The 144179-nt window shown below is 44.0% G+C and overlaps 4 protein-coding genes across 4 annotated transcripts in view; 2 read left to right on the top strand and 2 right to left on the bottom strand.

Annotated features, from left to right (window-relative positions):
- The window catches only part of ERCC6L (ERCC excision repair 6 like, spindle assembly checkpoint helicase), a 31554-nt gene extending 18762 nt beyond the window's left edge, over positions 1–12792 (top strand). Inside the window, exon 2 of the mRNA XM_042974441.1 lies at positions 8714–12792. Within this exon, the coding sequence (XP_042830375.1) occupies positions 8714–12347 (3634 nt within the window). The 3' untranslated portion in view covers positions 12348–12792. The remainder of the gene's footprint in view (positions 1–8713) is intronic.
- Positions 12793–30682: 17890 nt separating this feature from the next.
- Positions 30683–41391, bottom strand: PIN4 (peptidylprolyl cis/trans isomerase, NIMA-interacting 4). The gene is made up of 4 exons (XM_007089114.3): positions 41243–41391; positions 38384–38457; positions 31244–31363; positions 30683–30861 (listed from the first exon to the last, which is right to left on the bottom strand). The coding sequence occupies exons 1-4, from the start codon at positions 41283–41285 to the stop codon at positions 30703–30705; spliced, it is 396 nt and encodes a 131-aa protein (XP_007089176.1). The 5' UTR covers positions 41286–41391; the 3' UTR covers positions 30683–30702.
- A 27604-nt stretch (positions 41392–68995) lies between these two features.
- NHSL2 (NHS like 2) lies at positions 68996–139834 on the bottom strand. Its single transcript, XM_042973779.1, has 8 exons — positions 139340–139834; positions 85259–85414; positions 82269–82396; positions 81770–81965; positions 79821–79952; positions 76304–78628; positions 74678–74810; positions 68996–73839 (listed from the first exon to the last, which is right to left on the bottom strand). Exons 1-8 carry the CDS (start codon positions 139380–139382, stop codon positions 73515–73517), a joined length of 3438 nt encoding a protein of 1145 aa, XP_042829713.1. The 5' UTR covers positions 139383–139834; the 3' UTR covers positions 68996–73514.
- On the top strand, positions 85562–90325 carry RTL5 (retrotransposon Gag like 5). Its single transcript, XM_042973781.1, has 2 exons — positions 85562–89274; positions 89740–90325. Exon 1 carries the CDS (start codon positions 85925–85927, stop codon positions 87617–87619), a length of 1695 nt encoding a protein of 564 aa, XP_042829715.1. The 5' UTR covers positions 85562–85924; the 3' UTR covers positions 87620–89274; positions 89740–90325.
- Positions 139835–144179: the final 4345 nt, after the last annotated feature.

Here is a 144179-nt window from a genome sequence, read left to right as displayed (position 1 = left end):
AGTTAATATTTATAAGTGATTGTGATACATTGTTTTCTACTTTGGTTAACATGATCATCCCTGGAAGTCAGGCCAATAGGTGGCCATCTTTTCAGGCTAGTTTTTCCGTGACTCAGGCTTTAATGGATCGGTTTCCAGTACTGGCATTAAGGCCACCTGTAGTTTTGTTTTGTTTTTTTTTTTTAATCAGAATCACATGTTTTATTGATGCTGGTTGACAATCGAAAAGATTTACCAGTTGTGCCTGATGCATCCGCATGCACATTGCCAAGGGGACTGGATATGTAGAGGTATGTCAGAGAGCTCCTTATCAGGGAGTTGGATCAGGATAGGGGAACTGAGATCTTTTGGGAAGGATAGTAGTAACTACTCACACGCAGTGAGGTTAGCAGGACCATGCTCCTGCACCTCTCCCAGAAGCCCAGAGCCTGGTGACTAGGTTAGAAAACAAAGAGCAACTCTGGTTTCTTTGTGTGTGAAACAAAGTTTTATTGGGTCTGGGTCTTTGCATTTAGTTCCATATCCCATCACATTCCAGAAGAATATTATAGGGAATGTTCCAAAGGACCCCTCCAGAACCTAGTGTTTATCTCTATAATTTTTCTATAAGTCCTTTAAAATGATTCTTAAAGTGGAGGGCACCTGGGTGACTCGGTTGAGTGTCTCACTTCGGTTCAGGTCATGATCTCATGTTCCTTGAGTTCTAGAGCTAAGCCCGCATCAGGCAGGGTCCCTGCTGTTAGCACAGAGCCTGCTTAGGATCCTCTGTCCCTCTCTCTCTGCCCCTTCCCCGCCTGCACTCTCAAAAATAAAACATTTAAAAAACAAATAAAATGATCCTTATAGGGAATCATGTTCTACACATGAAATTTCAGGTACAATCATTAAAATACAAAAATTTTTGTTTTATAGTCCCTTGCTATGGAATTAAAATCTCTCTTCTGGGTTGACAATTTTGCATCTGAATAGTTCTTTAACATCAGAGCCTCACATGTAAGTGCCTTTTAAATAGTTATTAAATTGGTAAATGAGGGGTGCCTGGGTGGCTCAGTCCGTTAAGCCTCCGACTCTTGACGTTGGCTCAGGTCATGATTTCACAGTTCTTGAGCCCAAGGTTCTTGAGCTCAAGCCCTGCATCAGGCTCCACTCTGGCAGTGCTGAGCCTGCCTGGGATTCTGTGTCTCCTCTCTCTGCCCCTCCCTCCCACCCTCCCTCTCTCTCAAAATAAATAAATAAACTGAAAAAAAATAAATTGGTAAATGAAAATAAATCTGACCTTCTCCCATACTTAGCACTGTTTTCCTCCTTGTTCTGCTTGGGAGGAGGTTCTTTCTCCTGAACTGGTTACTCTTCCCTTATCTTCTTGGCTGCCAAGCAGGCCTGGCTTTTCCCCAGCCATGCCCAAGAAGAATAGGGTAGCAATTTTGGAGAAAACATTTGGACCCATGAAGTGTTACATTCTCTAGATCATTAGGGATCCTATGTGTTTCAGATGGACACATGATTGCATTAGTAGTAAAAATGACATTTTTTTTTCTTTTCCAGCCCTGGAAAATGGAAGTGATTAGAGGTTGAGTGGCTAAATCAAACTGTATTACAGAAAACATTGTGGTCTTGTAAGTAACCAGATATCCAGGATAGTGCTATAATAGGCAGATTTCATTTTTTTCTCTTAACTCCGTTATAAGGAAAGAAGGCCCAACTTCATTGGTGGAGCAGACTGGGTAGAGGGAAGGAGCTGAGATGCAGTATGAGACCTGCTAACTCAGGTGGAGCGGACTGCAAAGCAGCTTGCCTGATAGGGGTTCAACCCAATCAGAAAGTGGTGGTGAGCAAGGAATACTATAAATTCCAGTTGTGGTTCAGGTAGAAGGTTGACAAATGTGGGAGTTCCAGAGGATGGGTAGGACCCAGCAATATGAGTCTTAGACTGGTGGTAAGAAGTCTAAGCAGACAGGGGCACCTGGGTGGCTCAGTCGGTTGAGCGTCCGACTTCAGCTCAGGGTCATGATCTCGCAGTTTGTGAGTTCGAGCCCTGCGTCGGGCTCTGTGCTGACAGCTCAGCCTGGGGCCTGCTTCAGATTCTGTGTCTCTCTCTCTGCCCCTCCCCTACTCACACCCTGTCTCTCTCTCACCTTCAAAAATAAGTAAACATTAAAAAGATTTTAAAAAGACAAAAAAAAAAAAAGTCTAAGCAGACAGTTGCCATTTAAAAGGTTGGTGTATTACGATGCCTGGGTGGCTTGGTTGAGCATCCACCTTCAGTTCAGGTTATGATCTCATGGTTTGTGAGTTTGAGCCCCACATCGAGCTCACTGCTGTCAGTGCAGAGCCTGCTTAGGATCCTCTGTCCCCTTCTCTCTCTGCCCCTTCCCTGCTTGTGCTCTCTCTCTCTCTCAAAAATAAACATTTTGTTAAAAAAAAAAAAAAGGTGTATGATTCTGGGGAGTGTAACCCAGAGCTAGGGTTCACAGGCAGCACTTTACTTCCTGGAGAGGAGGCCTGGCTGTAGTTAGAAGACCAGGCTTCACAGGGGTTTAGGATACTGGACAGGTTACCAGTTTAGGGATTTGGAAACGATCTAATAGTAATAGAAAATGACATATTTTCTCCTTCAAGCTCTGGGACATAGACCAAGCCAGAAGACCAGTTACCCAGGTGAAGGCACCCTGAGGGTGGGGAGGGTTGTGAGGAAAGAGAAAGTGGAGAATGAGTTCAGGGGCTGGCACTAAGGTGGAGGGATCCAGTGGTCATCACTATGCCCTCACGTTCAAGACCAGAGTAAGAGGGAATATAACTTAATTCTACAGCTCAGTAGAGTTTGGGGAGGTGGGCAGCTGACCTGCCACAGTAGAACTAGCAGAGTTTTACAGCAAGCAAGCTCTTTTCTTCCTCCTTTCCTGCTCTTCATCTTTTTTTTTTAAAGTTCATTTCTTCATTCTGAAAGAGACTGAGAGAGAGCACAAGCAGAGGAGGGGCAGAGAGAGAGAAAGAATCCCAAGTAGGCTCCACACTGTCCATGCAGAGCCTGACATGGGGATCCATCTCACAAACCATGAGCTCATGACCTGAGCCAAAATTAAGAGTTGGATACCTAACTGACTGAGCCACTCAGGCACCCCTAGATTTCCTTCGTTTTTACATAAGGTCCTTTTTCTGTTCTTGCATCCTGTCTAGGACATCACATTACATTTTGTCATCTGTCTCTTTAGGTTACTCTTGCCTGTGACATTTTCTTAGACTTCCTTTGTTTTTGATAACTTTGACAGTTTTGAGGAGTATTGCTTAGGTGTTTTGTAAAATGTTCTCTCAATTGGGATCTTTCATTGTTTCTGGTGTTTAGATTGGAGGTTTTGGTTTTGGGGGGAAGACTAGAGAGGTAAAGTGCCCTTATCATCAAATTGTATCAAGGGTACATATGTTAATGTGATATATCATTGTTAGTGTTGACTGTAATCACCTGGCTGAGGTACTGTTTGCCAGGATTCTCCTCTTTAAAGTTACTTGCGCTTCTCCCCTCCCCCATACCTTTCCACACTGTACTTTTTGGGAGGATGTTAGTATATGCACTCCATATTTAGGTAGAGGGAGTTATGCTCCATTTCCTTGAGGGCAGAGTATCTACATAAATTATTTGATTTTCTCCTGCATGGGAGATTTGTCTCCTCTCCTATATTTGTTCACTCATTTATATCAGTATGGACTCATAGGTATTTATTTTATACATTGGGTTCTAATCCAATTTTACTTTGTTGCTCAAATTGTTCCAGCTGTGACCATTGAGAGCTCTTTCATTTGGCTCCTGTGTCTTTTTGGCATACTCCCATCATTGTGGGGGGTTGTTTGAGCACTTCCTTATTTTCTGACACTACAGGTTCCTCCAGGCTCATCTTACACAGTTCCTGCCACAGTCCTAGAATCAGCCATTTTTCCAAGGAGCCCAGGTTCCTTTTATTGGAGAATCGTATTAGAAACCAAGATCTGGGTGCTAGGTGAGCTTTTTGCTACTGGGATTTTCTTGCTTCTAGGCCCTCTCACCTGACCAAGCAAGGAAATATGGGTGTATAATACTCCATGTGTATACACACAACTGTAAATATTCTATGTATAACCACCTGTATCTGTGTTAAAAATGGGTTTATATTGATGTCTCCAACTCTAATCCATTACCACATGCATCACCACCGTCTCCTCTTGCTTCTCCATTCGAACAGGTAAGAAACGTGGCTCCCACTATCCACCATTCATTTACTTAATTCTTCAAAAAAAATTTTTTTTTGAAAAATAAATAATGGGGGCGCCTGGGTGGCTCAGTCGGTTAAGCGTCCGACTTCGGCTCAGGTCACGATCTCGCAGTCCGTGAGTTCGAGCCCCGCGTCAGGCTCTGTGCTGTCTGCTCAGAGCCTGGAGCCTGTTTCAGATTCTGTGTCTCCCTCTCTCTCTGACCCTCCCCCGTTCATGCTCTGTCTCTCTCTGTCTCAAAAATAAAATAAAAAATAAAAAAAAAGAAAAAGAAATAATGTTTATTTATTTTTGAGAGAGAGAGAGAGAGAGAGAGAGAGAGAGAGAGAGAGAGAGAATCTGAAGCAGGCTCCAGGCTCCGAGCTGTCAGCACAGATCCCGACACGGGGCTTGAACTCATGAACCATGAGATCATGACCTGAGCCAAAGTCAGATGCTTAACCGACTGAGCCACTGAGGCACCGCATTTACCTAACTCTTCAATTTTATTATACATGCATTGTAGCGACAGAATTGTTAGCCCATACGCCAAAAACAACTTTATCCACTAGAGTACAATACTTATATTGTTTCTTTTGTTTTTAGTCGTACAGACTTCCTCATTTCCTAGGTTATTAGGTCAGCACCTTTTGTCTCTACCCTTTCAGTGAGTTTGTTTCATACATTTGTAATACAGCTAGATTGTTTTGTAATGATTTTAATACAATGTGTTAAGTGCACTGATAAGAGATGAGCACATGGGGGAGTCCTGAGGTGGAACAGTTGATCCAGCTCTGGGATAGGGTAGGGATAGAAGGCAGCCTAGGGGAACCGCAGGTGAGGCCTGGTGTATACCTCAAAGCAGCTCCTAAAGTATGGTCTCTGGACCACAAGCATTAGTATCACCTGGGAACTTTATAGAAATACAAATTCTTGGGCCTGACTATAGAATCAGATAGTTTGGTGTTGGGGTCTAGCATTCTGTGTTTTAACAAGCCCTCCAGAAGATTATGCATAACATTGAGAGTTACTGTCTTAAAGAATGAGTTCTGTGAGTTTCGTTTGATGAAAGGAGAGTGCATTCCAGGAAGAGGAGGGTGGTGTAAGCTTAGATGACACCAAGTAGCATGATGGGCATAAGGGGTTAAAATAAGATGTTTGAGGCAGGAAGTGGTAGGAGTTAAGGCAGAGAGGTTCAGCAGTTCCGGGCTATATCAGGAGGGCTTGGAATGCCAGGCTAAGGAACTTAAACTCTATTATATAGGCCACAGGAAGCCACTGAAGAATTTTCTGTTATTGTTAATAGCTTTATTGAGGTATAGTTCACATACCATACATACATTTCAGCCATGTAAACTATACAGTTTAATAATTTTTAGTATATTCACAGAGTTGTACATTCATCACCCCCAAAAGAAATTCCTTGCCCTTTAGCTGTTACCACCACCAAGTCCCAGAATTCCCCAGCCCCCCCCCCCCCAGTCCCTGGCAACCACCAATCTACTTTTTCCTCTGTGAATTTGCCTATTCTGGACATTTCATATGAATGGAATAATAAAACGTGCTCTTTTGTGACTGGCTTACTCATGTAGCAAAACATTTTCAAGGTTCATTCATGTTGTAGCACGAATCAGTATTTTATTCCTTTTTTATGGCTGCATAATATTCCATCATATGGCTATACCACATTAAAAAAAATTTTTAATGTTTATTTTTTAGAGAATGAGAGAGAGAGGCAGAGTGTGAGCAGGGGAGGGACAGAGAGAGAATAAGACACAGAACCTGAAGCAGGCTCCAGGCTCTGAGCTGTCAGCACGGAGCCTGATGCAGGGCTCGAACTCACAAACTGAGAGATCATGACCTGAGCCAAAGTTGGACCCTTAACTGACAGAGCCACCCAGGTGCCCCAATATACCGCATTTTTATCCATTCAGTTGGTGGATATCTGTGTTATTTCCCCTTTTGGCGTATGAATAATACTGCTACGCACATTCATGTACAAGATTTTCTGTGGACAGATGTTTTCATTTCTCTTGAGTCTGTACCTGATTGTAGAATTCTTGGATCACATGGTAATCCCATGTGTAACTTTTTTTTAATGTTTGGGTTTTTTTTTTGAGGGGGTGGGGAGGGGCAGAGAGAGAGGGGACAGAGGATCCAAAGATGCGGGCTCTGCACTGACAGAAGCAGCCCAGCATGGGGCTTGAACTCACAAATTGTGAGATCATGACCTGAGCTGAGGTGGGATGCTCAACCGGCTGAGCCACCCAGCCACACCCATGTGTAACTTTTTTGAGGAACTGACAAATTATTTCCAAAGCGGCTGCAGCATTTTACATTCCCACCAACAGTGTTATGAGAGTTCCAATTTTTCCACATTGTTGCCAACACTTGGTATTTTCTTGCTTTTTGATTCTAGTCATCCTAATGGGCATAAAGTGGTATCTCATTGTGGTTTTGGTTTGCATTTCCCTGATGACTAATGATGTTGAGCATTATTTCCTGTGCTTACTAGCTATCTATAGATCTTCTTTGGAGAAATCTCTATTCAGATCCTTTTTCCATTTTTAAATTGTGTTGTCTTTTAATTATTGAGTTACAAGATTTCTTTATATATTCTAAGTACAAATCCTTTATCAGATACATGATTTACAAATATTTTCTCCCATTGCTTGGGTTGTCTTTTCACTTTCTTGGTAGTATCCTTGGAAACATAAAAGTTTTTCATTTGGTGAAGTCCAATTTCTTTTTCCTTTGGTTGCTTGTGTGTTTGGCATCATATCTAAGAAACCACTGCCAAATCCAAGGTTACGAAGATTTACACCTATATTTTCTTCTAAGAGTTTTTAGTTCTTATATTTATGTCTGTGACCCATTTTTAATTAATTTTTGTGTATGGTGTGAGGTAGGGGATCAATTTTATTCTTTTGCATATGATATTCAGTTGAAAAGACTATTCTTTCCTCAGTGAATTGTTTTGGCCTCCTTTCTAAATCAATTGACTGTAAACCACTGGAGAATATTAAGCAGAGGAATGACCTGATTTCTTTTACATTTTTTTTCTTTTATGTTTTAGGCAGTATCACTGGCTGCTATGTAGAGAATGTATTGGAGGGGCCAAGAGTGGATGTAAGGAGACCAGTGAGTAGGAAGTTGCCATTACCTGGGCCGGAGGTGATGGTGACTTAAACCACAGTAGTGGTAGTGCAGATGGAGACATAGGTTATACTTGGGAAATAAAGTTAGTAGGGCTTGGGGATTGTCCAGCTAGGGGAGAGGGTGATTAAAAGAGGGTGGAGGTCAAGGATGACTCATGTGAATTGGAGTCAAGGATGATCTTCAGATTTCTAGCTTGTATGGCTAAGTTGATAGTAGTGTCATTTACTATCACATGAATGGAGAAACATGTTTTTAGAGGGGGAAATAACAAGTTTAATTTGGAATTAGTTGAATTTGAGTTGCCTGTGAGATTTTTTTTCAAGTGGAGATGTGCAGAAGGCATTTGGAATGCGAGTCTAGACTGGAGTTTGGGGGCAAGCCCTGGAATGGAGAGAGTGGTTTCATGAGCACATAGGTGGAGGTGGAAGCTCTGGGAAAGCCAGAGGAGAGAGTAAAAGGAATGAGAAGAGGGCCCAGGACTGAGCCCTATGGAAAGAAGAATAGGATCCCAAGAAAGACACAGAAGAAATGGCCACTGATCAGGAAGGAAACCAGGAAGAATCTATAGGAATCCAGTGGAAGGAAGAAATTTTAAGGAGGGAGTGATCATTAGTGTCAAATGTATCAGAGGTACAGAAAAATAAGGTTTGAGAAGTGCCCAGGTATCTTTCCTGTTTCCATGCTCCCACGATATAGGTTGGTTGGTTTGGTTGTTTTTTTTTTTTTTAATTTTTTAATGTTTGTTTATTTTTGAGAGACACAGAGACAGTGCGAGTGGGGGAGGGGCAGCAGAGAGAGATGGAGATGCAGAATCTGAAGCGGGCTCCAGGCTCTGAGCTGTCTGCACAGAGCCCAATGCAGGGTTCGAACACACAGGTGATGAGATCACGACCTGAGCAGAAGTCGGATGCTCAACTGACTGAGCCACCCAGGCACCCCTGGTTGGTTGGTTTTACAAGAAAATATCACTCCATACTTCTTATGGGTGACATTTTAAAAAAATACTATGGAACCAATAACCTTTGCACATACATTTCTCACAAATAATGTCTGAAGGTGTTGCTGGCAGTGTCTGGTGGGTATGTGTCTTAAGTGATGCCAGCTTTCATTGGCATCTTCTGTGCTAATCTTTCCCATCCTGAATTGAGGATATTAAAAACCCAACTGCAGTTTAGTTTCCAAAATGGATTCTAACATGTTCTCAGATTGAATGTTCAATCTGTTTCCTTCTTTTCTAATCTTCTCTATCTAATCTATCTATATATATATGTATATATATATATACATATATATATATATTTCTTTTTTTTTTTTTTTTTTTTTTTTTTTACAGATACGTGAAAGAGGCCAAAGAAGCAACTAAGAATGGAGATCTGGAAGAAGCATTTAAACTTTTCAATTTGGCAAAGGACATTTTTCCCAATGAAAAGGTGATGAGCAGAATCCAAAAAATACAGGAAGCCTTGGAGGAGTTGGCAGAACACGGAGATGATGAATTCACAGATGTGTGCAACTCTGGCCTGCTGCTCTATCGAGAGCTCCACAACCAACTATTTGAGCACCAGAAGGAAGGTATAGCTTTCCTCTATAGCCTATATAGGGATGGAAGAAAAGGTGGCATCTTGGCAGATGATATGGGATTAGGGAAGACTGTGCAGATCATCGCTTTCCTTTCTGGTATGTTTGATGCCACACTTGTGAATCATGTGCTGCTGATCATGCCAACCAATCTCATTAGCACGTGGATAAAAGAATTTGTTAAGTGGACTCCAGGAATGAGAGTGAAAACCTTTCACGGTCCTAGTAAGAATGAACGTACCAGAAACCTCAATCGGATTCAGCAAAGGAATGGTGTCATTATCACTACGTACCAAATGTTAATCAATAATTGGCAACAGCTTTCAAGCTTGAACGGCCAAGAGTTTGTGTGGGACTATGTCATCCTTGATGAAGCACATAAAATAAAAAGCTCATCTACTAAGTCAGCAATATGTGCTCGGGCTATCCCTACCCGTAATCGCATCCTCCTCACAGGAACCCCAATCCAGAATAATTTACAAGAACTATGGTCCCTGTTTGATTTTGCTTGTCAAGGGTCCCTGCTAGGAACATTAAAAACTTTTAAAATGGAGTATGAAAATCCTATTACTAGAGCAAGAGAGAAGGATGCTACCCAAGGGGAAAAAGCCTTGGGATTTAAAATATCTGAAAACTTAATGACAATCATAAAACCCTATTTCCTCAGGAGGACGAAAGAGGAGGTACAAAAGAAAAAGTTAAGCAACCCAGAGGTCAGACTTCGCGAAAAGAATCTAGATGTTGATGCCATTTGTGAAATGCCTTCCCTTTCCAGGAAAAACGATTTTATTATTTGGATACGTCTTGTGCCTTTACAAGAAGAAATATACAGGAAATTTGTGTCTCTAGACCATATCAAGGAGTTGTTGATGGAGACACGCTCTCCTTTGGCTGAGCTAGGTGTCTTAAAGAAGCTGTGTGATCATCCTAGGCTGCTATCTGCACGGGCTTGTCTTTTGTTGAATTTAGGGTCTGTGAAATTCTCTGTTCCAGGTGAAAATGAAGGGGAAGATTCCTCAGATGTGGACCAGATTGATCAAATAACTGATGATACACTGATGGCAGAATCTGGAAAAATGCTATTTCTAATAGAGCTGCTTGAGAGATTGCGAGATGAAGGGCATCAGACTCTGGTGTTTTCTCAGTCAAGACAAATTCTAAACATCATCGAATGCCTCTTAAAAAATCGGCACTTTAAGATTTTGCGAATCGATGGAACAATTACTCATCTTGTGGAACGAGAAAAAAGAATTAACTTATTCCAGCAAAATAAAGATTACTCTGTTTTTCTGCTTACCACTCAAATAGGTGGTGTTGGCTTAACATTAACTGCAGCAACTAGAGTGGTCATTTTTGACCCTAGCTGGAATCCTGCAACTGATGCCCAAGCTGTGGATAGAGTTTACCGAATTGGACAAAAAGAAAATGTTGTAGTTTATAGGCTGATCACTTGTGGGACTGTAGAGGAAAAAATCTACAGAAGACAGGTTTTCAAGGACTCCTTAATAAGACAAACTACTGGCGATAAGAAGAACCCTTTCCGATATTTTACTAAACAAGAATTGAGAGAGCTCTTTACAATTGAGGATTTTCAGAACTCTGCAACCCAGCTGCAGCTTCAGTCTTTGCACGCTGCTCAGAGAAGATCTGATAAGAAACTAGATGAACACATTGCCTACCTGCACTCTTTGGGGATAGCTGGAATCTCAGACCATGATTTGATGTACACACGTGATCTGTCTGTTAAAGAAGAGCTTGATGTGATCGAAGAATCTCACTATATTCAACAAAGGGTTCAGAAAGCTCAATTCCTTGTTGAATTAGAATCTCAAAATACAGAGCTTTTAGTGGAAAGACAAAGGACTGGAAATGAGGGGATCTGGCAGCGAGAACCTATATTTCCTTCTCAAACAAAGAAGAAATGCCCTGAATCAAGGAAACCGCAGCCTTGGCCTTCACCACTTCTAACCCAGGAAGAAGAAATCAGTTCCCAAATGGCAAGTATAATCATTGATGATCTGCCTGAAGAGCATGGGAATCAAGATCTCTCCAATGTAAAGATGAACGTTACCGTCTTACAAGATGGTAGTCACCCATGCGAAAGCACATTTGATGCTGACTCTGTGGCTACTTTGCCCAAGTGGTGTGGAAGTGTGGATGAAATTTGTACTGACCCCATGGGAATGGCTATACAGAAAGAGACATTGCAAGAGGACCCTCTGGGAAATTTTAATTATTCACTTAACAAATTGGTCAGAGCTGATCTTGGGCCACATCTAGATCAACTGAAGGACAATGAGATTTTACTTCACTGCAGTCCCTGGCCCATGAGTCCCATGACCAGCGCAAATCAAAATACAGAGTCAAGCACATCTGTAATTCAAATAGCTGATGATGACGTGTCAGCATCCCACGGTGCACTACAGGATGCTCAAGGCAGTGAGGCCAAGTTGGAAGAGGAACCTTCAGCGTCCTCATCACAGTATGCATGTGATTTCAATCTTTTCTTGGAAGACTCTGCTGCAGACAACGGACAAGATCTTTCCAGGCAGTCTTTGCAGCATGTTGAGAATGAAAATAGCCTGTGCGGTGCTGCAGCTAATTCTGAAGCAGAGGTCGAGCATGGCAAAGCCCATCTTAGTATGGATCTCTCTGAGACAAACGATGAGCCAGAAGAAGTAATAGTTAATGTGAAAGTCAGAAGGAAAGCTAGAAGGATCGTTTCAGATGGTGAAGATGAAGATGATACTTTTAAAGATACTTCAAGCACAGATCCATTCAACACACCTCCCTTTCAGTTGTTATCTGTAAAACAGTTTGATGCTTCCACTCCCAAAAGTGACATCAGTCCGCCAGGAATGTTCTTTTCACTGAAAATGGCTGATAGTATAAATAAGTCTGTAACCTCTAGAAGATCCCTGGCTTCTAGGAGGTCTCTTGTTAATGTGGTTTTAGACCACGTGGAGGATATGGAGGAAAGACTTGACAACAGCAGTGAAGCAGAGGTTGCTGAAGATTACCTGGAGGAAGGAGCCGAGGAAAGCAGTGGTGAAGTCTCAGAGTGTACAGAAGACCCTCCTGGCAAAACGCTGCCTTCAGAAAATAAGTTAATGACACCTGAGCCTCATGCTTTGGCTCAAGAGACCTCTCCTGGCAACCCAGGACAGACCTCTTTGTCTGGCAGACAGTTGGTTGATTCTCCCCAGGATGAGGCAATGGAGGCTGTGAATGACTATGAGACCCTTGTAATTCGTGGAAAAGAACTGAAAGAGTGTGGGAAAATACAGGAGGCCTTAAACTGCTTCGTTAAAGCGCTTGACATAAAAAGTGCCGATCCTGAAGTCATGCTCATGACTTTAAGTTTGTATAAGCAGCTTAATAAACCTTAAGACTATAACCTGTTTATTGTTAAAATGAGACACTGAGTATGAATTCGTTCCTGTAACTGGATTCTTTGGGAGCATGAAGCATTTAGGCTTAAGGTGAGAGATCTCAAAAAGCAAGGTTTTGGTTTTAACTATTTTGTAAATTCTGCATTTACTCCCTATTCCTTCCTGTCCCCCTCCCCTGTACATATATTCTGAACACTAGGTTAATATTTCTTTACTTGAATAGGCTTATATTTTTCTTTTAGGCATGCTCTATAAACTTTTTTTTTAGACAGCGAGTGAGGGCGCGAGTCCATGAGAGGGCAGAGGGAGAGAGAGAATCTTAAACAGGCTCCACGCTCAGTGTGGTGGCATGCTCTGTCAACTTAATAGAACTATGTGATTTCTAGAAATGTTTTTGTGAAATTATTCTTCATTTCATTCTGGAAATGACCACTTCTGTATATCGCACTTCAGGTAAGAAAATAAAGTCACTTTTCTCAGTGTTTTCTTCTCCATTTGCTTTCTTTCACTGAGATGACACTGGCAAATGCATATGGAAGCACATTAGTTTAAGCAGGAGCTTATTGGAATTCTGAATCTGTGACCTGCTTATTAACATGCTATTTTGTGTCCTCAGCTCACTCCAGCAGAAGGCTGGGATAAGGTACCTGGTGCCAGGCTTCTTTATCACTGGCTCCTGACCCCGGAGTCACTTTGTCAACAACTTAGCCATTCTTCACTCACCTCCCACTGCATTCTGATACAGGTCAGCATAGCGGATCTTTGGGTGGTAGACTGAAAAGGAGTTCAGTTGCTTCTTAGAAACAAAGTACAATACAGAACTCTGCACTTAAGAAGTGGAACTAGCTTTTATGAAGTACCTGCTCTATATTGGGTATTCTGCATAGGTTCCTTGTTTAATCCTTACCATAATCCTTTGAGGTTGAGGGTGGCATTTACTTTATTTTAGTTGAGGAAACTAAGGCTCAATGGGGCTGTGACCTGCCCAAGATCACACAGTAGGGAGTGAAATGGAGTTTTTTAAACCATGTGTTACTTGGTGAAAAGTTACCATAATAAACTGTCTCTGCTTCACTGGATATACTGAGATGTTTTTACTGACAACACTTCTGACCCCAGATGTGCGGAGGTTTTCCACACCAGTCCTCCAGTTCTTGGCAGATATCCATGGAGTGTCCTACAATTCAAGTCAGTTCTGACACTACCTGGAGTTCCAGTCAGACTCCACACGTTCAAGGGCTCACTCCCATAAAACTGCCCTCACCTCGGTTGACAATTGCTAGTATTGGGTCCCCATGTTATCCACACTTCTATCCAAATTGGCTACAAATTGAGGATTCCTATGACTGCACCTTCAGGTTCAATAATTAGAACAGCACACAGAACTCAAGAAAATATGAAATATATATAATTTAAATCTACATATTGTATATAAAACAATTTAAAAAACTACAGGTAGGGGCGCCTAGGTGGCTCAGTTGGTTAAACGGTCCGGTCCGACTCTTGATCTTGGCTCGATCATGATCTCAGTTTGTGAAATTGAGCCCTGTGTCAGGCTCTGTGCTGACAGCATGGAGCCTGCTTGGGATTCTCTCTCAAAATAAATAAACTTAAAAAAAAATACAAGCAACTTAGAAGGGATCCATAGGCTTGGGCAAACTGCCAAAGGGCTCCATGGCACAGAACAGATTAAGACCCCCTGATCTAAGGGTATGAAATAAAGTCTCTTACCTGCCCTGCCCCCAGTTCTGGATTACCATTTCCAAGGACAGTATATATGTACAAGCACAAGTATATGTTTGTATATCTATGTTCTTACCCAAATGATAGTATGTTATATATGCTGTTCTGCACCAGTTTTTAACACAGCTGTATGATATTTTATTGAATGGATATACCATCATTTATTGATGGATAGTCCGTTTATTTCCAACTGACACTGTGATGAATAATATCCTTGTACCTTTTACACATGTATTATATCTATGGGATAAATTCCTAGAAATGGAACTGCTGGGTGCAAGGGTATATTTGTAATTTTTCTTTTTTTTTTTTTTTTGGGAGAGAATCTTAAGCAGCCTCTGCACGGTCAGTGTGGGGCTCAATGTGGCACTCAAACTCATAAACTGTGAGATCATGACCTGAGCCGAAATCAAGAGTCAGACGCTCAACCGACAGCCACCCAGGCGCCCCTGTATCTATAATATTGATAGGTATTGCCAAATTTTCTCGATAGAGGTTATAATGTACATCGTATAATGTACGATAGAGGTAGAAATGTACATTTCTACCATTAATGGATACCTGTTTCTTCATACCCTCACCAACAATATGTTAAATGTTTTGAACTTTGCCAATCTGATAGGTAAAAAGCAAGACCTCATTTTGGTTTTAATTTGCAGTTATTTTACTCTGAATGAAGTTGGTTCATTAAGCATTGAACTTAGTGAAAAAGATGTAATTTCAAAGCAGAATTGAATGCATGTGCTATAATATGTATAAATCAGTATAAATCCTTAGTTTTCTCATTTATCAACTCCTTTAGAACCTTAGTTGCCAGTTCCAAGTTAACTTCCCAAAGGGTTGCTTGGTGTCAGAGACCCATTCTTGCTCTGCTTTCTCACAAGGTAGCTATCACTGCTTTCTCTTTCCATGCCACAAATTAGTTTGCTTTTTATTTTTTATTTTTTTAATGTTTGTTTATTTTTGAGACAGTGTGAGTGGGGGAGGCATTTTGTATTTGTTAGCTGGAATTCTGTAAATGTTCTCAATGTTGCACTGTTGGTTTTTTTGACATGGTTTTTGTTTTGTTTTAGTGTTTATTTTGAGAGGGCGCACGTGTGCATGGGCAGGGGAGGGGCAGAGAGAGGGAGAGAAAGAATCCCAAGCAAGCTCCATGCTGTCAGCACAGAGCCTGAGATGTGGGGCTCGATCTCACGAACCATGATATAATGACCTGAGCGAAAATCAAGAGTCAGATGCTTAATTGGCTGAGCTATCCAGGTGCCCCATTTTATCTTTTTTTAAAATTATACTTCATCCTTTGACAATCTTTTCTGGGCTCTTGGCTTTTTTTTTTTAATTTTTTTAACGTTTATTTATTTTTGAGAGAGAGAGAGTGTGAGTGGGGGAGGGATAAAGAGATAGGGAGACACAGAATCTGAAGCAGGCTCCAGGCTGTGAGCTGTCACCACAGAGCCCTATGCAGGGCTTGAACTCATGAACCACGAGATCATGACCCGAGCTGAAGTCAGACACTTAACCAACTGAGCCACCCAGGCACCCCATTGGCTTTATTTTCTTTTAAGTAGGCTCCATGCCCAGCGTGGAGCCCAACATGGGGCTTGAACTCATGACCTGAGCTGATGAGATCGAGAGTCAGACGCTTAACTGACTGAGCCACCCAGGTGCCCTTAGGTTCTTGGCTTTAAATCACATTTTTATGCTGAAAATTTTTACATTTTTGTCTGTAGTCCTGACCTCTTCTGAACTCTAGGCTCATGTATCCAACTGCTTCCCTGACATCTCTACTTCAGAGTGGACCTATCAATCTTATCCAGAGCCAAAGGACAAAGCCATATGTTCTTCTCAATATGTGCAGAAAAAGCCTTTGAGAAATCTAGCACCCTTTAATTATACAAGCTCAACAAACTAGGAATCCAAGGTAACTTCCTCAGTCTAATCAAAGGTGTCTACAGAAACTCAAAGCTAACATTATACTTAATGGTGAAAGACCGAAAGCTTTCCATCTTTTATTAGGAACATGATAATGGTGTCTGCTGTCGCCACTTCTGTTCAATATTATAATTCAACATTATAATACAGGTTCTAGCCATGGCAAATAGGCAAGAAAAAGAACTAAAAGGCATGGAAATTGGAAAGAAGGAAATAAAACTATCTGTATTTGCAGATAAAATGGTGTTTTATGTAGAAAGTCCTAATGAATCCACAAAAAACTATAAGAGCTAATAAAAGAGTTCACCAAAGTTGCAAGATACAAGATCAGTATTCAAAATTGCATCGTAGGGGCAGCTGGAAGGTTCAGTCGGTTAAGCATCCGACTTTGGCTCAGGTCATGATCTTGAGGCTCACGAGTTCAAACCCCATGTTGGGCTCTGTGCTGACAGCTTGGAGGCTGGAACCTGCTTCGGATTCTGTGTCTCCCTCTCTCTCTCTGTCCCTCCCCTACTTAATAAACGTTAAAAGAATTTTTTAAATTCAAAAAATTTTTTTGAATTGTATTTAGGCAAGTAACATTCTTTTACAACTTTTGTTCTGATATATATATATATATATATATATATATATATATATATGAAAATGTATAAAACAGGTATTCAGTTTAATGAATTATTATTGCAACCATCACCTAGGTAATGGTTTTTAGATTTTTTTAGAAAATTTTTTAAATGGTTTATTCATTTATTTATTTATTTATTTATTTATTTATAGACAGAACATGAGTGGGAGGGGGAAGAGAGATGGAGACACAGAATCCGAAGCAGGCTCCAGGCTCTGAGCTGTCAGCACAGAGCCCGACCCCGGGGCTTGAACCCATGAGCTGTGAGATCATGACCTGAGCAAAAGTCGGATGCTTAACCAACTGAGCCACCCAGGCGCCCCAATGGTTTTTAGATTTTTATTTTCATCTTAATGGAAGGTCTTGTCCACTTCCCCACTAAGGTGGTCTGAAGGTGAATTGAAGGCAAACTTGAGGGTTCGGAACTTCTTTCCAAACAACCCCAGGTTTGTCCCAATCCCGGAATAAGTACTTGCTTGAAGCCCCAGAGTTTTGCACTACAATGCAGTGGCTAACCAGATAACCTTGGGCTGGCAGATTACGGGCTGGAAGTACTAAAAGTCTATAGCTATTCTAAGAGAACTTAATATTGTTCCTGGAGAATTTTTCATTTTTAGTTAGACTTCATTCCAAAGGGCCAGTCAGGATATTGGCCACCAAATACTCTCCCAAGTGATGAAACTATTTCCTGCTGAGGCGCTTTGGCTGGTATGACCCATCTGGGTGCCAACGCACATCTGCTATGCCAGAAAAAAAAGGTAATTTTGGTTTTGACATAATTATTAATTAGCTGTCTTTTTCAGAGTAATTAGCCAGCAAGTTCAGCTGCTTTCTGAGGGCATGTTGTTAACATGTAAGAGGATGCTGTCTTCCTGTTTATTCTGGCAGAGGAACGTTTGCCCGGTTTAACCAAAATTTTCAGGTTGAAGTTACAAAGGAGGGGGACTAGATCCCTACCTGCCTTTACCCACTTTAAACTAGGGCTTCCTCTTCCTGCCTGCTTGTAATCTCTTTGCGACAGGGTATAAAGGACCTGGAAGAGCACTAAGAACCTTGGATCTCTTTTGGGCCATATGGTTTGGTCCAGATAGTTCTTAGCTGTGGAGTCCAAAGCCAGTGACACAGATAATGAGTACTATAGAAAGCCTTACACTGTTGTAAGTGATTGGACTTACAGGTGAAACAGAGGACATAGAGGGACAGTGTTAAGCCCCAAACCAAACCTTGACTAGGTTCCTGTCCAGAGAACTACAGGCCTACCATTTTTTTAGGAGAAAACATTTGGAGAGGGGATTCAGCCAAACCCAGTGGTGCTTTTTCTAGCTCAGATAAACTATAGGTCACAGATTGGCAGCCCATGAGCCATGTTCACAGGTAAGTTTTGTTTGTTCTTACTAGTATTTTAAAAACTTCTGCATTGGGGTGCCTGGGTGGCTCAGTTGGTTAAGCGTTCGACTTCAGCTCAGGTCACGATCTAGCAGTCTGTGAGTTCCAGCCCCGCGTCGGGCTCTGGGCTGATGGCTCAGAGCCTGGAGCCTGCTTCCGATTCTGTGTCTCCCTCTCTCTCTCCCTCTCCCTCGTTCATGCTCTGTCTCTCTCGGTCTCAAAAATAAATAAACGTTAAAAAAAAAGAAAAAAAAACTTCTGCATTAGTTACCATTTAAATGTTTATTTATTTCAAGAGAGAGAGAGAACGAGTAGGGGAAGGACAAAGAGAGAGAATCCCCAGCAGGCTCCACACTGCCAGCTCAGAGCCCAAAGCGGGGGCTTGATCCCACGAACCGTGAGATCAAACCTGAGCTGAAACCAAGAGTTGGACTGAACCACCCAGATGCCCCATTAGTTACCATTTAAAAATCAGGAGAAATTCCCATAAAAATCAGAGTTTCCAACTGATCTTCAATAGTCAGAAGATCTTGGCAATCCTGGGCTTTTATTCCTGCAACTGTAACTAGCATCTGGAGACCAGTAGCAGCCTGCCCCCTTTAAATAGGGCACATGTGCCCCAGTGTTACTTTTCACACAGCATTTTCACTCATTGCAGTTACTTGCCTTGTCCCCACAGGTCTTTGCTTTGTGACCACTACACATTGGGTGTATTCAGCCAGGACCAAACCTCAAAAATTAAGATAGAATTCTGTGAGGTTTGAGACCCACTGCTGCTCATCCCCAGATTTCCCTGATGTATGCTTTGATAGCCTTCATGCCGTTGTTACAGTTTGTAACTAGTTATTTATGTGATTCGTTGATAAATGTCAGTCCCTGTTACAGGCTGCACAAAGGCAGAGACCTGGCTTGCTCTCCACTGTATCTCCAGTGTTTAGCACAGTGCTTGACACATAGTGAGTGCTTAATTCCTATGTGATGCACAACTGAAGATCTCTTAGCTTATTTCGTTAGTCAGATGTCTGCAAACATAGTGGTTATAATTTCACCAGTGGAGGACCTGGAAACATTGGGTGATTATTACAGCTCCACACGGGCAGTGCATAGCCTGACTCGGGGTTTGAATTCACGAACCACAAGATCATGACCTGAGCTGAAACCAAGAATCGGATGCTTAACAGACTGAACCACCCAGGCACCCCAGTGGTCAGTGGTTTTAAATGCAACAGAAAGGTCAAGAAAGATAAAGACCAAGAAGTGGCCACTGGATTTGGTAATATGGAGTTTATTGGTGCTGTTGGTGAAACCAGTTGCATTTGAGTGCTTGGTTAAGAAGCCTGACTTCAGTGTGTTATGACTCCGGGTTATGTGTGCCTTTGAACTGAGGTAATCTATGGGTAGTAATCTATGGGCAAAGCAGTTATTTCCTGGTTTTTTTTTTTGACCCACCACCCAGATTCAGTTATTAACATTTTACTACACTTACTCCATCACATACCTATTCTACCAATCCATCTTACGTTTTGGATGCATTTTAAAGTAGATTGCAGAGATCAGGATACTTCCTCCTACCGCAGCATACATACCATTAACTAGGCTTTAATATTTTCACTTTTTTTTTCTTTTGTTGAAGTAAAATTTACATACAAAGAAATCACAAATCTTACATGTCCATTTGGTGAGTTTTCACAAATGCATCCATTTGTGTAACCCAAACCCCTGTCAAGGTGTAGAATATTATTGTCACCCCAGAAAGTTCCCTTAGGCCCCTTCCGAGGCTGTCCCCACTCTCACCTTCCACCTAAAGAGGCAACCACTGCTCTGATGTTTTCCACTACAGATTCGTTTTGCTTGTTCTAAAACTTCGTGTAAGCTGAATCTCACTGCTGCTTTTAGGCCTGGCTTCTGTAGCTCAGCATAATGTTGAGTTTCTTACATGTATGAATTCATACGTATAGTAGTTCATTCTTTTCTGTTATTGAGTAGTATTCCATTGTATGAATATACCACAGATTGTTAACCCAAGTCGGACACTTGAGTTGTTTCCAGTTTCTGGCTGTTAAGAGTAAAGCGATGTAGGGTTGGTTGGTTTTTTTTTCCCCTTAACTGTCCATCTCATTAATGGGGCTAATCAGGGAAAAGCTAATTATCAAATAATCAGTAATACTTGCTGTGTGACTGAAATGCGAACCACATTCTCCTCTAATTTATCCCAGAGGTTGCTGTTTAATAACATTAAGTTAATATTTATAAGTGATTGTGATACATTGTTTTCTACTTTGGTTAACATGATCATCCCTGGAAGTCAGGCCAATAGGTGGCCATCTTTTCAGGCTAGTTTTTCCGTGACTCAGGCTTTAATGGATCGGTTTCCAGTACTGGCATTAAGGCCACCTGTAGTTTTGTTTTGTTTTTTTTTTTTAATCAGAATCACATGTTTTATTGATGCTGGTTGACAATCGAAAAGATTTACCAGTTGTGCCTGATGCATCCGCATGCACATTGCCAAGGGGACTGGATATGTAGAGGTATGTCAGAGAGCTCCTTATCAGGGAGTTGGATCAGGATAGGGGAACTGAGATCTTTTGGGAAGGATAGTAGTAACTACTCACACGCAGTGAGGTTAGCAGGACCATGCTCCTGCACCTCTCCCAGAAGCCCAGAGCCTGGTGACTAGGTTAGAAAACAAAGAGCAACTCTGGTTTCTTTGTGTGTGAAACAAAGTTTTATTGGGTCTGGGTCTTTGCATTTAGTTCCATATCCCATCACATTCCAGAAGAATATTATAGGGAATGTTCCAAAGGACCCCTCCAGAACCTAGTGTTTATCTCTATAATTTTTCTATAAGTCCTTTAAAATGATTCTTAAAGTGGAGGGCACCTGGGTGACTCGGTTGAGTGTCTCACTTCGGTTCAGGTCATGATCTCATGTTCCTTGAGTTCTAGAGCTAAGCCCGCATCAGGCAGGGTCCCTGCTGTTAGCACAGAGCCTGCTTAGGATCCTCTGTCCCTCTCTCTCTGCCCCTTCCCCGCCTGCACTCTCAAAAATAAAACATTTAAAAAACAAATAAAATGATCCTTATAGGGAATCATGTTCTACACATGAAATTTCAGGTACAATCATTAAAATACAAAAATTTTTGTTTTATAGTCCCTTGCTATGGAATTAAAATCTCTCTTCTGGGTTGACAATTTTGCATCTGAATAGTTCTTTAACATCAGAGCCTCACATGTAAGTGCCTTTTAAATAGTTATTAAATTGGTAAATGAGGGGTGCCTGGGTGGCTCAGTCCGTTAAGCCTCCGACTCTTGACGTTGGCTCAGGTCATGATTTCACAGTTCTTGAGCCCAAGGTTCTTGAGCTCAAGCCCTGCATCAGGCTCCACTCTGGCAGTGCTGAGCCTGCCTGGGATTCTGTGTCTCCTCTCTCTGCCCCTCCCTCCCACCCTCCCTCTCTCTCAAAATAAATAAATAAACTGAAAAAAAATAAATTGGTAAATGAAAATAAATCTGACCTTCTCCCATACTTAGCACTGTTTTCCTCCTTGTTCTGCTTGGGAGGAGGTTCTTTCTCCTGAACTGGTTACTCTTCCCTTATCTTCTTGGCTGCCAAGCAGGCCTGGCTTTTCCCCAGCCATGCCCAAGAAGAATAGGGTAGCAATTTTGGAGAAAACATTTGGACCCATGAAGTGTTACATTCTCTAGATCATTAGGGATCCTATGTGTTTCAGATGGACACATGATTGCATTAGTAGTAAAAATGACATTTTTTTTTCTTTTCCAGCCCTGGAAAATGGAAGTGATTAGAGGTTGAGTGGCTAAATCAAACTGTATTACAGAAAACATTGTGGTCTTGTAAGTAACCAGATATCCAGGATAGTGCTATAATAGGCAGATTTCATTTTTTTCTCTTAACTCCGTTATAAGGAAAGAAGGCCCAACTTCATTGGTGGAGCAGACTGGGTAGAGGGAAGGAGCTGAGATGCAGTATGAGACCTGCTAACTCAGGTGGAGCGGACTGCAAAGCAGCTTGCCTGATAGGGGTTCAACCCAATCAGAAAGTGGTGGTGAGCAAGGAATACTATAAATTCCAGTTGTGGTTCAGGTAGAAGGTTGACAAATGTGGGAGTTCCAGAGGATGGGTAGGACCCAGCAATATGAGTCTTAGACTGGTGGTAAGAAGTCTAAGCAGACAGGGGCACCTGGGTGGCTCAGTCGGTTGAGCGTCCGACTTCAGCTCAGGGTCATGATCTCGCAGTTTGTGAGTTCGAGCCCTGCGTCGGGCTCTGTGCTGACAGCTCAGCCTGGGGCCTGCTTCAGATTCTGTGTCTCTCTCTCTGCCCCTCCCCTACTCACACCCTGTCTCTCTCTCACCTTCAAAAATAAGTAAACATTAAAAAGATTTTAAAAAGACAAAAAAAAAAAAAGTCTAAGCAGACAGTTGCCATTTAAAAGGTTGGTGTATTACGATGCCTGGGTGGCTTGGTTGAGCATCCACCTTCAGTTCAGGTTATGATCTCATGGTTTGTGAGTTTGAGCCCCACATCGAGCTCACTGCTGTCAGTGCAGAGCCTGCTTAGGATCCTCTGTCCCCTTCTCTCTCTGCCCCTTCCCTGCTTGTGCTCTCTCTCTCTCTCAAAAATAAACATTTTGTTAAAAAAAAAAAAAAGGTGTATGATTCTGGGGAGTGTAACCCAGAGCTAGGGTTCACAGGCAGCACTTTACTTCCTGGAGAGGAGGCCTGGCTGTAGTTAGAAGACCAGGCTTCACAGGGGTTTAGGATACTGGACAGGTTACCAGTTTAGGGATTTGGAAACGATCTAATAGTAATAGAAAATGACATATTTTCTCCTTCAAGCTCTGGGACATAGACCAAGCCAGAAGACCAGTTACCCAGGTGAAGGCACCCTGAGGGTGGGGAGGGTTGTGAGGAAAGAGAAAGTGGAGAATGAGTTCAGGGGCTGGCACTAAGGTGGAGGGATCCAGTGGTCATCACTATGCCCTCACGTTCAAGACCAGAGTAAGAGGGAATATAACTTAATTCTACAGCTCAGTAGAGTTTGGGGAGGTGGGCAGCTGACCTGCCACAGTAGAACTAGCAGAGTTTTACAGCAAGCAAGCTCTTTTCTTCCTCCTTTCCTGCTCTTCATCTTTTTTTTTTAAAGTTCATTTCTTCATTCTGAAAGAGACTGAGAGAGAGCACAAGCAGAGGAGGGGCAGAGAGAGAGAAAGAATCCCAAGTAGGCTCCACACTGTCCATGCAGAGCCTGACATGGGGATCCATCTCACAAACCATGAGCTCATGACCTGAGCCAAAATTAAGAGTTGGATACCTAACTGACTGAGCCACTCAGGCACCCCTAGATTTCCTTCGTTTTTACATAAGGTCCTTTTTCTGTTCTTGCATCCTGTCTAGGACATCACATTACATTTTGTCATCTGTCTCTTTAGGTTACTCTTGCCTGTGACATTTTCTTAGACTTCCTTTGTTTTTGATAACTTTGACAGTTTTGAGGAGTATTGCTTAGGTGTTTTGTAAAATGTTCTCTCAATTGGGATCTTTCATTGTTTCTGGTGTTTAGATTGGAGGTTTTGGTTTTGGGGGGAAGACTAGAGAGGTAAAGTGCCCTTATCATCAAATTGTATCAAGGGTACATATGTTAATGTGATATATCATTGTTAGTGTTGACTGTAATCACCTGGCTGAGGTACTGTTTGCCAGGATTCTCCTCTTTAAAGTTACTTGCGCTTCTCCCCTCCCCCATACCTTTCCACACTGTACTTTTTGGGAGGATGTTAGTATATGCACTCCATATTTAGGTAGAGGGAGTTATGCTCCATTTCCTTGAGGGCAGAGTATCTACATAAATTATTTGATTTTCTCCTGCATGGGAGATTTGTCTCCTCTCCTATATTTGTTCACTCATTTATATCAGTATGGACTCATAGGTATTTATTTTATACATTGGGTTCTAATCCAATTTTACTTTGTTGCTCAAATTGTTCCAGCTGTGACCATTGAGAGCTCTTTCATTTGGCTCCTGTGTCTTTTTGGCATACTCCCATCATTGTGGGGGGTTGTTTGAGCACTTCCTTATTTTCTGACACTACAGGTTCCTCCAGGCTCATCTTACACAGTTCCTGCCACAGTCCTAGAATCAGCCATTTTTCCAAGGAGCCCAGGTTCCTTTTATTGGAGAATCGTATTAGAAACCAAGATCTGGGTGCTAGGTGAGCTTTTTGCTACTGGGATTTTCTTGCTTCTAGGCCCTCTCACCTGACCAAGCAAGGAAATATGGGTGTATAATACTCCATGTGTATACACACAACTGTAAATATTCTATGTATAACCACCTGTATCTGTGTTAAAAATGGGTTTATATTGATGTCTCCAACTCTAATCCATTACCACATGCATCACCACCGTCTCCTCTTGCTTCTCCATTCGAACAGGTAAGAAACGTGGCTCCCACTATCCACCATTCATTTACTTAATTCTTCAAAAAAAATTTTTTTTTGAAAAATAAATAATGGGGGCGCCTGGGTGGCTCAGTCGGTTAAGCGTCCGACTTCGGCTCAGGTCACGATCTCGCAGTCCGTGAGTTCGAGCCCCGCGTCAGGCTCTGTGCTGTCTGCTCAGAGCCTGGAGCCTGTTTCAGATTCTGTGTCTCCCTCTCTCTCTGACCCTCCCCCGTTCATGCTCTGTCTCTCTCTGTCTCAAAAATAAAATAAAAAATAAAAAAAAAGAAAAAGAAATAATGTTTATTTATTTTTGAGAGAGAGAGAGAGAGAGAGAGAGAGAGAGAGAGAGAGAGAGAGAATCTGAAGCAGGCTCCAGGCTCCGAGCTGTCAGCACAGATCCCGACACGGGGCTTGAACTCATGAACCATGAGATCATGACCTGAGCCAAAGTCAGATGCTTAACCGACTGAGCCACTGAGGCACCGCATTTACCTAACTCTTCAATTTTATTATACATGCATTGTAGCGACAGAATTGTTAGCCCATACGCCAAAAACAACTTTATCCACTAGAGTACAATACTTATATTGTTTCTTTTGTTTTTAGTCGTACAGACTTCCTCATTTCCTAGGTTATTAGGTCAGCACCTTTTGTCTCTACCCTTTCAGTGAGTTTGTTTCATACATTTGTAATACAGCTAGATTGTTTTGTAATGATTTTAATACAATGTGTTAAGTGCACTGATAAGAGATGAGCACATGGGGGAGTCCTGAGGTGGAACAGTTGATCCAGCTCTGGGATAGGGTAGGGATAGAAGGCAGCCTAGGGGAACCGCAGGTGAGGCCTGGTGTATACCTCAAAGCAGCTCCTAAAGTATGGTCTCTGGACCACAAGCATTAGTATCACCTGGGAACTTTATAGAAATACAAATTCTTGGGCCTGACTATAGAATCAGATAGTTTGGTGTTGGGGTCTAGCATTCTGTGTTTTAACAAGCCCTCCAGAAGATTATGCATAACATTGAGAGTTACTGTCTTAAAGAATGAGTTCTGTGAGTTTCGTTTGATGAAAGGAGAGTGCATTCCAGGAAGAGGAGGGTGGTGTAAGCTTAGATGACACCAAGTAGCATGATGGGCATAAGGGGTTAAAATAAGATGTTTGAGGCAGGAAGTGGTAGGAGTTAAGGCAGAGAGGTTCAGCAGTTCCGGGCTATATCAGGAGGGCTTGGAATGCCAGGCTAAGGAACTTAAACTCTATTATATAGGCCACAGGAAGCCACTGAAGAATTTTCTGTTATTGTTAATAGCTTTATTGAGGTATAGTTCACATACCATACATACATTTCAGCCATGTAAACTATACAGTTTAATAATTTTTAGTATATTCACAGAGTTGTACATTCATCACCCCCAAAAGAAATTCCTTGCCCTTTAGCTGTTACCACCACCAAGTCCCAGAATTCCCCAGCCCCCCCCCCCCCAGTCCCTGGCAACCACCAATCTACTTTTTCCTCTGTGAATTTGCCTATTCTGGACATTTCATATGAATGGAATAATAAAACGTGCTCTTTTGTGACTGGCTTACTCATGTAGCAAAACATTTTCAAGGTTCATTCATGTTGTAGCACGAATCAGTATTTTATTCCTTTTTTATGGCTGCATAATATTCCATCATATGGCTATACCACATTAAAAAAAATTTTTAATGTTTATTTTTTAGAGAATGAGAGAGAGAGGCAGAGTGTGAGCAGGGGAGGGACAGAGAGAGAATAAGACACAGAACCTGAAGCAGGCTCCAGGCTCTGAGCTGTCAGCACGGAGCCTGATGCAGGGCTCGAACTCACAAACTGAGAGATCATGACCTGAGCCAAAGTTGGACCCTTAACTGACAGAGCCACCCAGGTGCCCCAATATACCGCATTTTTATCCATTCAGTTGGTGGATATCTGTGTTATTTCCCCTTTTGGCGTATGAATAATACTGCTACGCACATTCATGTACAAGATTTTCTGTGGACAGATGTTTTCATTTCTCTTGAGTCTGTACCTGATTGTAGAATTCTTGGATCACATGGTAATCCCATGTGTAACTTTTTTTTAATGTTTGGGTTTTTTTTTTGAGGGGGTGGGGAGGGGCAGAGAGAGAGGGGACAGAGGATCCAAAGATGCGGGCTCTGCACTGACAGAAGCAGCCCAGCATGGGGCTTGAACTCACAAATTGTGAGATCATGACCTGAGCTGAGGTGGGATGCTCAACCGGCTGAGCCACCCAGCCACACCCATGTGTAACTTTTTTGAGGAACTGACAAATTATTTCCAAAGCGGCTGCAGCATTTTACATTCCCACCAACAGTGTTATGAGAGTTCCAATTTTTCCACATTGTTGCCAACACTTGGTATTTTCTTGCTTTTTGATTCTAGTCATCCTAATGGGCATAAAGTGGTATCTCATTGTGGTTTTGGTTTGCATTTCCCTGATGACTAATGATGTTGAGCATTATTTCCTGTGCTTACTAGCTATCTATAGATCTTCTTTGGAGAAATCTCTATTCAGATCCTTTTTCCATTTTTAAATTGTGTTGTCTTTTAATTATTGAGTTACAAGATTTCTTTATATATTCTAAGTACAAATCCTTTATCAGATACATGATTTACAAATATTTTCTCCCATTGCTTGGGTTGTCTTTTCACTTTCTTGGTAGTATCCTTGGAAACATAAAAGTTTTTCATTTGGTGAAGTCCAATTTCTTTTTCCTTTGGTTGCTTGTGTGTTTGGCATCATATCTAAGAAACCACTGCCAAATCCAAGGTTACGAAGATTTACACCTATATTTTCTTCTAAGAGTTTTTAGTTCTTATATTTATGTCTGTGACCCATTTTTAATTAATTTTTGTGTATGGTGTGAGGTAGGGGATCAATTTTATTCTTTTGCATATGATATTCAGTTGAAAAGACTATTCTTTCCTCAGTGAATTGTTTTGGCCTCCTTTCTAAATCAATTGACTGTAAACCACTGGAGAATATTAAGCAGAGGAATGACCTGATTTCTTTTACATTTTTTTTCTTTTATGTTTTAGGCAGTATCACTGGCTGCTATGTAGAGAATGTATTGGAGGGGCCAAGAGTGGATGTAAGGAGACCAGTGAGTAGGAAGTTGCCATTACCTGGGCCGGAGGTGATGGTGACTTAAACCACAGTAGTGGTAGTGCAGATGGAGACATAGGTTATACTTGGGAAATAAAGTTAGTAGGGCTTGGGGATTGTCCAGCTAGGGGAGAGGGTGATTAAAAGAGGGTGGAGGTCAAGGATGACTCATGTGAATTGGAGTCAAGGATGATCTTCAGATTTCTAGCTTGTATGGCTAAGTTGATAGTAGTGTCATTTACTATCACATGAATGGAGAAACATGTTTTTAGAGGGGGAAATAACAAGTTTAATTTGGAATTAGTTGAATTTGAGTTGCCTGTGAGATTTTTTTTCAAGTGGAGATGTGCAGAAGGCATTTGGAATGCGAGTCTAGACTGGAGTTTGGGGGCAAGCCCTGGAATGGAGAGAGTGGTTTCATGAGCACATAGGTGGAGGTGGAAGCTCTGGGAAAGCCAGAGGAGAGAGTAAAAGGAATGAGAAGAGGGCCCAGGACTGAGCCCTATGGAAAGAAGAATAGGATCCCAAGAAAGACACAGAAGAAATGGCCACTGATCAGGAAGGAAACCAGGAAGAATCTATAGGAATCCAGTGGAAGGAAGAAATTTTAAGGAGGGAGTGATCATTAGTGTCAAATGTATCAGAGGTACAGAAAAATAAGGTTTGAGAAGTGCCCAGGTATCTTTCCTGTTTCCATGCTCCCACGATATAGGTTGGTTGGTTTGGTTGTTTTTTTTTTTTTTAATTTTTTAATGTTTGTTTATTTTTGAGAGACACAGAGACAGTGCGAGTGGGGGAGGGGCAGCAGAGAGAGATGGAGATGCAGAATCTGAAGCGGGCTCCAGGCTCTGAGCTGTCTGCACAGAGCCCAATGCAGGGTTCGAACACACAGGTGATGAGATCACGACCTGAGCAGAAGTCGGATGCTCAACTGACTGAGCCACCCAGGCACCCCTGGTTGGTTGGTTTTACAAGAAAATATCACTCCATACTTCTTATGGGTGACATTTTAAAAAAATACTATGGAACCAATAACCTTTGCACATACATTTCTCACAAATAATGTCTGAAGGTGTTGCTGGCAGTGTCTGGTGGGTATGTGTCTTAAGTGATGCCAGCTTTCATTGGCATCTTCTGTGCTAATCTTTCCCATCCTGAATTGAGGATATTAAAAACCCAACTGCAGTTTAGTTTCCAAAATGGATTCTAACATGTTCTCAGATTGAATGTTCAATCTGTTTCCTTCTTTTCTAATCTTCTCTATCTAATCTATCTATATATATATGTATATATATATATATATATATATATATATTTTTTTTTTTTTTTTTTTTTTTTACAGATACGTGAAAGAGGCCAAAGAAGCAACTAAGAATGGAGATCTGGAAGAAGCATTTAAACTTTTCAATTTGGCAAAGGACATTTTTCCCAATGAAAAGGTGATGAGCAGAATCCAAAAAATACAGGAAGCCTTGGAGGAGTTGGCAGAACACGGAGATGATGAATTCACAGATGTGTGCAACTCTGGCCTGCTGCTCTATCGAGAGCTCCACAACCAACTATTTGAGCACCAGAAGGAAGGTATAGCTTTCCTCTATAGCCTATATAGGGATGGAAGAAAAGGTGGCATCTTGGCAGATGATATGGGATTAGGGAAGACTGTGCAGATCATCGCTTTCCTTTCTGGTATGTTTGATGCCACACTTGTGAATCATGTGCTGCTGATCATGCCAACCAATCTCATTAGCACGTGGATAAAAGAATTTGTTAAGTGGACTCCAGGAATGAGAGTGAAAACCTTTCACGGTCCTAGTAAGAATGAACGTACCAGAAACCTCAATCGGATTCAGCAAAGGAATGGTGTCATTATCACTACGTACCATCCGTTAGTCTGCTCAGTGGGGAAAATCTCCTGGAGGACTAACCTGCTGAGGATGCCCAGAAACTCCTCTAAAATAAGAAACTTCTATGTCAAATGCAGCTGAGCAAGAACACAGTGTATTAAAAGAATCACTGTTAAGAATCATGTGGTTATTTTGGCAAAGTTTTATTTTTGAAGCAGTACAGTATTTATAATTCTTTATACATTTTTGTATGTTATAAATATGGGAATGTGAAATAAAAAATTCAGATACATAAAACATCGGCTGCTTAGTCTAGTACAAACAACTGGTAGAAGAACTGAGTGCCTTTTTGCCTGCAATAAATGTTTATTTAAAAAGAAGAGTTCACAAAAAAAAGTTCATGTTGAATGGCCTTTATGTACAGCATATTATATTAAGACATTGGAGCTAATAACTGTCCTGGCAGATCAAAGTTGGCTAACTTACAAAACAAGTGTTGTCTATTGCTTATTTTAGGATTTTCATATGCTAATACAACTATTTGATGTCCAACTCAATGTGTGAATAGTGTGAACTAGGTATTTGGCTCTCCTAGAGATGATTTTTAAATTAACTTATGGGGTATACTGAGAATCACAGACAGTAGCTCTGAGGGAAAAGAGACTGAAGGTTAAAAGGAGTCTGCTTGACTTCTCTCTTTTTTTAATTAAGTAAACTTTACACCCAATGTGGGGCTCAAACTCACAATCCCAAGATCAAGAGTTGCATGCTCTACCGACTGAGCCAGCTGGGTGCCCTTGCTTGACTTATCTTTGAGAACAGCTGACTGAATACCCACTATAGTGTGCACACTAACTTTTCCCCACCTCATCTTGTGCCGACAAACCCACAATGACAGAGTTCATAAAATACAAGGATTATTCAACACCTTTTAAAGAAATAAACAGGGGCACCTGGGTGGCTTAGTCGATTGGGCGTCCGACTTCAGCTCAGGTCATGATCTCACAGCTCGTGAGTTCGAGCCCCACGTCAGGCTCTGTGCCAATGACTCAGAGCCTGGAGCCCGTTTCAGATTCTGTGTCTCCCTCTCTCTCTGCCCCTCCCCTGCTCATGCTCTGTCTCTCTCTGTCTCAGAAATAAATAAAAACATCAAAAAAAAATTTTTTTAAAAAGAAATAAACAGAATTGTATAAAACACTGTCAGTCTTCCATACAATTTTATTTTCTCCCTTCAACCATAATAATATGATATCCAAATTTTGTCTTAACTGGAGGGTCTGTAAACACAGGCTTATCCAGCCCACTTATGGGCAAGGCAAATGCTGCTTCTTGAAATGGTCCCACCATGGTACCTCTGGTCATCCAACCCAAGTCACCCTGAAAAACCCAAAAGATATGTGATGTCAGGTGGCCCTCCAGAGGAAACAGTTCTACAGTAGCTTGAGAATTTCCCAACACAAATGCTAAGGTTCCTAGTTTTATTTGCCTGGGCTGTAAAGAAGTGGGCCTGACAAGGACAAATGGGTGAAAGAGATCCAACCATGGACTGAACACATAAGCACTCACAATGCTGCCAGGTGTCTCAGCTGTGCGAGTTTGGTCGTGCCTAGTCTTAGACAACAGGTGCCCTGTACACAACTGTACATTTCTGCTTTTAAGATCTTTAAACCAAGATATGGCTAAAATTAAAGGCAGAACATAGAAATAACCCCTACCACTGTGTGTCCTCCATGGGGGATAAATGAAAACAACACCATACCCCTTGCCTGGCTTTATCTTCACTATACTGTATGGCCACTTCATTGAATCTCATTCCAGATTTCAACTTTTCCATGGCTTCCATGATTTTCCCATGTTTTTCACACAGAATGTGTCTGACCTACAAGGAAAAAGTATGGTCACATAAGTTGAGAGACACAAACAATTCCTTTTCTCACAGTACAGCAGTCATGCTGTATTACCCCCAGTAGTGAAAAAATAGATCAGGTTACGGCAACAAAACCCTGAAGTCTGCTCAGTTGGGCGATGGCCACAAGCTCGTTTCCCATGTCAAGACACTATCTCAGAACTCTGATTTTTTTTTAATTAACTTAAATTTTTTTTTTACTAAAAAAATTTTTCAGTGTTTATATTTGAGAGAGTGAGCGAGCGAGCGCATGTAGGGGAGGGGCAGAGAGAGGGAGACACAGAATCTGAAGCAGGCTCCAGGCTCCGAGATGTCAGCACAGAGCCCGACATGGGGCTTGAACTCACAAACTGTGAGATCATGACCTGAGGAGAAATCGGACGCTTAACTGACTGAGCTCAGGCACCCCTCAGAAATCTGATTTAGATGGAAAATGGGCACCTGGCTGTGGGAAGCTACTATCTTAACCATGTACTTCAATGGTAACAGGAAGAGGAAACAGAATAGTTGAAAGCTTGGGCCTTTGAGTCAAATCCCACCTCTGCTGTACAATTGCAGGCATTTTTTTTCTTTTTAAAAAATTTTTAACATTTATTTTTGAGAGACAGAGCACAAGTGGGGGAGAGGCAGAAAGAGAGGGAGACACCGAATCCAAAGCAGGTTCTAGGTTCTAGGCCATCAGCACAGAGCCTAATGTGGGGCTTGAATCCACAAACTGTGAGATCATGACCTCAGCGGAAGTTAGACACTTAACTGACTAAACCACCCAGGTGCCCCAATTGTAGGCATTTTCTTAAACCTCTAAGTGTTTCCCCCTTTGTGCACTGAGATAATAATAGTACTTATGTGTTCTCATAGGGTTGTGAAGACTGAGGTGATGCAGTCAGTATTCAATAAAGGTTAGCTGTTATTTCATCAGAGTGGGGATGATATTTAAAAACCCACTAGGAAATATTTTTTATGAAAAAAGGCCCAAGGTATAAAGCCTCCTCACAATTCAACACTTTGAAAAAGTATCGTATGTTGATTAAGAATACTCAACCCTATAGAAGTATTCAAGTTTGACCTATGTTTACATAAAGCCATGTGTTTTTATTAAAATCACTCTATCTTGAAAACTGGTTTTGTCAGGGTAGCCATTTTGCAGGATTTCCAATTTCTCAAACACAATCCATTGTTTCATATTGTAAGTGATACACTGGGATGGGGGCTAAAGGTGTCTCCCTTATAAATGGAGACAAGCAAATCAAGGTTGTCTTCAGGGTTCAACTATTGCAATTGGGGGCAAGGGGATTCTAGGCCCACAGGAATAACTTCCCGATGGAGGAGCTACACAGGAATTAGGAACATAGATAGCAAAGGAAAGAATGTGTCAAAAAGCAGGGTTCAGAGAGGCAAAATTATATAGAATGTACAGGATGTACAGAATGTACTGTCCCTGGCAGACAGGAACAATCTGGACACTAGAGATACATGTTGGGAAACAAGGACAGTTCATCAAGACCTCAAGTTGGCCTGGCCAAAACAGCTTCTAGGATGCCCCCCCTCTTTATGCTTCTACACTCACAAAGCAACCTTCTGGTACAATTACTGGGAACTGAATTACAGTATTCATGATCACAGAAAGGGGAGACCACCCAGCACCTTATACATGAATAAACAAGTATTTTGGTCTGGACAGTCTGACAGGTTACACATAATGAGTCTGTAGTACCTGTGGGGTTTGCAATGTGACCAACTGGCAACTGTGTAAGGCTGGCATCTTAGAAGACAGCCAACCCTGGGGCACCTGGGTAGCTCAGTTGGTTAAGTGTCCGACTCCTGATTTTGGCTCAGGTCATGATCTTGCTGTTTGTGGGTTTGAGCCCTGCGTCAGGCTCTGCACTGACAGTGCAGAGCCTGCTTGGGATTTTCTCTCTGCCTTTCCTGTGCATTCTCACTCTCTCTCTAAATAAATGAATAAACTTAAAAAACAAGAGAGCCAACCCACAGAGAATTTGGGAGTGATTAGCACAGAGGTAGCAGCTGACACTATGGGAGGTGATGAGATTGCCCAGGAAGGTTACGTAGAATGAGAATAGGAGAAACGTAGGTTAAAGACATCCTCGGAGAACACTGATGTTTAAGCAATAAGCAAGGAAAAAGCTCAATAACCATAATATAAAAAGAAAGGCCAGAAAGGTAGGAAAGGTGTGTTAATAGAAACCAAGCCAAAAGAAAGTTTCAAGGAGGAAATGGTCAACAGGCTTAAATGCAGCAGAGTGATCAGGTAAGAAGTACAACCGATTTAGCAATGAGTGATTGATGACCTTAGCAAAAGCAGTTTCAGAAGAGTAGAAACTGCAGAAGCCAGATGGTGGAGGGCACACAGAGAGAGGGATAGGAGGCAGGAAGGAAATCCGTGTGGGGTACTCCCCCAGCTGAGGTAGAAAAAGAGAAAGGGCTCTTATCAGAAGAAAATGGTCACAGACATGTATATATGTTATTTTTATTTTTTATTGTTTTTTATATTTTGCTTTAAAAAAATTTTTTTAAATGTTTATTTATTTTTGAGGGAGAGAGAGGGAGAGAGACAGAGCACAAATGGGGGAGGGGCAAAGAGAGAGGCAGACACAGAACCCGAAGCAGGCTCCAGCACAGAGCCCGACGCAGGGCTCGAACTCAAGGACTGTGAGATCATGACCTGAGCCGAAGTCGGATGCTTAACCGACTGAGCCACCCAGGCAGCCCAACATGTACGTATTTTAAAGGTCCCTGGGCAGAGGTCTCAGAATGAAGGGAAAGATGCAGTAAAGAGTGAAAGGTTGAAGACAGAGCAAAGAAACAGGGTGGACATAATGCAGGATAAGGCCTGGTACTCAGAGCCCTGCTTGAAAAACTTATTAGTCTTAAAGAAAGAAAGATGAGAAGACAGAGAAGGGAGATGTGGGTGAAGAGAACTTTGTTGGAGAGGGGGCCAGAAAGCCAACGAGTTCCTCACAATAGATCAGGTTTCCATTTTCTTCTGAAAATTTAACAATATTTAAAAGTTATTATTTGCTAGGCATGTGCTAAGCACTTCTCTCATGAAATCCTCACACCAACCCTGTGACACTGGGTCAGTGTTTGTCAACCCTGGCAGTATTTCAGAATCGTCCTCAGTGCTTTTGAGGGGCACCTGGGTGGCTCAGTAGGTTGAGCGTCCGACTTTGGCTCAGGTCATGATCTCACGGCTTTTGAGTTCCAGCCCTGATCAGGCTCTATGCCGACAGCTCAGAGCCTGAAGCCTGCTTCAGATTCTGTGTCTCCCTCTCTCTATGCCCCTCCCTCACTCATGCTCTCTCTCTCGCTCTCTCTCAAAAATAAATAAACATTAAAAAATTTTTTAAAAAGATAAATAAAAAATCCACCAAGGTCCAGGCCCCATCCTCCAGGGATTCTGAGGCAGCTGGTCTGGGGTGGGACCCTGGACATTGGTAGTCTGAGAAGCTATCTAGGCGAATCTGATGTACAGCAGGATTGAGAAACAATGGACGAAGTTATCTACTGACGGACTGGAGCAGGGTGGTGGATGGCTTGAAGTGAGTGGCAGAGGACTGCTGAGTAGTACTGAGAGCCTAGCTAAGGTTAGAGACCAGGAATTAGTGGTCCCAATTCCCAAGGCTGTGTGACTCTCCAGCAGGGCCCAGCAGTTCTGGGTTTAAATGTAAAGGAAGTAGGGGCGCCTGGGTGGCTTAGTCAGTTAAGCTTCTGGCTTCGGCTCAGGTCATGATTTCACAGTTCGTGAGTTCAAGCCCGTCATTGGGCATGCTGCTGTCAGCACAGAGCCTGCTTTGGATCCTCTGTCCGCACCCCCTCCGTCCCTCTCCTTGTCTCTCTCTCTCAAAAATAAACAAACATTAAAAAAATTTTAATGTAAAGGAAGTAGACCACTGGATGATCTGGAGTTGGTAGTCTGGCAGGTGGATGCAACAGCTGACCAAAAGGAAAAAGAGTCGGGGCTCCAACATCCAGTGGTCAAGCTCTCTGATCTAATTTCCAGCCTACAGGACATACAGGGCTTGGACAACAGACAGGAAGCCGGGAGACGGTGGGAAGAACAGGCAGGCTTGAGGGCTAGAGGTCCATATGCACAGAAGAACAGAACAAGACTGGGGGAGGCAGGAAGCAAAGGGGAAGGAAGGAAGCTGTGGTTGGTAGGTGGATTTCAGAATCTGGATAGCTCTAGAGGCACAGGGCAGGGTGTGGGCTCAGGAGTGGGATTGAAAGCAGGATGGCAGGATGTGGAAGGAGCCTAGCCCCTAAAAGGCTGGAGGGTTCCAGGGTTCCCTTCCTACTGGGACCTTTCCAAACACCAGAAATAACTCAGATGTCCTCTAGCAGGTGAACAGTTAAACATACTACAGCACACCCATTCCATGGCACACTACTTAGCAATACAAAGGAATAGACTATTGATAGGTGAAATCTCCGGAGAATTATGCCAGTGAAAAAGCCAAAAGGTTACATATTGTGTCATTCCATTCGTGTAACATTCTTGAAATTATAAAATTACAGAAATAGAGAACAGATCAGTTGCTGCCAGGGGTTAAGGACGGAGGGAAGGTGGGGGAGGAAAGTGGGTATGGCTATAAAAGGGCAACAAGAGGGATTCTGGGGGTGATGGAAATGTTCTGTATGTTTACTGGATCAACGTCAACCTCCTGGTTGTGCTGTGTACTAGAGTTTGATGTAACATGTTATCGGGGGGAAACAGGAAACAGCACATGTACCATTTCTTACAAGTGGAATGTGAGTCTCAAATTATCTCAAAAGATGGGGTGCCTGGGTTGATCAGTTGGTTAGGTGTCCAACTCTGGATTTTGGCTCAGGTCATGATCTCACGGTTTGTGGGATTGAGGCACATATCGGCCTCTGTGCTGACAGCTTAGAGCCTGCTTGGGATTCTCTGTCTCCCTCTCTCTCTGCCCCTCCCCTGCTCATGTGCTTGCTCTCTCTCTCTCCCAAAATAAAATAAAAATAAAATAATCTCAAAAGAAAAAGCTTAGCAAGAGAATTTAGTTCTAATCAAATTTCCTATGTGCCACTTCTTTCCACATACCTCATGCACAGCCACACTGAAATCATTTTTTTCCAGAAAGAGCAAGAATCCTCTTTGAAGCCATGTGCAGCGGAGCAGTCTCTTGTGTTGGGTGCTTGTAAAAGTCAGCATATAAGGTGAAAATTGTATATGGCCAAAATTCCCTACAATATCCCTTATGAAGATGCCATACTGGAGACCAACATGTCAGCCCTCATCAAACCCAACACAGCCTGTCTCCCCAGACTGCGGCAACAATGACAACTTCTTCAGCTGAACACCAGACGAAGTACTTGGTTTATATTTAGGGACCACGTTTTATGAGAACTTCTCTTTGGATACCAGAATCCCACTTCACATAACTGGATGCTCATACGAGAACAGAGGTCTACTATGGAGAAGCTGATTAATGTCTCCTACCTCACTTTCTCTGGGCCATAGGGTCATCGAGTAGAAAAGTGGGTAGAAAAGCCCACACTGTTTCTATGCTCCCTCTCTCTTTTTTTTGGCTGCGTGTGCATGGCTGGGTTTATACGATGCAATCCACTACTCCACTTATTATACAGCAGTGAAATTTATCTTTACCTAACTGCTCCAAGTATACTGTGATAATAGAAACCATCTCTTACCTGCTGGATTTTTTAAAGATTTTTTTAATGTTTATTTATTTATTTTTTATTTAGAAAAAAAAATTTTTTTAATGTTTTATTTATTTTCAAGACAGGGAGAGACAGAGCATGAACAGGGGAGGGTCAGAGAGAGGGAGACACAGAATCTGAAACAGGCTCCAGGCTCTGAGCAGTCAGCACAGAGCCCGATGCGGGGCTCGAACTCATGGACCGCGAGATCATGACCTGAGCCGAAGTCGGCCGCTTAACCGACTGAGCCACCCAGGCGCCCCTAATGTTTATTTATTTTTGAGAGACAGATAGACAGAGTGTGAGCAGGGGAGGGGCAGAGAGAGAGAGACGAAGACAGAGAATCTGAAGCAGGTTTCAGGCTCTGAGCTGTCAGCACAGAGCTCAACGCAGGGCTCAAACTCATGAACCATGAGATTGTGACCTGAGCTGAAATTGAAAGCTCAATTGAATGAGCCACCCTGGTGCCCGTTTTTGTTTTTGTTTTTAAATACAGAAACCATCTCAGTACACTGCTTGACACAGGGCAGATGTCACTAAATCCTTATTGAATGAATGAATCCAAGTATCGGATCCCATACTCTGAAACAATGAAACTGCCTTGTGACGTAGCACTAAGTAGTAAGGTTTTGTTTTCCCAGGGCAGATAACACTCCTCTGTACTAGGTCAAGTACTTCAAATAGTTATTTGTGATTGCCTCCCATCCCAATGTTCATGGTCAGGTCCCTGGACTGTAGCTTACCAATTGGGGGAGCAACATAAAATATTAAATATTATTTCCTTCTGACAAACAGTTCATTCATTTACTGGGAAGATCTAACTTAATACATGTTAAGAAACAATACAAAGTATGAAGAAATTCTGGATGTTTGAGGGAACAGTTGAGAAATAAAATGGAATTACTTTGTGACACTGGTCCCTATTTTCCAATTTTATGTTATCTTGATTTCATATCAGTAGTAGGCTAGCCTCTTTTTTTAAGTTTATTTTGGCGGGGGGAAGGGGCAGAGAGAGAAAAAGAAAGAGAATCCCAAGCAGGCTCCACACCGTTTCAGTGCAGAGTCCAATGAGGGGCTCGATCACGACTGGTCATCATGACCGTGAGATTGTGACCAGAGCTGAAATAAGAGTGAGATGCTTAACTGACTGAGCCACCCAGGTGCCCCAGTAGTAAGTAGGCTAGCCTCTTAGAATGGGTTAAGCATACTGTCTTTTCCTTTTCTGGGTACCAAAATAACACATGTATATGTATGTTATTTATATTTAACATGAAAGAAAAGGAACTAGTAACTCACCTTTACTGCATTGCCACCACCTTTGGGACCCTGAGCCTTCTTGTCAGAACTGTCACTCCCAGAGGCTGCTCCCCCTTTAGAGAAGAGATCATAGGTACTCATTTAAAATGCATCTTGATATTTACAGAAAGGTCCAATACAAGAGGAGTGGATACTTCTGTCATAGCACCATGCTTCAAAGGGGCACTCTGCCACTTTACTACATGAAGCTACAATTAACCTGTGACTCACCTCTCTTAAAACAAGAAATTCATGCCCACATAAGCCCTTCGTAGAAAACAGATATACAAGTGAGTGTGCTAATGGATGAATGAGAGTGCCAAAAGTCTGGTCCAGATTCTCTGGACCCAATTTGAAATCCTGCTTCTAAGGGCAAATCTCCGAGCTCCTGTAAGATTTTTTTTTTTAACATTTATATATTATTGAGAGACAGAGAGATATAGAGCATGAGCATGGGAGGCGCAGAGAGAGGGGGAGACACAGACTCTGAATCAAGCTCCAGGCTCTGAGGCTGTTAGCACAGAACCCGACACAGGGCTCGAACTCACAAACCGTGAGATCCTGATCTTAGCTAAAGTCGGACGTTAACCGACTGAGCCACCCAGGCGCCCCCCTCCTGTAAGATTTCTAATAAGCACTGCAACTATGTATTTGAGTACTCACAATTCCAATAAGTAAAATCTCTAAGAATCTATTTTAAATAAAGATCAAATTTCCCACCACCCATATTTGGCTAAAGAATGTATTCATTGTCCAAATTCCTGGAGTCTCCTGCATTGCCTATTGATACCTTACTAAGAAAAGTTGTCGGTATTCAGATTAACCACCACAGGGAGCATCTTACATTTTACTATTATGTCATCTCACCACTACACCAACTTTGTTGTTTGTGGCAGCATACTTACTTTTAGAGGCTCATGTTCCTAAGAACTACTGCTGGATTAAATGTTCAGTTCAATAAACATTTCCTAAATAACTATTAGACACTGGGCATACAAAGATGAACAAGCCATGGTATCTTCCTTCAGGAAATTCATATTCTACTGGGGAAGACAGATACGTAAACAGATCATTTCAGGAGAATGACCTGTGATCTATGGACAGAAGGCTGTGGAAGCACAGAGAGCCATTTTAGCCAGTCAGGGAAGGTTTCCTGGATGAACAGAAGCTAAGTGAAGAAAAGACAAGGATGAGGAGACACCCCAGGGTGGTCAAACACCGTGGTGTGTATGAAACTATGGATGAATCCAAGTCTGAGGTGGGAATGCTGTGAGATAAGTAAGCCCTGGGGAAATGGCTGAAGGTTAGGGCATGAGGGCCTATGAGCCCCACTAAGGAACCTACAATAGGGAACCACTGAAAAGTTTTAATCAGGAGATTCCATCTTACTTGTCTTAGTATCTCCAATGCCTAGCACAGTACATGGCACACAACAGTTGTTCAATAAATGTCCAACTAAACTGAAAACCCAAAATGCTGATCGCCAAATGCCTAGGAAAATGTTACTGCCAAAGGAGTTTTATTACACTAAAACTGCTGTACATTCACTCTTGAACGATGATGCATTCCTGTTATCCCAGCCTCTCCCCTGCTGGATGCTGGCATCTTCTGACTGCCACCACTTCACTCCCTTTGATTGACTGAGGACTCTGGCAGCAGTTTCAGGCTGCCTTTCCATCCTCACTCTTGCCATCATCTTGGATGACCTCACCACCTAGGCTGAGGAATCACCCAACAACCTAACTTCACACTTCTGGACCTCCCTCCTCCTCAATGTCCATGCCTTCTACTCCAGGCCACCTGCTCCCAAGGGCACAACACGATGGAACTGTGCCACCGAGAACTAACAGTTCAGTCTCTGGCTACAACTTCATGTTCTTCCAGCCTTCTCATGCCTCACTCTCACAACACTGGCTCTTTGACTTCACAGAAATCACTCCCAACTTCGGTACCTTTATCCTGATGTGTTTCCCTGGGCTACCCATTTCTCCTTCCCCTGCCAGTCTAGACCCTATGCTCGATCATCTGTGTTCCTACTGTCACCCTTAATTCACTTGTTCTGCTATTCTATTCTCATTGTCCAACAAACCCTCAACCTTGGCTCAAGGCTACACCTAGCTCTTTTCAATCTTATATTGTGCCAGTTGCAAGTTACCAGGTAAATCATGACTGTGCAGATTGTGTCCTCTACAAATTCATGGCCTTCAACCTTAGGCTCTCAGCCTTGAGGGCTGATCCTTTTATTAGCGTTTCCTTCCCTTTCCCATCACCCCCAATGACGACTCCAAACCTTTACCACTCTTAAGAACCTCACTCAGTCCTTGCCCCTCGGTCTTAAAAATTACCCTTGCCTTCCACTTTAACAAGAAATTGAGGCCATGAATCATGATATCCTATAAACACCTCCCCATTGTGGCCCCAATTTTTACAACCACACCCATCCTCGTCTCTTTCCCTATGGCCTCGAGCATAAAGTGTCCTTTCTCCTATTCAAAGGTCAACTTCTCCACCTCTGTCCTAGACCCCATTTTCTCCAACTTCACTCCTTCCGGCCCCTTACCTCTCTAACTCTACCGGATCCTTTACGTCAGCCTCACTCTTAAGTTTTCCCCATTTTGAAGAAACCATCAAAACTTCCTCTTAGTCCTTTGTCTTCCTCTATCTACCATTTAATTCCCCTGCGTTTTCAATAAAGGCTTTCCAGAGAAGTCCGCACTGTCTCCATCTTCTCACTTCCGGGTCAATCCTCTAGTCACTGGCCACCCACTGCCCCGTCCCGGGCCCTGGGGGTCGCCGGTCGGCTTCCTCCCCTCGCTCCTCATCCGATCCCATTCTCTCTGGCTGCTTTGGCCGCTCTACCTTTCCCCCCTTTCCCGGAACGGCTTTTTCCCTTGGGCGGCATCTTCGAATCTTGGGGCTGTACTGTCAAAGGCTTCGGTTGCCTGACAAAGCCCCTTCAGGCCCCACGGGCATGTCCGAAACAAACGACTGAAAACGGCATCGAACTTGACAGTTTTTGCTGTGGCCCTGGAAGCAGGCATAATTTGGGGCAGACCCGGTCCTTGGGCCCGCGGACCAATGGAGCTGAAGATGTCTGACCAATAAGAAGTTAGGTTCTGTTAGAGGGGAGGAGCCAGTGGTGAAGCAGGGGCGGGAAACCCCGCCTTTGCGTTTTTTTTGTTGTAGCTGTTCCTTCTATCGCACGCCATTATTTGCGCTAGCTCCCATGCTCCCTCACTCCCCCGCCCATCTCCTCCACGCATGCGTAGTGGAAGGTGCGGGCCTCTGCAGTCCCTTGGCGCCGGCTCTAGCCAATCCCGCGGGGCCGCCAGACAAAGGGAAAGGAGGAAGAGCCGCGGTGGTTGCCCCCTCCTCCTGCTCTCTCCTACTCATAGGTCTTGCTCTCTCTTGAGGTTTTTCATTTTTAAATTTTATTCTGCAGTTGTAGCTGATTGGATTTAGAAGATAGTTAAAAAAAAAAAAAAAGCTATCACCCCTCTGCCTCTTGCAGAACTCTGTCATGGAGAAAAATTGGAAACGGTCTAAATGTTCCTCAGTGGGGTATTGCTTAAATAAATAATGTTTCAATCACACAAAAGGATATGCGCCATTTAAAATAATGAATGTAAAGCTGTCTGAAAAGCTGACACAGGAAATGGACTTAAGGAAGGTTACAGACCAAGCTATAGAATATGATTCATTTTTTAGAAAAAGTATATAGTGTGCTCTATTATATATGCATAAAAGACAGGAAGGCTACCTAGCAAAATGTGACCAGTGGTGCTAGTACAGGTTGTTGTATATGTTTCTGTATATTTTCCAAATTTTCTGTAATGGTGCAGTATAAAATACTTAAAAGCATGGATTCTGGAGCCAGACTGCCTGGCTTCAAATCCCTGCTCCAACATCTGGCTACTAGCTCTGTGACCTTGAGGAAATTACCTCATCCTTCTTTGGCTCAGTTTCACTATCTGTAAAATGGAGTTGATGATAATAGTACCTACTCACAGGGTGTTAAGAGAATTAAACAAGTTTATATTTGTAAAGCACAGAAACCAACGACTAACTCATAGAATGTTAGAGTAAGATGAATGAGTTTTGAATTTGTGTCCCCACACTTTCTTCCCTTATCTGTAACCCCTCTTCTCCTGATTTGTATATAAGGTCAAACCTTTTTCTTAGGCTCCATAAGATAGCTGTCCCAGCTTGCCACTACCAGCCAGAACTCCAGTTCAGAGTTTAGTGTTTGGATACAGCCTTGCTGGACTGGGGTGCTTCATGCCCAGACCAAAGGATCAAGCATTTTTGATACTGTGCCCACCCCCAACTCATACATAACAAGCAGCCCCCTCTTGTACTGCTGTGACTTCTGGACATACCACATCTTGGGCACTCCTTGTTTCAGATTGGGAGTGATAAACTGTAGGAAACACATCCAATGCTGAGGGGATCATTGGTTCTCTGCTTGTGAGGTGGATCCTGCCCATGTACTGACTTTCCAAGTCTGGCTGGGAAATGGGGGATGGAATTTGACAATGTCAGTATGGCCTCATGTTCATCAGCTCATCCACAGCCAGGAGCCCAGGAGGCACTTTACTTCTGGTTTTTCATAGGGAACAGCCCTTCCTGTGACCACCGACCATGGAATGAAGAGTGGGAATGAAGCAGAGTTCAGATCCCAGTGAAGAGCCAGTATTAAATGGCAGATGCACCTGACAAATGCTTAGTGCCTGAAATATTGTGAGAGCTCTGTGTGTTCCAGCAGATAACAGCAACAACTATAATAAACAAGTTTGTGTAAGTGGCTGAACTTACCTGAAGCAGTATCTAGGGGCCAATAGCTCAAAGGAGAAGACTATGGGCATTGGTCTGCTGGGGGGTTTCAAGGTCAAAAGCACTGTAAGGCAGTCAGATTCAGAATCATATACAATCTCAACCATGCAGTATGCATCACAAAAAGGCAGGGAAGGAAGTATAAAATCTTAAGTGTTCAGGGTGCCTGGCTGGCTCAGTCGGTGGAACCTGTGACTCTTGATCTCCGGGTTGTGGGTTCAAGGCCTAAGTTGAGTGAAGAGATCACTTAAAAAAAATCAAGTCTTAAAAAAAATCTGAAGTGTTCATTCTGGAATGTGAGTTTGTGACTACCTTTTATTTATTTCTGTTTATATTATATTGTGTTTATACCAATTGGCATGTATTTTTCTTTTATTCAAGAAAAAAGAGCAATAACCATTATTTGTAAAACAAACACCATAGAAGCCAGCTTCTCTACAGGGTTAAGTCGGCACCAGTCTATGGAGACCGACTGTGGAGGAGTCTGTGGAGCAGAGTGACAAATGAACGTAAGAGCAGGCAGGGGGGCAGAGAGGAGAAAACTTCAGCCTTGAAACCATGGTAACGACTGCGGGAGTGTGCACAGTGAGTCAGAGCCAGGAATGGCTGCCAGTTGTATTTTCTATTAATTACCTCCTCAGACTGATTCTTTCATGTATTTCTTAAACAAGGAATACTTAGGAAGGGAAGCTGGCAGTCTTCTTCCCAGAAGTTCACAAACCTTGACCGAAACTCACTATCCTGCCCTACCTGCTATACAAACAAAAGGCTGCAATTTCTTTCCCATTTGAGACCCTAGCAGAGCTTATTCCAAAAGGGGAGCTTGAAGCAACAGAGCATAGAGATCTAATTGATCCCATTCAGAGGTGGTCAATCCATGGGGAGCTCTGGGCCCCAGCCTCTGTAGATAAGGGTAGGAAAAAGTCACCTTTGGAAATGGAAAGAAAGAAAAATCAGTACACAGTGGATGAGATCAGCCATCTGCAAAAGTAGCCACCCATTATGGCAAATGGATGCAGGTATATTGCCAATGGGATGGATGGGTCTCCTGAGCACAGTGGCCAAAGAACTTTCTAATCCTCTTCATGCCCTTGTAACATGTCTGGCATGAGAGAATGAAGCTTTGAACAACTGTAATTTTTTTTAAAGTGCTTCAGAGAAGAAGATTCCATCTATGTTTGTCTAGCATTGTCTAAGCAAGCAGTTTCTGGAGAACATTAATATTCCAGTATCTAGTGAGGTGGATTTTTTTCAGAGGCGGTGTTCATTTGAGACAGTGGAAAACAACCAACACAAGTGGCATATGTAGCATGAGTCAGATGCTTTCCCTTCAGTATCTCTTTGAATTTTCACAACAGTTTTTTTAAATGATATTTATTTATTTATTTATTTATTTATTTATTTATTTATATTATTTTTTTTTTTGAGAGAGAGTGCACACATGGACACACACATGCATGTGTGAGGAGGGGAGGGGCAGAAGGAGAGGGACAGAGAGAGAGTAAAAAGCAGGCTCTATGCCCAGCATGGAGCCCGATGTGGGGCTCTACCCCACAAACTGTGAGATCACAACCTGAACTGAAATCAAGAGTCAGATGCTTAACAGACTGAGCCACCCAGACACCCATAAGATTTTATTTATTTTTATTTTTTATTTTTTTTAAGTTTATCTTGGGAGGGAGGGACAGGGAGATCAGGAGAGAGAGAATACCAAGCAGACTCCACAATGACACTGTGGAGCCCAATGGGGGGCTCAAGCTCGTGAACTGTGACATCATGACCTGACTGGAAATCAAGAGTTGGACGCTTAACTGACTGAACCACCCAGGCATCACCCTAAGATTTTACACCCAATGTGGGGCTTGAACTCACAACCCCAAGACCAAGGGCCACATTGCTCTACTGACTGAGCCAGCCAGGCACCCCTATTTTCACAACAGTCTTTGTTTTGCAGAATATCACCATTGCCATTTTAGACCTGAAGAAACAGGCTCAGAGGAATTAAGAAGCATGTTCAAGTTTGCACATCTAGGGACTGTGGCAGGGTTGGCCTCTGAACTCAAATCTGACTTCCAAGCTGGTACGTTCTGCATGATGACACTGCCCTACGCTTTGCCATCCCCTATGTGAAATCCAAGAACACCCAGTTCCCTTTGTTTTGAGTGTATATTCAAGTCAGCTTCCCAGGCACCTGAACCCTTACAAGGGGGCACTCTGCCCAAGAGGTGCCAGGGCCAAGTTATGCCCCCACCTTACAGAAATCAATTTGCCTCTGGTTTATGCATTAATGTGTTCATTCTGAGTAATCTGGAAGGTGATCACCTCTGCCTACTGGACCTCCCAAGCCCAGAAGCACAGAGGCAAGAAGGAACATGGTGTAGGGGGAGGGCAGTGGACAGAGTATTGTGGACAAGGCAGAGGGGGGACAGTGGGGAAGAGGTCTTCTTTGTCCTCATCCTCAGGAAGTGGTCTCCATTTCTAATGAATTCTGCCTTCTAAACAGCTCATCTCCTCTGCTCCTCATCATTGTACAGTGAACAATGAGCACTTTGCTGAGATTCACCAAGCATCTCTTGCCCTTGTCCCGTGCCCTCTTTGCCCCTGCCACAGGATTTTGAACATTCTCTGGACCATTGGAAAAGCCTCCACATGTGGTCTCTTAGCTGTCAGTCTCACCTTCTCCAAGCTACCCTCCCCAGCGTCTCACAGAGAGCCCTCAGAAACCCAGATATGACACTCATTCCTTCAGTGGCTCCCTGCAGTCTGAGAGGGTCCTTAGCCTGGAGACCCAAGGGCCTTTCTGCTGACATCTGCAACCTCATCTCTTGCTAGTCCTCACAGGGCTTTAATCACATCGAGTTACCATTTGCATGCCCTCAAATGTATGGTGCTCTCTTAAGACTCCATGCCTTTGAACATGCTGTTCTGTCTACCTGGAGTGCTCTTCTCCCATTTTTTATCTAGTTAACTTATATTTACCTTTCAAGACCAAGCTCCAGTGCTACTTCCTCCTGGAAGTCTTCCCTTACCCTCTTCTCTACTTCTTCCAGGGTGAGCAAGGCACTCCTCTGCACTCCCAAAGCATTCTCTGCTTATCTCTAATATTTGTATGATTTTCAGTAATAATCATAGATGCACCAGTTTGTTTACCCATTCACTCATTGAAAAACATTTGGGTTGTTTCCATTTGGGGGTTGTTACCAATACAGTGGCTATATAAACGTTTGTGTACAGGTTTCTATGTGAATACAGGTTTTCATTTCTCTAGGATAATTCGCAAGAGTGTTATTGCTGAGATGTATGGTAAGCATGTTTAGTTTTGCAAGAGACTGCCATACCCTTTTTCAGAGTGGCTGCACCATTGCACATTCCTACCAGCAATGTTTGGGCGATCCCATTTCTTTGCCTACTCACCAGCATTTTGTGTTATCACAGCTTTTTTTTAATTTTAGCCATTTGGATAGGTGTGTACTGATACATCATTGTGGTTTAATATACATTACCTAATGGCTAATGATGTTAAGCATCTTTTCATGTGTTAATTTTCTGTCTGTATATTCTCTTCAGTTTCTCATTGGGTTTTTTTACTGTTGAGTTTCAGGAGCTCTTTATGTATTCTAAATATGAGTCCTTTGTAAGATATGTGGTTTGCAAATATTTTCTCCCTGTCTCTGAGCTTGTCTTTTCCTCTTCTTAAGAGGTTTTTTTCTAGAGCAAAAGTCCTTAATATATTTTCTTTTATGGATTTATGTTATGACTAAGAACTATTTATCAAGCCCTAGGTCCCAAAGATTTTCTCCTATTTCATTTCTAAAAGTTTTATGGTTTTATGTTTTACACTTAAATCTATGATCCATTTGAGTTAATTTTTGTGCAAAGTGTGAGCTTTAGATCAAAGTCCTTTTTTTGGGCCTATAGATGCCCAATTGCTCCAGCATCATTCATTGAGAAAGCTATCTTTCATTATTGCTTTTGCACTTCTGTTAAGATTCAGTTGTCTGTACTTGTATGAATTTGTTCTGGATTCTCTATTCTATTCCATCAATCTATGTGTCTATCCCTCCCCAATATCACACAATATCATGCAGTCTTTTTTAAAGATTTTATTTGAGAGAGAAAGTGCATGAGCGGGGGAGAGGGATGGGGAGGAGAGGGGCAGAGACAGAGACAGAGAGAAAATCCTAAGCAGGCTCCATGCCCAGCTCAATCCGATGTGGGGCTTGATCCCACCATCCTGGGATTGTGACCTGAGCTGAAATCAAGAGTCAGACGTTCAACCGTCTGAGCCACCCAGGCACCCCTATCATGCAGTCTCGATTTGTGTAGCTACATACTATGTCTTAAAATTGTGTAGAGTAATTCCTCCCACTTTATTCTTTTTCAAAATTGTTTTAGCCACTCTAGTTCTTTGTAGCTTCCATATACATTTTAGAATAATCTTGTCTGTATCAAGAAAAAAAAATGTTGCTAAGATTTTGATAAGAATGGTGTAAAACCTGCAAAACGTTTTGGGGAGAACCGACACCCTTACTGTGTTGAGTCTTCCAATTCAGGAGCACAGTACATCTCTCCCTGTAGTTAAATCTTTGATTTCTTTCATCAGCATTTAATAGTTTCAGCCTACCATTCTTATATATATTTTCTTAGGTTTTTATCTATGTATTTTCTTTGAGTGATTGTGGATGATATTATAATTTTAATTTTGGTTTTCACATGTACATTTCTAGTATTTAGAAATGCAATCGGATTTTGTATGTTGATCTGGTATCCTACAGCCTTGCTGAACTCATTTATTAGTTCTAGGAGGTTGGGGTTTTTTGTTTGTTTTGTTGTTATTGTTTGTTTTATAGATTTCTTGTGATTTGCTATATAGACCATCATACTGGGGTGCCTGGGTGGCTCAGTTGGTTGAATGTCTGACTCTTGGTTTCAGCTCAGGTCATGATCCCAGGGTCATGGGATTGAGCCCTGCATTAGGCTCCATGCTGAGCATGGAGGCCGCTTGCGAATCTCTCTCTTTCTCCCTCTGCCCCTCCACTGCTCACACTCTCTCTCTCTAAAAAAATAAAATAAAATAAATTTTTTAAAGAGGCTGTCATGCCATCTCTCAATAGGGATCATTTTATTTTTTCATTTCCAATCTATATGCCTTTTATTTCATTTTCTTGTTTTATCACACTGGCTAGGACTTCCAGTACTATGTTGACTAAGTGGTGACTGGACATGCTTGCCTTGTTCCTGATCTTATGGAGGAACACATCCAGTCTTTCACCATTTAGTATGTTAGTGTTAGGGTTTTTTACAGATGTTCTTTACTAACTGGAGGAAGTTCTCTTTCCCTTTCTTTCTTTCTTTCTTTCTTTCTTTCCTTTTATTTTATTTTATTTTGAGGAAGTTCTCCTCTATTCCTAGTTTTCTGAGGGTTAAAAAAAATGAATAAGTTTCCACACAAAACATTTGAAGGACCCAAATTTGTAGCAAATTCCACGGCAGTTTTAAAGTTGAGCTGCTATAGTAAATACACTGGGGATTCTTGATACTTGAATATGGAATATGTGCACAGGAAAAGGAAATACAACATTGCACTTTATAAGCACTGTATTTTTAACTAGAAAATGCAATATCTTAAATAAAATAGTACTTAAAAATGGTACCAAAAAACCCCTCAAAAACAAACAAAAAAAAATGAGTAAGTGTTGAATTTTGTCAGATGCCTTTTTTGCATGCCTTGATATAATCGAGTGATTTTTCTTCTTTTAGTCTGTTAACATGATGGATTACATTGGATGATTTTCAAACTGAACCAGATTTGAACTCTTGGAATAAAACCTATTTGGTCATGGTGTGTAATTCTTTTTATATATTACTGAATTTTATTTGTTGATATTTTGCTGTGGATTTTACATTTATATTCATGGGGGATATTGATCTGTAGTTTTCTTTTTGTACTGTCTTTGTCTGGTTCTGGTATCAAGCCCACATAAAATGAGCTAGGAAGTTTTCTCTCTTCTATTTTCTGGAAGAGATTGTATAGAATTGGTATTCATTCTTCTTTGGACATTTGGTGGAACTCTCCAAGGAAACCACCAGATCTGAATATTTCTTTTGGAGGAATTTTAAATTACAAATTCAGCTTTCTTCAGAGGAATTGGTTCATTTCATCTAAGTGTCAAATTTATGTGTGTAGAGATGTCCACAAGGTTTGTCTCTGTTTCTTTCCTGATACTGGTTAGTTTTGTCTTCTCTTTTTTTTCTAGTCTTGCTCGAAGTTTGTTAATTTTATTCATCTTTTCAAGCAACAATATTTTTGTTTCATTGATTCTCTATTGTTTTTTTGTTTTCAAATTTTTTGTCTTCAAATTTGTTTTCAATTTCATTTCATTAATTTCTTATCTTTTATTATTTCTTTTTTTTCTGTTTGCTTTGGGTCTGTTTTGCTGGTGTGTTTTTGTTTTTGTTTTATTTTTATTTTGTTTTTTAGTTCTTGAGGGGAGAGTTTAGATTATGGAATGGATTTGAGACCTTGCCTCTTTTCTAATGAAAGCATTTAGTTACATAAATTTCCCTCTCAGAACTGCTATAGCTGTGATCTACATGTTTTGATTTTGTATATATTTTTTTCAGTCAGTTCAATGTTCATTTTCTACTTCCCTTGAGACTTCCTTTTTGAACCATGGATTATTTAGAGGTATGTTGCTTAGTATCCAAATGTTTGGCAATTTTCTTGCCATTTTTCTGTTATTGACTTCTAACTTGATATCATTGTGGTAAGAGAAGGCCTGCTATATTATTTTAGCTCTTTTAAATTTGTTGATTTTTTTTTTAGTGGCCCAGGGTTATATGGTCTCTCTTGGTGAATGTTCTGTGGATAGTTGAAAAGAATATGATATATTCTGCCATTGTTAGGTGGAGTGATCTAGAAATGTAGATTGGGTCCTGTTGGTCATTGGTGTTGTTAATTACTTCTATACTCTTCCTGATTTTTCATCTATTTCTTCTATCAATTGTTGAGTGAGGGTTGTTGAAATCCTCAATATAATTGTGGCTTTGTCTATTACTCCCTCCAATTCTATCAATTCTTGCTTCATATATACTGCAGCTCTATTGTTTGGCATATACACACTTAGAAGTGCTATGTATTCTCGGTAATTTGATCCTTTTATTATTTTTGTAGTGTACTGTTTTGATTTCATTTTCTTTTGTTTACACATTTAGATATTTTCTTAGTGGTTACTGTAGTGATTATAATTAACATGCTAAGTTTATAATGATCTAGTATGAATTGATACCAATTTAGCTTTAATAGCATACAAAAAATCTCTTATACAGCTCAGCCCCTCCTTTTATGTTGTTGTTGTAACAAATTATGTTTTTTTTTTACATTGTGTGACCAATAACATAGATTTATAATTATTTTTTGTGCATTTGTATTTTAAATTATGTAGGAAATAAAAAAAAATTGGAGTTACCAGAAATACAACAATACTCGTTTCTATATTTACCTAGGTAGTTATCTTCATTGGGGACCTTTATTTCTTCATATAGCTTTATATTTGTGTTTAATGTCCTTTCATTTCGACAGATAATGAATTCTTCCAGATTTTGTTTATTTGGGAATGTTGTAATTTGTCCTTCATTTTGGAAGGACAGTTTTGTTAAATATAGAATTCTTGGTTGACAGTAAATTTCTTTCAGAACTTTAAATATGTCATCCCACTGTCTCTTGGCCTTTATGATTTCTGGTGAGAAATCAGCTGTAAGTCTTATTGAGGATTCCCTTGTACATGCTGAGTCATTTCTTTTTTGTTGCTTTCAAGATTCTTTCTTTGTCAGGGTGCCTGGTTAGCTCAGTCGGTTAAGTGTCTGACTTCGGCTCAGGTCATGATCTCATGGTTTGTGGGTTCAAGCCCCACTTGGGCTCTGTGCTGACAGCTCAGAGCCTGGAGCCTGCTTCAGATTCTGTGTCTCCCTCTCTCTCTGCCCCTCCCCCACCTGTGCTCTGTCTCTGTCTCTCAAAAATAAATAAATGTTTAAAAAACTTAAAAAAAAGATGCTTTCTTTGTCTTTTGATAGTTTGTTTATAATGTGTTTTGGTGTGAATCTTCTAAAATGTATCCTATTTTTGTTTAACTTCTTGTAGATTCATGTCTTTCATCAAATTTGGGTAGTCTGGGGCCATTATGTCTTCATATATTCTTTCTGCACCTTTCTCTTTTCTCCTTCTGCAGCTACAGAAGGAGCTCCATTATAGGTATATGTTGGTCTGCTTCCTTTATGCTCTGTTCATATTTCTTCATTCTTTTTTTTTCTGGCTCCCCAAATTGAGTAATTTTAATTGCCTTATCTTCAAATTTGCTGATTCTTTTTTCTGCCTGCTCAGATCTGCCGTTAATCCCCTTTAGTAAATTTTTCATTTCAGTTCCTGTACTTTTCAGCTCTAGAATTCTATTTGTTCCTTTTTATAATTTTTTGCTTTCTTTATTGATATTCATATGTTGCTCATACGAAATTTTCCTGGCTTCCTTTAGTTCTTTGTTCATGGTTTCCTTAAGCTCTTTTTTTTAAATTTTTATTTAATTTATTTAATTTACATCTAAATTAGTTAGCATATAATGCAACAATGATTTCAGGAGTAGATTCCTTAATTTCCCTTACCCATTTAGCCCATCCCCCCTCCCATAACCCCTACAGTAACCCTCTGTTTGTTCTCCATATTTAAGAGTCTCTTATATTTTGTCCCCTTCCCTGTTTTTATATTATTTTTGCTTCCCTTCCCTTATGTTCATCTGTTCTGTGTCTTAAAATCCTCATATGAGTGAAGTCATATATTTGTCTTTCTCTGACTAATTTCGCTTAGCATAATACCCTCTAGTTCCATCCATGTAGTTGCAAATGGCAAGATTTCATTCTTTTTGATTGCAGAGTAATATTCCATTGTATATATATACCACATCTTCTTTATCCATTCATCCATCAATGGACATTTGGGCTCTTTCCATACTTTGGCTATTGTTGATAGTGCTCCTTAAGCTCTTAAAAAATTTTTTTTAACATCTTTTCATTTTTGAGAGACAGAGCATGAGTTGGGGGGTGCAGAGAGAGAGGGAGACACAGAATCCAAAGTAAGCTCCAGGCTCTAAGCTGTCAGCACAGAGCCCGATGTGGGGCTTGAACTCACAGAGTGTGAGATCATGACTTGAGCTGAAGTTGGAAACTTAACCGACTGAGCCACCCAGGTGCCCAGCTGTCCTTAAGCTCTTTGAACATATTTAAGAAAGTTGTTTCAAAGTCTTTGTCTATTAAGTCCCATGCTTGGATATCCTCAGGCACAATCTTTGCCAATTTATTCTTTTCATGTGAGTGGGCCATACTTTCCTATTTCTTTCTATGCCTGTGTTTTTTGGATTGAAATTGGACATTCGAATATTATAGTGTGGCAACTCTGGAAATCAGATTCTTGTCCTTCCTCATGGTTTGCTGTTCTTGACTGTTGAAGGCTGCAGTCATACATTCATTTAGCCACTTTTCCAAACTGTTTTTGTAAAGACAGTATTCCTTCTAGTGGGGCCCTGAATTCTCTGTTCTTTCAGCTTGTGTACAGCTAGTATTTTAACATAGGTTTCCTTGACCATCAAGAATGAAAACATACAATTAACAAACCACTCCTTTCCCAGTATTTGTGGATTGGCTCTGTGTGGGGTCACTCTTTCAATATTTAGCCAGACCATTTACAGCTCTGCTTTAGCCTTCACTTGCTGCTTGCACTGAGTTTTGAGATCACCCAGAGATGAAACATTAGAGTGTTTTCAGATCTTTTCTGAGCATGCATTCTGTTCTGGGCATGCATGTGGCTTTCTAAGTTCTCCAGTACATATAAGTGCTTTTGAATGTCCCGATGTCCCAAAGAAACTCACCCAGGCTTTAGGTGATCTGTTGTATGTCTCAACTATAATCTTTTGCCCCAGAAGGCTTCAGGCTTTTCTTTTACCTTACAAATTTTCAGGCAATGCTTGCCACCCTTCCTCCCTGAGCAAGTTCTGAGGTAAGTAAAATAGAAACAAGCATTTTCAATCAGTCCTTTAGGTAGTCCCCAGAGAGCTTAGAACAAAATGATTTTCAAATGAAATCTTCTCTGCTCCCTCTGAAACCAGGGACCAGGGACACACAGGTTAGGTAGTCATCTTCAGCACCAACACCCAGCCAGGGAAGGAGTGGGGCAAGTACAAAGCCACAAAGTTTCCCTAACTATTTCAAGTTTCCTCTTTCTTGATTCAGCATTTGCTTAGTTACTGTAAAACTTTGACCATTTTCCAGAGTTCTGACAAAGTTGGTCCTAACAGTTTATTCTTGCTTTTTGAGGTTTCTGTGGAAAGATGGGCATTTGGAATTGCCTAGGTAGCCAATTTGCTGACATCATTTCTGTAACCCTTTTATCGTTATGTAATTTCCCTCTTTGTACTTGCTAATATTGTTTTTGCTCTGAAGTTTACTTTATCTGCTTTCAAGTTCACCAATCATGCCTTCTGCAGTATCACATCCTCTGTTAGTTTCACCTAGAATATTTTTCATCTCAGTTATTTATAGGAAATTTAATCTGGGTATTTAAAAATATTATTCATTTCTCTTCTTATTATGCTATTCTTTCCTCTATCTTCTTGAATATATGAAAGATATTTTAATATCAGTTTTAACATCCCTGTCTACTAAATATATCATCTGATTCTGTTTATATTGATTGATTTTTCTTCTTTTAGGGGTTGTATTGTTTTACATCTTTACATGACTTTATTAGTTTTTTTTAACTACAAATTACTACAAACTTAGCACTTTCAAACAACAACACTTATTTATAATCTCACAGTTGTATAGGTCAGAAGTGTGGGTAGGCTTGGCTGGATTCTCTTCTTAGGGTCTCACAAGACTGAAAAACAAGGAGTCAGCTGGTCTAGACTCTTATCTGGAGCCTTTGGAAAAGAGTCTGCTTCCAAACTCATTCAGGTGATTTCCTTGTACCTGTAGGACTGAGGTCCCTGTTTTCTTGTTGGCTGACAGCCTCAGGCCACTCTCAGTTTCTCAGGGCCACTTTTATCCCTTTACCCCTGGCTCTCTCCATTTTCAAGTTAGTAATGGTGTTGTTGAATCCTTCTCACATGTGGAATCTTTCTAACTTTATCCTCCACTACCATCCAGAGAAAACACTCCCCTTTTAAGATTTCAGTGATTAGATTAGACCCACCAGCATCTTTTGATTCATTCAAAGTCAACTGATTAGTATTCTTTTTTTATTATTTATTTTTACTTTTTAAAAAAATTTTTAATGTTTATTTTTTTTTTGAGAAAGAGAGACACATAGCATGAATGGGGGAGGGGAAGAGCGAGAGGGAGACACAGAATCTGAAGCAGGCTCCAGGCTCTGAGCTGTCAGCACAGAGACCAACGCAGGGCTCCAACCCACAAACCACAGATCATGACCTGAGCCAAAGTTGGACGCTTAACCAACTGAGCCACCCAGGCGCCTCAACTGATTAGTATTCTTAATTACATCCCCCAAATAGCTTTTGTCATCAAACTTAAGGTAATCATGGGTATACTATTAGACCATATTTCACAGTTCTTGGGATTAGGTCAGGAGGTCTTGGGGGAGCCATTTTGTAATTCTGCCTTACACAATGTTTATTATTTGATTGGATAATAGACATTGTGAATTTATGTTTGTGTGTGCTAGATTTTTATATTCCTTTAAGGTTTCTTGAGTTTTTTTTCTGGGATGCAATTAAGTTACTAGGAAACAATTCCTTTGAGGCTCATTTTAAAAGCTTTGTTAAGCAAGGCTCAGAATAGCCTTCGGTCTAGATCTAATTTGGCCCCACTACTGAGGCAATAGCCTTCTGAAGATGCTAATGAATTCCCCATTAGTTAGGAGTTTTTCAGCTCTTATTTGGTAGGAACATGAGCTACTTATGGTCCTATGTAGCTCCAGCAATTGCCCCTGTTCCTTTCAGGCAGTTTCCTTCAAACTCATCAGTACTCATCTGAATACTTGAATACTCTCTGCAGATCTCTGAGGGTCTCTCTTTCTGTGAAGTGCCCTCCTCTCTGGAATACTGTCCTGCTAAGCTAACTCTAGCTGCTTTGGTCTTCCTGGACTCTCAGCCCCATTTACTCAACTCAGAAAGTCCACTGGGCTCAAACTCGGTTCCCCCTCCTTGAACCATCGCCTGGAGACTCTCACACAGTAGTAAGCCAGGACAATTGTAGGGCTCACCTAGTTTGTTTCTGGTCTCTCAGGGATCACTGAAATTTGCTTTTTTCATTTACTGATGTCCAGTGTGTTGAAAATCATAATTCAAAGTTTCATATATTCTATTTTGTTGTTGTTGTTATTTCAGACAGGAAAATAAATCTGGTCCTTGTTACTTCATCTTGGCCAGAAAGGAAAGTTCTGAACTTCATATAGATGGAGGCATATAGTAGACATTCCTCTGTATTTGACTTCTTTTGTGAGTAGCAGCAGTTTATTTTTAAGTTGCTGGTAGTATTACACTGTATGAATATTTTCTCTTATTTAATGGCTCCATCAAATTTCATTAGATGGAAGTACCATGATTTATCCAACTGGTTTCCAATTGATTTACACTTAGAGATTATTTCTGGTCTCTTGTTGTGACAAACAGTGCTTCAGTACACATCTTAAAGGTATATTTTACACAGATGTGAGATATATGTAGGATAGATTCCCACATATGAAACAGCTGGGACAAAGAATTTTGAATTTTGCATAGTAATTGTCAAACTTTTTTCCAAAGAGAGATCAGCCAATGTTCCCACTGACCATGATTAAGGGTGCCTATTTCTCCACCAACTTGTTATTCTTAAAAGAGCTACTCTGATCATTCAGTTAGCTAACAGTATAGCAAGATCTTCCTATAAAACTTTTTCTCTGTATCCAGGCCATAAGACTGCCTCAAGAAGTGATGTTGCCATCTAGCAAGGGTATCTCATTACTTCAGAAATAAACCTCCTTTGGATTCCATCCAAGGCCTCTGGCCTAATACTAAATTGGCTCTATAGGGAACAGTGCCATGGCAAGGTTCCAATGTGGTAGTCTTTGCTCCACTGAAACATTTCTTAAGCAAAGTAAATTAATTACAGACCTTTGGGGGGCTTATTTCCTTTGAGATTAGTATTACACCTAAAACGTTTCAAGATAGTAGCTGTTTTTAGCAATGTTAGGTCTGTTACTCCTCTGTAACCTCAACAAAATGCTTTCTCCAGAAAGAATATTAAGTTCACATGGTCTAGTGGGTCATTTTAGTGTCTCAAAGTGTTTGCCTTTCTAACTTAATGATGTGAAAGTATGCTAGGTTTGCTTTAAGAGGTTAGTGTGAACCAGGTAGTAATCAATGTTAATTGACTTAAAACAACACAAAACGTGATGTGTGATGTATCTGTATATGTAAGTTTGTAGCAAGTATAGTAAGGGTAGCTCTGGAGCCCAACTGTCTGGGTATGAATCCCAGTTTTATCACCTAACAGCTGTAATATCACAGGTAAGTTACTTAACATTTCTTGATCTCCTGTGTAGAACAGAGTGTTGGGAAGATTAACCAATTAATTTGAATAAAGCATTTAGAACAATGCTTGACACATAGTACCTCTCAACAAACATAAGCAATTATGTTTGCATGAGCCAGTATTTTTTCTTTTTTTGCAAAATGTATCAATTAACATAATCAAAACTCTATGAGATGACATCCTGGTGGATGGTGGGGTGTTTTACAGTGTAAGGTACCTTCTCCTAGCAAAATCTATGAAAATCCTTAGGAGCTATTCCAAAAACAAAGAGAAGCAACAGTCATACACACAGAGACTTGTTTAACAACAATGAACAGCGGTGCCTGGGTGGTTCAGTCAGTTAAGCATCTGACTCTTGATATTAGCTCAGGTCATAATCTCATGGTATGTGGGATTGAGCCCTCTGTTGAGCTCTGTGCTTGGGATTCTCTCTCTCTCCTCTCTCTGCCTCTACCCATGCTGGTTCTCTCTCTCTCTCTCTCTCTCTCTCTCTCTCTCTCTCAAAATAAATAAACATTTTAAACAAACAAACAAACAAACAAACAAAAACCAATAATGAACAAATGTCCGTAAAGACGGTTTATGCAGGAACTCAAAGAAATCACGTTTGTGGTGGAAACTCCCCTGTAATCTTTTATTCCAAATATTTGCCATTGGGGCTTATTTATATTAATTAGGTATTTTAAATGGGATAGGTGTAGGGGCAGGGGTAGGGCCACAGCTGGAAGCTAGATGGAACTGATTTGGAAGCATGAAAGCATAAACAAAGTTCACAGATAGACTGAAGAAGACTAGAGGGGACTAGAGGAGAAGTGGATTTTGAGTAAGGTTTACAAATCCATCTCCCTTTAGATTGTGAGCAATGTGAAAGCAGGGCCTTATATATGTCACCTCTGTAAGCTGAAGATGATTCTGTAAATATTTGTTGATACAACTGAATGGAATTAAAATTAAACAGTCCAGGAAAGGTGTCGGGGATTTCAAAACGAGCAAGAGCAAACAGGCAGAGTGGACTTCTACAGGGTGTCTGGGAATAGTATCCCTGAATGCAGCAGAGACAGATGGATGCACAGAATTGGCAAAACACCATTAGGAAAAAAATAGTCAACAAAACACTGCCGAAAAATTGGAAAAACTGTCTCCAGTCATATTTCAGTACTAACAACTACTCTACTGTCATTTTTGTTTACTCCCTGGTAGTGCTTGTGTTGTGGTTTTTGTCTATATGTGTATTATTCGTCATTCATTAATTTATTCAACATGTGCCAGGCATGTTCTGTACATGGCTGTGCACAGTTGCAATCATAATTGGCATACCATTTTCTATGCCCTTCCACTTGCTATAGCATAAGCCAGCATTTCCCTCAGTGTTTTGCTGAGCACAAGCTGCCCCATGACAAACAGGTTCCATGATCAAGAAAAGAAGGCTTGGGAATACCGCACTTGAGAGCCCTTATATTGGCAGTATACAACTCAATTTTCTATCTTGGTTGTTCCTTCTCTACTGGATGCCTAAATATTGGACAGCCCCAGGGCTCATCCTAGGTTCTCTTCTCTTCTCTATTTACTTTTTCCCCTTAGGGAAACTCATCCAGTTTCAAGGCTTTAAACCATTAATGTTCCAAGGACTCCCAAATTTCTCTCCAGCCCTGACTACTGCCCTGGACTGCCAATCCACCTGGCATCACCACTTGTATGCCCAATAAGCAGCTCAAATTTAAAATATTTCAAGCATAACCACTCATTCATTTGGCCCTCCTAACCCCTCTCTTTCTCAAATTTTCACCATCCTAATAAATGACACCACCATCCACTCAACTGTTGAAGCCCAAAACCTAGGGATCATTCTGGATTCCTCCTTTCACTTGTCACCCAATTCCAATTCACCAGCCAGTCCAGTTGGCTCAATATTCATGATATAAACCCAAATACCTCTGCTTCTCTCCATATCTGTGGTCACCACCCTAGCCCAAGCCACTGTCCTCTCTGCCTAGCTTGCTGCAGTAGTCTCCTCGTTGGTCTCCTACCTTCATTCTTACTTTAATCTATTTGCCACAGAGCAGCCAGAATTTTTTTATTTTAATTTTTAAGTTTATTTATTTATTTATTGAGAGGGAGGGAGGGAGGAGAGAGAGAGAACAGGGAAGGGACAGAAAGAGAGGGAGAGAGAGAATTCCAAGCAGGCTCTGTGCTGTCAGCACAAAGCCAGATGCGGGGCTTCATCTTATGAACCATGAGATTATGTCCTGAACTGAAATGAAGAGTTGGATGTGTAACTGACTGAACCACTCAGGTGCCCTCCAGAATGACTTTTAAAAAATCAAAGCATGTCACTGATCCTCCAGAAACCCTCCAATGGCTTTCCTTTGCTCTTACAATAGAATCCAAACTCCTTACCATGGTCACTATGCTTCACTCACTATCTCCCAGCCATGCTGTGGTTCTTTCTGTTTCTTGAAAACAGCAAACTCTCTCCCTCCTTGGGGTCTTTGAATTTGCTGTCCCCCTGCCCAGAAGACTCTCCCTTCAGGCCCATTGAGGTCTCAGTTCAAAAGTCATCTCAGAGGAACCTTCTGTAATCAACCCATCTAAGCTAGCCGCCCCCACCCCCCCAACATCCCAGTTCCCATCTATCATGTTGCCCTGTTAATTCTGCTGCAGTCTGAGGTGATTTGGGGTATTTATTTGCATTTTGCCTCTACTGACTGGAATATAAGGTTCATGAGGTCAGGGTTCTTGTCTCTCTGGTTCATTGCTGCATCCCCAACACCTAAGTGTCTGACATACCCAGTAAATACTTGTTGAATAGATGAAAGTGTAATTAAATGCCTGAGAAGTCTAAGGGTAAAGAAACCTTTTAGGGGCGTCTGGGTGGCTCATTCGGTTGAGTGTCCAACTCTTGGTTTCGGCTCAGGTCATGATCTCACAGTTCGTGAGTTCAAGACCCATGTCCAGCTCTGCACTGACAGCAAGGAGCCTGCTTAGGATCTGTCTGTCTGTCCCTCTCCTCCCTCCCCCCACCTCAAAATAAATAAACTTAAAAAAATAAACTTTTAAATATGATATTAAAAACCCTATTAGTCATAACCTGTGTGTTTGGGGGAAAATACTTCAGGAAATGCCAGGAGAAGTATTTTTTTTTCATATTGTAGTGTAATGGAGTAAAAATAACAGAGGTTTATTATTCAGATGGATGTTTACTCAAATCTTTGTTCTGCCACTCACAACTGTGTTAGCTTTGATGAGTCAACTTGCTTCTCTGAGCTTCTCTGAGCTACGGTTTCTCCATATGTAAATGGAAGTAACAATAAAAGACTTTGGAGGTGGTTGCATCAAACTAGATAAAGTAATATACTTATTATAATACAGGTCAAAAAAGTGTCACTCAATAAATGCTAGTTTCCTTCCTTCCCCATTATCATAATTATGATTTTTACTTAGTGGCACTTAAGGTTGCTATTCAATGGTTTACTTGTTGAGGGATACTTGAGTCACTTCCAGACTCATTCATATATCCTTTTCCTTCCTTTGCATAATTTTCCTAGCATAGATTCCCCGAAGCAAGAGTACTGAGTAAAATGGCATGATCATGTAAAATTTCCTGATGCATATTGCCAGATTTTATTTTAAAGGGATGGTATTTATTCATAGTGTTAGCAGCCAGTAATCATGCATCAATTTGGTACTCTTTCAGCCTGACATATTGTAATTTCTTCCACCTCCCCTCAATTTTAGCTACTATAATAGGCAAAAAATGGCCATTCAGTTTTTAAAATTTTGTATGTCTTCACTCATTAAGGAAGAGTAGACATTTCCCCATATGTTTGCCTTCTAATAGTATTTATTCTCATCTGTTTATGCCTTCGCTCATTTTTCTCTTATGTGATCATATTCCTGTTAGGGCTGCGAGGACACAGGCTGGTGGCTCTGAGCCCCACTCTGATGTGTTCTGCAGAGCAGGGGTGGATAAGACTTGGTGCTTGTTGTTCACTCCGTTTTGGAAATCTGGGAGCTGCTTCTCTCCTCCTGGTTTGCTGCCTGCTGTCTTTTTCCTAGACTCCTTTTCTTTCAGCCCTTCCTGTAAATTTGGCATAACTCACAATTGTATCCTGGGTCTTACAAAATGTTCTTACTGTAAAATACAACATACATACATTAAGAAAAGTACTTAAAACAAATATACACTTTGTACACTTGTAAAAATGTTTACAAGTGCACACCAGTATGACCACGCCCAGTTCCAGAAATAGAACTTTTCTCATATCCCAGAATCCTCCCCTGTGTCTTCATCAATTACAATGGACCCTTCTACTTTTTTTTTTTTCAATTTGAGGGGAACAAGCAGGGGAGGGGCAGAGGGAGAGAGAAAGAATCTTAAGCAGGGCTCCATGATCAGCACAGAGCCAGCCGGTTGTATGGCTCCATCCCATGACTCTGGGATCATGACCTGAGTTGAAACCTAGAGTCAGATGCTCAACCGACTGAGCCACCCAGGCACCCCTGACCCATTCAATTCTAAGGAGCCACTCTCTTAACATTTATGATAACAATTTCCTTGTTTTCTTTATAGTTTTATCATCTACCTATGCATCCCTAAGAGTTTAGTTTTGCTTGTTTTGCACTTTATATAAATGGAACCATCCTGTATGTGTTCCTATGCATCTTGCTTCTTTTGCTCAACTTCATATTTCTGTGCTCCATAATGTTGTTACATGTGCTGTAGTTTAATTGCCTTTGCTGTATAGAATCCTGCAGTCTGCTTGTTCTCCTCTTGATGGACTGTTCGGTTGTTTCCAGTTTGAGCTGCTATGTGCAATGTACTATGAATCTTCTGTATTTCTTTTGGGAAAGATCTACACATTTCTCTGGGTTGTATTGCTAGGAGTGGAATTGCTGGGTCCTGGGGGATGTGTATCTTCAACTTTAATAGGGAAAGACAAACTGTTTTCCAAAGTGGTTGAACCAACCAACCAAAGTGATGCCTACCACAGTGTGTCAGAGTTTCTGTTCCTTCACGTCTTCCTCAACACTAGTTACTGCCAGACTTAAAAATATTTTGCAAGTCTGGTGGATGTGAAATGGTATATCATTGTGTGTGTGCGTGTGTGTGTGTTACAGCTTTATTGAGGTATAATTGATGTACAACAGATTCCACATACTTAGAGTGACAATTTGATGAGTTAACATCTGTGAAACCAGAACCATTGCGATAATGAACATGGCCATCATGCCCACAAGTTTCTCCCTACCCCGTTGTAATTCATCCTCCCTCATTTCTCATTTCTCTGCTGATAGATTAGACTAAGCACTTTGCTATGCTTATTGGATATTTGGATTTCTTCTATTATCATGAGTCCATATAAGTCTTTTCCCCATTTTTTATTGAATTCTCTGTTTTTTATTATTACATTGTAGGAGTTCTTTGTGTATTCTGAATACTAGTTCTTTTGTTGGTTATATGTGTTGCAAGTATCTTTTCCTTTTTTGTGGCTTGCGTTTTCACTCGTTTTCCTAGTTTTAAAGCAGTTGAATTTTATCACTTGTCCTTTATGGTTAGTGGTTTTGTGTTTTGTTTAAGAAATCCTTCTTGGGGTGCCTGGGTGGCTCAGTTGGTTAAGCATCCAGACTCTTGGTCTCTGCTCAGGTCATGATCTCACAGTTTGTGGGATCAAGCCCTGCATTGGGCGCTGCACTGACAGTGTGGAGCTTGTTTGGGATTCTCTCTCTGTCCCTCCTTCATTTGCTCTCTCTCTCTCTCAAAAATAAATAAACATTAAAAAAAAGAAATCCTTCTGTACTGTGAGTTCATGAGGATATTCTCCTATATTATCTTCCAAAAGCTTCATATTTTTGCTGTTCATATTTAGGTTTTTATCCAACTGGAACTTCTTTCTTAGTGTGGTATGAGGCTCCCTTTTTATGTGAAATAGTGAAATAGGATGATAGGCTTCCTACAGCCTATTGGGCCCCTACAGAAACAAATCAAACAAGGAATAAAGCGATACAAGAGAAACCTATTTCCTTCTCTTCTCTCCTACAGATGTTGCTCCCTAGGGCATTCCCTAATAAACATCTTGCTCACCAAACTCCATCCCAGAGTGCTTCCTGGGGGAACTCAACCCACAACTTCACCTTGATGCAAGGTTCACAGGCTCAAATGCCTTCAGGGGCATAGCAGGTAATATACATGAACGAAGCTGTTTGGGTTTAATATAACAGGGACAGATGAGGAACTAGTTAACTGCAGAGATTGTGCCCACCTAAATTTTTAAAAATTGAAAAACAACTCCAGACAGTGTTTGTACTCCACACAGTGTGTATGAGCTCAATTCAGCCTGCAGGCATCCTGTGTATGACCTATGCTTTGGTTTTTGTATTTTTTCAAGATTGTATTTTAATTTTTAAGTAATCTCTACACTCAACCTGGGGCTTGAACTCAACAATCCCGAGATCAAGAGTTGCATGCTCCAGTGACTGAGCCAGCTGAGTGCCCCTATGACCTGTGTTTTAAAGGCATATTCTCTCTTTGGTTAATTAATATACCAGACCCTGCCTTTGACATGTCTTTTGTGGGTCTCATCAGTGTGGGTCAGTCCCTAAAAGCTTCTCCAACTTGTGGTATGGTAGACCAAGGAGGCTGTGACCCTGCCAGAGTGACCATTAAACTCTGCACCACAAGGTCCTACTGAGGTACTGCTTGCCATGAGGTCCACCTTGAGCCAGCCTTTATCTGACCTTTATCTTAAATCTTAACACCTGCTATTGTATGAGAGTCGCCTTGGCCCCTCTCCCTTCCCTTGTGAGTTTTCTAGGTTTTTCCATTTCTGTTGTGTCTTTTTGGAAGAACAACTTGGTATTATCAGAGGACATGAGCTAATGTAGGGCCTGGGAAGACAAGGATGCTGGCTGCAAGGGCCTCAGCCTTACATGCTTGGGCCAGTTGGGAATAGAGAACGAAACTCCTTTTGGATGAGAGTTGACCCTTAAATATAGTTATCACTACCTGCATGGTGGGATCAGACCCTTTTTGAGGGATGGAAGTGATATGGGCCACATCTGGTCTGTGTTTTTTTTTTTTTGTTTGTTTGTTTGTTTTTTTGCCCCCAGCCCAGACTCACTCTGGTCTGCCCTGCTGGATGGCTTCATTGAGCCAGAGAACAAAGAGGGAGTGCATGCCCTGAGCACAGTTGCTACAGCAACCTCCTCCTCTCAGGAGCCTGGCAACTGCTGCCCACTTCACCAGAGCCCCGCCTCCTCTGCGGCCCCTTGTTGCTTCCAATAAGCAGTCATGCTCAAATCCCTGAGACAAAGTCCTTGAACATGAATTACCTGACCATGTCCCTTAGGTTCACCATTCTGTGGGCCAGGTTTCTGCAAGACACTGTGTCCTGCATATAGGCTTTGGGCTCCTAAGGGTTTGTGAGACTCAAACCCCATGTATGTGGGCCCCACACTTGCATGGCTGGTAACACATGCTCAGAACTGGGCTTAGTGTCTGAATAAAGGCGTCACTGCTACAATGAAAACCAGAGGGTGAAACAGAAAATGGTTTTAACAGAAAGAGTTTATTTCGAGAAGACACAAACAGCTCTAGCTATATAAAGAATACAGTTCAATTGCTGGTAGCAAGTCAGTATGGAATGCTTGAATAAAAAAAGAAGAAAGAAAATAAAGACAAGAAAAACCCTTTGTAATATCACCCCACAGAGGGCTTCCTTCCATTTTGTGTTGGAATTCTAAAAAGCCTGGGATTATGATCTCTCCTAATTTCTGCTGCTTCTTGAAATTTTTATCCAGGGACACTTTCTTATCACTGGGGGAATTGCCTTATCTCTGCCTTCTAGTTGAGGATATTGGTCTGTAAATTCCTGTCTCCCTTATTTTTTCTTAAGTACATTGTCGGCACTCAGTAAGCACTGATTGGTAAGTGCTAATGAAACAAAAAAGTCTGTCTCCTGACTATGCATAGTAGGACTAGCCAGTCCTCCTTCCTCATTTTGCTTTTTGCAAGTGTAGGTCTTTTGTTGCCTTAGAGTCCAAGGCATAAACCTGGTTCCCTTCCTAAGTCTGGAAATTTTCAAGCAAAGGCAGAAAGAAACTGTTTCATAGATATTTTCAAATAGGAAAATCATGAAAGTTACTCATGCCTCTGACTTTTTAAGATTTAGTTTTCAATATGTGGGTAGATCCCTGGGCTCAAATGACAGAAAGGAAGCTTAAAGGTCCTAAGAAGCAATTTGCTTAGATAGGAAAAACTGCAGCCTGGGAGGTATGTCTGAGTGACTGAGTTCATATCAAATTAAAGTCCTTGCTCTTTATATGTCAGCTTGTTCACAATTGTCGCAGAGAGTTTCTTCAAATGGCTTCCTGAGGGAAGCCAGCAAAAACCAGTAGAGAGAAAGTTTCAAAAGACAAGAAAAGGGAAATTCCTCAGGATGATGCCTCATCCCCTTCTTGACCAGCCCCATCAGACCTATATCTGGACCAGAGAACTGATGAAACACTAGATGGAGTGTGTGTGTGTGTGTGCGTGCATATGTGTGTGTGAGAGAGAGAGGAGGGGAGAGGGAGAGAGAGAGAAGGAGAGAGGGAGAAAGGGAGAGAGAGAAAAGAGAGACAGATACAGTAGTCAATGAGGCCTTCACAGTTCCATTGGAGAAACCAGGCTCACACACACAGGCACACACCTTCTTCACTCATATCTCTCAATGCTTACATGAGAAAAATGTGAAATGTGAATCTGAGCTTTAGACTTCCAGGTAGCATGAGAGGTAGAGATGGCAGCAAGATGTAGGGTTGTGAGGAAGATTTAAGGAATTCTTTTTTTTTTTAGGTGAGGTCTAGCCCAACATGGTGCTTGAACTCAAACCTTGAGATCAAGAGTTGTATGCTCTACTGACTGAGCCAGCCAGGTACCCCTAGGGATCCTTTAAAGGTTCAGAAAACAGGAGGCGGTGGTATGCTGAATGCTTGCTGGTTGTGGTGCTGCACAGAGCATCCCAGGGAGTCCATCCTGGGGCCTGGGGGGCCAAGGAGGCAGGGGGTTTAGACAGGAAAACACTGTGGACACAGAATACCTTCTATACCTCATTGGTTTTCTTGCTGGGGATAAGTCTAGAACAGATCCAAATTACATTATAGAAAATGGACACATGGACATTCTGGGTTTCAAAACCAACTATGGGAATCAAGAGTGCTGGTGATTTCCCTAGGAAATTGCAGACCAAACTGGCATCTCATGGCCTGGGCCAACAGACTTTCCAGAGACAGCCCTAAACTTGTGACGGCAATATAGGGCAGGTCAGGCCAGATGGCCCAGGGCCGGGGTTCCCAGCCAAAGTTCGGGAGACCAATATAGGGACAAAAGAAATAAGAAAACTCAGAAATCCATTCTTCCCGCTCAGTTTACCTCAAACTCAAGGAATAAGAGGCACATTGGATAACCAGGACAGGAGGTCTGGAGAAAAGAATGAGGGTTTCTACACCAAGGTAGTGAGTGAGAGAGTCAGTGATGAGCACCCTATCAAAGAATAATGGGTTGGTATATGCAGCCCCTCTGCACCCACTTCTGTGCAGACTGGTCTGACAGTGAAGTAGATAGGAGGGCAGTGAGCCATATCACCCAGTATACAACCCAGTTATCACATGGGGCCCGTCACAGAAATGCCTGTTACAGAACATTGGACCAGGGGTCAGTAAACTATGACAAGCAGGTCAAATCCAGCCTGGGGCTTTATATGGCCCAAGAGCTAGGAATGGTATCTACATTCTTAAAGTATTGTAAGACAAAGAAACAACAGCGAAGAAGAATATGCTACAGAGACCACATGTGCCCCCCCCCAAACCTAAAATAGTTACTATCTGGCCCTTTACAAAAAAAGTTTGTCAACCCCTGGTCTAGATCCCATCAATCTATGAGCATTCCTGAACATAGAAACCAGAGGAGGTCCAGTGGAAACAAGGGAACAATGGAAATAACTGGAACTACCACTCCATGTAACTAGCACAACCCTAAAGGGACACTGCCTTCAATTCCACAGAATAATAAGGTATGCAAGGACCATGGAAGGAAGCCCAAGAATAGCTAAAGAGAAGAGTCACACTAGGCAAAGAATGTTCCAGAAAAGAGAATGCATGCAGAGCACAGTACTGATTAGGGAATTTTGTTATTTTTTTGATAAGATGGAGATAAAGTTTGAGCCCAGGGATCGACATAACATCAAGCTAGGTGAAGCTTCTAGAATACAACTAAATATCTCATGAGCATGTAACAGTCTGATATCTCATAAAGTTTAAGAAGGGAAGGATAAAGTAGATTCTAGGAAAGCCTATATCGGTTTGTCCTACTTTAAATAAACACCAATTACAAAAGTTGAGACTAAAAATAAAGTAGACATTGAGTGACATTGAGAAGAGGATTCTTTGTTTTTCAAAAGAAGTCACCAGACGATTCCTTTAGAAAAGAAGCTTCTCTACTAAAAAGTGGAATTTGATCTATAAAAATTCATTTTTCAAACTTCTTTTAGGGAAAATATATACAAAGTAGGGAACATATACTGAATTTTGAGGGGAAATGAATGTTTCTAAATTGAAAATCAGATTTGTCCTTGGATTCAACTAAAGAAATCTTGAGCAGTTTCCCTTAAAGAAAATATATTAGTTTGTTGAAATACCTGGGAAATCCATGTGTCATAAATGTAGAAGCCAGCTGTGGGTCTTCTATAAATGCAGCCCTTTAAATGAAAAAAAAAAACACTGGCCCCAGAGGCAGGAGATCTGGAACTGAGGCCAGGTCCTGCTACTGTGTGTGTGACCTTGTGTAAGTTATTTGACCTTTCTGGGCCTCATGTGTAAAATGAGAGGTTGGTCCCTTTCACTTCTAACATTCCATGGCTACAGATAAATATAGAAATAAGATAAATACAACAACCTAGAAATAAAAAATATTCCCCAAAGTAAGTTTTGGAGTCAGTAGAAAAGAGTAGCAATGAAATATCATAAAAAGAATAAAATTGTAACTACTAGCCAGAGTAAATATATCTCATTTAAAAATTAATGAAAAGATTTGTAATTTACAGATTTAATCAGGAGAGGTAAGAACATACATATTGATATTTCTTTACCACCACACATATGGAGGAGAAAATGAGTTTGGGGTGACTTATATAGTGAGCACAATGCTGCATTTGCATGCATAACATTTGGTAAAATTGGACATTAAAAAAAAGCGGAACACCACAAAAGGAATAAGTTTCTATAAAGCCTGGCATTGAAAAGAAGCTGAGGGGGGTTAATTGGTTGTTCCAGTTCAGATTTTGTTGGTGTATTTGTTGATATCAAATTCTACTATGTAGGCAAAATATTAAAATCAGAGCCCTCCTAGAGAACAGCCACCTTGGTGAAGATAGGTATTTAAGGGTTGGCAATACCAAACATAACACTTTTTTCCTTTTTTCCTATTTGTGAATTCAAAAAAATTAAATCCAAAACGGGCCAGACATGCTGGTTAAGTCAAATCAAGAGTTTTGCAGGTTAAGCGAGTAGTTGATTCAATCTGGTAATTTCTTAACACGAAACAAATGTATACCTGACCAACACGACCATATACATCACTTGGCCAGAGACCAATCACTGTGATGACAGCAGAAATGGTGGGAAAGTTTGAAATCATTTGAACAGTTGTGGCTATAGTGATTCAGGGGCTTGGAGAAGTAACATCACTGGAATACACACACACACACACACACACACACACACACACTCCAGGGCTGCTGCTGCTGCTGTTTCTGGGATGACACTTTGAGAACCACTGGCCTTGATTTTGGGCTTTTACTGAACAAATGTATATTCCCATTTCACACAATCCATTACTTATGCAAATTAATTTTTGCTAAACTTATGAAAAGCACCTCAAATATTTGGCTATAACTGTTTACTGCCATATTCCTATATAAATATGTGTCAGAATATTCTAAAACTTTATTCCATGTCATTGTTTAAATTTTCATTTTTGCTGCTCTTTGACTAAGGCAGCTCTTCCCACTCTTGTCATTTTAAATCCCTAATACCTTGGTGACTTATAGCTAAAATACGAGCAAAGGCTTTGGAGGGACTGGATGCTCTGGTATAGATCTGGTCTTTCTCACACCAAGCTGAAGTGATAGCACAAAACATAAATAAGGGCAGGGGAAGCAGAGGCTTGTGTTTAGTAAAGTTGTACCTCTAGCAAGTTTAATAATTACCACCACCACCACCAAGAGACCAATATGGATCAGACATTGATCAGTTTCACCTTTCACAAACAGGACACATTTTCACAAACTCTAAGTCCTTGTGTTCTTTTACTAAAATGACTAGTATTAATTCCATTTGTGTAAAAATGTTAATGTACAATATGATCTCGGCCTTCTCAGTGGCTTTCAGTAGCCATTTCTGAGAGTCTCTTGGTAGATGTGGTCCCTTGGTCCCTTGTCCAATAGAACAGCATGGGGTATCAGGACTATTTAGTCAACCACCAGCAATTTAATACAATAATTCCAGGAGATTAAGGTATTTTCTATGTTCTGGAGTTAGCTTTCAGGGAATTTGGCCTTTCGGTGGTGCAAAATACACTTTGCAGCTAATCGAGGCCTAGAATTCTACAGGCAGAACTTCAATTCCTTTGGCTTAAGGCTTTTCCCCTGTTATAATGCAAGCGACCCTCAAAAAAGGTAGCGTTAAGCCTTATGATGTTACAGTAAAGGACTTTATCCCTTTCCTGAGAGCATGTTTTTCTTAGTAAAGAGAACAAACTAGGAGGCACTCAGGAGAGTTGGGGCTGGGAAGCAAGGTCTGGGGAAAATGGAGCAGAAAGAGGAGAATGAAGATTCATCCCAATGGCAGACCTCCAGCTCATTCACTATTGTGCTGAAGGGCTGTCTCTGTCTGCATCCCTACTGAAAATGGGTGCTAACTTGCCACTTGGAGCAGGTTGCTTAGAAATCAACCATGTTTTCTGATAATATTGTCTATTCTTAGATGTATAGGCATACAAAGGCTTATAGCAATGGAAAAAAGAAATGGCAATAAAACATTTGGTGCAACAACAGGGATTTATCAGAGGAACCACACTTACAGGAAGAAGATAAACTGATATTCATAGAGTGCAAAGTGCAGGGCTGAGACGAGGGTAAAGCACTTGTGCGGCCCTGAGAGTGGGCGCTTCGTTCACCTCACTCTAGTCCTGGCCCTGGAAAATCAGATTAAAGTGAAAGCCTACTATTGTGTTACAGACTTGGTGATGATGGAAGGCTGCACTGGTGAGGAACAAGAGCACTGGCCACAAACTCAATTTTTTAAGGAATAGTTTATCAGGAAGAGGGCAGGTGCACGGACACATCTGCTCAGATAGGTACTGCAGGATCACAATCTGATCTGTGTTGTCTAGAGATTTAAAATGGATGTCCAGTGAAATGCTTGTTGTAAGCTTTTATAGAATCTTCTCTAGTCTTTGCACATTCAAGGGGATGCCTTCAGACCAATTGGTCTATTTGAGGTCATTAGGCTAACACGAACTATTTCGCTGTTTGTGGTCTTGCCTCCTTAAAGGGTAAGCTGTAGGTTAGGGATGCAGTTCACAGGAGTCAGGGCTGAGGGACAAGTTGGGGCCAAGTGGGAGGCTTAGGTGAGAGATGAGGCAGACAAAGGAGAGGAGATACTAGCGAGGCTTCCTGCTTTACCAAGAATGGCTTGCTGTCTACTCTTGACATTTGAACCACAAATACGTAATGAATACCCACCAAGAGTAAATCACTCTTTGCTACCCATTGACCTCTCCTGGGGATGACTCCCTCTACTCATGACTACACTGAGGTTAGTCCAGCAGAGCTACCTGTGGCTATCGGTTGGAATCAGAGCAAACAAAAGGATAGAAACAACTTGAATTGGAAGCTGACCTCCTGTGGCAAACTTCATTTTACTTGAACCCCTTCTGTATTCCATGCTCAAAAATTGTGATCGTTATTATTTGCACTAGTGACCGTGGCAGTACTAGGTCTCTGAAAGCCTACATGGAGGGGCTGTCAGCCTCTCTTCTCTGGTCTTAACAGAGTCGGTACAGAGGGCAGCAAACATTGTGCTCTGTGCCTCAGTGGGAGAGTTGGTGTTATAATCATGGGGATGAGAGAGGTTGAGGGTTAGGAGTAGGAAAGATGTTTGGTGTCATAGTCATCAGTGACTAACAAATTCTACAGTTTGGTTGTTTGCCTGGGATTAGGTCCACCTGTTGCAAAATATTAAAGGAATATTTCTTGCCCTCAATGTGACCTCTGACCATAAAATCTCTGCCCCAAATCCTCTTGTGCTAATGGAAACACCACTGGGTATTTGAAGGCCATAGTAATGATGCAGAAGATGTTACAAAAATTCCAGGTATACAGACTATTGTAGAGGAAAGCAAGACTCAAGGTAACAGCAAAACATAAAAGTGTCTGGGCATTCAGCTTTAGAATCTTTTGGGAAAACCACCCAGGGATAGAAAGGTGAAACCCACTAGAAGTAGCAAACAAGAAGCTTCCAGAAAAACCAGTAGAAGTAACACATCCTGTACTATATGAGTCTCTTATTTGGCTTCAGACCTCAGCTGTTCAAAGTGGTTCCCAATGAGAAGGCCCTGGCAGCCTTTCACTTTTGTTAGGCCAAAGCATGAACACCCCTTCATTTCCCTGCAGAGGAAAAAATGTTTCTGTCTTTTGGAATTCTGAGTCTGGGGCAGACAAGCGTGGCATTCAGATATAAATTCAGGCCAGGAATGAATCTATTTTATTTCAGGCAAAACCCCTGAAATTTGATCTGGACCTTCAAATCAAATAGTTTGAATGCTTTCAAAAGCAACTGGGTTCTCACTGTTTATTATTTTAAGTGGCCTCTAAGTCAGGGGGCAGTGCTGATTGCAAAGAAGTTGATGAGCCTGGCCTGCACTTAGAAGTCTAGAATTCAGACCTGTACCAACCAAGGGCGTAGGCTTAAGACCTGTGAATGAGAGGCCCAAGTCTTCTCAGCAGTCAGTGTAGTTTTTCAGCTGCTCTGTCTGCAGGAGTGTGGGCAGTGGAGCTAAGAGCTTGCTTCTCATTGGTGAGCGATGTGACCTATCAAAATCAAGTTCTGCTTGTCTCTGGGGCAGTTTCTGCATCATCCAGGATGTTGGCCAATGAATCTGTTGGGTTGGCGGGGGTGGCACTGAAGGAGGAAGGGGTCCAGGAATCAGGCTACAATTTCATTTGACTTTTCTTTTCCCTTCTCGAGAATGTAGACCATTAACCCTCCATTATTGGTCAGCCAGTTTTTGTTCAATGCGTTGACTGTTTTTCTCCCCCAGCCTCCCCAAAACCAGACACATGAAAATCAAATGAATTACTTCTCTTGCTCTGCTTAGAAAATTGAACTGACAAGAATAGTTAGTGCCTATAAGCTTGTGTGGGGAGCAGTCACAATGATTGCTCTGGGGGCTCCGTCAGCATCTCATTTCCCCCGAGTTCCTACACTCTCCCCCAACATAGTTAATGTAAAGTCAGTCACACAGTGGAACATAAATGGCAAAAAGTAGCCCTTTGTGTGTATGTGTTATGGGCCACAGCCACTTGCAAGGCTGCCTTTTAGGTTTTGGATATATTCTTTTTAGTCCATACATTCTTGGTTTGGGAACAGAGTAAGACTTCCTTTAAACAAAAACAAAAGGAACCACAAACCACAATCTAAACTGAATGGAGGTGGACAAGTTACACTTACTTTCTCTCCTCCTTGAGCCTTTGATAATGCTGTTCCTTCAGCTAATTACTTCCTGTAATGAAGGTTATATGCAAATGAAACGAGAGTTCTTAGAATGCAGCATGAGCTGGGCACTGATTCTAGCTATCATTGTTGACAGACACTTGAAGAATTTCAAGACACAATGTGCAAGTTACCTTGGATAGATCTGAGTGAACAAATGGCTGCCTCATTTGTTGGCTGAACTTGATTCATCCAAAGCAACCCAGTCCTGACTTTTCCTAGTTGGCGGGGGCGGGGGGGGATGTCATCTACATGTTTATTGAAAGTCGTCACCCTGATCTCCGCATAGACAATCAAACTGAAAAAGGCATGAATTTCAAGACAGACTCACATTCATATTTTGAATGACAAAAGCCATCCAATCAACCCCATGCTGAAATAAGTGCACAGCCACAAACCTCTCTGGTGGGGGGAGTTTAAGTGTGGATGGAGAGGCACCAAGTCTTTTTGTTTCTCCACACAGGGCCATCAAGGCCTTGCCAGGAAAGTGAATAATCAGCAATGGCACCCTATGATCCCCAGTTTTGGCAGTCCCCAATCCACTCTCACACTGTGCCCCTCAGTGACAGGAGTCAGGGATGGAGCAGCCTGGCCATTGATTGAATAGATGGTACATGTGCCCTTGCATCTGAGAATTTCTTCTCAGGGCACAACACTGGGGGAAGATAAGGAGAAAATCGGTAGTTGGGTAATGGCAAGACTGTAAGTATGAAAATGTAAAAGGTCTGAAGATGATTAAAGTGCCTGATGATTTAGTTCTAGATAAAGTGACCTGTCTCCTGCTGTCCAGAGTGTGAGTTAATGTAAAAGAAATGTAGGGTCTTCTGTTATGTCCATGATTACTTTTTAAAACCCTTTCTCTTCCCCTTTGTCTACTCAAGTTTAGTAACTAAACCCTGTTAACTGAACTCGGGACTTAGGTACTGGGGTCATCGGTAGTTTCACAGTCTTTTGAAAATTGTGCAATAATTCTCCGAGCCAGTGGGTTAGTGGTCTTCAGCAGTTCGGCTGCTGAGGGGCGGGACCTTGGAGTTGTCTTGCTTCCCTTCTTCTGTAGCAAGGCCTTGAAATCATCGTTTCTGCCAGCATCTAGGTTGGCACTGCCGCTTGACCCCGCGGAAGCAGCTGACTCACTGATTGGAGAATCAGCTGTGTTCTTTATTGGTGAATGGGAGCTTGGTCTGCTGCCGCCAGCAAAGGCCTCACCAGGCTCTTTCCAGCCAAGCAGCTTTCTTTTGGACCTAAATAAGAAAAAGTTTGTTTTAAGTGAATTCACCTGGCAGATATTTCCTAAATGCTTCGTATAATTTCATGAATGCCAGTGGCATGATGTGGGGGCTACCATGCAGCAGCCTTGCAAGCAGTTGTACTTACCAGCTTTCTCTCTCTCTCTGCTAAGTCCTCAGAGTCCCTTGTCTGGCTTCCTCTCTCTATACCCCTTTCAATGCCCCCAGCTGGAGTCGCTTGGCCTGTGCCTGCAGGCTCAGTTCTGCCTAGGTTCTGGGACCAAGGAAACATTTAAGGAGTCTAGGCCAGTAGCTCAGTGACTCTGGATCAAGACAGTCTGAGAGCTGATCCTGTTCTGAACTGGTGCTCCAGCTCTAATGACTGGGCTCTTTCTATTTTTTTCTCATCACCAAGTCCTTGCTTTGAAACCCTAACAACCGGTGCCCGGTCCGGTCCCACTTTGCCTAAGTTCCTGCTTTGATGCTTGGCTTGTTGCCCCATTTCACTTCTTGATAAGATGTTTTTGGTACAAGGAATTCTGTGAAGGGTTAAATGTCTCCGTCTGTAGACAGAGCTGTGAGAGAGCAGATGGAGCCACAATAGGCCTGCGGTTGCTAGGAGACGAGGGGCCTCTCACTCCGGCACCTGGTCTTCCCTTCCCTGCCCCTCCTCCACTTCACCCAAAGATGTCAGTGAATTGCATATGCAAGGCTGAGGGCTGCATTCACATATGTGGGTATCTGAACTTAGGCTCCAGTTGCAATTCTAATGGCTGCTTAGAGGTAGCAGATTTTCTTTTGGTATAAGAAAGGGTAGACAATTACAATAGGAATTAAGAAAATTGGTCTACACCTGTGTATCACAGTAAACAAATCTTCAGTTGTGCGTGAAGCCACAAACACATCATCGTCCTCTTCAGCAATCCATTCGGCTGTTTTATCACTGATTACACTTTTTTCTTCAGTGCTTGCTTCCGTAGAACTCCCTAGGCATAAGAACCAGAAGGAATTAAATACTTCGACCACAATAGTTAGGACAAAGCACATTCTCCTGTGGTATTTCATTTGATGTTCAAAGCAACTCTGGGAGGGCTGCAGGGCAGAGACTCTTAATGTCTCTGTTTTGCAGAGGAACACAATGTTCAGAAGGTTAGTGTTTTGGCCAAGGTGGAGTGAGTGGTGAAGATCAGCATGGGTCCCTGTGTTCTCACACCTTTTCCATTATACAACAGGTTGCCTGAGCATTCTCTTGTTTTGAATGCAGTATTTTTAAAAATCAAAAAGCAGAGACTCATCTAAAGCAATGACTCAACCAGTAGGTGGGAGTGGGACCTATCTGAATCTCAGAGGGAGCCTGTGGAGTTTGATGATGCATCTTCTAAAAATTACCTGTGGCTGTGATTTGTTTGCTTGTTTTAGCCACTATGATTTAACTTATGTTGGAAGTCCAAATTTGGCCTAAGGAAGGTCATAAGATTTTGATGTTTGGTGTTAAAGGTACAAAAAAAGGATGAGAAACATGGATGGATCTGGAGGACAATAGGTTAAGTGAAATAAGATAGTCACCAAAAGACCAATGCTGTATGATTCCACTTACATGAGGTCCCTGGAGGAGTCAAATTCATAGAGACAGAAAATAGAAGAGTGGTTGCCAGCATATGGGGGTGAGGGGACAATGGTGAGTTCTTGTTCAATGGATACAGACTTCAGTTTTGCAAGATGAAGAGAGCTCTGGAGGTGGATGGTGGGAGGTCATAGTTGTACTGCCCTGTGAATGTATTGAGCACCGCTGAACTGTACATTAAAAATGATTAGGATGATAAATTTTATGTTATGTGTATTTTTGCCACAATTAAAACAAAAAAAGAGACATGCAAAAAAGACCCGAAAAATTATGAGGAACATTATCTAGTTTAGTCTTATTGTTCCAGGAAGAGCTAGCCTCAAAGCATCCAAGAAAGTGAGCTCCCTTTCTTCCAGAAAGCACTAAGAAAGGCTGCTGCTAGAAACATATTCCATTGTTTCAGAAGCTTGCAAGCCTTCCATAGCATTTGAACTCAGCCTGGGAGGGTACTGAGTCCCATGCATGAAACTAAAATCCATGTGGCTAGCGAAAAGTGCTATACCGGGAGGTAGAGAGATAGTTCCTAGGGCAGGGGATGTGTGCCTGACTAGGTAGATAGGCTACTAAGGTCCTAGGGTGCTAAGAACTAGTTTGATTTCAGTATGTTAGTATCAGGGGTTCCAGGTGAGATTGGCCCAAGCTGGATCTCGGAGATCCACCCCTGGGTCATTCCTAATCCCAAGGGCAGTGAGGCCTGTTTAGAATAACCCAAACCCTCAAGAGATGCCTCCTACTGACCTGGTTATCCTGGACTCAGGATAATTATTTGGGGGCATTTGCTTCTGTCTCTGGCACTCCATCCTTACCCTCATCTTTCCTGGGATTCAAAAGAAAAGCCAGCAGGAGTTTACTAACCTAGAGGACTTGCCTCCCTTTCACCTTCAGCCTCTGGTGTTGAAGTCATCCTTGTACCAGGTGACTGCAGTTGGTCACTGGTGGGGGGACAGCTGGCTTCTTCCTGAAGGGTGATGATGGGGCTGAGAGACAGCCTTGGTTCGGTTCCATACACCTCCACTTGAGCTGTGGGTGATGTGAGAGGCAGGTACAGCACACTGGGCTTTTTTGGGACAGGGGGTGGTATCTTGCCTTTCTTTTTCTCTGCTTCTTCCTGGCTCTGGAGGCTAATTCTTTCAGGCAGGGCTCTCACTTTGGGGCCTCCATCCTCCATACTTCCCTGGGGAGGTTGCTGTGTTCCTGAGAAGAAAGCACCAGAGGAACTAGCAAAAGGTGTGAAAACAAGAGTTGAGGCTGCTGTTGACTCCCCTGGGCTTCTGCCCTCAGGGCTGGAGGACTTTGGTTTCCGTACCACTGTGTAGACATCTGGAGGGAGTGGCCTCGTGTGTTGAATGGAGCTCTTGGGGGTCATAGCCAAGGTAGGCGAAGTTAGCGGGTACTCCTCAAGGACAGATGGTGGCTTGTGGACCAAGCTTGGAGGCCTTCGGGCCACGGGGGGCTTCTCAGCTATGGGAGGTTTTATCTTTCTCTCTGGCAAGGTGAAGACTTCTGCTCCTGCTTCCTCAGTATAGTCAGGGCTCTCGATGTCATCTTCTGGCTCAGACTTGCTGACTGACCTCAGGCGAATGGAACGTAAGTCAGACTGAGTAACCATGGGCATAACTGGCTGGTTGGGGCTCGTTTTCTGGGCCAGCTTGGCCCCAAAATTTGTATCTGAGTGATGCCGGCTCACCTTGGTTTTGCTTCGGATGGAGATACTCATCCCAGACAGATCCAGGTTGGTTGACGAGGTCAGTGGTAGGTCAAACGACAGCCGTGACTTGGACATTTTCTCCATTGGTGATGTCGGGGGTAGTGATGACTTCCTCTCAGGTACCACTGGACGCACCCGGACACTGCCACTTGGAGGGGGCAAGTGGCCCAGGGTCAAGGACATGGAGACGGTGGGTGTTGGTGTCTCTGACTGGCTGGAGTATCCACTGGAGGGTGACATCAGCCCAGCAGGCCTTCCTGGGGAGGATACTTCCCTGGCCTCCACCTCGATGGAGAGCTGGGAAGGTGTTGTGGCTCTGGACGTTGAAGGGGAGGCAAGAGACTCTGGGCTGCCCTGAACTTGGGTGCACTCAATGACTGTGGTGCCCGTGGCAGTGCTGGAGCTGGACAAGGATTGGTAGGTGTCACCAGACTTCCAGTCAGTAAGATACCAGTGGTGGGAGAATTGTGTGCCTTCCGGATCTTTGAAGGTTGGCACAGCTGGGTGACCCTGAGCATCCTGCTGGGATGAGTGATGTCCTTGGTGTTCCAAGGAGAGGCAAAGGCTCCTGGGCCTCTGGTCCTTGGGTAGGGCTGACCCACCTTCTGGCAAGAGGACTGGCTCATCTTTGACCAGTGAGACGCTGCGCATTGGTGGGGAAGGCTTCTTTTTGGCCTTCCTGAGCGAGATACTCTTGGATCTCTGTCTTCTGTGCTGGGTCTCCTGTTGGGCACGAAGGGAGGCAATGTTGTCAGTACTGTTACTGCCCTCAGAACTTGTACTGGCATGAGGCAGGGCACAGGCTTCACCAGCCTTCTGTTCCTCATCATAGTCCACCTCTGCGGTGCCTGAGTCTGTGGGCACAGACAGTGACCGCTCCCGGAACCTGCTGGCCCCACCTGGGCCTGTCTCCATCCTTGAGGTGACACTAGTGAGAAGGCCAATCTTGGAGGGTCGTTCCACTGCCTGCCTTCGTTGAGCAGGGTGCTCAGAGTAGCCAACTGACCCACTGCATCCTGCTGGGTTATCACAAGTAACAAAGAGGGTAGCAGCCTCCTTAGGAACTAGAGGTGGCAGTGTGTGCAGAGACACCCAAACATTCCCAGAGGAAGGATTTTTTCCATTTTCACTGACTTGAGTACTCTGACTGGTGGCACTTGGAGTCATGTAGGTAAAAGTATCTCCCTTCCAGGAAGCAGAGAATGTCGATTCAGTTGGTCCATTGCAAGAACTGGGGATGCTATACACCATTCCTATGCTCTCCATGCTAGGAGGGTGTGTGCCACCACGCACCTGGAGAGTTTCTTCTGGATCACTCAAAGGACTCCTCAGTACTGGTGAGGGGAGATTTGGGAAATGAACTTCCTGACCAACTGCAACTCTTCCATGGACACCTTCTGGGACCGAATGACTGAGCCTGATGTCTGAGGTGGTGGAGCAGGCCACACTGCCTGCTGGGCTGTTGCTGTGACCTGGAGAAGGTAAACACAGAAAGTTAGCGATGCAGCCAGGGATCCCCCAGCAGCTGTCTTGAGACAGGAGCACCAAGTTTTTTGCCAAGAAGCATTTGCCAACAGCTTGGTCAGGATGCCTTGGTTCTTCCTTTCCATAAATGAGGATGCTGGGGAAGTTGGGTCCTTGCCCATCACCACACAGTGAGTCACAGGGTGCCTGCCCTTGAATTGTCCAGGAGGCTGCCAAAGACTTGCCAGCTTTGATTATTCCTTTTAGAGCTGAAGTGGCAGGTGGGACTACCTCGGGTTTTCCCCAAGCTTTCACCCCAGGCTCATGAACCATCACAGACCTCAGTGCTCACCTCTCCTGAGATTAGAGCAGAGGCTTTTGAACTGATAAAGGACAGCGCTGTGTGACTTTCAGCCCCAGCAATGAATCTGGAGTATGCCACAGCTGGAAAGTTCAGAGTCTGGTTACATTTTTGGCACCTGTCACTTTTCAGCTTTGCAACATGAGAGACTTCAGATGACCTACACATGTGAGGAAACTATTCAGATGTCCAAAATCCCCAAAGATTTTTCTCATAAACAACAATTGTTACTACTACTAGTAGTATAATAATTTATAACAGCAGCCACCATTTGTTGAACACCTACTATGTACCAGGCACATGGTAGGTGAATGAATATATGTAATAACTCTAATATGCATGACAATTCTCACAGGTTGGTATTATTAGCCCCAACTTCCAGATAAAGGTGCTGAGGCTCAGAGAGGTTATGTAAGTTGGCCAAGTCCTCATGGTTAATAAGTGGAGAGGCCAGGACTCACATCCATCTCTCTGGTCTGTGCTTTTTGGATGGCTTCCGTTTAGCAGCAGTAGTGGCTCTGTTAGGATGGTGCTTTTAGTGATGATTCCCTCCTTTATCTATTTGCCTAAATCTGACACCTTTGGCTATATTCCATTTAGAATGGGAAACAATAACATAGTGAACTTATTAGCCTGGGAGACCTGCGCTCCATATTCAGTTGATGACCTTGACGAAAGGCCCTTGGTTGTCCTTAATTACCACATTGGCTTCTTTTAAGTCATCCAACCGCCCTCCCTCCCCACCCCCACCACCCCACACTCTGAATTATCCCTGGGTGGCAGGACTGGTGGCAATGAACAAGGGGAAGGTTCTGGGGCATCAGCTGTGGTGGGGTCACCTTGGTCTCGCTGGGAAAAGTTAGAGAATCCAATAATGGTCCGCCTCCGCCTCAGGGTGGATTTGGGGTTCACGGCTGTCTCTGTGTTAAACAACGAGTGTCGCAAACTTGCATGTTTATCAAACTGCTGCCCTGTAGCCAAAATAAAGACACTTGGGTGCATCCTGGTTTCTGTTTACAGTACAGTGGTCTGAGGTGGAGAGAAGGGATGATGGCAGGAGCAATGAGCATGAATAGAGTCCAGGCAGGTGGCCCTTCATCCTCCTCCCTCCCAATCTGGCTCTGGATACCCACAGCCCCAAGGCGTACATGTTGGCTTCCGTAGGGTCATACCCAGGGTCATTGGTGAGTCTTAGGTGGCTGAGGGCCATGGTTTTCAACCGTGACTATGTGTGAAAATCAACTGAGCAGCTTTTGAAACTCTAATACCTGAACCCCATCAAGAACACTTAAATCTCTGGCTGTAGGGCCCAAGTAGAAGCATTTTCTTGAACCCCCCAGGTGATTGATTATTCAGAGGTACAGCCTGGGGTGAGAATCACTGGTGTAGAGAGACAGGTTGAGACTAGATGTTGCTTGATTGTAATCTTTTCTCAAAGAAAGTCTTTGTATGGGCCAGTAAGGACAGTGCCTCCAAGAGGCTACCCTGCTGCCCCCCAGCATCCAGGAAGCAGCCTGATAGCCTGTCCTCCAGTCATCTGATCACATTTTATCAACATTCATCTCTGGATAGTGATTGATATCTATTTCTCTTAAAACACTGGGACAGTCTTTGCTCCAGGGGAATTGCTGGGGCAGGGGTGGGGTGACACCTGCTGCTCCCCCCACTGCCTCTCCCTCAGCAGCTGGCTAACTAAACCCTCCCCTCTCAGCCCCATGGCTACATGTGTCCCCACTCCCCACTGCCCCCACCAAGTTGCTCTGCAGGCAAAATCAGGGCTGGCCTCATTGAGAGTAAGGTGGAAGTTTAAAAACAAAGCGCCCACCTTTACTCTGTGAGTCTCTCTTCTCAGCCCGCACTCCTCTTGGTACGTCTCCCTAGGCTCTAACCTCTATTTCCTGCCCCTAATTTCCTGAGAGGATGCCAGGGGCTCTGAATGGCCCCATATCTAGGGAACGTTGCCACATGTGGCCAGACCTGTCCTCATTGTCTTTATCAGATTTTCCCAGCATACCACTGGCTAGTGCTGGCTCACAGGGTGCCTCTGGTCCCTTTAAGTCAGGAGGTCTTCATTTCATCCAGTCACTGGCCCTACCTCCTTCTGAAATGACTGACCCTCCTCCTCTTCCACTTACAGCTGGTGGAGTGTGGAGCATGAATTAATGATGGGCATGGTATAGGGTGCCACATGTCCCCAAAGTCACAGCCAGCTGAGCCTCATTTGCCTTGGTCTCTTTCTATTACTTCCATTTTCCAACACTTGCCACGTGGGTTGAAGAGGCCCACCTCACTAGAAGACCGGATGTCTACTGAAAGTATCACAAGGCCCTTGCTCTGTGTCCCGGGTATGATCCTCCCTTTTACCACCAGCACTACTGACCTTGCACTTCCACTCTGGCTCCTATCTGTGCACTACAAATCTGGCTTCTGGCACAAGAAGTTTTCTTTCCCCAAACCAAACTGAACTCACAAACTTGAAATTTCCATAGATGTAACCAAAGAGCACACAAGTTCACAAGGTTTTAGGGTTTTCTGTTAAGACAGATTTGTTTGCTACCAGATGGGCTCAGTTAGTATGGCAGTGCCAGTAGAGAGTGAAGAAAGAGCAGCCAGAGCCCCCTCTTCTGCATGCCTCCGTTCCTCGGCGAGAGCCATGACCTTGACAGTGCAGGGTGAGCCAGTAGCAAAGAAAGTCTCGCTCCCTCCCCTGGCACCCAGTGCATTTGGAGAGGATGGTCTGTAGTTGGCATGGAGGGAAGCAAATGGAAGCGATACTAAGCAACTCTACCAGAGATATTGATGGGCACAATGTCAGAGTGCGTGGAGCAAGGTTGAGGCCACCGTTTCTCCTCTAGGATGGGCAGAGGGAAGGGGCTATTCCAGGCAGCTTGCTTGTCGGTTGTGGTAGACAGGCTCAGGGAGGCCTCAGGGGCCCTCACACCCTGGGTGGTAGTCTCATCCTCGCTCAGCTGCCGTTTTGTAGGCTGTTGGGAAAGAAGGTGATGGGAAGGGTGTGCTCCCGACGAGATGAGCCATGCCATGGGATGGCTGTCTAGGTAGAGTGGTCGGAGGCTTCATCTAGGAGGCAGGAAAGTGTGGACAGGCTACCAGGCCAGACACCTGCTGTGTACAGCCCATCTCAGCAGGGCCTCCGGATAGCTCTGCTGGTGGGCAGAGGTGAGTGGCAGCTTCTGATGGGTAACGTAAACTGCTTGAGGACCCCTGTCAATGAGTGCAGAGAGAGCTCTGTATGCTGGCTCTCACAGGTGGGGGAAGAGGCAACTCACCATCAATACAAACTCCAGACGCCTGCCAGCCTGGGGCCTTGGGCTAAGGGTGGGCTCAGGGGCCTCATCAGCAGAGCGGAAGGTCTGCCCCAGGAGTCTGGCCTCCGAGTACTGTTCCTCATATTCTTCTGAAAAATAGCACAGTGGATACACACTCTAGGGGGCCATGGCCAAGCACTGGGCTGGGAAGGGACCATGAGAGCTGGGGCTCCTGCTCTAGCTGCCAGGCCTGACTTGCATTGTTTCTCTAGGATATTTTCCGGCTTCTGAGCCTCTGGATTCAGAAATGGAAAAAGTCCCACTTCCCAGGACTGTGAGCGCCAAGGAGAAAAGAGAGTCAATGAAATTGAGTTGTGCCAGTTCTGAGACCAAGCCTGTGTCTTGATGGCCCCCACCTTAGGTGCTCAACCTAGAGGAGAGGTCCAGGAAGCAGACACCTTTTGCCATTTTAGGCTGCAGGGTCCCCTCTCTGAAACCCTGCACCTCTTCAGGTTTTCTGCAGCCCTACCAGGGAAAGGACCTGCATGAATCACGAAGACATCTGCATTGGAAAGTCCAATGTGGAGTGCTCCCTTGGATGTCAAGAACTCTTATTTGAGCCTCCAAGGGCCTGGTTCCCTGCACCTTGGTCCCACTGTGGGTGGTGTCAGGTCAAGAGGGGCTTAGCTGAAGCAGAGGGAAAGCAGAGGTAGTGACATAGAAGGCAGGAGAAGTCAAGGGGCATTGTCAGCGAGTAAGAAGGATGCAAAGGATTTGGATGGGCTTCATTTAAGTGATGAATTCGATGAGTAAAGGACGAACGTGAGAGCAAAGAAACAACAGGTGGGGCTCTATGCACATTTGAACAGACTTTAAGACTCCCAGAAGCTTGGACTCAGGAGGGGCCTCAAAAGTTCTCTGGTCCAACACCCCACTGTGGGCTCAGAGTTCCTCCTAAGCAGACCTTCCAGTTGCTTCTTCAGCCTCCACATGCTCCTGCAGAGAAGGGATGGCAGCCTTCCTCCCAAGGCAGCTCATTCCATCCAAGAACAGTTGGGGCTGTCAGGCGTGTCAGGAAAGCTCTTCCTTATCTTGAGGTAGAATATACCTCCCTCTATATTTCTACCCACCCATCCTAATTCTGCCCATGGTGGCAACATAAAGCACATGGACTCTTTTTCTGCATGATAGCTCCTCTCTTATCTGAACACAAGGCTCATGGTGTCCCTCAGAACCTTGCTTTTCTAAGGTCACTGCTGCCCTGGCAGGGAGGTGGGGGTTTGGGTAGTCCAGTTGGGTGGCCCAGCTACTGTTTTCTAGTCCCCTTACAAGTTAACCTTTGTTGGTGTGGATAAATGAGAGCCGATAAGGCTTCTTTACACACGTAACATTCACTCAACACATGTCTACTGAGCCCCTCCTGGAGATCCAGCTCTGTGCCACGTGCTTCTAGAAAGGCAAGGGTATGAAGAGATAACATTCTTTATGTTGAGACAGTCAGTCTGGTTATGTGGACAAACTCTACACCCAGGACTAGTAGATGAATGAGTAAATGAAGGGACAAATGACAGAAAAAGCAGCTCAGAACTATACAAGACCTCTTGAGCTGGATGGCATAAGGCAGCTGACACGAGTGCTCATGCAGGGAAGGATGCAAAGTGTAGAGCGTTAAAGGGGTTTTTGGGTGAGGCAAGAAGAGAGCTTTGAATAAAGTGTGAGGATTGGGGGTTGGGAGAGCGAGGAAGGGCTTCTAGGCTTGGAAAAAAGCCCAAGTGGGACAGCGAGTGCCCGGCATAGGCATGGAGCTTGCGATTACAACTGAGGTTTTATTTGTATTATTTCATGGAGATAGAACTTACCTACAGTAAGGAACACAAATCTTAAGTGCGCAGCTCAGTGAATTTTGACATACGCATGTCCCTTGTAACCTCCATCCAGAGACTGTAATGCCCCAGTAGCCTCTCGCATAGCACTGAGGTTTAATCCTTTTGCCACTCACATTAGCTAAATCCCTCTGATAAACGAGTATGGTTTTCATATTGCAAAGTCTTATCATGGACTGTACAGTCTTTTCTTTTATGGTAACTTTAGTATCGTTCCCAGCCATGCCCTGCGTTCCGCAGGACACGTACTGGGAGTTGACGGTGCATCTTATCAGGGTCTCTTCAGCTGCAAGATACTCTTGCCAAGCAGGTTACATACCATTTTTACTTCTCACAAAACTTTGTCATGTGGGTAATTGGAATCTGATTTGAAAGACGACGGATTGATCTGAAACTCAGGGAGGTTGGGTAATCTGCATAGTGTCTCACAGCTGGTTAGGCATGGGATTCAAATGTGATTCTAGGTCTGTCTGATTTCAAAGTCTGTGTTTTCTCACTCTACCTGGTGCATGCAATCTGACTGCTCTGGTACTACAACTCGGCTGTTTTTCTGGGTCATGTGGACCCAGCTTGGTGTACAGGGTACTCATCTGTATACTCCAAAGATGCCAGGCTGGGATTTGGGGACGAGGAGAGATCTGGGTGCTGTGTACTGGGCTTCCTTTGATGAGGCAGTAGCTAGCTACCCAGGAGCCACACTTACAAGGTTAAGACAAGAGCAGAGTGAGCGAGGTCCTGAGAGGGAGACCCTGCAGATGCCTCCATTGTCTTTGGGTGCGAGAATTCCAAAGACATAGGTGATGTGGCAAGGCAGGGGAGTCTCTCACCCAGCTCTCTTGGTAAATGGCTTGACCATTGCCCTGCTTCTGCCTCTGTCTCCCCCCCCCCCGCCCCCCCATGTACTCCTGAACTGCAAAATAAAGGGGCGGGGGGTGGGTGCGAGTAAACAGCTGTAGAAATCATTAGTCTGGAAGGTAAAGAGAGGGGAAATTTATGTTTTGTTTTTCAGTGGGTTTTAAACTGTTCTTTTTCTCTAGCTGGTCCCTGTCCTCTTTCTTCTTCGCCTCCCTCCAGCCGCTGCGCATCTCGCCTGTGGGCTCCGGCCGCAGCCCCCCTCCCTCTCAGTACCTTGCAACAGGCTCTGGAGATTGAGCTGCGCCTCTCGAAGCAGCTCCTCTACACTCGGGGGCCTGCCCGAGGAGAGGAACACGTTCACTGGCTGTCGCCATGACGACCTCGAGTGGGCAGTCGCTGTCGCATTTTCCCGACCCGAGTTAGCTGCAGCTAGGGAAGGAGAGAGTCAGTGAGAGGCGCAGCCGAGGGCGGGGGGGCGGCGCGCGGTGGCCAGTGGGCGCCCGCGGTTCCCCAAGACCCGCCCTGTCGGGGGTGGGGGGGCGGAGCGAGGCTGCGCTTAAAATGCGGGGACTCGCCAGCCCCAAGATTTTTCCTCGACAGGTCCTGCCGCAGGCAGCTCCCTCCCGCTCCACCGGCCTCTGCCCGTGCCGCCGCCGCCTGCCGCCCGCGTCTTCCCAGCTACCGCCGCCGCCCGCCCTCTCCGATCCCTGGGACGAGGTAAAACGCCCCGGGCCGAGCCACTGGGCACTCAGCCCGGAGCGCCCGCCCTCCGTGCTCGCCCCAGTGGGTGTGGCTCGGCCTCTCCCGCTTCCCGCCGCGGCACTTCGGTCCCCTCCCCCCGCACCCCGCCGCCGCATTTCAGCCTCCCCTCGCGGCCTCCAGCTCCCCACCCCCACCCTCGCCCCCGCCCTCAGACTCAGGGCCCCGGAGCTAATCCTAATGTCCGAGGCCGCAGGAAATCTAAACAGCCTGCGCATGGCGAACGTGGCCCTGCGAGAAGAATTAAATGCCCTTCGCGGGGAGAATGCCAACTTAGGCCTTCAGCTCGGAAGAGCCCTAGCCGAGGTTAATTCTTTGCGGGGCAACGTCTCGAGCTACATCCGCTGGCCAGTGCCGGTGGTGCCCGTCCTTGCCGAGGAGAACTTTGAGTTCCCGCTCAGCGAGATCGACGCAGTTCCCGAGGGAGAGCTGCCTTTCTTGTGCTGGCCTCCCCCTCGCGCGGAGCCCGAGTATGCCTCGGACGAACTGCTGATTAGCGTGATCCAGGATTGCGGTACCTCCGACGCGCCCGTCGACCCTCCCCCGCTGCCCATCCCGCCCCCGCCGGCGCTGCCCCCGCCCCCATCGAAGGAGCAGCCGGCACAGCCTCCTTTGCCGCCGCTGGAGCGGCCTGAGTTAGAGCCCTTCTCGGGCGACCCGGTCTATCTGGCCGAATTCCTGATGCGGCTAGAGACCTTCATAGCTGACCATGAGGATCATTTCCCCGGGGGCGCCGAGCGGGTGGCCTTTCTGATCTCCTTTTTCACTGGTGAAGCCAAGGACTGGGCCATCTCAGTCACCCGGGAAGGAAGCCCCCTGCGTGCCAACTTCCCACGCTTCCTGGATGAGATCCGTAAGGAATTCTGCGGGCCCATCCCCCCGAGTGTGGCTAAAAAGGCTATCCGCAAGCTCAAGCAGGGGGATTGTACTCTAGGCAGCTATGCGGATGCTTTTCAGTTCCTGGCCCAATTCTTGTCTTGGGATGACTGCCGCCTTCAAAACCAATTCCTTAAAGGCCTGTCAGAATTCTTCCGCAAGGAGCTCTTATGGTCAACCGAAATGGCCGACCTGGATGAGCTGATTCTCGAATGTGTGGAGATAGAAAGAAAAGTGCGTGTCCCCAAGCCAATCCCTCTCCCTGGGGTTCGCAACATCTTCTTCCCTTTTGCTAAGGACCCTAATATCGACGACAGTGATGAAGAAGAGTACTACAGTGACGAAGATGAAGAGGCACGCAGGCGCAAGCTTTACGACAGGGAACAGCGAAGGCACGTGAGAGGTATTCAGCAGGAGGCGAAGGAGGAGGAGGAGAAGAGGAAGAAGGAGGAAGAGATGAGGAAGAAGCAGCTGGAGGAGATGAAGCAGAAACAGGAAGTGGAGGAAGAGGACGATGAGGACGAGGAGGTGGATGTGGGTGTGGAGGTGAACATATTCAAGAGGAGCGAGGATGAAGATGAGAATAAGGGTGGGGAGGCAGGTGCAGATGGGGGCCAGGAGCCAGAGCAGGAGACAGAGCAAGAGCCAGAACAGGAGCAAGAGTCAGAGGATGAGACCCAAGATGATGACCTCGACGAGCTGATGGAGATGGAGCCGACCGTTGCCCACGCTTCATCCCAGACTACTGGCTACTATCATGAAAATTTCCTGGATGCATCGCCTCCCATCATACAGCCTAGCAGGCGGAGGAACCAGAACCGAGTCCCGCTTCTGGAGGGCCTTCCGGGTACTAATTCACCGTTCTACAGTTCGCCGCCACTGATTCGCCGCGCAGGTCGCTTGGGGCAACGCCAGATTCGAAGACGTCCCCCGGTGCTATTCCGCCTCACTCCGAGACAGGGGGGCCACCGGGCGGCACGTGGCCGAATTCGCGTGTGAGTGCTGGGGCGAGCTGGCCAAGCAGAACACACCCTTCTACTGCGTCCCCTGCCCCTGCTATCGCTGCCACACCTGCCCCTTTTGCTGACCAGTACTTGAGGGAGTTCCAGACCTGCAGAGCCCGAAGAAGACTTCTAGAACACCGGATCATCTTGCAGCCCTGACCAGCGAGTGCCGCGCATCCAACCAAGGCCACCTGGGAAAGAAGGGATCAGCGATAGCTGTCCTCTTGGTGTGCACTCTGCTCAGGCTTGCCACAAGTTAGAAGGTTTCTGGGCCTGTTGCCATAAAAGAACTAACTGGTCACCCTCTTGTATTTCCCCTCTAGTTGTTCCTAACCCTCACCTCTCCTGCGTTTATTCACCCTGCGTTCTACGGTTTTATCCTCTGACTGGATCACCAGGACTTCACCCAATGCCTCACTGATCTACCCCCACACCAATGAGCAAAAGGACAGGCTACACTGAACTCCTAAAGCCACCGAGGCCACTTACTAGATATAATCAACGGAGAGCAGGATGGTATCAAGAGATGTACCTAGAAACCGACACTTGCTTCAAGCCACACCTCCAGCAGAAGGGCCCCGAAGAGAACTCTACATCTAGCCCAGTGTGCGCACACAAAGCCACACATCAGATGGACAACTTGGCTGAGATTTGTTCTTGACTGACTGAGTAAGCTTGTTCCTCCTCCACACAGACTACTGTGGCAGGGCCCTTGGACCAGCTCGCCAAATCTGGGACCCTCTCCTCTTACCACACTGCCTTCCCGGGCATCCCCAGCCATTAGAGTCCGATGTTACAGGCTCTAACCCTTTTCTTGACATTGCCTAAAAGGTGGAGGACAGGGAGGAGGAGAAGGAGGAAGCAGCAGCAAGTCAGTTTGACATTGTAAGGAATGACTCTTTCCTTAGGGACAGTGGTCTCTTTCCCTGACCAGGCCTTGGACTGCGGTCCCCAGCCAAAGGTCTTTGCAGGAGACTTGCCTTCCTTGAGATTCCAGAGGAGGCCTAATTGGCCTTTCTTTTCTGGACTGCTAAAAGAGAGAGGGCCCAAGGACTGCTCTTTAATTTCGACCTAAATTATTCCTTAGTTCTGAGAGGAGAGAGGAAGGTTCTGTTTACAGAGACTGCACGCACTGCAGCCTTAATCTGGGATGTCCTCATGTTTCTTATATGGGGGGGGGGGCAGCCATGGCCTGGTGCTGGACCTCCATTAGACAATGAGGCTTAAGAGTGTGACTGCCTCCTAGTAATCCCTGGGACTTCTGGGTACCAACCTAGGTGCCCTCATAAAAGGTCTTGCTGCTTGTCTTGGGTCTAGAGGACACTGCTTCTGCAGTGAAAAAGTACATACTATGTCACTCTGGCCACAGAATGCCAGCCAGACCTGCTGCTGGCCTGAACTGCCCCCAACACTGAGCCTCCTGCCTAGTGTCTGGCAGCTGGGCACATGTAGCCACAGTGTCTGTGGCCAGAGGGAAGAAAACATAGTGAACTCTGCCTCTGTTCCTCACCGGAGTCTGACAGATAACCTCAGCCCAGCCTTAGGATTTTGAGCCTGGAGGCAAGAGGAAGGAGCTGGAGGAAGAGGAGTCACAAGAGAAACCCAGTCCTCCGGCTGGTTTCTGGTGAGGTCTCTATTCATCACTGGGAGGTAAGAAGCCCTTTTGTTTATAACCCACTTCTTAGCCTGGGGATCAGTGGAGCCGGGTTCCTATAACCTGTTGCTACCTCTTAAAAAGGCTCCCTCCTTCTCCAAGGAGAAAAATAATAGATAATCATTATAGAAAAATATGGAAAATAGACAAAACTATAAGGACAAACACCCCCAAACATTCAGGACCTGACCACACAGATGCAAGTACTATTAACACTTTGTTGCCTTTCTTTCTAGCGTGTTCTCACTCTGTCTCTTCAAAGCTGAGATCATCCTGTAAGCTCTTGATCAGCAGGATTTAAAATGGCTGCCACCGATGCAGTCATGCATACTGAATAATTTATTTAAGCATTCTCCTGATTCGTTGGACATTTCAGTTGCCTGGTTTTCTCCATTCCCACCAGTATGGGAGTCAACAACCTTGTAAAGAAAATTTTGTCTGTTTTTCATCTATTTCCTCAGGAGAGAGTTCCAGAAGGGGAACTGCTATTCTTCTAGGCTGTGGACCCTGTTTGCTGACAGTCGACACGCTGGCCCTGCTGCCCATGTCCCTGAGTGAGAAGTGCAAAGGACAGGTGCCTTGCACCCCAACCTCCAGGGACCCCTCAGCACAGGCCCTGCCTGTTCCCATGGTGCTTCTCACCCTGAGCCTTGTAGTCTCCGCCGGGAAAATAGCGGATGAGCAGTGAGCTGGTTTCTGACCCTCTGGTGGCAGGGGGCTTGGGCTTCCCCTTGACCCTCTTTCCCTCCCCCTTTCCCCAGATCTTCAATATTTGTTGTGATGTAACAGCCACAAGAGCTGTAAGAGGAACTATGGGCTTTGGGTGCTTTCTTGGGTTGAAAGAGGGGTGGGGGTGGGGGTGGGGAAATGCATGCGGCGGGGGGGTATGAAGGCAGCCCAAGGATTCCCAGAGACTCGGGAGGAAACCCACTTGAAACAAATGTGTTATTGTTATTGTGTTATTGTTGCATTACTGTGTTGTGAAGATAAGAAATCATTCTGTATGCTAAAGCTTTCTCCTCAATAAAAATATAAAGGGTGTGTAAAGATTGTGTCTCTCTGCATTATTGAGCAAACATAGATGAGTACTCAATAGGCATCAGACACAGGCACCTTGCCTGAATCAACCCTAGCCTGAAGCCCTGTGACCCTTAGATGAGGAAACTAAGGCCCAGTGAGGCTCAAGGGACCTACCTAGAGTCCTACGCATTTGTGGATGGCAGTTGTTGGGAGGGAGATAAAAGGATTAGCCATCTTGAAAAATAGCATTAGTTCTCTACTTACTGGGATATAAAGGTATGAGTGGCCCAGTCCTATCATCCTATAACGGCACCCCTCCTGGCCCCCAACACACACACACACACACACACACACACACACACTGACCAGAGCGGGGGAGGCCCAGGGGCGGGGTGGCGCTGGTGAGGTGGGAAGGCCCTTCCATTTTGTGGCACTAGGTGGTGCTATGGGACACCAGTGAGCTGGTGACTGAATATTTTTAAATACACATGCCCAGAGCGGTTCATACAGAACCGCTTCCAGCAAGATTTCACTGCTCCTCACAGACTGTAGGGTCAGAAGAAACTGAATCCCATTCTTGGATTTGGTAATGTTTCCCAGCTATGAATTGGAATTTCTCCCCCTGGGACAGTGGGTGGGAATGTTTACTGAGCCCCCTACTAGGTACAAGTACTTTGCTGGGCACTTCACATCTTTATCTCATTTCATCTTATCCTCATCTTACAGATGATTGAACAAAGGCTTAGAGAGGAGAAGTCACTGGCCCAAGGTTTACAGCTGGCAAGTAGCTTTTCCACAGTTCCACGACTGCCCAGGAGTTAGCTCCTGGGACACTGCCCCTTTCTGCCTCCACTCACTGCCCTTACTATCTCCTAGGTCTGCGCACCCACCCTGTCCTGCCCACCCTCCCCCAAGCTTACAGGAGCACAATGAGAAACAAAGCACATTTGCTTTGCCCCTTTAAGAGGTTGGGGGGAAGGAAGGAAGGAAGGAAGAGGGAAGTGGGGAGGGAGGGAGGAAAGGAGGAGAGAGGAAACCAGCATGTTTCTGACCAACTTTCACCAACACCTCATTCCATTCCCACAACAAGTCAGCGCAGCAGGTAATGTGTTTCCTTTTAGAGCTGAACGACCTGAATTTCAGAGACACTAGGTTCCATGTGGGACTTGGGTATTTGTGACTCCCAAACTCATACTCTCTCAACTCTAATACCCTATGCTGATCCCAAGAAATTCCCTCAATGAGCTCAAGTCTCAACCTGGCTGAATTCTGGGTCCTTGCCAAAGCAAGCAGATATGTGCATCAGGTGCACTGTCTCTGGAGGCTCTGGGAGAACCAGCCAGGTGGCCGCTCTGCCCTGCAGGGAAGGACCTGAAGAGTAAGGTGCTGAGTTTAAGGTGATGAGTATGTGTGTGTGGCTGACTGCCCCTTCTGGGGGAGGGACAGAGCTGTGGTGCTGTGGGCCGCATCAGTGAGCACTGGGGCTTCCGTTTCTGCTTCAGGGGGTCAGACAAGGTCTCTAGCACCCCCTAGAGTTTCTCATGCCATCACAGGTAGGGATAGGTGAGCCCAGGTTGTGTCATGCCCCATCAGAGCAGGTGGAGGAAAATAAGAGGAGGGTGAGCCTTGCCCCAACCCAGCAGCCAAAGGCCTTGTGAGTATAGGGGAAAGAGCCCTGGATTGCAGTCCAGCCCTGACACTGACTTGATTTGGGACTGTACCTGAGTCCCATTCCTATTCAGACCACAGCTTCCACATCTGTCTAGTCACTGTTGGGTTCCTGGTGCCCAGCACAAGGCTGGGTAAACAGTAGGATCTCAAACCTAGTTTGGTACATGAATGAAGAAATGAGTGGAATAAATGGGCTGCTGGATGGAAATGTCAAGGCGGCCTGCCAAGGGCATCTGCAGATGGCATGAAGTTTGGAGGACTAGAGGATCCCTTCCATAATGGAATCAGGAGCTCCCCCTCCAAATTTCCCTAACCTGGAAGTGTGTGCTGAAATGGCCTTTACAAGGTGCACATGTGAGATCTTGTAGTCAGGTTCAGAAAAACAACCACAGAAGCCTGAGTGGGAGAGATGTGGCTTAGGAGAAATTTGTGGGAAAAAATCAGAGAACTTGAGTTGATGGGGGCTCAGGATGACTCAGCAGATTTATGAGGATGCCAGAAATGAGAATGCCTTCCTGGACTGCTACAACAGAGTATGGGATCCAGGAGATGGGCAGACCCCCACCTGGGGTCCTGGCTGCCCAATGGAAGGTAGCCAGGTTGCACCTCACAGAAGCCCTTTTGCATACCAAGAGTAAGGAAATATTGGCATAAAAGAAAGGAAAAAGGAAGCAAAAAGTGGGGGCAATAGAAGGGCAGCAAAGATTGTAAGAGTCATAAAAACCCTGTCCCCAAGGTATGGAGGAAGGCAGAGAGCATCTTGCTGCCTGTGAAGTGGGCCCCGCAGTTCCCATTATTCATTCTGTAGGGCCCTAGTAGCTCAAGGTCACTTGCTTGAGTTCAACTATGAAATTCAGCAGTTGGCCATCTTAACCTCCACCCTCACTTGCCCATACTGGTAGAATCAGAATCTCCAGGAATTTCTATTTTTGAAAAGCTCCCTAGGCAATTCTAATGCCTAACCTAATGCAGAAAAAAGCCTTGGGGACTATCCTGGGTGACATTTAATGGTCAGTTAGGTTTTGAGCCTTCCCATAGAGCTCCCCTGGAGCAAAAACAAGCCTGGAGATCCTGTATTAGCACGTAGTAAGTGATGAAGGAATATTTGTGCAACTGTCCCCCAGCATGTGCCAGGGTTGGTTGTGAGCTCACCCCTCCTGGATACCTGCTCAGATTGCACCCTCCTGAAAGAGATGTGCCAAAGGATGGATGCAGAAGTCTGGACCTGAGAAACCAGGTTCATTGGAACCTAAGCCAGAACTGACTCAAATGGAACCTTGGCCTCTCCCTGAGGGGTTAAGGACAGGCATTAACAAGGCAAGAGATTACCCACTAAATGGTGTTGGGAGGCTCCACCTCTGGCTAGCACTTCCTGCATCCTGACCAGCCTAGGGAAAGCTCTGAAGGCCCCTTCTCCCCAGGGACTCAACAGACACAGAAACACAAAGCCAGGGTTCTCAGTTGCTGTGGTAACAGTGGGACCTACTTGGAAGAAAACAGTCTCTTGAAATGCTTAGGAGGATGGATATTTCCTTTGACAGGGCAGGCTCTGGCCTGCTCCTTATGTCCCCTCTTCTCTTCCTGCCTGCCTCACATAGGAGAGTAGCTGGGGCCCCTCCCCCCAGCAACTCCCCTGGGAGAGGGGTGCCAGAAAGTAGGACCCTGGCTTTTGATTTTGCTCTTGCTGTGGGCTGTTAATAAATGGAAAGGGCTAGAATGTGAATGCATGGCAATTATGCTCTGGCCTGAGGAAGCCCTGCTTCATGAGACCCATGTAGAAACATGAGGAGGGCAAGTGCCCCCAGCAATTGCCGTCCTACCTCTTCCCTACCACTTACATGGAGACAAAAAACAGAGAGAATTCCACAAGCTCCAGACTTCTCCCCCACAGTCCAGCTTCTCCTCATCTCTCACCTGGGCTACCAAATAGCCTTGCTGCTGGTCTAACCAGTTTCTTGTCTCTACCCCTTCTAATCAATCCACCTTCCTGAGAGCTTGGGGGTCGGTGTGGTCCTTTGAACACACAAATCTGGTCCCATTGCCCCTATTCAAAAACCTTCCAAGAGCTCTCCTTCCTCTATTGGAAGACCTGCGGATCTGATTCTGGCATTCTTCACTATCTGGTCATAAACTACCTGTGCCATCTCGTCTACCCATGCCATCATTCTTCCCTCTTCCATTCAGTCCAAACTCCAGACATCCCAAGTTACTCCCTTCTTTCCTTATCTACCAGGCCCTTTCATGCCTCTGGGCCTTTGCATACCCTCTACCCTCTGCCTTAAGAAGTCATAAGTCACTTCTGGCCCAACTGGCAATCTTATCAGCTCAAAGATCACTTCCTCCACGAAACTGCCTTCACCCCACAGACAAACTCTTGCCTTTCTGAGCCCTCACTTCCTTCCCTGCTTCCGACCCCACTGCTCTGTGAAGCTCAAGTTCCACCTGGGAGCAGAGGCTGGTTCATGACTCCAAACGAGTTTGTTGCTGCAAGGCTGCTTGCTGTTCAGTGTGAAAACATGCACTTGTCCCCTTTGCACGTGGCCTTTGGAAGGACTACTAGCCTCCTAAGATCTGGCAGAGGGTTCACTGTATGCAAGCACTGCGCCCCCACACTTCCCAGTCAAGTTGGGGGTGTGGACAGTAGGAAAAAGTTGGGCAAGAGAAAGCAAGAGTTTGCAGAGCTGGTTGTTCATTCCCAACTGAGCACCCTGTTGATGGCCTCCATCTCTTTGGGGAGCCATCGCTCCCTCTCAGTTGTGGGGCACAAGGTAACATCCAGTGGGCTTGAGAATCACACAGACCTGGCTTTGAACCCTGGCTCTGCCACTTCCTTGTTGGATACTCTTGGGTTGGTTATTTCACCTCTTTAAGCCCCATTTCCTTCTTCTAAAATTGGAGATAATAATAGTGTATATTAGCAAAATAATTGATATGAACCAACAACAATAAAAATATCTACTAGTTATTAGCACTTACTATTTGCTGGGCACTAAGTGCTTTACATTTATTAACTCATTGAATGATTACAACAACCATATGAGGGAGGTAGTGTTATTAGTCCCCATGTTGCAGGTTAAGAAATGGCATGGAAACTTTAACTTGCTCAGTGTCGCAGCACTAGCATGCAAGTGCTTTCGAGCCCTCCAAGTAATATAAAGGAAGGTCTGTAGATCAGAAGTGAGGCCAGTGGATCAGGAGAGCACCAAGATCCAGGTCAGGGTCTTAATCTCTCTTAGGTCATAGATCCTTCTAGAAGTTTGGTGAAGCCACTGGACCCCCTCTCAGAATAATGTTTTCAGGTGCATAAAATAAAATCCATAGAATTACAGAGGAAAACAATCATATTGAAATAGTTTTAAAATATTTTAAAGAAATTATGATCTAGTTATATTACTACTTTAATAATGCATTAAATCACAAGATTTAGTGGTAAATCTGTAGGTAGAAGTTTTGAAGTGATGATGAGCATAAGTAACTTTTTTGAAATATAACTGTGATGTGATATGAAAATATTTGTGATTTCTATTAGGGATAAAGTAACAGATACTGCTAATACTATTTTGGCTTGTTGCCTACATTATGAACTTGAGGAAATGCTAAATTTCTGTTAGAGATTAGTGGAAAAAAGATAAAATAATTTTCCCACTCAAGTTCATAGATCCCCTAAATTCTCTCCACATATACCTTCAAAGGTTCATGGAGCTCAAGTTAAGGAGCCCTGCCCTTGGGTGTCAGAGAAAAGACAATGGCTGCACTGTCAGATGTGACGAGAAGCTGGGAGCTGGCAGAAGGACAAGTGTGTGGTTTCTCTTTCAAGAACTGTTTACAGAAATCATGAAGTCCGGCAGCTCCCTCTTCCTCTTGGTCCTGAGTCAGCAGCCCAGGGTGGGGCTGAGGCTGTCACACTTGGTTTGAGTTTTAAACTCACCACACACCCATCCCTAAGAGTTGATTTCTTGCTACTTCCTTAACCAGTGAAATCTTGGTGGGTTTTACTCCATTTTAAAATTTGGACCTGCTTGCACACACAGATTTCTCATTAGTCTGGAAATAATCCTTAAGTGGATATTTTATTGGCTCTAAGACATTTTCTGAGCTAATGGATTCTTCTTCTACCCTAGCATCCCAGCCAGGCTTTAGGGCTCACAGAGGGAAGGGGAAATATTACTAACTGTGCCATGAATCCCAGAACAATAGTCAGAATTGACACTTTCTCAAAATACCAAATGCTTTTTTCCTGACTTCCTGAATTTGCCACCTGTCAGCTGATTCCCTGCCAACCAGGGCAGCACAGTCCTGGGCGCCATGGCCAAGGAGACAAATGGTCAAAACGGCAGTAGGCCTCTGCTTTTCTAACTTGCCTCTATTCCCATTCAAGACTCAAAGAGAGCACTGTTCACAAAAACCAGACCCCAAGCCTACTCACAATGCCTTGCTTGGAGGTCCCAGCTGGCCAGGGTCTGCTGCCTTCTGCTCTTCCCTGGGCCCTGATATTTACCCAGAAATGAGCAACACTTGGCTGATGTCCATGTGCTAAAAAGGCTGCATCTCATTTTCCAAAGTGTACAATTGCGATAGCTTTATGAACTATAGCTATTGGCTAATAAAGAAGCTGGTTCAGAATAAATCTACCTCAGTTGGTCAAGGGAACAGAACAGTATGATTTGGGGGCGGGAGGCAGGGTGAGAGCTCCATATGCTGGAATGTGAAGAAGACTTAATTTTATTTACTATAAAAGAAATATATGTATGTTCTTAGATTGGCCAAGTCTCCCAAACATAGGCAGAAGGAGACTGAGGACCAAATGAAAATACAAAAGAACTTTGGTTAGCTAGATTGACCAAGAATAAAGAAGAGAAGATCCCAGTTACTAAAATGAGAAATGAGAGAGGGGACATTATAATCAAACTGGAAACAAAGGATTATAAAGAATAACTATGAACAATTGTACAAACACATTATGAACTTAGATGAAATGCATAAATTTCTAGAAAGACACCAACTATTAAAAACGACTGAAGAAGAAATAGGAACTCCAAATAAACCTATAATAAGTAAAGAGACTGAGTTAGTAATCAAAACTACCCACAAAGAAAAGCCCAGATATATATGGCTTCTTTGGTGAATTATACCAAACATTTAAATTTTTTTAATTTTTAAAATCATTTTTAAAATAATTATTTAAAAACTTAAAAATTTTTTAAATAAGTATTTAAAAATTAATTTTTAAATTAATTCTTAAGTTAATTTAAGAATTAGTGTCAATTCTTCACAAACTCTTTCACAGTATAACACTTCTCAACTCATTCTTCAGGTGAGTATTACCCTGATACCAAAAACTAGACAAAAACACAGGAAATGAAAACTATAGACCCATATCTCTTATAAATACAGACACAAAATTCTTCAACAAAATACTAGCAAACCAAATCCAGCAATATATAAAGAGGATCATACACCATGGTCAAGTAGGATTCATCCCAGGAATGCAAACTTGTAACGTGAAAATCAGTTGATGAAATACACATATCAATACAATAAAAAACAGAGACATAATTACCCTGATAGAGAAAAGGTATCTGACAAAATCCAACACCTCTTCATGATAAAAAACAAACAAACAAACAACAACAAATCCCCAAACACTCAACAAACTAGTAATATAAAGGAACTTCCTCAAACTGACAAAAGGCATCTATGAAAAACCCACAGTAACATCTCAATGGTGAAACACTAGAAGCTTTTCCCAAGATCAGGAACAAGGCAAGAGTATCCACCCTCACCACTTCTACTGGAGGTTATAGCCAGAGCAATTTGATAAGAAAAAGTAAAAGGCATTGGAAAGATTAGAAAGGAAGAAGTAAACTAACTATATGTGAAGATGACATGATCTTGTATATAGAAATCCTAAAGAATCTACTGAAAGACTATTAGAATTAATAACTAAGTTCAAGTGTTCAGGATATGAAGTCAATATAAAAATTTTTATTGCTATGCACTTGCAATGAACAATCTGAAATAAATTAAACCAATTCAATTTATAGTATAATCAAAAGAATGAAACACAAATAAATTAAACAAAAGTGGTACAAGCCTTGTACACTGAAAACTTACAAAACATGTTGAAAAAAATTAAAGAAGATTGAAACAAATGGAAAGACATCCTATGTTCATGGATCAAAATACTTAATACTGTTAAGACGGCCATACTCCTCCAAATGATCTACAGATTCAACGCAATCCCTATCAGAAGCTCAACTCAACTCTTTGTAGAAATGGACAAGCTGATTCTAAAATTTATATGGAAATTCAAGGGGCCCAGAATGGCCAAAACAATCTTGAAAAAGAACCTGGAGAAACCTCACACTTCCTGATTTCAAAACTTTATACAAAGCTACCGTAATCAAAATAGTGTGCTGCTAGCATAAGGATGGACATATAGATCAGTGAAATACAATTGAGAGTTCAGAAATAAACTCACACATCTGTGGCCAATTGGCTTTTGACAAAAGTTTCAAGTTCATTCAATGAAGAAAGAACAGTCTTTTCAAAAAGTGGTGCTGGGACAACTGGATTTCCACATGCAAAAGAATGAAGTTGAAATTTATTCTCACATTCATACAAAATTAAACTCAAAATGGATCAAAGACTTATATGTGATAGCTAAAACTATAAAACTTTCTTTTAACGTTTATTTATTTTTGAGACAGAGAGAGACAGAGCGTGAACGGGGGAGGGTCAGAGAGGGGGAGACACAGAACCCGAAACAGGCTCCAGGCTCTGAGCTGTCAGCACAGAGCCCGACGTGGGGCTTGAACTCAGGGACCGCGAGATTATGACCTGAGCCGAAGTTGGCCCCTTAACCGACTGAGCCACCCAGGCGCCCCTAAAACTATAAAACTTAAAAGGAAATATAGGTGTAAATCTCTGAAACCCAAAGTAGGCAATGATTTATTTTTTTTCATGCTTTTCCTTTTTTAAAAATGAAATTTATTGTCAAATTGGTTTCCATACAACACCCAGTGCTCATCCCAACAGGTGCCCTCCTCAATGCCCATCACCCACTTTCCCCTCCCTCCCACCCCCCAACAACCCTCAGTGTTTTAAAATTGTGGTAATGGCTACACAATTCCTTACATATACCAAAACCCATGGAATTGTACATTTTAAGTGGATGGGTTGTATGGTATGTGCACGAATTATGTCTCAATAAAGCTCATTACAGAAAAGAAGCTTGGTAAGTGAGAAATGTACCACAATATCATACTCAAACCTCAAAACAAAGTCTACAATATGAGATCAGGGTAGCTGTGTGATACACTGCAGAAATTCTAGTGCATCTTAGAATATTCCATAGTGAACATGTATCAATAGGGAATGCATTCATTGAAAAGTAAACTATTTCCTGGGGTGCATAGAAACACTCTGTAGAGAAAGGCACCATACTAGATCTCAGCAAACCCTTACTGACGTGTCTTTGTTCTAGGTGCCATAGTTTAAAAGAGGAAATTGGTCCTGAGAGCAGCACAAATGGATGGAGCTTCAAGCTTACCACACACCCACCCCAATAATCTGACCTGGATCTTGATCTTGAAGTCAGCTATCCTGGACCTAAGCCACGATTTTATAGCCCAATCAGAAGTCTTCTGGTACAGAGAGATATGTAGGTGGCAAGATGGAGATATAGACCCTGCTGGCTAGCTGTATTTCACTCCTTTACAGATGGAGATCTAGTTGAAGCTCCCAACAAATGTGGAGACTTGTCCACAGCAGTCAGCAAGGTCTCCCAGCTTCCAAGACCCTGCTGGTTCTCAGCTGGACACTTTCTCCTTTCCTGAGGATGAGTCCATTGCCCAGCCCTCATGCCCAATTCCCAGTGTCCTCTCTGGAGCCAACCATCCTTGCTTGAGATTCCTCAGTTGGACCAGACTCTGGCTCCCATCTCATTCCTTCTAACCCGGAGACACTTTGTGCTTTGCTCTGATGTAACCTGATGAGCTCACAAGTGCCCTCCTGTCCCTGAGTGGAGATGGAGACCTGGTATGGCAGTCCTGTATCTTGAGTCCTCTAGAGTAGTGTTTACTTCAATTCTGCCCATGGTTATCTCTGATCCAGTACATTTCTTTTGTGCAATTGAATATATTTAACATTTTGATTCCAAAAATGTATCCTATTTAGCCACATTTCACAAGTTTGTGATTAGAGAAAGAAATCATCCATAATTTTACCTTGTCCATCTACATACATATTTTTGTATACGAACAATCACAGGAAAGATACAATTTTGCACCGTGTTTTTTTTTTTTTTTACTTATAACATCATAGGAACTTTATGATCCAGTATTTTACTTAGAATCACTGTCATTCTAAGGGAGAAGACAGAAGTCCTTGGCTCCATTATTTCCTATAATATATATGGCCCTTACCATGTCCTGGACGTTGCTCTAAGCACGTTGCAAATTTAATCCTCACAGCAACCCTAAAAGGCCAGTGCTATTATTTCCCTCATCTAACATACCAAAAACTGACACACTGAGAGGTTAGGTGGTTTGTCCAAAGTCATACAGCTAGTAACCCAGGTGGCCTGGTACTGGAGTTTGTGCCTGTAACTCCTCCAGTGGGTCTCAAACTTTAGTGAAGCATCAGAATTCCCCGGAGACTCTGGGGCCCTGCTCCCAGAGTTTCTTTCTAATCAAGTAGATGTGGGATAGAATCCAAGATTCCTCATTTCTCACAAATTCCCAAGTGATGCTGCCACCGCTGCTGGTGTGAGGATCACATCTGGGAACTGCTGCCCCTATACTGCACTGCCTCCCAACAGCAGCACACAGGTTAGAAATACCTGGACCCCCAAACCAGTCCTTAAAGTGACCAGGAAGGGGGCATCCACTTGCCATCTGCCTCCTCTTCTCCTTCCCTCACCCTTCCCTCTGCACTGGCAGGGCAGCCATGAAGAGGCAGCACATTACAGGAAGGGTGCCTGAGAAAGGTCTCATTCCTGCCAGTCTCAGACAAATTAGCTAAATGCAATCCCATTCATTAAAAGGACTGATAAATCAGTACCTAGCTGTCAGGCTGCCTCGGCCACCGCTGAATTAATGCCTGTGTTGTCACTTGCCTGGTGCCTGCAGCCAATTGATCTCACAGGTTAATAAGAGTAACTCAGCCAAATGGCCTACAGCCTCACAGGTACCCCAATTGGGGAGGCTCAGGCCTGTCCTTGGTGCAAGAACATTCTGCGTTCTACAAAGAGAGCAGCTTTCCAGGAGAGTCAGGGCCATTTAGTGTGGTATCAACTAAATCAAATTTCACTTCGTGATTTGCAGGATTGAGACTGGTTCATTTGAAAATTGATTGGTGGGCGTGGGGAACAAACTGGTCTAGCATTAATGAGGAGGAAGAGATTTGTCCACTTGACCATGAAACAAACCACTTGAAAGTTTGGGCAGCTGTGGCACCAGGACAAAACGACCTGGAGTTGAACAGAGCTTGCTCTGAGACTGCCTCATCTCAACCGAGCTATATCTCCTCTCTGAACCCAGGTTTCCTTACTAAAAAATTTTTTAAAGTTTATTTATTTTGTGAGAGAGACAGAGACAGAGAAAGAGACAGAGAGAGAGAGAGAGAGAGAGAGAGAGAGAATGAGCGGGAAGAGGCAGAGAGAGAGAAAATCCCAAGCAGACTCCGATGCAGAGCCTGACACAGAGCTCAATCTCACGAACCCTGAGCCTGTGACCTGAGCTGAAATCAGGAGTCAGATGCTTAACTGACTGAACCACCCGGGCGCCCCCGCCCCAGGTTTCCTTATTGATAAAATGGGACAGATAATATTTCCACCCTCTCTGCATTCCAGAACAATAAAAGGATCCTAAGAAACAAAGCCTGGAGCAATGTTTTGGGTCCTAGGAAACATCTAAACTAGAGGCTGGCCCATCTATGGCCCACAAAGGTCACTGCCTAAGGAGACAACTCAGGAATGGAGATCAGAGCTCAGAATGATGGAGGGAGCCAGGCCTCTGAGTTCAGAAATGAGGTTTTCCTCTTGCAAAATCCCCCTAATATCTGCCTATAACCTTGTCCTTCATGGAAGTCACCGTTCCAGGCAGTTCCCTTATAGTGGATGCTGTGAGTGGCCACCCAGATCATACCTCATACCTCTGACAACTTACTCTCCTAAGTGTTGGCACAGCTGCCTTAAGACACCGTTGTGCTGTTAGCCCTCTTTGGTGATTGCCTTGTCCAATGGCACACCTCCTTCCTGGGGTGCCTCCTTCATCCCAACCTAGGACAACTCTGAGGGAATGTCTCAGCACCAGAGCCTCTTGCTTAGACTGACTGAAGCCTTGGTCAGGACTGCGGTACAATTTACAGTATCCCCTCTGTACGATCTTGCTTCCTTACCCACTTTCCACAGTTGTTGATCCCAAGAGCCTCCCTAATAACCTTCCTGCATACTAATGTCCGTCTCAGAGTCCACTTTCTGGGACACCCAACCTCCCCTGGCAGAGAGGGCGCTCTGCAGTTTAGAAGGTGCATTGCTTCACATTCCCATCATCTCTGGCACAGATGTGGTGGGCTTCTATCTTTCCCATTCCTTTTTCTTGCTGATGACTTCCAGGCAACCTCTCTCTTTAAAAAAACAAAAGTCCACTTGGGGTGCATGGGTGACTCAGTCGGTTAGGTGTCCAGCTCTTGGTTTCAGCTTGGGTCATGATCTCATGGTTTGTGGGTTCCAGCCCTGTGTCGGGCTCTGCACTGACACCATGAAGCCCACCTGGGATCCTCTCCTGCTTCCTCTGTTCCTGCCCCACTTGTGCTGTTTCTGTCTCTCTCAAAATAAATAAATAAACTTTACACAGTCAACTTTAATTTCTTTCTCTTATGCTTTCTGTTTCTTATTACAAAAGCAAAAAATGTGTATCACAGTGAAAAACCAGAACATACAGACAAACTGAAAGAAGAAAATAACACACAATCCTACACATCAGAGACAAGCAGTGCTGCTACCTTGGATGTATCTTTCCAAAAACTCTCCTATGCCAAACGAATGTGGGATCATATTGTAATATTGCTTTGTGGTTTGCTTAAACTCTTTCTCAGTCCCACAATAAATATTTTCTGCCAGGCACATTAAGTTACTCTCTGAGAATGGGGAAGTGAACACTCAGAAACCTGTAGGCAACCAAGGACACTAATCCAACCCCCTCAAATAATAGAGCTGAGGCCTAGAAAGAGAAAGAGCTTTTTCTCAGGTCCCACACTGAGTAAGTGTGATAGGGACTCCTCCCCAGCCACCCAAGACCATCCAGATCACCTCCTGACCTGGCCCTGAGCCTGTCTTTCCAGGTATCTGAGTTGCCTCACCAGGTTCAAACCAGGAGAAAAGCAGGAAGTGGGATTTTCATAAAAGAAAAGCAAGAAAACAAGGACAGCATGTCAGTGTTTGTGCCTATGTCTGGGCTACTTTGCAGTTCAGAGGCCAGCCCTCAATCAGGAGGCTGAAGTTCTGCATTTGGTACTTGGTGGACTCAGGAGGCTGTGCACAGAGCACCCATTACTGCCACTGTCATTGCTTCCTCTGGCTCAGTACTTCGCAGCCCTGCCTCCCATCCGTTCCCAGAACATTGGCCAGAGGAATCATTCTCAAAAGTCAGGGATGAGGCAACAGATTCTCAGATATGACACCAGAGGCACGAGCAACAGAAGAAATAGATAAACTGGGCTTCATTTAATTAAAAACTTTTTAAAAAATATTTATTTTGAGAGAGAGAGAGAGAGCTTAAGCATGGGAGGGGCAGAGAGAGAAGGAGAGAGAGAATCCTAAGCAGGCTCTACACCATCAGCACAGAGCCTGATGCAGGGCTCAAACTCATGAACAGTAAGACCATGACCTGAGCTGAAACCAAGAGTCAGTTGCTTAACTGACTGAACCACCTAGGTGCCCCTAAATTGAAAACTTTTGTGCTCCAAATGACACCATAAACAAAGTGAAAAGAAAACCCACAGAATTGGAGAAAATATTTGCCCATCATACACCTGATAAGGAACTTGTATCTAGAATATGTAAAGAGGTTTTACAACTCAATAATAAAAGGAAAACCCAATTTAAAAAATGGGTGAAAGATCTGAATAGACATTTCTTCAACGAACATATGCAAATCGCCAATGAACACGTGAAAAGATGCTTGACATCTTTTTTTAATGTTTATTTATTTTGAGAAAGAAAGAGTGGGAGGGGAGGGGCAGAGAGAGAGAAAGAGAGAATCTCAAGCAGGCTCTGCACTGTCAGTGTAGAGCTCAAGGTGACAAGGTCCTCAATCTCATGAACCCATGAGACCTCCACCTGAACCGAAATCAAGAGTCGGATGCTTAACCAACTGAGCCACTCAGGCACCCCAAATGCTTAACATCTTTAGTCACCTGGGAAATGCAAGCCAAAACCACAATGAGATCCCACATTTCACCCAACTAGGATGGCTAGAATCAGATGTGGAGTAATTGCAACCCTCATACTCTGCTGGAGGGAATGTCAAATGATGTAGCCACTGTGAAAAACAGGCTGCATCTCCTCCACTAATGAAACATAGAGTTACTACATGACCCAAGAAAACTGAAAACTGAAAACCTTTGTCCACACAAAAACTCGTACATGAATGCTTACAGCAATATATTAGGCATAATAGCCAAAATATGGAAACAACCCAAGTGTCCATCAATGGATGAATGGATAAACAAAATGTGGTATATGTGCACAATGGAACATCATTTGGCAGTAAAAAAGAATGAAGCTCTGCTACATCCTGCAACATGGATGAACCTTGAAAACATTATACTCAGTGAAAAGAACCCAGACACAAAATATATAGTATCACACATTGTATGATTCTATTGATATGATATGTCCAGAATAAGCAAATCCATAGAGACAGAGAGTAGATTAGTGGTTACCAGTGGCTGTGGGTTGGGAAGGATAATGCAAATGTTCTGAAATTAGATAGTGGTGATGGTTGCACATATCTGGGAATATACTAAGAACCATTGAACTGTATGCTTTAAATGGGTGAATTGTACAGCAATTATATCTCAATAAAGCTGCTGTTAAAGAAAAAAGCATATCATATCCCATTGCTCCCCAGCATATCCCCCCATTGCTTCTCATCACACTACACTAAAATGCAAAGTCTTGACCACGATCTAGCCTCTGGCCCTCTCTTTAAAACCTTTTACTGAATCCATACTATATAGGTCACGCATTAGGTAAGCCCTGTACATACATTATCTCTAATTCCTACAACAAACGTTCATCTTAAAAATGAGATTGAGTGCCCTGGAAACTGTCCAGGCCACACAGCTAATAAGCAATAGCCCTACTCTTAAATTCTGTTCTCTCTGACAGTTAATTTCTCAGCCCAGCCTGAAGAAACAGATATGACTTTTGTCACTTCTTTTTTTAATTTTAATTTAATTTATTTTTTTGATTTACACCAAGTTAGTTAGCATATAGTGCAACAATGATTTCAGGAGTAGATTCCTTAATGCCCTTACCCATTTAGCCCTTTCCCCCTCCCACAACCCCTCCAGTAGCCCTCTGTTTGTTCCAGATATGATTTTTTAATCACATAACCTCAGTGATTCCAGTGGGCAGTGGGATTGCTAACACTGGACTCAATATAAATAGTGCTTGGACTGCCAAGGCAGTCGACAGAGTCATATGGCTGTTTTCTGGGTGCTACTTCTGGCCCAGAAAGCAGTGAGGGTTGAGAAAGTCTGTGGTTCTTTTCTTTTCCTTTCTTTTCTTTTCTTTTCTTTTCTTTTCTTTTCTTTTCTTTTCTTGTCTTTTCTTTTCTAATTTTATTTATTTATTTTGAGAGAGAGAGAGAGAGAGAGAGAGCGAGAGAGAGCACGAGTTGGGTAGGGGCAGAGAGGGAGAAGAGAGAGAATCCCAAGCAAGCTCTGCACTGCCAGGGCAGAGCCGATGTAGCGTTCGAATTCACAAACCATGAGATCATGATCTGAGCCGAAATCAGAGTTACATAATTGACTGACCTCTGTGGCCATGGATGGGCATGTCACTAACCTGCTGAGAGCCTCTGTTTTTTTTTTTTAATCTTCCAGAAAGTGGAAAAAATAGCATCTACCTTACACTGTTGATTAAATGGGAATGGAGATGTTCAAGTGACAGCAAATTTTACTCCCTTACTCAAAACTGCACAAGACCTGATATGTGTATGAAGCGTGGAGAGTCCTCACTGGGTCTCCTGAGTGCAGATGGACTGGATCCCATTTGTGCTCCTTGGTGAGTGTGCTGGGGTGAGGGTGCACCCTGCTGGGTCCTGGGTTGGTGATCTTTCAGGTGGGTGAGTTCTCTTTATTAGGCCCTTCTTATTCAGCTAGGCCTCAGCCATGCTGACAGCTGCCTAACACAAGCAAACTGGCATACAACAGGGTGGCAATAATCTCACAACAGTAGCCTATTCGGGTCTAGATTAAAAAGAGGGCAAAGGGCTTCAGCGCTATTTATTTTTTTATTTTTATTTTTTTTTAAATATATGAAATTTATTGTCAACTTGGTTTCCATACAACACCCAGTGCTCATCCCAAAAGATGCCCTCTTCAATACCCATCACCCACCCCCCATCAGCCCTCAGTTTGTTCTCATTTTTTAAGAGTCTCTTATGCTTTGGCTCTCTCCCACTCTAACCTCTCTCTCTTTTTTTTTTCCTTCCCCTCCCCCATGGGTTCCTGTTAAGTTTCTCAGGATCCACATAAGAGTAAAAACATATGGTATCTGTCTTTGTCTGTATGGCTTATTTCACTTAGCATAACACTCTCCAGTTCCGTCCACGTCAGGGCTATTTATTTAATACTAACCGGCAATTTCAAAAGAAGCAACAGATTTTGCTATGTATTAAGAAAAACCTAGGGGCCCCTGGGTAGCTCAGTTGGTTAAGCGTCCAACTTCGGCTCGGGTCATGACCTCACAGTTCGTGAGTTCGAGCCCCACATTGGGCTCACTGCTGTCAGCCTGTCAGTGCAGAGCCCCCTTCAGATCCTCTGTTCCCCTCTCTCTGCCCCTCCCCACTCATGCTCTCCCAATAAATAAATAAAAATTATAAAAAGAAAAGAAAAGAAAAGAAAAAAAGAAAGAAAAGCCAAGAACTTGGGGAACAATGGTCCGGCATCACGGGACATAGCCTGCTTTTTCCAGTAGGCCCAAGACACCTCACAGCAGCCTCCTAAACTCTGCAACTTCCAAGGTTCACGATGCATTTCCCAGATTTGTAGGGCAGGAAGCAGAAAACCTGACTGAGGCTGGTTTCTCTTCTTCCTCTCCCTTCCTTACTCTTAGAGTATCCACTGCTTTTGCCCCTTTTCTCTGTTGTTGTTTTAAGCCCCTCAACCTCTCTGTTTCCCACTCCAAAGGCCAGCATTTCCTGAGTTTGAGTAGCCCTTCAGAATATCTGAAAGGAAGAGAGAAGCTGGAAGGGAGAGCAGAGTCCCTCTGAGGAGTGGCGGATTTGTTGCTCATTCTATCTGGGGCACTTGGGCTCTCCCGCTGCTGGGCATCTTGCCTGGGTTGGTGTGCACCTTATTGCAAGGCTTCTCTTCCACTCCTGCTTGGACTCCTTGAAGGCAAAAAGCAAGTATGGAGGATCCTCAAAAAATTAAAAATAGAACTACCATATGATTCAGCAATTCCACTTCTGGGAATATATCCAAGGGAAACAAAAACATTTAAGCAAAGAGATATCTGCACCCCCCCCCCGCCCCGTTCATAGCAGCATTATTTACAGCAGCTGAGACATGGAAACAACCTAAGTGCCCATCAGTGGATGCATGGGTAAGGAAGTTGTGAGATACATACATGATGGAATATTATTCAGCCATAGGAAAAAAACCCCAATGAAATCCTACCTTTTGTTACAAAACGGATGGACTTTGAGTGTATTATGCTAAGTGAAATATGTGAGACAGAGAAAGACCACTTATATGTAGAATCTAATAACAAAAACAAAAATAAACTCATAGAAACAGAGATGAGAGTTGTTACCAGAGGTGGGGATAGAGGGTGGAAATTAGAGGAAGGTGCTCAAAAGGCACAAACTTATTTACACAAGTCAGTACTAGGTATGGAACGTACAACATGGTGACTATGGCTACCGCTGCTCTGTGATCTAGAGGACAGTTGTAAAGAGTAAATCCTAAGAGTTCACATCACAAGAAGATATTTTTCCCCTTTCTTCTTTTCTTCTTTCTTTTCTTTTTATTGTATGTATATGAGAAGATGGATGTTAGCTCAACATACTGTGGTAATCATTTCACAATATATGTAACTCAAACCATCATGTTGTATGCCTTAAACTTATACAGTAAAGGGGGTGTCGGGGTGGCTCAGTCGGTTGAGCATCTGACTCTTGATTTTGGCTCAGGTCATGATCCCAGGGTTGTGGGATCAAGCCCATATCGGGCTCCGTGCCATGTGGAGCCTGCTTGGGATTCTCTCCCTCTCTCTCTCTCTCTCTTTCTCTCTCTCTCTCTCTCCCTCTGTCCCTCTCCCCTACTCGTGCTCTCTCTCTCTAAAATAAAAACAAAACACCCACAAAACAAATAACTTACATAGTGTGGTATGTCAATTATTCCTCAATAAAACTAGAAAAAATGTTGCAGAAATGAATGATTTATACCGTCGCTAGATAATCAGAATAGGGTGTGGTCCTTGCACTCATAAAAAAAGAGGGGGATAAAAAGCAAAAAGCAAGTGTAATATGGCCATGCTTTCCTCAGGGCCTGGCACAGAGTAGGCACTCAGTAAAGGAATTTTAATTAAGTGAGTAAATAAGTGCATGAGTGAGGTCCTGGCTTTGTGTTGCAGCTTAATGGTCCCTTGACTTTGCAGCAGAGACCACAAGTAGAGCATAAGATTCCAATCCCAAGTCCGTATCTACTGTGTGACCTTGGACAAGTCACCCCACTGACCTAAGACTCAGTCTCCCTACTTATAAAATTGAGATAATAACATCCGGCAGGGCTGCTTTGAGGATTGAACGTGAGTGTGTCAAGAACTGTGCACAGTGCCTGGCACACAGTGCCAGTCAAGAGCAGCTATTGTTATTTTTCTTCAATTCTCCCATCTTCTCCTACTGCCAAGAAGTTGGTGCACTCCTCTTGTGGCTGAGTGGGAGGCTCACTTGCATACTCAGTGGTAGATCTCTGGTCAGGACGTCCTCTTCCTGGTTAGCTTCCTTTCCCACATATCAATCATGACCTTGGTCTGCATCACCACAGGCAGGTCCCCTGATGGCCACCCCCAGCCACTCTGCACAGGCCCACCCAGGTGGGATGGGCTGATCCTTAGCTGGCCCTTATCCCCCCTCTCCTTCTCCTTGGCAGAGCCAAGGGTGAGGAGTGAGCTCACAAATTGTTTTCCACTATTCTGAAAGCTCTCAGTCCCCAAACATTGCACATAACCTCCTCGGCCAAGTTACTTTCCTAATTCTGGTTGCCATAACAACATGACTTAATGAAGGAGCAATTTTTTTTCTTAAAATAATTCGACCCGTTTCCATATCAACATGGGTTTATTTTGGTTCCACACTCAGCAAGGGCTTGGTAGCCAGCACCTGCAGCCCCTTCCGCACCTCGGAAGGGACTTAGGTTTCCAGGGGGCCATTTGAGAAGTGGCACAGGGATTGTGGTGGCCACATGTGCTGAAGAGGCCATGCCCTCAGTGAGGTGAACAACAAACAGAGCATGGGTATCTCAGAAGTTCCTCCTTGGGGGTTAGAGGATTGAGGGAACAAGGAAGGGATATGACTGCTTCAACATCCTGTCCAAAGTCTAAGGCCTATATAAAGTCTCTGTTCCTGGGCCTCCCTCATGGGAGCATAGGCCAGGAGAGAGTCCCAGGGCTGGACCTCTGCGTTGGGCAGCTTGCAGGAGTGGGTGACAGGAGGGGGCAGAGCTGTGCAACGTGCCTCATAAATGATTCTATCTGCGCCTAAGCCAGCTGGATGTGACTAGATTCCTTAACAGATCTACTCATTCAACGACATTACTGAGTACCCACTGGGAGTGCCTCAGGGAGTCTGGTGAGGAGCCGGAGCAGTCTCAGAGGCTGCCTTCCAAGCCAGTGCTTCTCAATCTTTTTGTGCCAATGAATCCCCTGGGGATCTTGTTAAAATGCAGGTTCGAATCAGTGGGTGAGGAGAGGGGCATGTGCTGTGATATAGCTTCCAGGTGCTGCTGTTACTGCTGGTTCTCAGACCACACTCTCAATAGCGAGAAGCTGGTGGAGTAATACACTGGGGCCAGAGGAAGGCATTTTGCCTCTCTGTTCCCAGCATCCTCTAGGGAACACTCAATCCTGTGGGTTTCAGTTAAATGTCCCACTGGGGTGGAATGACTTTTTCACTGAGGTAAACTCTGCTTTGCTTTCTGAGGTACTTCTCTAAATCTGTGGGGTTTTAATTAATTAATTAATTTAATTTTTTAATGTTTATTTTTGAGAGGGGGACAGAGAGAGAGGCAGACAGATTCTGAAGCAGGCTCCAGGCTCTGAGTCAGCACAGAGCCTGATACGGGGTCCGAACTCACAAGCCATGAGATCATGACCTGAGCCAAAGTCAGACACCTAACCCACTGAACCACACAGGTACCCCTCTGTGGGGTTTTTAACAAATAAGAATGAAGAAGTGGGGCGACCTGGGTAGTAAACCCCAGCAGAGAGTCCACCTGAATGGCTTCAGTTCTTCCTGGGGAAGCCCAAGTCAGCCATCTGAAAGAGTACATGGAAGGATAGAGCCCTAGACATTCTCAATTAAGATCCTGTTTGAATGCACACTGTGGAGCAATGTATTGTAGGGGAGCCAGCATAAATCAGAAGTCAAATCCCGGTGTGACCCTGGGAAAGTCATGTTGCCTTGATGAGCCTCAGTGTCCTCATTTATAAAAAGGTGTAAATGTGGTGTCTATTTCCCAAGACAATTTGACAATCCAGTGAGTGACTTTGTGGGAAAAGCCCTCTGCCTGGCACATAGTGAGTACTGCCTGAAGCCTTGCTGTACTTATAGCTAAATTCAGGATGGTTGTACTGTGCCAGGGTGTCAGGAGGGAAGCTAGGGAGCTTCTCAAGAAGCCAATTGCCTTAACCTACAGAATGGGAGAAGATAATTTGCAAATGGTATATTGGATAAAGGGCTAGTATCCAAAATCTATAAAGAACTTATCAAACTCAACACCCCCAGAACAAACAATCCAGTTAAGAAATGGGCAGAAGACATGAACAGACGTTTCTCCAAAGAAGACATCCAGATGGCCAACAGACACATGAACAAATGCTCAACATCACTCATCATCAGGGAAATACAAATCAAAACCACAATGAGATACCACCTCACATCTATCAAGAATTGCTAAAAATAACAACTCAGGAAAAAAACAGATGTTGGCAAGGATGTGGAGAAAGGGGAACCCTCTTGCACTGTTGGTGGAGCAGCCACTCAGGAAAACAGTATGGAGGTTCCTCAAAAAGTTAAAAAGAGAACTACCCTACAACCCAGCAATTGCACTACTAGGTATTTACCCAAAGGATATAAAAATACTGATTTGAAAGGGCACATGCACCCCAATGTTGATAGCAGCATTATCAACAATAGCTAAAATATGGAAAGAGCCAAAATGTCCATTGATTGATGAATGGAGAAAGAAGATGTGGTATATATATACAATGGCGTATTATTCACCCATCATAAAGAATCTTGCCATTTGCAATGATGTGGATGGAACTAGGGTGTATTATGCTGAGTGAAGTAAGTCAGAGAACAACAAATAAATGATTTCACTTATATGTGGAATTTAAGAAGCAAAACAGATGAACATAGGGGAAGGGAAGAAAAAATAAAACAAGATTAAACAGAAAAGGAGGCAAACCATAAGAGAATCTTAACTATACAAAACAAACTGAGGGTTGCTGGAGGGGAGGTGGGTGGGGGGATGGGTTAAATGGGTGATGGATATTAAGGAGGGCACTTGTGATGAGCACTGGGGGTTGTATGTAAGTGATGAATCACTAAATTCTCCTGAAAACAATACTACACTGTATGTTAACTTGAATTTAAATAAAATATTGGAATGGGGCTCTTGGGTGGCTCAGTTGGTTAAGTGTCTGACTCTTGATTTCAACTCAGGTCATGATCTCACAGTTCATGAGTTTGGGTTCGTGAGTTTGAGCCCCACGTAAGGCTCAGCACTGACAGCACAGAGCCTTCTTGGGATTCTCTCTCTCCCTCCCTCTCTCTCTCTCCCTCCTTCAAAATAAATACACTTTAAAAGCAAATACATTAATTAATTAAATTTGGGGAGAAAAAAATAATTATGAGAGCTCCCCCAAACCCCCAAAGTAGCCAGTTGCCTTGTGGACAGACAGTAGGTTGGCTGTCTTTGGGAGATTAGAGTGTGCTAATGGATGGGCAAGTGCAAATGTCACAGAACCCTGAACAAAGGGCAGCTACTTCTGTGACCAGGATCACAGAGCTCACCAGTGTGTCATGGTGTGCAGCTGTTCCCACCCATTGTGAAGAATCACAGGACCTGTCAATATGACCTCCTGCATACCTCTTGAATCCATCCCTTCCTCCACTCACTGGCACCTCCCAAAATCAAAGCCCCATTATTTCTCACCTAAACAGTTTTGAGAACCTCCTGCCTGCCTTTCCTGCCTCAGATCTTGCTCTCCACAGGGCCACCAGAGTCATCATGTAGTCATACAAGTCAAATCAGCTCATGCCTCTGCCTCAAAACCTCTAGGATAAAATGATACTTCCTCAGCTTGGCTGAAAAGTCCTCTTCAATCTGGCCTCCACCCCTCTCTGCTTCACATATGTCACTCATTTCCTTTAGAAGCACCATTCTTTGGCCCCTATTATTCCTTTGCGCTGACATGTCTCTTCCTCCACCCCTGCCTTCTTCCACCCAAGAGAAGTCTCTCTGCCCTCCTAGAATCTCTGTACTTTTCCCAACTTCTCTTGACCATATTTGTTGATCCTTCTCCCAAGGCCTCACAGCTCTGTCTTTTTTGTCTGTTGGTACACATGGGTCTGCAATGTCTTGCTTGGGGGGGGGGGGGGGTCCAAGTCCCATACTTGATGGTGAGTAGTGAAAGGCAGAGGAGGCAGTCCTGTAAGTAGAGCCATAACATCGTCCATCAACTCAGCCCCAGCATACAGCTTCGCTGAGTCTTGCACTCATGAACCCTGACATGACAAGGCCCAGACTAAGGAGAGGCAGGCTGAATGAAGCCTGAGGTGAACTGGGGAGCCCATGCCCACCCACAAGGGGGCAGCACTCCTCAATATTAGCTGCCGTGTCCATTGTGGTCAGACCTTCAGATTTTTCTTTAAAGTGAATTGGCAACTAAAATTATTTTTAAAAACTATTTAGAAAAATAACAACAACAACTGGCCTTCAGGCCACACTTGGTCTTTTTGGCCTATCATTTTTGCAAACCCAGAGCTTGTTATTTTTTTGTGGAATAAACGAAGGAAGGAAGGAATTTTTCAACGTTCAAGTTTCCTACAGCTTCACTCAATTTCACAGTTTGGGGTGGGTTTATGCCTGATCAGTTCAGTAGCTTTATTTTGTTTGCTTTTTTGGTATAAGGACATGAAAGTCAAAATAAAAAGTCAAGTTTTTACATTTCTCTCTTTCAAAATGAAGCCCAACCTCCTTTTACTTGGCAGCTCTATCAGTATCATTTCCTGGGGAGCCTGCAGGCCCTGTGAGCAGTGCTCCAAACTCAACTGTGGTGACATCCCTTCTTTGAGATGTGGGTCGCCCCCCGAAGGAAGGAAGGGATGGAGAGGCCACAGAACCTGTTTCTGTAGTGTTTGGTTTGCTTAGTTTGCTAACCTCTTAAAAACAAACTGCAGAGGATGGCAATGGCTCAGCTCCCTCCAACCCCCCACCCCCACCCTATCCCACCCAGCTTAGTCCCAAATGGAAAATAGTGGAGGAGATACTGAGAACTCTGAATTTCAGGCATCAAGGACTCAAATTCCTTTTAGGCCCTGACTCCCTGTCCCTGGGACTCCTATAACAGGCTGTGGGTTTTCTCAGAGGCCTGCAACAGGGGGCAGCCAGTTGTACTTTCTGCAGGGCTGGAACAACAGACTTTGAGCTGCCTGACACCCCTATTCAGGACCAAGGCACTCATTCCCCCAGCTGCCAGAGGTGTTGGCTAATGGCTCACAGTTGGGTCCCCTCCAAGGTAATACCCCTTCCCTGGAGGGCAGCTTGCATCCAAAGACTAGTCAATAGATGGGGAGGGTGGAGAATGTTGGGAGGAGAAAGGCCCAGCTGCCTAGACCCAGATGGAGCCATCTTAAAGACCATCCCAACTCAGAGCTCCCCGTGGCATCTGTTGAAGTCTTCACTGCAAGTGTATTTCAGTTCAACTCTTGACTTTGACCAACCCTGCTTCCATTACTCCCTCATAGGTGCTGTTCTAGAAGGCAGTCCCCAACAAACCTGCATGCAAATCTCTGTCTCAGATTCTGTTTCCTGGAGAAGTCAGCCTATGGCAGCCCCTTGCCTTGGCCTCTCTTCTCTCACTGCCCTTTCTCCCTTGGTGACCGCAATCACTCCAAATGCTTCCAAGATCATCTTGAAAGATAACCCCCACGTTTTTCCTGTTGCCATGGCCACTCTCCCAGTCTGCCCTCTTGCATTTCCCAGAGGCGGGTGGACAACTTCACCTGGATGTCCATCTTTTTTTAGTCTTAATTTTAATGTTTATTATTTTTTTTAAAGTTTATTTATTTTGAGAGAGAAATGGAGTGTGCAAGTGGGAGAGGGGCAGAGAGGGAGACACACAGAATCCCAAGCAGGCTGCCAGGGCAGAGCCCAATACGGGGATTGAACCCATGAACGGTGAGATCATGACCTGAGCAGAAATCAAGAGTCAGATGCTCAACCGACTGAGCCACCCAGATGCCCCCTTTTAATATGTTTAAAGAAGAACCCTCTCCCACTACCCTAATCAGCCTTTCCTCCTGATTTCTCTATTTCTATTAATGCCACTGCCATCTCTAGAATCCCTGGCTGGAAACCTCAGCATCACTTGGGCAGCCTCCTGCTTAGAAACCTTTCACATTCCCTTCATGCCTATGAGCACAAGTCCATGCTGCCTCTTTTTGCATTCCAGGCCTTCCCTGTTGACCCCAATCAGACTGATTTCGTGCCAACTCTAATCCAAGAGTTCTTAACATATTTATAGCTTGGAATCCTTTGGGAGTCTGAGGAGACCTATGGACCCCTTCTTGGAAAGTTTTTGTAAGCATAAAATAAGACACATACGGTTACAAAGAAAGTCAATTGTACTTAAAGACAGTTATTAATATATGTTTTAAAATTGATAATACTGTAATATATGTTTCATTATTAGCACATAAGTAACATGATCTAGTGGTGGGTCCAGTAACTACCATACTTTTGAAGTAGTCATGAGTGTAATGACACTTTAAGATATCTGCAGCAATGGTAATTAAATACAAAACTTTCTGTGATTCCAATTGGAAACAAAGTCACAGGCCCTGGTAATACTACTGTGGTGTGCTGCCTGCATTCATAATGGAAGGAAAGGTGAAATTAACGAAGATATAGCTGTCATTTTTTCCCTATCCAAGTACACAGATTCCTAGTCAAGCATCTTTGTGCTATGGGGAGCCTACACTATAGCTCAATTTGGAGATTTGCCTTTCCCTGAACAACTTTCAGGCATCCTGGTTGACACTGGGAAAGTGACACTTGGGCACTGGGCTGAGTTGGCCCCACTCTCCATGTGGACTCTCTGGTCCAGGCTGGCCAGGGCTTGGGGCCCTGAGCAGAGTGGCTCACTGCCCACCAGGGGCAGAAACCCCATTTGGTCAGCTCCTGGGGGATGTCTTCCCTGGCTTTTCTTTTCTCAGGTCCCAGACCCTGTCCACATAACTATACATGAGTCTACTGGCCCATCCAGGATTACCCAGGCACCAGACTCATGGGGTAGCTCATGGCTGTCAAGCCAACACATAGTTATGGAGCCTTAACAGCCAGGACTCATTCAGCTCTCAAGCTGACAGGATGCACCCTACTCTTACCTTGCTGCTAAACATCCTGCAATGTGTGGGACAGTCTTATACAATGAAGAATTGTCTCGCACAAAATGGCAATCATGCCCTCAGTAGGAAACACCGAGTAGGCACTCTATAAATGTTTACTTAGTGTTTCACCATTCTTTGTTGGCCTGGGATGCCACTATCCAAGGCATGGCCCATCAATGGCCATTTCTTTTGACTCCTCCCATCCCTCTCTGGCCTGCAGTCCCAGTGACCTGTGCAACTAGGGCTGGGGTTGAGTAGCAGATATATAGGATGGTGAGAGGGGTCCCCCCTCCTCTGGGCCACTGTGGCTATCAGTTCCAAATTGGAGCTTTGTCAGATATGAATCTTTTCTGGGTCAAGAGGAGTTGGGCTTAACAGCTGCCACTAGGAAGAAAAAAGGTGACAGGCAGCTGTTTTCAGTTTCCTCCAAGTGCCTGGTGGCTCTGTCCATGGGAAGGAAGACTTACCCCAGGCCATCTCTGCCTTAGAACTTGAGCTGGAGAGTGGGCACTCCCATGCAGGTCAGGAGAAGGTGCCAACTCCTACTGTGCTCTTGTGGGCAAATCATTTCCAGGTAGGAGCTGCCACAAGTCATCCTGCTCCTCACCTCCTTTGCTTTCCACGAACCAGTCTAGTCTCTTAAAAATACCTGGTCCCCATTCCCCAGGCCAAACTGCTCCAGGAAATGCCTGCAGCTGTGACTGGTGGAGAACCAGCTGCTTCTGTTAGTTTGACCTGTATTTTGATGAAAGGGATTAGTCACTTATTGCTAAAATAATATTCTGACTTTCAAATTATATCTCTTAAAAATAATGAATACTTATATAGGACTACTTACTATAGTGCTTCATACTTTATAAAGCACTTTATGTATTAGGTTGAACCATATAAAATTGCTGATATTCAGTTGTTTCAGGGCAATTTCATAGTGTTTAACCTAATACTTTTTTTTTGCATTTATTCCTTACTACAATCCCAGATGACATTTTTAGCTGCAGTTTACAGAACAGAGTACTAAATCTTGGACAGGTGAAATGACATAGATAGGAAATAGCAGGACTCTGAGACTTGAACCCAACTGCCATGCTCTTGATCCATGGATTCAGCCCAGAAGACCCTAAAAGCCATAATGTGAGGAGAGGCAAGGCTGTAGACCACTCTCCCAGCCTATGCTCAGGAATCCCCCAGCTGGTTATACTCATCACCTTTTCTTAGTGGAGATTAGTGGGAGTCTAGGAGCCTGGAATAAGAAGGCACTGAAGTGATGATATAACAAATTTGAGTTTTGGAGCACTGGGAGTACATGGTACAGCAAAGACAATATATAGAACATGCCAATCCATTCATCCACCCATCCTCTCATCTGTCTGCCCATCCATCCATCCATCCATCCATCCAAGAGAACTCTTTTGGGTAGATCCCACATATGTGTCAGGCTCTGCACTGAGTGCTGAGCTAACAACATTCAAGGAACAGTCCTAATCAGAGTGCTTTCACCTTTTGGCCAGCTGGGGGAAAGGGGTAGAGCAGTAGAAGCTGGGGTGAGGCCACCATATGCATATGGGATGTTGATTTGCTGTAAAGCTGCTCTGTCTTTCTAGTCCTTTGCCTCTGGCCCAGGCTCCACTCACTGGGAGGCTCCAGCTTACACAACCAGGCAGAAAGCAGCTGGGTTTTGCCTGGTGTTTCAGGAGTCTGATAACTGCTAAGGGTTTCCAGGCCACAGGCCTGGAGGAGGCAGTGGTAGGAATGAAAGAGAAATGTTGGTGCTCCACCCCTACACAACCAAAGGGAAACTGGGGGTGGGCCGGTAAAGAGGAGCTCCTTCCCAGTGGACCTGAGTCCACTCTGAGCCTTTGGTCCAGCCCACTGCCATGGGTTTGGTTCTTGGGTTCATGGGTAGGAGAATGGTAGGCTGGGGTAGGGCTAGTTTGGAAATCAGTCAGATGGTGGGCATGGGGCCACCACCTTTGCCCAGGGACAGCATGCTGCCCTTCAGGGGATAATCACATTTCTCAGCTTCCTGCCAACCTAGGGTGAGCCCTCAAGACTGCTGTGGAGTCCAAATGCTTCCCAAACCTGCCCTGGCTCAGGCCAGGCCAGAGATGGCTTCCCTGTTCCTAGTGCTCTCCAGCCACCTGCCTCCTCCCACGCTGCCAGCACCCATTCAGGTGCTAACCCCCAACCTCACTCAAACCCCGAAGTGAACCCCCTCGTAGTATGCAGTTGTGCCCATGCTCAGCATTCCATGCTCTAGGCTGCACTGCCATGCTGCCACCACTGCCACCAGAGACCATGGCAGCTCTGGGGCCACTGGTTAAGATCTCACAGTTGAGTAAGCCACGATGTGGGTTCCTCCCACCACACCCTCCCCAACCCCAGCACCAGGGCTTTCCTCAGAGTGTCATTGCCACACCACTGTGCTTTTGAAAAAAGGAAATGGGGCATTGGGTCTTGAGCACACTGAGAAGCTGTGAACAGAGGCACCACTGGAGGCAGAGAAAGGGGAACCTGCAACAGGCTCCAGATAATCACCTCCTAAGCACTCAGGGCCCTTTCCTTATCTCTGTGGCCAGCAGAGCTGAAGCCTATGATGGGTAGAGCAGTAGGGCCTTTTGTACTTGTGTCGGCTATTCTGCCACGTACCAGGCCAGTGTGAAGTGAATTTACAGGGGTCCACACACCAAGGCCCTAAGAGGCCCTAGGAGTTGCCCTGAGTAATGAAGTTGAGGTTTTTGTCCTCAGCTTTTGTCCATCCCCAGCCACCACAGAGGTGGTGACACTTTTGGACTTCTGCCTGCTAGACCTCCACTGTCCAGTACAGTAGCCACCAGTCACGTGGAAATTGGCTAGTCTGAATTGAAATGTGCTCTAAGCATAAAGCATATACTAGCAGCACCTGGGTGGTTCAGTCGGTTAATCGTCTGACTTCAGCTTAAGGTTAATGAGTTCAAGTCCCTGCATTGGGCTCTGTGCTGTCAGCGTGGAGCCTGCTTCAGATCATCTGTCTCCCTCTCTTTCTGGACCTCCCCTGCTCTCTCTCTCGCAACAAGAAACAAACACTTAAAAAAAATGCACGCCAGATTTTCAATACTTAATATGAAACAAAGAATTGTAACATGTCTCATTGATAATTTTTAATATTGACTTCATGTCGAAACAGAATTTTTGGCATATTGGATTAAATGCAATATGTTATTAAAATTAATTTCATCTCTTTCTTTTGACTTTTTACATGTGACTACTGGCAGTGGGGGATACTGGTGTCAAAATTGGCAAATTGGGGAAAGAAATAAAATACTCCCAAATTCATGTATATATGGCCATTTCTAAATGTATAATGTAAGTGTCCTATACATGTGTAATGTATAATAAAGGTGGCATTTCAAAACCATATGGGCGAATGTGGCTACTGCTAGAAAATTCAATATCTCATTGGTGGCTCACATTTGTGGTTCACATTCTATTTCTATTTCTATTGGATAGTGTTGTGCTGGACTTTCTATTTCACTTAAAAGTCCACCAACAGGGGACAGGTTTCATATACTACAGGGCACCCATACAATGGGATGCCATGTAGCCATTACGAAGAATGAAGTAGATCTCTATGAGCAGAAGTGGAAAACTTCAGAGTGTTATTGTTAAGTTTAAGGAAAAAAAGGAACAAGGAATGGCCAGCATGTACAGTATGATCTCATTTGTGCATACAGAAAGCACACATGGGGTGCCTGGCTGGCTCAGTTAGTAGAGCATGTGACTCTTGATCTCAGGGTCGTGAGATCAAGCCCCACATTGGGTGTGGAGCCTACTTAAAATAAAATAAATAAATAAAATTTAAAAAGAAAGCACACATGTCTTTATATATGCACAGAGCAAGTCTGCATACATACAAGTAACTATTACCATTGATGGCCTCTTAGGAGGAGGGCTTTGAGAGGGAAAGGAAAGGAATCTGGCCTGTACTTTCCACTTTAAATCCTTCAGTACTGTTTGAAGTTTTAACAACAAATGTGTTATTTTTACAAAAATAAAACTTTATTATATTTATTTTATTTTAATATTTTATTTTTAATGTTTTTTTTAAGTTTATTTATTTATTTTGAGAGAGACAGAGGCAGCACAACTGGGGAAGGGGCAGAGAGAGAGAGGGAGACAGAAAATCTCAAGCAGCCTCCGTGCTGACAGCACATGGGGCCCAAATTCACAAACTGTGAGATCATGACCTGAGATGAAACCAAGAGCTGGATGCTTAACTGACTAAGCCACCCAGATGCCCCTAAAGATTTTACTTTTAAGTAATCTCTCTGCCCAGTGTGGGATTCGAAACCACAACCCTGAGATCAAGAGTTGCATGCTCCACCGACTGAGCCAGCCAGGCACTGTTTTACTTATATTTTATATATTAGAATATAGTTTATTATAATTGTTTATATAATAGTATAAAAGTATGAATAGTTTTCTATTCTTTTTTAAAGTTTATTTATTTATTTTGAGACAGAAAAAATGGGCAGAGGAAGGGCAGAGAGAAGGAAGGAAAGAGGAGGACAGAGGAGACAGAGGGGGCAGAGGATCTAAAGCAGGCTCCATGCCGACAGCAGAGAGCCCAATGTGGGGCTCAAACTCTCCAACTGTAAGATCATGACCTGAGCTGAAGTCAGACACTTAACTGACTAAGCCACCCAGGCACCCCTAAAAGTATGAATAGCTTTCCATAAAATATCAGAGCTTCTATTATTCTTCTCATACTTTTACTTCTACTTGCAAACACCCCTCTCACCTTCTTCTTTCTCAGTCCCATCTTCACTTTCTCTTTTCTGTCATCTGCAAAGGCCACAAAAATCTGTGAATGGAGAGCCATTCTACTTCTGTACTTCTGTACTTCTGAGGCTTTGGCATCTCCTGCTACCTCTGTCTTCCCACAGTGGAAGAATGCCATGCTAGATGATACCCAACCACAGACACCATTATCCACTACAGAGAGAAAAACCTACCAGGTGGAAATATGCCCTACCATTTCTCCCTAGCAATTCTGCTGCATTCGTGTTAAGGTAAGACTGCTGAGAAAGAGAAAAGTAATCATTTAGGAAAATGTGCATGTGATTTTTTTCTTTCCTCGTTCAGGGATGGATGGAGGCAGGGTCATACAGTGGGTTTTGGAGAGAAGGTTAGATCCAAGTTTGAGAAACCAATTTAATTTGCCATCTGCAGTTAAAAATCACTAAGAGGGTCAAGTGTTTGAAAAGAGAACTATAGAGGTTGGAGAGAGGAAAAAAGCTCTCCAGCTTCTGGGAAACAGATATAACAAAAGATTTGTTTACTCCAAGGCAGATGGGAACCTCAGTCCTTAGAGTTTAATTGAGAGAGGAAAAAAGACAAGAGATCTCACTTGATTGTCAATACCTTCTGAAGGGTGGGCCTGTTAGGTTGGAGAAATGAAAGCCCTGTTGATGTGTGTAGGGGACAAGTAGTGTGGGAAAGTACCAAATTTTCTTTTAACCATCGTTCTCAATGAAAATGGAATAAATCACTTCAATAAATAAGGGCCTGGAATGTCTATTAGAACTTCTTTTCCATGGAGACACTTACTGCTACCCCCCTCAAAATGTGAAGGATCTGGCAATGCAGTAAGTAGCCGAAACACTGGAATGGGAGTCAGGACATGGCTCTGGTCCTGAATTTGCAAAATAGGACAACAAATTCTTGGTGTGCAATTCCTTTGAAAACTATAAAGTGTGGTCAAAGATTGTTACAAAATCCAGCCTTGTCTTTGTCCCTTCCCGTCTCCCCATCTGCTTTCCGTCTCTTTTCTAGCCTCTCAGAACAAGAAATACTGAGCCAAAGGTTTGAAGTGAATACAGCTTAAAGAACATATACTGAGGAGATCACCTAGATTGAGGAATTTCAATGTTTGTGTTTCTCAGTTGCACTGCTCAGTAAGGGCAGAGCCTCCACACAGCATCCTTCAGCAGCCTTGGAACTGTCTTTATGGCTCCAGGGGCCTAAACCCTGGGCACACAATTAGCTAAGATACTTGCTTCCTCCTTGCTCCCAAACATCAGTCTGTCATCAAGTTCCATTGCTTCTGCCTCCAAAATAGATCCAGAATCTGACCATTTCTCACCAGCACTCCCATCACTCTAGGCCAGGTTACCATCTCAGGCAGAAGCCCCCTAAAGGGCCTCCGGCTCCATCTGCCAGTCTCTCACTCTATACAACAGCCAGAGTCAACTTTATAAAAAGAGCAACTCTACCTCTTCTCTCCTCTGTGTGAATCTTGGATTGGTGATTCTTTGGCTAATGTTTGCTCAGCCCCCAGGCTGAATGCTACATGCTAGCAGGAACCTTGACTGTTTTGCTTACCTCTGAATCCCCAGGCCTGGCCTAATGCCTGGCATGTAGTGGACACCTATTTGTTGAATGAAGGGATGAATTTTATTTTATTTTATTTTATTTATTTTTTAAAATGTGTATTTACTTATTTTGAGAGAGAGAGGGAGAGAGAGAATCCAAACAGGCTCCACATTCAGCACAGAGCTCAAGATAGGGCTCGATCCCATGACCTTGAGACCATGACCTGAGCCAATATCAAGAGTTGGACGCTCAACAACTGATCCACCCAGGCACCCCAAAGGAATGAATTTTAACAACTAATATTTGTAGGAGCTTTAAAGATAAATCCTTCATTGGATGCTTGGAATAACCCTGTATCATGAGTATTATTGTTCTCAATTTACACATGAGGAAATTGAGGCTCAGAGCATTGCCCAAGTTGACAGACTTAATGCACAGCATGTTGAAACTCCAGTCAGTGAGGGTCAAAACCTATGGATATTTTGATACACCATCCCTGGAGAGCTACAGGGGTGTTGAGGGGCACAGAATCCAGAGGCACTTGGATGTTTCTTGGCTGTTTAATTAAGGGGCCAGTTTGCTTAAGCCTTTGGGACCTGGGGGGCAGGCCCTGTGGGGGTTCCCTGCCAACTAGTGAGGGCAGAGTGAATTCTAAGGCACCCTTTCCTGGATGACTTCTAGAGCTACCTACTATAACCACAGTGACCTTATTTTCTGAATCTCAAAGCAGGAATCTTAGTCTAACAAACACAACCAAATACTTGAAACTAGGACTTTTCTGGAAAATCCAGGACAGAGTTACTGTACTTGTAACATATGGCAGGTACATAATGGGTACTTCTTAGCTAATTCTTACCCAGCCCCCTCAGTCTATGACATCTCAAGAAGATTCTTTAAAAAAAAAACAAACAAACCTGTTTTCTGGGCCTCCTGTTTGGCAGAAAGGGCACCAAATCCTTTCCACCCACACTTCTTGTTTCTTTAATGACTTCCCTAGTCTCTCTTATCTTTTCTGTTAACCACTTTCTTCCTGGTCTGCCTCAAAGAGTTCCTCCATCCTGCTTACTAATGGCTGCCATAAATGATTGAAAGAAATAATAATAAGCAAAAGTGCTTGGGGACCATGGCAACAGGCCCAAGCACTGAGGACAGCCCTTCCTACCCCTCCTAGTTTCTGTTTTAGACCAAGAGCTGCTGATAAGGCCTGATGGTCCCATTGTGTCACTTAATCAAGGCAATGCTGGCCAGAGACATCGTGGTTCCAGAAAAAGCTTTGTAATGCTGCTGCTTTGTGTTGCAATGGTGGGTTCATGATAAAGGCTGTTGCCAAATCAGAACTAGATCTGACATTTGCCCCATGCACTCATCAAACTTGGTTCAAGTATACCCAGAATCCCCAGACAGCCAGGCAGGCACTAGCATTAGGGTGACAGTAGCAAAAATTAAGTGGTCATCTTCTTGGGCCTGGAAACCAAGAATCATGAATCCAAGGATTTGTACTGGAATCTGGGAAAGAAGGGGCTTCTCAGTGAATCAGGATGCAAGGTCTCTTCCCACAGAGGTGATAGGTCTCTCCAATGTACTGGGTGCCCCTGGACAAAAGGGTGGGCTCCAAGAGGGGCTGGGCTGCAAACCCGTTTGAGCCTCAGTTTCCTCATCTGCAAAAAAAGAACAGCAGGAACCTCTGCACTGCTTTTCTTTTCTTCTTTTTTTTGATGGAGGACTATTTCAAGCATACAGAAAAGTATTAGGCATGAAAACATTTCCCTACACTTGCCCCAGAATGTTTTTCTTAAAGAAATAAAATATTACAGGTTCAGTTGAGGCCCCTTGTGTACTCCTCAGCCACATTCTCTTTCCCCAAAGAGATAGCCATCCTCCTGAATCAGGTATCTATGATTCTCATGCATGTTTTTTTAAATTTTGTAATGTTTATTTATTTTTGAGAGACAGAGAGATAGAGCATGAGCTAGAGAGGGGCAAAGAGAGAGGGAGACACAGAATCCGAAGCAGGCTCCAGGCTCTGAGCTGTCAGCATAGAGCCCGACGCAGGGCTCGAACTCACAAACTGAGAGATCATGACCTGAGCCAAAGTCAGATGCTCAACTGACTGAGCCATCCAGGCACCCCTCCCATGCATGTTTTAAATGCACTATGTATATGCTCATAAAAATATACAATATATGGAACTATTTTGCATATTCTTAAACTTTGTATAAATTCTATAGAACTGTACATATCCTTCTGTGGTGTGCTTTCTTTGCTCACCATTGGGTTTCTGAGAAATATTCACATAGATACAGGTAGCTCTGGTTCAGGCATTTTCATGCTGCGTAGTATTCCATTGTTCGGATGTACAATAATTTTGTTTATTTATTCTCCTGCTGTTTCTCACCTTTAGTGCTCTGAACATTCATGATATACGTGCCATTGTTCACCTGTATGAGAGTTTCTCTAGGATATGTACCTAGGAATATAGTCGTCGAGATAAAAGGTGGAAGTGTAAATTTTTAAGCCTTTTCAAGGGTCGTATTCTGGTATTTATCCAAAGTAACTGTTCATACACCATTTGCTCAGTGACTGCACTTTCATAAAGCTTTACTAGGGGAATAGTTATACACGTACACACAGACATATGAAACAAGAATACTCATTGCTACACTGTTAGTAATAGGGTAAAGCTGGAAACCTTGTCTTTTTTGCTCACCTCTGTATCCCTAGGCCTGGCCTCAGGCCTGGCTGGTAGTGGACACTTATTTGTTGAGTGAAGGAACAAATTTTGACAACTAAATCTCAACACCTATCAACAGAGAGATGAATAACCTGTGGAACACCCACCCTAGAGAATACCATAGACTCTGGAAGGAAGCAGTGTTAAGCAGACCCTTCCCTGGGAGGTGACTTGTAACCTCCTGTGTGTTAGACAGAGATACCCTCACTACTGCCACATGGGGTCCTGGCCAGAGTCCCACATCTGCAGGGAAGGTGCTTTTTCTAGCAATTGATTCCAATAAAAATAGGGAAATAGTCCAGGGAAGAAATTAGAACTCAGGTTGGGTAACTATCAGAGAGAGACAGAATTTGTAAGTATTTGAAAGGAATGTTGGCAAACCAATGAGATGGCTTGCCTTGTCTTAAAGCTAAATGATCAGCAGAAAGAAAAGAAAGAAAAGGCTTTTTCCCCTTTGGTAATGAACATCAATAGCAGGAAGTGTTTGAGGTAACTGGTGGCATTTGACTTGAGAAATTCAGATTCATCTCTAGAAATGCAAGCATGCTCTCATTTACTGGGAGCTTAGTGGATAAAGCCAGAAGGTTTAACTTAAAGAAAACATGACTTTAATAATCACAAGAGTTACTACCTCTCGAACACCTTTATGTAACTAGGCACTGTAGTGGGCACTTTCCATTCTCTGTCTACACTAGTTTTCCCAACAATACCACAAGGTAGATGTTAAAAAACCTGTTTTACTGGTAAGGACATGGAGAGGACAAGAAACCTGTCCAAAGCTGCATAGTTAGTGACGATCAGCATTTGAACTTAGGTCTGTCTGTTGATAAAGCCTGCACTCTTCTCCATACAACATGTTGCCCCTCTACATTTAGAGACAGAAGTATATCATAAACCCAGGTAATTAATTTGCTAAAATTGGTTTTAGCCTAATATATTAGAAAGGACTCCTACAGGGCTCTGTGTGTCTGCCTTACCCACAGCCCCCTTGCGAGCAAAGTGAACAGAAGTGACTCCTTGATTCTGGATTACTACTTACTCATTCAATAAATCTTATGTTGAGTGACTATTCTGTGCCAGGCACTGTGCTTTTGATCACAACTGAATGGACTAGGGGGCCTGTGCCTGAGTCAATGGTAGCCATCTTCGGCTGGGTCTGAGAATGCCTAGTGGCCTATGAATGTTCTGTAGTGAGGGCCCAGACTTACAGGGATGTTCCAGACTTCAGAGTAACCAACTGACCCAATGAGAGTCCTTTCCTGGGGAACGTGATGTGACATATTACATATGGAGGAGCACATGCAGTGCTGTGGCCCAGAAGCCAGGAGATATGTAGGGAGATAGCAGTAGGCAGAAGCCATGGCGAGTGGGCCAAGGAAGGCCATAGGGACATCAGGGGAGGTTGTGACAGAGAGAAGTTGAGTGGTAGAAGTGGCAGACATGGGGCGCCTGGTTGGTTCAGTCGGTTAAGCATCTGGCCTTGGCTCAGGTCATGATCTCACAGCTTGTGAGTTCAACCCCCACATCGGGCTCTCTGCTGTCAGCACAGAGCCCGCTTTGGATGGCTTTGGATCCTCTGTCTCCCTTTCTCTGCCCCTCCCCTGCTACCACGCATGCACTCCCTCCCTCCCTCCTTCTCTATCAAAAATAAATAAACCTTAAAAAAAGAATTGGCAGACAATTTGCTTGTCTTGTCCAGCATTCCTGAGGCATCAGTTGTGAAAGTTAGTGGCTTCCAGAGATGATTTCCTGTCTTTCACTTACTTATGAATCCTTACTCTCATGCCCTGCCACCCAAGGAAACTTAACCACCTCCTTGTTCTTGCAACTGGAAAAAGGCCAACTAACCTACAGTTTCTTGGAACCCAGACCACACAGGAGCTGCTCATCACAAGGCCTGGGCTTGCACTTCTGACCCTGGGTCTTTATTTCTATATTTGATCCTCTTGGTGTGTGCATGTGAATGTGGGGACAATGAGTGAAAATATATTTCATTGGAGGCCCAGTCTCCAGCAAAATACCATCCAGGCTTCCCAGTCCTGGATGGTGATGCACATAAGGAGGTCCAGAAGAGGTTCTGTGTGAAGCTGGAAGAGGATGGCAAGAAACAAAAGAAACTCCTTGGCAGTTGAGGACCTGCACTCTGTGGGTTTGTGGATCATGAGTAATTCCTGGGTGCCACTAGATACCTAAGGTCTTGGGGACACAATGTTTGTGAAGTTACATCCACTATCGGGCTGTTATGAGAGTCTCAACCATACCTGTGGGGAACAACTGGGCAATCTCTGCCTTCCTTAACTACATTCCCACACAACCACCTCAAGTTTCCATCTTGTTCCCCAGTCGGATGAAAGACTTTACTACATACCATGATAGGGAGAGAGCGTATGGAGCAGCAGGCACTCTCATACATGGTTAGTAGGAGGGTCAAGTGGAACAACTTCCTTGGAGGGCAATCTGGCTTTATCTGTCAAAAGTTTAAATGCACATTCCTTTTTACCCATCAGTGCCACTTCTAAGAATTCACACTAGAGATAGAGTGCACAAGAAGATACATGAACAAAGATATGCACTGTAGTACTACATGTAATGACTACCTACAGGCAATAACCCCTTTCAATAGAAGGTAGGTTAGATATATTGCATCTTGGCCACACACAATACTCTGCAGCCATTAAGAAGAATCATGTAGAGGGGCACCTGGGTGTCTCAGTCAAGTGTCGACTCGATTTTGGCTCAGATCATGATCTCACGGTTAGTGGGATTGAGTCCCACATCAGGCTCTGTGCTGATGGCATGGAGCCCGCTTGGGAGTCTCTCTCTCTCTCTCTCTCTCTCTCTCCCTCTGTCTCTGGCCCTCCCCCACTTGTCCTCCCTCTCTCTCTCAAAAATAAATGAATAAACATAAAAAGGAAGAATCATGTAGATACTATATGTGCTTATATGAAATGTTCTCTCTTTCTCTGCCTCTCCCTCCGTCTCCACATACATGCACATACTTTCACACACACACACACACACACACACACACACACTTGCATACGCACAGATGATTTCTGGAAAGACACACAGGAAACTGGTAACTGTGGATGCCTCTTGAGAGGGGGGAGCTGTTAAAGTGGGGTGGGGAGTTAGGGACAGGCAGGAGAATTACTTTTTTCACTAAACACTCTCTTATACTGTTTCATATCCCTTGCTACATGCATTTATTACTTTAAAGACATAAAAGTAAACAAGAAAAAGCAAAATTAATTGCAGAAGTCCTCATCAATAGGGGATTGATTAACTAAATCATGGTATATTCTTACTAAGGAATGCTATACAGCCTTTCAAAAGGAGATATCCTGCCATAGAAAGATGTCCATGGGCAGATTAAGTTAAAAAGAAAAACCATCAAAGCTCTGTACAAAATGTATAATAGAATCTCATTTATGTAAAAAGATATGTATATATACACACATAGACACACACACACAAAGTAGGCGTATTAATAGAAAAAGATCTGGAATGAGTCACAACATGCTGATAACAGGTGAAGTCCTTGAAGGACACCGGAATTGGCTGGGGATGGGGAGGGGCGAGTTAGAGGTGGACTTTCATTTTTGACTCTAAATACTTGTTGGCTTACTTTTGATTTTTTTTGGTATAATGAGTCTGTATTTTATTTTGCAAGACAAACATATAAATGATAAATAAATTATGAGGAAGACAAGAAGTGCGATCTTAGAGGAATCTGCCCTTAAAGCTTGGTTTCCTCACATGCTCTTCCATTCAAGAGCCAGTGACTTCTCTCAGCCAGCCTGAGCCAAGCACTGGCGGCCTCCACTTTCTGGGTGTGCCTTGCATTTCCCCACTGCCATTTCACACTTCCTTCTGTGCAGCTCAGTTAGCCTCCTCACCAGCTCCAAGCAGGTACCCATCTTTCTTCCCTTATTCAGTTGGCTTCCCTCATGCTCCACATCTAGATAGGCCACCCCTTCTCACTCCCAGCCTTTACAGAACTTCCAATTATGCTTCATGACCCGTCTCAAGCAAGCTTTCTGGAATCCTGCCACCCGTTAGTGAGTGCCACAGGGACTAATTTGGAGCTTGGGAAACTGCCTTGTGACATTCTTTATTTGGCCATCTTGTATTATTTAATATTCATGGAATCATTTGGCTAAAATGTGGATATCATTTTCTTGTTTAGAAAACACACAACTATCGCTTCTTTTTTTAAAAAATTTTTTTAACGTTTATTTATTTTTGAGACAGAGAGAGACAGAGCATGAACAGGGGAGGGTCAGAGAGAGGGAGACACAGAATCTGAAACAGGCTCCAGGCTCTGAGCTGTCAGCACAGAGCCCGACGCGGGGCTTGAACTCACTGACCGCGAGATCATGACCTGAGCCGAAGTCGGTCGCTTAACCGACTGAGCCACCCAGGCGCCCCCACAACTATCGTTTCAATGGAGCCTCCTCTCTGTTTTATGAGGTAGGCAAAGCAGGTACTATCATTATTATTGTCATTTCATTGGTGAGGAAACTAAGGGGTAGGGAGGCTTCTTGTCCAAGGTAACATACGTAGAAAGTGGCCTAAAGGGAGTTAGGTTTGCCTGCCTCACCAAGAATGCCTGCTTTTGTTCCCCCAATCAGAGTATAAGTCCCTGGAGGACTGGGAGTACATTTTCAATGTTTCTGTGCACACTAAAGGGACAAAAGGAAAGCCATCAGTGTTTTGATGAGAAGCTTACCAAAGAAGATGGGACACTGAATCAAGCAAAGGGTACGTGGTGGGGACATGTCAACTGCTTAGGTCAGTGGTGCATGCCAGAGATGCCAAAGCCATGGTACCTGTCTTCAAGGAGCTTACAGTCTTCAAGTAAGGCCAAACATACCAAACAATTAGGACAAAATCAAGCAGGAAATAATTGTGATTTCAGGTGATACACAGATAAACTTTTTTTCTTTAATTTTTTTTAAAAGTAGGCTTCATGCCCAGCACAGAGCACAACATGGGGCCTGAACTCATGACCTGGAGATTGAGACCTGAGCTGAGATCAAAAGTCAGATGCTTAGGGATGCCTGGCTCAGTTGATTGAGCGTCCGACTTTGGTTTTAGCTTAGGTCATGGTTTCATGGTTTGTGAGGTCAAGCCCCGTGTCAGGCTGTGAAGCCTGCTTGGGATTCTCTCTGCCCCTTCTCTCTCTGCCCCTCCCCTGCTCAAGATCTCTCTCTCTCAAAATAAATAAATGAACTTAAAAACAAAGAGTCAGATGCTTAACCAACTGAGCCACTTAGGAGCCCAATAAAAGTTTTTCTTTAAATAGCACATCAGGGGCACCTGGGTGGCTAAGTCGGTTGGATGTCTGACTTTGGCTCAGGTTATGATCTCGCGGTTTGGTCCGTGAGTTCGAGCCCTGTGTCGGGCTCTGTGCTGACAACTCAGAACCTGGAGCCTGCTTTGGATTCTGTGTCTCCCTCACTCTCTGCATCAACTCCACTCATGCTCTCTCTCTCTCAAAAATGAATAAACATTAAAAAAATTAAAAAAGGAGGCACCTGGGTGGACACTCAGTTGAGTGTCCGACTTCAGCTCAGGTCATGATCTTACAGTCTGTGAGTTCAAGCCCCACGTCGGGCTCTGTGCTGACAGCTCAGAGCCTGGAGCCTGCTTCAGATTCTGTGTCTCCCTCTCTCTCTGCCCCTCCCCTGCTCATGCTCTGTCTCTCTGTGTCTCAAAAATAAATAAAAACATTTAAAAAATTTTTAAAAATAAATAGCACATCAAACCTGCAGCTTTGGGCAAGTAAAACCTTTTTTGAAAGAGTAGATTTTTTTAAAATAGGAAATAGTACAGACAGTAAACAGCATTTGTGACAGTGGTACATGGATGATTGAAATTTGGGAAACTGCCATAGGCCCAATAGAATAAGAGATGGGCCAGGTACAAAAAGATGGAGTATGTGCTTGAACAAAGGTCTGAGTCACAGCAAGGAGTTGGGACAGAACAACCTGGTGGGGCTGAGTGTGATGAGAAGTCTCCTTTGCAAATCTCTATCCAGGCTAGATTCCAGAGGCTTTTGTGAGCCAGTCTGAGAAGTGTGGGCTAGATCAGGAGTCATTTCAATTCTGTGTGTGGGAGGAACACAATGAAAGTAGTGCTTTGAAGGATTGGTCTGGCGGTGATGTGCAATTACGGACTAATGTGGGACTGACAAGTGACCCAGGACTACACTTGCTTGCTGCCACACAGAAGATGCCACCAAGATGTAAATGCCACATGAGAAGTTAAAGTTAAGGTTCTTTCATGGAGACTCACATGGGAGTGTGGTTTGTCATGTATTATTTGAGGTGTTAAAAAATGATCTAAAACTTGACAGCAAGGCAAAATAGATTGCTGAGCACTCTTTCAAGAACATATGAGAGTATCGTCAGTGAGGTTGCTTGACTATTCACTATTTTTTAAAAAGTTTATTTATTTATTTATTGACAGAGAGAGAGAGAGAGAGAGAGACAGAGACAGAGATGGAGACAGAGAGAGAGAGAGAATATAAGCGGGGTGGGGGGACAGAGAGAGAGGGAGAGAGAATTTCAAGCAGGCTCCAAACTGTCAGCGCAGAGCCCAATGTGGGGCTCAATCAAGAGTTGGATGCTCAACTGACTGAGCCACCCAGATGCCCCAACTATTCATTATTGATTAAGGTTCACTCTGTAAAATTAAAAGTTAACTTGTAGAACATTGGCAAGTTGTGAATGATTCTTGTCTGGTAGAAATGAAAGTTATTTCTGTCCAGTAGGAAAGATAGCACTAAAGGTTACAGTTTTATTATCCTCTAGACATACCCAGTTTTGTATCTAACTTTTTGATCTTATTCCATCATTCTTTCAAAGTCTCTCACCTCTTTTGGTCTCTCATGTCTTTTTTCAAACTATTTTTTATTGTGGTAAGATAGACATAACATAAAACTCACCATTTTAGCCATTTTAAGTGTACAATTCAGTGGTATTAACTATATCCACACTGTATCCATTTCCAAAATTTGTCATTACCCCAAATAGAAACATGAAGCACTAATTTTCCCTTCCTCCTGTCCTCCTAGCCCTTGGTAACTTCCTACTTTCTGTAGAATTTGCCTATTCTAGATATTTCATAGTAGTGGAATCATGCAGTATTTGTTCTTTTGTGTCTGGTTTATTTCACTTAGCATAATGTCTTCAAGGTTTATCCATAGTGTTGCATGGATTAGAACTTCACTCCCTTTCATGGCTGAATAATATTCTATTATATGGATATACCACATTTTGTTTATTCATTCATCCATGGATGGACACTTGGGTTGTTTTGGTCTTTTGGCTATCGTGAACAATGCTGCTATGAACATTCATGTACAAGTATCTGTTTGGGTCCTTGTTTTCAATTCTTTTGGATCTACACCTAGAAGTGGAATTGCTGGGTCATGTGACAATTCTATGTTTAACCTCTTGAGAAACTGCCAAACTCTTGTTATCTTTTTAAAAATCTGCTTTACCACAATGCTGGCTCCCTCAGCAGTGAGTTAAATGAATCTTTGATATGTGATCACTCTATATTTCAATTACAGTCATGGTTTTAACTCTTTGAACATTACACCTTAATAAAGGCAACTTATTTACCTTGCTAATCTTTAAAGCATAAAGCTGACCCCTGCACCCCACTTTGGCCCCCATTGCTTATTGCAAGCTCTCTACAGGGGAGTCAAGGAAATGAGTAGAAATGAGGATTCCCTTGTTTAATCCATGAGGGCAGCATGGTATTTTGGTAGTTATAAAGAGAGAGGAAATTTGAATTATAGTCCTGTGTTAGTGTTAGCAAATGAAGTCATGCTAAGCATGGACAGAGGGTGTGTACATCTTTATTCTAGCAGGGAACATATGGAGACTTTGCTCCTCTGGAACACAGAGCAATTGTTGGTTTTCTACAGTGTGATAGTTTCTGCCAGGGAAACTCTAGAGAAAAGCTTTGCTCTGGGTGACCTCTGGGACTAGACAGACCGCAATGGAACTCGTTGGGAGATTTGCTAGAATTCTTTTTGTACAGCCTCAAAACGTGCCAACACTGACATTTGACGGGAAATCTTTTAGGCGGGAATAAAGAGAAGGAAGAGACTGGGACTGGAGTTTGAGGAGGAAGGTGGGCACAAAAGTGGGGAGAGGGTACAGGGTGGGGCAAGAAGCAGCTGCCCCACTCAAGACCCAGCTCCTCAAAGGAGATTTTTAATTGTCTCTAAGTGGCCTGTTGTTCAGCCTATATAACCCCGCCTCCCCAATCTCTCCTGGATTATTAATCACACATAAAATCAGAGATATTCTTGGCTTCATATATTTTAATGTTTCGAATCAATAAAGTTTTGCCTTTTTGAATGAGGCTGAAATGAAAAGAGGAAAAAAAACATTTCCCCTCTCACAGCTCAGAAGGAACTGGATTTTGATCACAATTTTCTCACTTTTGAGGCAAGATATGGAAGAACAGATGAGTGTAATGAGAGATTTTCACAGGTGGTTGAGAATGTGTAGGAAAAAAGAAATCCAGGATAAAAAAGAATGTCACTGTTATAAATATGATCAGAATATATCTATTTCTGAAAGCATACCAGGTGGGTTAAGAAAATAAAGGTAAAAAGCTATTTTCTTCTGACACCCTAATTGTACTCCCTCACAGGGCTATGACAAGATAAAACAGATGTGGTAAGCACTTTGCAAAGTGCAAAGGGCTGCACATGGCTTTGAGAGGACTGGGCAGTGTAGGGGAGAGGGCATGAGCTATGAAGCCTGACTGTTCAGGGCACCAGCCTGGCTTGGGGGCTCGGACCGGCAATGACCTCTAAAGAAAAATCCCTGGATCTCAGTTTTCACATGTGCAGAGTGAGGACAGTAATTCTGGCCTTAGAGGGTTGCAAGAAGGTTCCTATGGTAAGGCCTCCAAGAGAAGGAAGAACAAAGTGGTTTAGTACACATTGTAGCACTTACCACCTTGTTTTGGAATAGTGCCTTTACGTATCTGTTATGCCAATTATACCAGAAGTTCCCTGTGACTTGTTCATCTCTGTGTCCTCCTCACCTCTAAACACAGTGCCTAGAACATCCTACTCAGCCATTTATTCTTTTGACAAATGTTTACCAGGCTCTTCCAGTCACTAACTCTTGACAGCCACACTCTGCCCTCCAAGTCACTGTTCTCTTCTCCATGCCTCCCCAGCACTGAAGCCTCAGGGCAGGGATGCTGACGATGCTCCTGTGGTAGACACGGTGATGCCCCTCCAGGTACCCCCAGGACCAAGTGCTGCTGGCTGACAGTCCTTTTTGGGCCTTGCCCAGCCACCTCCCGAGAGGAAGGGGTTGCTTTGCTCAAGGCCACGCTCCCTCCCTGGAGGCAGCCCGTGTCTAATGACTGGTGCATGTGCCACGGTATTTATACCTGGTCCCCTCACCCTGACTCAGAACAACTCTGAAGGGCCAACCCAGTTCCAGAATTTCTTGTAGGGTCAGCTGAGGTTTTCATTAAAACAGTGTCACAGCCAACTTCCCCCTTGAATCAGTACTACCTCCTTCCTTTAGATCCTAGGTGTTGATCCCAAAGGCACCCCAATACAGGTGACCTGCAACAGCCCCCCAGCAGCAGTCCCCAGATAGGCTTTGTGGCCTGTGTAAGCTCTGATTTGGCATCTGGAAAGCCTCAATTCCAAGTGATTCCAGGAGCTGTGACAGTCCCCAGGGCCCAATCACTGTGCATGGGCCTCACTCAGAGTTACATTTTTATTCCCTCTCCTACCCTTTCTCTTTCTCTCTCTGTAAGTTTTTCTTATAAAATGCATTTGGAATCAATATGGTAGAAGATATTGGCCTATAAGCAAATAATTATAGCCATGGGAGAGACATTATAATAGAGAAATAAATGAACCTAGTGCTTAGCTGAAGGACAGGTTCCTAAAGGAGGTACCATTTATTTTTTTTAAGTGTATTTATTTTTGAGAGAGAGAGTGTGCACATGCAAGTGGGGGTTTTGGGGGTGGGTAGAGAGAGGGAGAGAGAATCCCAAGCTGGCTGTGCACTGTCAGCCCAGAGCCTGATACGGGGCTTAATCTCATGACCTGTGAGATCATGACCCGAGCTGAAATCAAGAGTCAGATGCTCAACCAACTAAGCCACCCAGGTGCCCTGAGGAGGTGCCATTTAAACTGAGTCTTGAAGAATAAATTTGTGTGAGATGGGTACACAAGACATGTGCGAGAGATATTGCAGAGGGCACAGCATGCTCAAAGGCTAGCAGGCATGGAAGAGTATAGTGTGGGGGAGGGAGGAGAGTAAAGGACAATGAAGTCTAGGGCACTAGTAGGAGTAGACTATGCAGGGCCTTATAGGCCATGCCAAGGAACTTAGTCCTGATCAAATGCCATGGCATTCCCGTGTCAACTCAATGCCGACAATTCCAATGTTGCCCAGGCTTCAGCCATTTAGGTACCACTTGGGTGAGCTTTGCCATATCTGGGCACCACTGGTTCTATTTCCTATTCATTTAATCTTTCTTCTCGAAATAACGTTTTTTGCTTAGATAAGTTTATATTAAAAGAAATTTTATTTGGCAACCGAAAACCAAAACAAAAGGAGTTTCACTTGCCACAAAGAGAAAGTAGCTGTAAAAATAAACACAATGGAAACACAACAGAGTAATTAAATCTTATGTAGATATCATTGTTTCTCAGTGTCTTTGAGCCTGAGGCCCACTCTAGCTCTGTTCCAAAAGAAGATTAGCAAGCATTACAGAGGCTGAAGAATAGCACCACACTGAGACCTTCTCTTTGATGTAATCAGAAAGCCATAAAGAGAAGGGAGAAAGAATCATTTTCTCCCCATGTAATTCAATGTTCCATAAAGCTGTACTGTGTTCCATTAAGATCATCTTGGAGTTCCCTTCCCTACTACTCTGCTGACTGTGGAACCAGTTGGTAAACAATAAAGTGCCCTACAAATGTGGTTGTTATTACCATTCTATTGCTTTGTCCATTAGCTCTGGGGCAGTCATTTTGCTGTAGCTGCCCCTTTTTTGGCCCAGTGAAGGTTTCCAAACCAGTGCCTGTGGTGACTCTCATTCCCCACACTGTGGAGGACAAAGCGGTGAGGGTGAGGCTGAGAGAGCGGCAGGAGCCTGGTGTCCAGGTGAAGACACAGTGAAAAGGATAGTATGGCTCATTGTTTAAGGTGACTGTCCAGTAGCTGCTATCTGCAAGGCAGAAGAGAACAGTGTATGGAAGCAGAGGTGGGAAGAAGTTGGCCCATCAGGACAGAGCTCAGGGGAACCATCGAAAAACATCATCCGTGGGGTTGGGCTCCACAGCTAAGGGCAGAGCTTGAGGTGGGCCTGGGGGCCTGGGTGGTGGGCAATATGGAAAGAGCCTGCAGGGGTCTCAAGCATTTGTAAAAGACAGTCAAGGAAGTCATGGAGATTAGCACATCAGAATTACTCCAAAAGGCAGGGCCAACTCAGCCAGGGAGATCTTGGGACTGTGTAAAGCAACTGGGCTTTGGAGTTTGACAGGCCTGGACTCAATCTTGGTTCTGTCGCTTTCTTTCTTTCTTTTTTTTTAAGTTTATTTATTTACTTTGAGAGAGCGAGAGTGCGAGCAAGTATGAGTGGGGTGGGGCAGAGAGCAAGGGAGAGAGGGACTCCGAAGCAGGCTTTGCACTGTCAGCACAGAGTCCAATATAGGGCTCAAACCCACGAACTGTGAGATCATGACCTGAGCCCAAGTTGGACGCTTAACCGACTGAGCCACACAGGCGCCACCCCCCCCCACCGCCGCCGCCCCCCGGAGCTCCAGTTCTGTTGCTTTCAAGTTGTGTATGATGTTGGGTGAGTCACTGAACTGATCTGACCCCCAGTCTCCTCAGTGAAGTATGATGTGGGCAATAATAGTACCTACCTCCTAGGTTTGGTGTGAGGATCACATGAGGCAAGACGTGCAAAGCTTTGCTTACAGGGACTGACACATTACTTAGCATACCTTCCTCTCCCTCTCCTACAGCCACAACTAGAGCCCTGAAAGTACATTTGCTTCTCTCCTGGCTCTCTCCCCTAGCCCTGCTCACACATCTTGGCCTTGTCCTCTGTTACATTCTTGTGCTCACCGGCTATTCCACTTCTCCAGCTATGGGGTTCATAAGGAGTCTTTCAAATATTTGCAGATATGAAAGCTGAGGGGGCACCCTCCAGGGGTTGGGATGGGAACCTCCTTCACCTGGAGAGGGGGAGTGGTGGGTGTTCTGGCGCGGGTGGCTGGCCAAGCAGCCTGCATCACCCAGCTGAAGGCAGAGGCTGTCTTTGGCCTGCAGAGAACAAAGAAAAGGTTCTGGTCTCCTGCGGTGTTAGAAGGCAGTGCCTGAAGCAAGTCCCTCCATTAAAAGCTACAAGGCAGAAGGTTAAATATAGCCTTTTCCAGTTGTCTAGGGTATAAATTTATGAGATGTCAGATCTGTGTTGGGGAGTGAGAAACGATCTTATCTCTGCTCTGTTTTTAGAGAGTAGCAAGGAAGCAAAAAAGAAGAGAAATACATCTATCTTGACTTTCACCAATGGACAGTGGGCAGCCATGGGAGGATTTTGAGCAGCCGGGTCTGTTCTGTAAAGTTGTGCTCTGATTGCAGAGTGGACATTGGCTGGAGGGGGGCAAGAGTGGAAGCAGGGAGCCCACTGGGAGGGAGAGAGTCAGGGTGCCAGGGAGGTAGCTGTAGAGGTTGGGGGAAGAGAGTCCACTGCAGGGTGGGGCCTGGCCTGCATGGGGGGGGGGCAGGGCGGAGCTTCCCCCCCCCCTGCCCCCTCCCCGCCCCTCTGCTGCAGAAGAGGAAAGCCAGTTCTCACTTGCCCTTGTCTTCCCAAGGGCTGGCCTGATGACTGTGAGAAAGGCAACCTTGCCTGGGTAGCTCAGTCGGTTAAGCATCCGACTCTTGATTTCAACTCAGGTTCGTGAGTTTGAGACCCCCACATTGGGCTCATGCTGATGGCTTGGGGACTGCTTGGGATTCTCTCTCTCCCACTCTCTGCCCCTCCATCCCCCCAAATAAGTAAACATTAAAAATAGAAAGGCAACCTGTCCAAAGACACCCAGACCCCTCACTCCTTTTCAAGACAGCCCATGGAGAATCTGTTTGAAAATCCTTCTTTATCCCCAGGCTTCAGCTGTGCCACCTGAGCCCCCTTTGACCCATCTACTCTCTTCACCCTGTGACATCCCTTCAAAGGCCTGAAGACCAAAGACCACTGTCTTGTGATTCTTCTCCATGCCAAACAGCATGTGGTTCTCACAGTATTTTGTTCTCAGTCCTATTGTTGTGCCTGTCAAACTACCTTAGCTCACAAACTCTTCTTGAGTATATTCCTGCCACAAAGGACCAACTAGAATCCCAGAGACACAACAGGGACTCACAGTGTGTCCTGCCAGCTACCTCTGCAGCCGTCTATAGCTTCCAGTACAATTTTCAAGGGCAGACAACTGCAGTGTCACCTCCCTTGTCCCAGCTCATCCTCTTCACCCAAGCCAGAGAGGAGAACTGGTGTGCCTCAGGACTCTGAACTGTATTCCACCCTACCTCCAGGAGATCTGGCTGGAACTGAAATTAGAAGGCACTCGGTCCTTTGCTAGTAGCATGTGTGAACAGATGACCAGTGAGAAGCATCCCTTTCCTGCTCCTCCCTGCCCCCATGCTTTGGTATTGAAAAAAAAAAAATCAGCATTTCAGCAGGAGTCCAGGAAGTGGATAAAGCCCCAAGATTGACTGAGATGGCATTTGCCACCATCCAAATGAGCAGAAAGTATGTTAGTCGATTTATAGAAAATAAGGGATACAGTATTTCTTATATACACACTAATGACTTGTCGGTCACTGTTATTATTCCTTTATCAGGGTTGGGATGTGATCACATCCACCCTCTCCTCCTCCAGAGCCACCCAAATTTGAATTCATCCTGCCCCTCCTTGCATACTGGTAGTACTAAAGGAACCCACATTACTCCAAGATGGCCCAGCCTGCCTCAGGATAGCTCTGAGTGCAGGAAGCCCCTCCTCCTCAACAACGGGCCCCAATTCCTTCCCTTCTCCCCTCCGCTGAGCATGCGACCCTCCTCCCCAAGACGACTCACCTCCCCGGCTCCAGAAGAGGGTGACAGACTCGGCTCTCTCCATCCTAGTGGTATGGATAACCAAGACTCCACATCCAGCAAATCCTCATGTGAGGGAGAAGTGTGTTGTGGGTCCACGCTGGGGGCAGGAAGCCAAAAGGCTCCACGCTGATCAGAGCCGTGTCCCCAGGCTCCTCAGTGGGTACCCAGGGACTCTTTCTGAACCCCGTTTCCCTGCACCCTAGCTGGATCAGTTTGGCCCCATCAGTTACATGGTCTGTTGCCTGCGAAGTTGTTCCTGGGCTACACAGCCCAGGGAAAGAAAGGCTGGATTCAACAAGCAAGGTTCCTTTCTCCACTTTCCCACTTCCTTCTGCCCCCAGTGCCTACCCACAGCCACACTGGTCCAGAGGGCCCCGCCACAGCAGACGGGTGAGGGGAGCTGTCTGTGAGTTGGTCTTGTCTTTCTCTAGGGAAGGTTCCCAGCCAAAGGCCCGAGTCAGAGCCCCACAGAAGGCTGACCTCCTGTTCGGCCCAGCCGCTGTCCTGCAGTGAGGGGAAATGAGCAGGAACTGGCTGTCTGAGTCAGCGCCCCTGGTCTATTGTCACTGTGTGGGCCCCTTCCTTCCCAGAGGAGAGACTTGCACAGAGATAGGCCTTGTTTTTTGCAGGTCTCTCTCGCACACACACACTTTCTCTCTGGCCCAGAACAAGCTTGTGCACCATGGTTGAATGCAATTCAATTCAGTTTCCCCAACTTTTAGCGAGTGCCTACTCTGGCAGAAGATCATGCCTACAGCACGTAGAGGTCATCTCCCAACATCCTCACTACTGGCACAGGAGCTAATGATGATGAATCCCAATAAGAGGGGAGAAAGCTAAGGCTCAGAGAGGGAAAGAGGCTTTGCCAGGGTCCAACAACCAGAGAATAGTGAGATTCAGAGTCCAACCTTGCTCTCCATGGCATCACGTGGAGAACCCTGCTGGCCTTCTTCACCGCTTCTCCTACCTCCACACTGTTAGCATATTGCAGATTCTAGCAAAGTCTATTTCCCAGGACAGAAAGCATGAGAGAATCATTGGTTTTAAAACATTTAAAACATATCTTGTTCAAAGTTGTTTCTGTGTGTTCAGAAGGACAAGAATCCAGGAAAAACTCACCTGTGCCAGAAGCTCATTACAAAGGGATTCCATGACCATAATGTCAAAATGAGCACAGGCAGACAAACCACACCTTGTCTCATAATCAACTGTCTTGGAAGGGAACCCGTCCTGGGTTCTTGCTCACAGGGTAGAAAGAGAATTAGCAGGAGCTTTGTTCATTTTCTCATTTTTGCCAGAGATGCAGAGAGACAGGGAAGTAGCTTGAGGAAAGGAGTTAGGGCTTCTCCTGGGGGAACCACCTTGTTACCTTAAGGGTACTGAGTACCTCTGGTACTGACTAGACTCTCAACTCCCTAAAGGAAGGGACAGGGGCAGGGCTGAGGGTCTCTAGAGGCCCCATCTTCAGAATTTAAATGTGTATGGCTTGGTACAAAAAGCCATCTAAAAAGATTGGTGAGGGGTGCCTGGGTGGCTCAGTCAGTTAAGTGTCCAACTTTGGCTCAGGTCATGATCTCACAGTTCGTGGGTTCAAGCCCTGCATTGGGCTCTGTGCTGACAGCTTGGAGGCTGGAGCCTGCTTCAGATTCTGTGTCTCCCTCTCTCTCTGCCCTTCCCTCACCCTCTCTCTCTCAAAAATAAATATAAAAGTTTTTAAAAAAATAAAATGATGGGTGAAACTCCCAGACAAGGAGAACGCATTGTGCCCCCAGAGTTGGGAGAAGGTTAGTTTCTAGAAGCAAGGACCATTGATGTCACCAACTACATTCAAGGATTTAAGTAGGCTGAGGCCTAACCAGTGAATGTTCACTGTGTCAACACTAAAAGGGTAACCTTGCAAGGCTGGCTTCCTGGAAGCCTACCCACAGCAGGTTAAGGAGGGAAATGGGAGGGGAGTGGAGACACCTCTCAGGAAGTCTGGTTGTAGTTAGGAAAGAGATAGGGCCATAGCTAGAGGGTGAGGAAGAGCTGGGAGGTTGATGTTTGTCAGGATGGGAGAGATGCTGTGTGTTTTCAAGTCAAGGAGCTTCCCCCAAACTGCTGCTCACCCTGATCTCCACATTCCCCACAGGCTGGACTTCATCTCAGACCAACTGAACCAGAATTTCTGTCATGGATCCCAGGCATTGATAGTGTTTACAGTCTCTCCAGGTTGCTAACCATCACACTAATTCTAAGCAGAGACTGAAGTCCAGTCTTAGCCCGGTGGAGGGCAAAAGTAGCCTGACTGTCTTAGCTCCCTTATGTTGACAGATTAGCATAGTGGCTAAGAAGACAGATCTGGAAGCCCTACTGCCTGGACTCAAATCCCAGTCTCACCTGTGTGCCCTTGGACAAGTTACTTAACTCCTCTGAGCCTCAATGTCTAATCAATATGTTTGTTATATAATTTGCCATTTCTAATCTATGTATCTCCTTTATGAGGCTTAATAAAATTACCTATACTCTAAGGTTGTTGTGTGGATCAAATGTGTTAATATCTGCAAAGCACTTAGAATGCTGCTTGGCTCGGAAGAAGATATGCTGGGGCTGGCCTGTGTCTTCTACTATCCCTCCCAGACCTGCTGGACCTCTACCTGAGGCTCAGGAGGGCATCCCTTCAGAAATGTTACTGGTTTTATCCTCAGCTTGATCTCCCATCAGTTACCATCCTTGGCTCACCTCACACAGGGCTGAATGTGTCATCAACCTCAGCAGTCACTTCTCATCTGGGCCTCTCTGGTCAGGAGTTGCTTGCTGTTGCTGTGGTAGGAAGCCACCATCATGCATGACCAGAGCCATGGTGTTTGGGATGGGAAGAATCTACAAATTAGTCTTGTCTCCTTGGCTGATATTTGCCTTTTGTTCCCTCAACTCAGGTTTTTCAGTTCTTTGGGTGTGAGTCAGGGCAAACTATTGTCCCTGGGTGGGGAAATGGTTGGTGTGTGTCAGTTTCCATAACACAGATCTCACGTTTGGGTGGTTGGAGGCCTGGCGATGGTAGGGATGGAGGCTGTCTTCATCCTAAAAACCAGTGGTGTTGGTTGGGCTCTGTGGCCACCAAAAGAGAACTCAAGTTTTCCACTTTTGCTCTTTATTCTGAGAAGACAGTTCCTGTACCCCAAGCCAGGCCCTGCAGCAACCAGAGAGTAGGAGGGAGCTGGTGACAGAACCAAAGGCTGGGGCACATGTCCAGCAAGATAGTCATGGTGCAGGGATGAAGGTAGTCAAGAGTATGGAAAGGCTGAGGGTGGAGGCATCAGTGTTCAGCAATGAAAGCCAGGGCAGAAGTGTGAGGAGCTAAGTCACAGAAGCCAGAAATTCCAGAAGTCAGGTCCCTGAAGCAGGAGCAAGACCCCAGGATGCTGGATGGGTCAGAATATTTCAAAGGAGCAGTATGCTAGAGATGGTATGTGTCTTTTATCTCCTATGTGGCACAGGAGAGGGGCACATCTTCTCTGAGGCAAGCCTAAGGGGCCTACACAGCACCTGCCCGACCCCCAGGTCTAAACTTCACAAGAGGAATTCATAGAGGTGTCTCTGTGCCACCATTCCCAACACCAGAAAGCAGACTCAAAGAACACACTCCACCCACATGACAAGGAGAAATTGAGAGCTTTATCCAGCTCCCAGGTTCCCACACCCCTCCATCTGTGCTCCTGGAGAATTTGACAGGAGATTGACTTTTTAAATAGAAAATCTGCTATTGAGAGAGATGAAAGTTTCATCAAAGACCATTTACTCCACAGGGATGCAGAGGGCACTTAGGAGGCCGCATTAGCTCAGATTGTTTGGAAGTACTGCCTGGAGGTAATGTGGAGCTGACCTGTCAGTGTACAGGACCTCCTACCAGGGACATCTTTCCTTGTTATCTCAAACATCGTTTTTGCCTATTCTCAATGTCAGAGCCTTGTCTGGTTTCTCCCAGCTTGATAATGGTCATATGGATATGGCCATGTGGCACAGGGCATCTCCATGCTGATGAGGAAATCCCAGAGGGCATAGGGACAGTGTGGTGACTGGAGAGTGGTGGGCAGCGGTGACTGCAGTGCAGTAGGGGGAGAGCAGATGGACTGTGGCCAATGTTAATCTCTGTAGCTGGGTAACCTTGGGCACATCACCTTACTTCTGTGGGTCTATACAATGAAAGTTTTGTGGGAGACGGGTGGTTTCCAAACATGTATCTCACTTTTATTAAAATACTTGGGTTGTATTTTCTTACACCATTCACAAAAATAAACCCAAAATGGATAAATGACCTGAATGTGAGGCAGGAAACCATCAAAACCCTAGAGGAGACAGCAGGAAAAAACCTCACTGACCTCAGCCGCAGCAATTTCTTACTTGACACATCTCCAAAGGCAAGGGAATTAAAAGCAAAGATGAACTATTGGTACCTCATCAAGATAAGAAGCTTCTGCACTGCAAAGGAAACAATCAACAAAACTAAAAGGCAACAAATGGAATGGGGAAAGATATTTGCAAGTGACATATCGGACAAAGGGCTAGTATCCAGAATCTATAAAGAACTCACCAAACTCCACACCCGAAAAACAAATAATCCAGTGAAGAAATGGGCAGAAAACATGAATAGACACTTCTCTAAAGAAGACATCCAGATGGCCAAAAGGCACATGAAAAGATGCTGAACGTCGCTCCTCATCAGGGAAATACAAATCAAAACCACACTCAGATACCACCTCACGCCAGTCAGAGTGGCCAAAATGAACAAATCAAGAAGACTATAGATGCTGGAGAGGATGTGGAGAAACGGGAAGCC

Source organism: Panthera tigris, chromosome X (assembly GCF_018350195.1).
Source record: "Panthera tigris isolate Pti1 chromosome X, P.tigris_Pti1_mat1.1, whole genome shotgun sequence".
NCBI classification, from domain to species: domain Eukaryota; kingdom Metazoa; phylum Chordata; class Mammalia; order Carnivora; family Felidae; genus Panthera; species Panthera tigris.
This window is presented reverse-complemented; position numbering and strand designations above follow the sequence as displayed.

What these genes read in the sequence shown, in the direction of transcription:
- PIN4 (XM_007089114.3), bottom strand. Translation starts at nt 41,285, where the DNA reads ATGCCGCCCAAGGGAAAAAGCCGTTCCGGGAAAGGGGGGAAAG. An exon ending in TTCCGGGAAAGGGGGGAAAG is followed by an intron (nt 38,458 to 41,242) that starts GTAGAGCGGCCA and finishes TCTTCTCTAAAG; the next exon opens with GGGGAGCAGCCTCTGGGAGT. An exon ending in AAGATAAAGCCAGGCAAGGG is followed by an intron (nt 30,862 to 31,243) that starts GTATGGTGTTGT and finishes TGGGTTTTTCAG; the next exon opens with GGTGACTTGGGTTGGATGAC.
- RTL5 (XM_042973781.1), top strand. Translation starts at nt 85,925, where the DNA reads ATGTCCGAGGCCGCAGGAAATCTAAACAGCCTGCGCATGGCGAACGTG.
- NHSL2 (XM_042973779.1), bottom strand. Translation starts at nt 139,382, where the DNA reads ATGGAGAGAGCCGAGTCTGTCACCCTCTTCTGGAGCCGGGGAG. An exon ending in TGTGCCCATCAATATCTCTG is followed by an intron (nt 79,953 to 81,769) that starts GTAGAGTTGCTT and finishes TTTTGGCTACAG; the next exon opens with GGCAGCAGTTTGATAAACAT. An exon ending in TTGTTTACTGTGATACACAG is followed by an intron (nt 73,840 to 74,677) that starts GTGTAGACCAAT and finishes TTTCTTATTTAG; the next exon opens with GTCCAAAAGAAAGCTGCTTG.